Raw genomic sequence first — 101489 nt, 5'->3', positions numbered from 1 at the left:
CATCACTTATCAGTGAGAACATTCTGCCTTTGGTTTTGGGGGCTGGCTTATTTGATCTACCTCATTTTTTAAAAAAATGATTGCATCACATCCCATAAAATATATGTGTGCCATATTTTAAATTTCCCATCATTTAGAGATAAGTAAGTTCTAATTTTTACATATTTATGCTGCAATAAATATCCTGGTTTGTCTTTAGTCTTTGAATAGTTTCAACATGGTGACACCACCATGTTGATCATAGTGTCTGCAAGAGCTTCCCAGTGTGGAGTGAGTGATGTGCAGAAGACGGTATGATGTTTGCAATGGTCCCTGTTCTGCCCCTATTTCTTGTGTATTTTATTCCCTTAGCTCTTGATAGAGTTAGAGACTGTAAAGGGACTTCCAAGGGACACAGAGTGGAGATTCCACAACGTTTTGCTAATGTATAAGTGTCCCAGGAAACTTTGAAGGCTCACCATCCAGTTATATGAGTCACTACTCTAATTAGATTCCATGGTATTATACAAATTTTTCTGTTTCTTTCTGTGACATTTTTATTGGTGCTTTATAGTTTTACATAATGATGGGATCTGTTGTACATATTTATACATGCATACAATATAACTCTATAATTTGGCCAATATCACTCCCCTAGCACTTTCCTCATCCTGCCCCCATCTCCAAGTCTTTCCATCTTGCAGTCAGTTAATTAGTCATAGAATTGTGCTCTGCATGAAGAAGGTACAAAATGGCTGAATAAGATCCAGAGAAAAAGTTTCTACCAACCTTCCCCCTTTCTTTTGCTGTAGGCATTAATCTAACCCAGTAGCCCACTAGTGTATGCATATTGTAGAGGGGAATATTGTATTTGTGGCAATAGAATGGGGTTTCTTTTGTAGTTAACTAGGGGAAATGGTGTTTGCTGGGGGTCTTAAACTGCTAACCACGTGCTTTACTCCTCCTCCTTCCCTGGCTCCTGCCTCTCCCTCTGCCCTCCAAACCCTATCAGACCACTAGAAAGGGAGGCAAGAGGAAAAGCAGAGAGTCCAGTCCGCCCTTGCTTTTGTGTCTGCCCCCTTCTTTCCTTCAGGCCCGCCCTTCTTTCTTCTCTCTGGAGTGTGTGGACCATTACTTATATTTTATTTCTACTGCCAATTAATTTTTTTCTGCTCTCCTTCCTGCAAGACTCAGATGGACGATAAAAAGCCAAGGAAACCGAGTTTGACTTCCTTCCCAATTTTGAAAGCAAAAAAGAAGCAAAATTTCACCTCTGTGAAGGTAAGGATTCATGAATTTCAACTAGTGACAAGAGATATCATTGTGAAATCTTGGGACCTGGCAGTTGTTATGCCCAAGCACCTTTGAGGATAGTATAAGGGGAAGATATGAAGGCCCCAGCTGATTGGTGGAGGTCTGGGTGGGCTTGGAGGGAAAAGCAGCCAGACAGGGAAGATTTCATCTAGCAGGCAGCTTGCATTTGGGAGCCTCTGGATTAGTGACTTATCCACAGTACCTTTTATTCTTTTCCTCATACCTGCAACCATACCAGCAATGTCCTGCAATAATTCTGAACAAGTATTCAAGAACATTTCCAGAAAATGTGTTTCCCCTAACACAGAGGCCATCTCTTTTTACTCTGCCTCAACTAACTGAAGGCAGAGCACTGAAGGTAAGACCCTATGATGTAGTGAGTGTGATTACGGTCTATGAGATCAACGTCTATATTATATGTATTTTTAAATCTCACTCAGTCTGAATTCCTCAGGGTATTAAAAAGCTCCTTTTGTCTAGGATCTTTGTTCAGAATGTTTTGCAGCAAACTTTAGCCCAAAGCATCCAGCCTGCATTACTATCTGGGAGAGTCAGCCTTCAGCTGCCTACTGGGGCCTTCCTAGATCCTCTCACAGATCACAGACCATCTCCTTGAAATTATAACCCCAGGTCACTTTCTCCAGGTAGTGTTCCTGATTTAGTCATAGCTTTCTGTGCCTCAGAATTACAACTCCCAAGAATGGAGCAAAGCCAAGCCTATCATTCTACACCCCACCTCTGCCTTTACCACATGCAATAGCAAGAGTTTATTTTGCAATTTGTAGGTACAAATATTATTAGTATCTGAAACATATTTCTTTTGATGAAAATTACCTTAAAGTATTTGACACAGTAAATCTAAAGCAAAACATGATAATATAATAAATACAACATTCTATTAAATCTTAGAGTCTTACAACCTCAGAAGGAAGAAGTCATGATTTTACTTCAGCAAAATCTTCATGAGTTTTGCAACTTGCAATTTTTCTTTTTTCATTTTCTTCTTCTTTTGTCTTAAAAATCTGCTTAAACTCATTTATTGAGTGGTCAAATGACTCTCACATGAACCCTTAGAGACAGGTGCTTTTATTCTAATTTTGCAGGAGGGGAAACTGAGCAAGGTTAACTAGATCACTAAGTCTGGAGGACAGAATTCAAATCCATATATGTACCCACTCTGTTCTGTGCCTCTGATGAGTAGTACCAACTCTGCTAAATGTTGTTCTAAAAAGTTCTTTATGCATTTAAGTTAATTTTAAGGAAAGCAAATTTTCTGTAGCTATATGACAGGAATAAAAAATAAAAATACCACATGCACATCAACTCATTTATGTTGTATTTTACAATAACTACCAGCAAGTTCATAGTATCTTTTTTTCCTTTTTGGTACTAGGGATTGAACCCAGGAGGGCTCAACCACTGAACCACACCCCCAGTCCTTTATTTATTTATGAGACAAGTTCTCACTAAATTGCTTAGGGCCTCACTAAATAAATTGCTGAGGCTGGCTTTTAACTTGTGATCTTCCTGCCCCAGCCTCCTAAACCTCTGGGATTACAGGCATATGCCACCATGCCCAGCTCACAGTATCATTTTTAACTAGTATTTAAACTTGTAACTATGGTCTTTACATTGCTAAATATTCTGGTGGGATTTAAATAATTATCTTTTCACCATCAATTGGCATTCCCCAACGGATTTGTTATTCCTTTTTATTTAATAGGAATGAGTAAGGAAGTACAAACACATCAAGAACTGTCCTCTGCATGTGAAATTTTAAGTTTCAGTGGATACATATGACATTAATTGATGGATAAAAGTGAATCATATGAATAATAATCCCTTCACTTATGATAACACTGGAAATGAAGGGCTGTGAATCTTAGCATATCAATTGCCCCAACCCCGTGTTAAAAAAGTATTTTGAATATTTAAGCACATTAACCATAATTTCCATTTTCAGTATTTAATAGTATATATTATAAACAAAAATCATATTAATAATCAAATATTTAATTATTATTATTTTTTGCTATGCTAGGGGTTGAACCCAGGACCTTGTTCTGGGTGAGTACTGTACACTGAGCTACATCCCAGATTAAAATATTTTAAATATGTAACTTGGTAATAATTTAGCCAAGGGATTTAAAAAAAAATTGTTTTCATTTGTCCTGAAGACAATGGTGCAGTCCTCCATCTAGTTATAAGGGATTCGTTTCACAGTGCCCCCATTCGTTGACTGCAATGTGTAACATGACCACTAGAGAGCCGTCTTCCCTTTGGCTTCAAGGCTGGTAGAGATTCTCCATCTTTTCTGCTTAGCTGATGAGGATCAAAGAACTCTCACAGTGGTCCTCCATGCACTTTAGGATATGCTCTGTGTTATAGTTTATCCTAACTTCTGGGAGAAGCAGCAGGTACTCTCTCTGGACCTCGGGCCTCTCAGCTAGTAAGCTGGAGGACACTGACTTTCCTGCTTCTCTCTTCAAAGAAAGCAACATTGGCTTGCAGCTGATTTCTGGGATTGGAGGAGCTGTCAGGACTCCAAATATCAGGTTGGGTCATGCCAGGAGGAGAACCTGGGAGAAGGCCATGGGGAAGAGAGTGCTGTTAATTTAGGATATGACTCTTCAGCATCCCTGACAATTAAATAGGTGTGACAAAGTACATCCAGAAATGTGCTAAAGACACAATTTCTCTTTTCTGCATTGTGAGTGCAGGTACCTACCAAAGTACCTACTTTATTTCTTATTTTTCTTAAATCCTTTAAATCATTCAATTGCTGTCTTCACTTCTTTACACAGGCTTTCCTTTCCTACCCTTTTCAGTTACATGTTTATTGCTTGTCTCACCCTCCACAATAGGACTGCCCAACATGGTAGCCACTGGCCATATGAGGCTATGGAGCCCTTGGTGTGTGGCAGGTCCAGATGGAGATGTTCTGTGAATGTGAAATATACAGCAGATCTCGAAGACTTGGATGAGTGTAAAATAACTTATTAAATGTTATTTAAGAATTGGGTGAATTTTATAATGTATCAATTAATACCTTAAGGAATTTGTAAAAATAATTTTGGATCGATTCATATTAAACTAGTATCCTGAATATGTTAAGTAAGATATATCGTTAATTGCACCTGTCTCTTTTTTACTTTTTAACATGACTATTAGAAAAGTTGTGTTAGGTAGCCTGCATTATATTTATGGTGGAACATATGCTGTAAAAGGGACATTCCGTAACAGCAAAGGTATCCTTAGACTGGATCAGTACCGAATCCCCATAACTAGGATAGTACTGGCACAGACTAGCACTTGAAGTGTCCTTGTGGAATAAAACCCAGGAGTGTTTATTTATTTGCCCCTTTAAATACTTAGTGTCTACTTGTTTCAGACACTGTTTTAGGTGTTGGAGATACAGTCAAAAAGAAAACAGGTTAACAAATTATTATGGGGCTTAAAATTGAGATTCTTCGTAGGAAGGCCAGAGATTTTGGTGAAAATGTTGAGAATGGTAATGACTAGCTCTCATTTTCCTTCGTGGTTAGGGTTGCGATTGACAGTGTTTTTTTTTTTCCACCTTGGTTATATATTTAGAATCTCCCAATCAAGTTTTAAAGACTACTGAAATCAAAATTTTTAGGGATTATAGACATTTGTTAGTTATTTTCTATCATGTGTGGACAGATGTTCACTTTAACTCTAGCTGTGAGATCTCGATTAGGTCGTTAAGTCTCTGGCCATTTGTGAAACTGGAATAATTAGTCTTACATTCCCCGACTGCAGTGGTATTGGTGAGGTAAGAGAACATGAACTCTGGGGCTGGCAGATTTTAGAATATGCTTTCACTTTTCCTTCTCTCTTCATTTAACAGAACGGGGTTTTATGAGACAGGCTCCTAACTGAGTCTCACACAGTAGAGGAAGGTATCTGAGGGTCCTTCCCTCTGTCTCATTTCTGTCTCTTATCAGCAGTCCTTTTACAGAAAGCAGAACCAAAATGAAACACAGAAACCCAGTCCAACCATTTGGTATTACTAAGGAAAGAATGGAAATTACACTCAAAACTGAAGAGAGAAAAGAACACATTCCAGTTGCCAGAATTGTTTAGGTCTTTTTTGGAGGGGGGGAGCACACTAGCACACTATTATCTATGGTAGTGAATTCACCTTTCATTGCAAATGAAAGGTTCAGACTAGAAGAACTTGTAATGCTCATAAACTAAATTGTCAAACCATTTAAACTATAACCACATACAACCAATCTAGAGTTGGCATCTCAATGAAAGTTAGGCATGTACCATTATGTAATGTAATTTGGAATGGATCTGGAGCCTTGAAGGAGCACGATTATGCAGTTTCTTTCCATTCTCTCCCAGGGTCCCACTTTTCCTCCTGAGATCTACTCGGTAAGTACCAGTTTCTTTGTTTTGCATTCCCATTGCTGCTCTAATTTGGAGAGAGAAGAGAACAAATATTGGAGATTGCATTTCTTATTGTGGAAAGGATGCTTAAGTGAGCAGCTTAGGAGGGAGTTTCAGACTGATAAAATGAATCAGAAAAAAATAGCTACTTTTCACTCTAGAGTCCGTGAAAAATGGAGTATCTGTCCAACATGGGTGTTTAAGGAGATACTAGAAGAAAATCCCCACCCTACCCATATGGGTTTAGTTTTGTATATTTGCTCCTTTGAAAAATCTTGAGGTAGTTATCACCCCCGTTTTACAGAGAAAAGCAAGACCTCAAAGTCATCCTGGTAATAAAACCTGAAATCAGGATTCAGGTTTTCTTTTGCAATTCATGAATGCTTTTAAAAAATTGCTTCTCATTATTAATATATATAAAAGGACATTTAAGAAATATATGTGACACCCTTGTGTGTGCCCAACATGGAGTTGAAGAAGTCCCCTGAGTGTTCTTCCCCATTCAATCTCATCCTGATCCCTCTGAGCTAACCTCTATCTTGAATTTTACAACTATTATTCCGTTGCTTTCCTGTGATATTTCCAAGCCTTGCACAGTATATGTTGGTTAATTTTGCATGTTCTCATTTTTGATATACAGGAATCATACTGTTAAGTGTTTTGCTATGTGACTTTCATGCTCAGTCCTACACTAGCCTACCTGCCACTGCATGTGGCTGCCCTTGGATTGTCCAGGGCTCTATTGAGATGGATCATTACCTGTGCTTTGAATCTCAGATATTGTGAATAAATATCACCTTTGTTCTTGGGAACCTGATTATCTATCAGTTTAACTGCTCTGCCCTATTGCTTGGGCATGCTTATCTCATCAGTCATTGGACATTCTGTTTCTTCTTGTGTTTCTATTATTAAAAATAATTCTGCCATGAACGTTCTTGTGCATGTCTGCTGGTGCAAATGGGTAGCCATTTCTGGGTATTTACCTAGGCAGGGACTTGCTAGGTAATGAATATGTGAATGCTTGACTTTACCAGGTAATGACAAACTGTTTTCCAAAGCATTGGCATCAGTGCACTTTATCACCAGCAGGGCACACAAGTTTCAGTTGTTCCACATCCATTTTATTACTCTTCATTATGTGACTTTTTATCTTGCCAATTTTGTAGGTAAGTAACAATTTTTTATTGTATCTTAACTTGCATTTGAATGATTGTTATTAAGGAGACTAAACCCCCTTTCATATATTAACAGGCCATTTATATTTCCTCTTCTTTAAACTCTCTGTTTTTGTCTTTATGGTGTAAATATTTTTTCTATAGTGTTGTCTTTTTCCTGTTAATCTGTAGAATATTTAATATATTCTGTCTATTAATCCTTACCAATATCATATGCTGCAAATACCTTCATCTGGTTTGTTAGCTTGTCAGTTTTTATGTTCTTAATTTTTTAGAGTAGTTTTGGATTTATAGAAAAATTGAATAGAAGAGAGGAGAGTTCCCAGTTACTTCATCACCTTCCTTATTTTATCTTATTATTAATATCTTGCATTACTGGAAAGTTGTTACAACTTATCAACCTATATTGATGCATTATTAACTAATAATGATTGTTATGATTTGGATGTGAGGTGTTCCCCAAAAGCTCATGTGTGAGACAGTGCAAGAAGGCTCAAAGGAGAAATGATTGGGTTGTGAGACTCTTCACCCAATCAGTGATTTAATCTGCTGATAGGGATTAACTGGGTGGTAACTGAAGTGGTAGGGTGAGGCTAAAGGAGGCGGGGAATTAGGGTGTGGCCTTGGTGTATGTATTTGTACATGGAAGTGGAGTCTGTGCTTCTTGATCACCATGATGTGAACTGCTTCCCTCTGCCACACACTCTGCCATGATGTTCAGCCTCACCTCAAGCCCAGAGAAATGGAGCCAGCCTTCTATGGACTAAGACTTCTGAAATCATGAGCCCTCAAATAAATTCTTCCTCCTCTATAATTGTACTGGTCGGGTCCTTTAGTCACAGCCATGAAAAAGCTGACTAAAACGATGATTTACTTTTGGTTGCATCATTTGTGTTGCACATTCTATGGGTTTTGAAAAATATATATCATTAGGTACAAACCATCACAGCATGATACGGGATGATTTTACTGACTTAAAAATACCACATTCTCCACCTAGTCAATCCTGACCCCACCTCCCACTGTTACCGCTGTTGACCGGTGACGAGTTCTTGCTCCCCGATGTTGAAGAATAACACCAAAGAAGCACGCCGAGGCAAGGTCAGAGTAGAAATTAGAAATTTATTAAAGGACAGAAGAAAAGACTTCTCCCGGAGGAAGAAGGGGACCCAGAAGGTGGAATCCGTGGAAGTGCAGTTGTCTCCCCTTTTTATAGTTCTTTCAGTGATGGAATGTAGGTTGGAAGGCCCGAGGGGTGAGACACAGGTGGGCCAAAGAAGTAGTCTGAGCAGGAAGGACTTCATTATCACTTCTTGGTGATGGGCTATCTCCAAATCTGCTGGGGGCTATTCATTAATACTTCTTCCAGGCGGACTTTGGCCTAGGGCCTTTTCAGAACTTCATTAACATTCCATGAGTTGTCCTGTTTTCCCTGAGTCATTCCCAGCATGGCCTCCATTTTAGATTTCACTCGATATTAGACCCGATTTACCTAACTACACTGACTACCTAACTTTAAATCTGGCTTCACCACCAAAACCCTAGCAATCTCTCTTTTTGCTAACTCTATGATTCTGCCTTTTCCAGAGTATTCTGTAGTTGAAATCATACAGTCCTGCACCTTTTCAGATTGGCTTCTTTCATTTGGCAGTATGTCAGTAAGGCTCCTCAAAGTCTTTTTTTTTTTTTTTTTCACGTTAAATTTTTTTTTATTAGTTGTTCAAAACATTACAAAGCTCTTGACATATCATATTTCATACATTTGATTCAAGTGGATTATGAACTCCCATTTTTACCCCGTATACAGATTGCAGATTCACATCGGTTACACATCCACTGATTTACATATTGCCAAACTAGTGTATGTTGTATTCTGCTGCCTTTCCTATCCTCTACTATCCCCCCTCCCCTCCCCTCCCCTCCCATTTTCTTTCTCTACCCCATCTACTGTAATTCATTTCTCTCTCTTGTTTTTTTCCCTTTCCCCTCACTTCCTCTTATATGTAATTTTGTATAACAATGAGGGTCTCCTTCCATTTCCATGCAATTTCCCTTCTCTCTCCCTTTCCCTCCCCCCTCTCATCCCTATTTAATAGTGATCTTCTTCTCATGCTCTTCCTCCCTGTTCTGTTCTTTGTTACCCTCCTTATATCAAAGAAGACATTTGGCATTTGTTTTTTAGGGATTGGCTGGCTTCACTTAGCATAATCTGCTCTAATGCCATCCATTTCCCTGCAAATGCCATGGTTTTGACATTTTTTAGGGCTGAGTAATGCTCCATTGTGTATAAATGCCACATTTTTTTTTATCCATTCATCTATTGAAGGGCATCTAGGTTGGTTCCATAGTCTAGCTATTGTGAATTGTGCTGCTATGAAAATCGATGTAGCTGTATCCCTATAATACGCTCTTTTAAGGTCTTTGGGGAATAGATAGAGAAGGGGGATAGCTGGGTCAAATGGTGGTTCCATTCCCAGCTTTCCAAGGTATCTCCATACTGCTTTCCAAATTGGCTGCACCAATTTGCAGTCCCACCAGCAATGTACAAGTGTACCCTTTTCCCCACATCCTCGCCAGCACTTGTTGTTGTTTGACTTCATAATGGCTGCCAATCTTACTGGAGTGAGATGGTATCTTAGGGTGGTTTTGATTTGCATTTCTCTGACTGCTAGAGATGGTGAGCATTTTTTCATGTACTTGTTGATTGATTGTATGTCCTCCTCTGAGAAGTGTCTGTTCAGGTCCTTGGCCCATTTGTTGATTGAGTTGTTTGTTTTCTTATTGTTTAATTTTTTTAGTTCTTTGTAAACTCTGGATATTAGGGCTCTATCTGAAGTGTGAGGAGTAAAGATTTGTTCCCAGAATGTAGGCTCCCTATTTACCTCTCTTATTGTTTCTCTTGCTGAGAAAAAACTTTTTAGTTTGAGTAAGTCCCATTTGTTGATTCTTGTTATTAACTCTTGTGCTATGGGTGTCCTATTAAGGAATTTGGAGCCCAACCCCACAGTATGTAGATTAGAGGTTTGATAGCTCATTTCCTTTTTTCAGTGAATAATACAGCATTGCATTGGTATACCTGTTTATCCATTTACCTGTTAAAAAACATTATGGTTGCTTCCTATTTAGGGGGAAGTTAAGAATAAAGTCACTATGAACATTCAAGTGCAGGTTTTTATGTAAACAAGTTTTCAATTCATTTGGGCAAATATCAAGGAGCATGGTTGCTGGATCACATACTAACATATATTTGGCTTTGTAAGAAACTGTGTCAGACTGTCTTCCAAAATGACTGTACCATTTTTCCATCCCACCATCAGTGAATGAGAATTGCTCTTACACCTTCTTGCCAGCATTTGGTATTGTCAATGTTTTGGATTTTCAATATTGTTGTAGTTTGATTCTGAAATGTACTCCAGTGCCATCTGCATCCAGCACAGCCGGCTAACTCAAGGTCACTCAGGGGAAATTTCCAAGGCATTAGAAATAAAACACAGACATACAATTTACCTTTAAACCAAGTTCCAGGACGGGAGAGCGAGGAACTACAGGAGAGGCTGGCGAGAGAGCAAGCACGCTTTTATTAGGGAAATCTAAATTCTTAGGAAATCCAATCCAATGAAAGTCAAGGGGGGGGCAGGGTTACAAGGACAGGTGAGGTGATTGGATCCCTGGATATGTGGAGAGACACCACGCCCCTGCACGAAGACAGTCTCTAGAACCCTAGAAGACCCAGGCTAACCAGCAGTGTGCCCGCCACCGGATGCCACACCGCTCAGCAGGGGAGTAAGACCCAGTCACGTGCTAGATTGGTTTCCCAGACCCCAGAAGTTTTCGTGTTGAAGGCTTGGTCCCCAGCTGGTGGCGCAGCTGGGAGGTGGTGGAGACTTGGGGAGGTGGAGCCTAGATGGAGAAGGTGGATCACTGGGGCATATCCTTGACCTTATATCTTGTCCCAGTCCCACCCACCCCCTCCTGGCTGCTAAGAAGTAAGTGGCTTTGCTCTGCCACATCCTCCCCACCAGCCACGGTATTCTACCTTATCACAAGCCCAGAAACAATGGAGTTGCTCAAAGAAGCTGTGAGCTAGGGGCACTTTGAGCAGAAAAAATACACATGCATAGGATGGAATAAATCTCAATGAATGGAAACAGCCTCAGAAATCAACCTCTTTTTTTTTTTTTTAAGCCGGAGAGAGAGAATTTTTTAATATTTATTTTTTAGTTTTTGATGGACACAACATCTTTATTTATGTTTTTTTTTTAAATTTTATGTGATGCTGAGGATGGAACCCAGCGACCCACCCATGCTAGGCAAGCGCGCTACCGCTTGAGCCACATCCCCAGCCCCAGAAATCATCTTCTTTTATCTGCCTGCATGATGCACAAATCTACTTTATATTATAGGAAATTTAGTGTCTAATTTGTAGAAAAATGCTTCTTTCTAAGTGTTTCTGTTGTATTCTATATTCAGGTACTACTGGAATAAAAGCATGAACTTATTTTAATTTGAGACCTTTGGAGTGGAAGTAGTTTACAATCTCTTGTCCCCATGTTTCATGGTAGAATACAAAAGAGATCAGAAAAGATCACTGGGTGGCAGTATGACACAGTAAAAAGACACTTGAGGGCTTAGGCCATACATAGACTTAGGTTTGCTACCATTAGTTGTGTTATCTTGGACAAGTCATTTGGTTGACTTTAGCCTCTCTTTCTCCATCTGTAAAATGAGGTCATCATATTATGTATTCCAAAAGTTTGCTACCAGAATCATGGTTTTTCAAGTTCCATTAGTGGACTCCTGAATCAGCAGGTTGCACTAAGTGCATTGGAAAATGACTCCTGGTTTCTGGATTTCCAGGCTTGTCTCATGCCCATCACTCAAGGATGGCCAGGGTCTCCTCCTTCCACCTCTACCAGGGTCAGAGGCTGGTAGGTGGGCCTCCCAGAGGATATGGCATCAGTGAGATGAGAACCTGGTCCTCCCAAGTGGCAAGTCATGTTCACTGTGCTAATGGGTCTCCAGAGTCCAGCCTTGGCTGTGGGTGTAATCAGGAGGCAGCTCCTTCCTGTCTAGGCATCCTGGGCTTCCTTGTGCACCACAAAGGGGCTTTAAGGGTAGACTTTTGGCTAGAAGTAGCAGAGAGGGAGAAACCGTGATTTGCCGAAGGTCTGTGTTGGTGGTAACAGTTAAATCCCTTGGCTGGAGATTTTCTTCTTCCAGCTCTTTGCAAGGTCTGCTGGGCTAATCCTCTAACCTGTTTGCTCTGTAGAGAATCCCTAAAGGTTTTCTCTCCTGATCACCTGCCTCTCTCTGTTGATATATTTGTTTTGAACAATACATTTGAATACATTTGTTCTGACCTCTAGGAAAGGATTACAGAGTCTGTAAGGAGGAAGCCGTGAGTTGATATCACTGAACTTGAGCTTCACCTGTCCATCTAGCCACAACCAGGTACTAGGGATTTTTTTCTTTCTTTTAAATGAAGAGGAGGAAGAAACAAGGAGGAGCCAACTGAAAAAATAACCAGAAAAATAGCTTGTGAGGTTCGACTGAGGCTGGATTCTTCAATGGAGGTGTGCCTTTCTGAAAAGGCTGGGTGGTCTAGGGACAGGGGACCAGAGTGGCCTGATGCCTGCTAAGTATTCCTCTGCTTTCTCCCCCGAACTTTGCAGATGAGGACATCCAGGTCTCTGTCTAAGGTAATAAGATGAGGCAGTGAATCTTGAAATTCTGCTCTAACTAGTCCTAAATGGGGGGCCAGATCTGGTCACATTTAGCTTTCAAAGTGAAGAGGCAGGATGTATCCTGGAGCATGTGCATGTTGGGGTGGGGCCTGCTGCAATGAGAATGCAAACCAGGGAAGGGGGAAGGCAGAATGCCCAGGCAGAGGACATGGATGTGGGACAGGCAATTGGGGATTCCACCTTTCTGTGTTCCTCTTTCCTTCCCCCTGATGTGCAGGTTACATGATCAGGTCAGTGTGACCCGTAATGGGAATGTGCTCCTGCCTGGCTGGGTTCATGAACCATCTCTTTACTTCCCCAGCACCTAAAATATCATCCTTGAGTAGAGGTTCATTTATTTGGACAGATACTTCCTTTTCCTGGCATTCTTTTTGAAAACTTAGTGGCGTTTGAGATGGGATTCTTGTGTGTGAATTAAGCAATTAGGAAGCTTTCCTTCCGAAAATAAGTGCCAGGGAGCAGGAGAGCTCTGGTGGGAATGAAAGCCACTAGGAGAGCGAATGAAGCCACACTGGGAAACAGTGGGTGACCAACCAGAGAGAGTGGAAGTCAAAGCTCCGTTGACTCCTAGACTCCTTCGAGTTGTCTCAAGTCTTTCAGGACAAATACTAGGATGTCCGGCTCCTCCTCTTCTTTCTTTCCTTCAGGACATATTTAAGTGCCTACAAGCATGAGATACTGTGTTAGGCTTTGAGATCCTGAGCTGAGACCCAGGTCTTTTAGTAAAGAGTCTGACAGTCCAGCAGAAGAAGAGCTCAAGTGTGGCTAAATTCACCAAGTGAATGAAGGTGGCATGAAGTGGAGGAAGCTCTGCTCCATTCCCAGTAGAAATGGAGCAGGCGCAAATGTGTTGAGATGTGAAACAGCATGACTTTTGGAAACTGCAGACATTTCCAATGATGGGTGCTGAAAGGGTAGGGCAAGATCACGACAAGGGATGAGGCTGGGAGGATTTTGTTTCAGGACTTCTGCACCCTGAGAAGTCACAGGGAAATGTAGGTGAGGTAGTAACGTGGCCAATGCTCACATTTATTCCTAAGGCCACTCTGGCAGCTGCATAGAGGAAGGGCAGGAGAGGAGACCATGGAACTAGGGCACCGGTGGATACTAAGTCTGAAAGTGGTATCTTTATTCTCACACGATTATTCTATTCATAGCAAGAGAATCATAAGTGATAATTACAAGTTTGATAGAGCATTCTCACGCTTGTTCCTGCAAGGGAGAGGCTCATGATTATTGCAGTCAGCTTATGTTGATTAATGTGGATTTGCTGTGGAGGCCCTTCCCTGTGATCTCTTACAAAGAGGCAGTCTACAGCAGACCCTGCTCCCCAAGCAAGGAAGATGACACATAAAAATCCTACCCCGAAAGGCACCGTGGTGCATGTCTGAAATCCCAGAGGCTGGGAAGGCTGAGATAGGAGGATTGCGAGTTCAAAGTGATTCTCAGCAATGGCAAGGTGCTAAAGTGACTCAGTGAGATCTTCTCTCTAAATAAAATACAAAATAGGGATGGAATGTGGCTCAGTGGTTGAGTGCCCCTGAATTCAATCACTGGTACCAAAAAAAAGGAAAAAAAAAAAAGACCCTACCCCCATTGTGAGATGCTCAGCAAATCCAAATTGGTCTGAGAGAAGGCCCCAGCTCAATCCTGGCTTTTGTCATGATGGTATGGATACTGACACACAAGGTGACACCTGGGGGACCCCCATGTGAGCCATCCAGAGGGACTGACTGCTTTTGATGTTCCAGGATTGGCACATCATGTAGGGCCTAATGTTCATTGCCATAGAATCTTGTGGGAGGAGATAAAAATAATTCATAAAAAGAATGGCAGCTATTATGAATACAAACAACAATAAGTGTTGGTGAGGATGTGGGGGAAAAGGCACACTCATACATTGCTGGTGGGACTGCAAATTGATGCAGCCATTATGGAAAGCAGTATGGAGATTTCTTGGAAAATTAGGAATGGAACCACCATTTGACCTTGCTATCCCTCTCCTCGGTCTACACCCAAAGGACTTAAAAACAGCATATTACAGGGACACAGCCTGTATGTTTATAGCAGAACAATTCACAATACCTAAACTGTGGAACCAACCTAGATGCCCTTCAATAGATGAATGGATAAAATGTGGCATATATACACACTGGAATATAACTCAGCAATAAAAGAGAATAAAATCATGGCATTTGTAGGTACATGGATGGAGTTAGAGAAGATAATGCTAAGTGAAGTGAGCCAATCCCAAAAAACCAAATACTGAATGTTTTCTCTGATATAAGGAGGCTGATTCATAGTGGAGTAGGGAGGGGGAATAGACAAACTCTAGATAGGGCAGAGGGGTGGGAGGACAAGGGAGTGGGCATGGGGTAGAAATGATGGTGGAATGTGATGGACATTATTATCCAAAGTACATGTATGAAGACACAAATTGGTGTGAACATACTTTGTGTACAACCAGAGATATGAAAAATTGTGATCTATATGTGTAATAAGAATTGTAATGCATTCTACTGTCATATATAAATTTAAAAAAATAAAAAATAATTAGAAAGGCTACATAAACATCAATGGCATAACAGAAAACAAAGGGGATTCCATTAGAATGTGCTTCCCAAATCTGGCTGCATAGAACTCACTTGGGGAGCCTCTGGTCTCCACCACTAGGGAGTCAGGGCCATGTAATTTCTGTGCTTAACCTAGTGACTGACTGGCACATGGGCGAGCACAGTGAGTATGTTGAGAATGAATGCATCCCCAAGGTCCATCCTAACCCTGCGATTCCATGCATCCTTCTGGCTCAGAGAGGTAGAAGGGAGGTGTTTGCTGGAAAAATCCTTGAGGTAGGAAGAAGGACTCTTGATCACAGGAGCTGGTAACTAGATCAGTTTGGCAACTTTGCAGCTATTTTACATAAATGACAGGTGAGGGGTGGGGTGGGGAAGCTGGTTTCAATTTCCCACCTTTCTCCTAATTAGCTTTTAAATTGAACGCAGCTTCTATTTGAGAAAGGTGAGCTGGCTTTTGTAAAGCAGCAGATAGAATTTGCCACCTGCTATGGTTTAAGGTTTTGGCTGAGAAAACAAAATAAGTGTGAGAACCTAAGTGCCTGGCCTAGTGAGAACTAGCCAGCTAGCTCAGAAAACAGAGAGGAGAGAGGCGAGGAGGGGCCCTGGGTCAGGACAAGAAACTCTAGGCTTGGATCAGCCCCTTACTTGCATTTTCGTGTGGTGTCAGTCCCTGTGGGTCCATGACCTGGCTATGGGAAGCACAGATAGAGAAAACAGGGGAGCCCTCAAATTTAAATGAGGGCCTCTAGCGGGGAGAATCTTAACAACCCCAGCCAGCATCTCCTGTTCTATCCTCCCAGGTTCTCCCAGCCCAGGTCCTCTCTGTCCTCTTCTATAATCTAATCCACTCTATCTAGGCTCTCAGTTGCACAGAGTACCTCCTGCCCTATCATTGATTTGAACCTTTGATAATTACCTGTTGTAATACCTTTTGTTTTTATTTTTATTTTTCGGTACTGGGTATTGAACTCAGAGGAGTTTTATCACTGAGCCACATGACCCAGTCATTTTTTTTTAATCTTTTATTTTGAAACAGGGTCTTGCTGTATTGCTGGGGTTGGCCTTGAACTTGGGATCCTCCTGCCTCAGCCTCCAGAGTCCTCCAGAGCCACCATATCTGTCCCTTTTGTTTTTAAATAATAGGATTTTAAAATTATAAAAGCAGTGCATATTTATATAAAAGGTTTGGGAAATCAAGGAACTTTACAGTTGACTTCTGGCTGTTTTGGAAGCTTCTAAGAACAGCGATGCACACAGAGAAGTGGAAAAGGCTCTATCAGCTCCCTAGTGCCCTTTCTTATTTCCCTGAATCCAGCCACAGTTCATGGGCTGCACTGGAAGCCCCAGCTTTGCCATGTGCCCCTGTGAATAAAGTCTTTTTTACACAGGAGAGTTCAAATGTAGATACAGAGACTATTAAAGAGACTCCTGTTGCATTGACTTAGAAATCAGTGCAGGGCCAAAGGACAATGACACCAATATTCACTGTCTGAAAGAAAGGTGGCATTTTTCTATGAATATGGGAGATCACACCCTCTTCTTGCCATGGTAGAATGTAGTGTTGTGATGGGACATTGTGTGCCTCTTGGAGAAACTGCAGGAAACAGAATCATAATCTTGCACAACAACATATTGTTATCTGAGTATGGGAGATGGGGTGCAGAGATGTAGAAGCCACCCATCCTGGGGGTGGCTTGGTTAGACCTGGAGCAGCTGGAACCCCTGGCTGTGAGTTGCCTCTTATCTTGAAGCTCATTGCTGTACAAGTATTAAATTTTTCCTGTATGTGTCATGATGTGACAAAGGTTGGGAAGCATGGCTCTGTTCAATAGATTGAAGCTTTGGTTGTACGAGAGGAAAGATAAAGTTTGTGTTAGCAAGCTTTCTGTTATTATGACAAAACACCTGAAATAATCATATAAGGAGGAAAAGATTGATTTTGGCCTCAGAATTTCAGAGGATTTCAGTCCACGGTAGCTTGTCCCTTTTGCTTTGGGACTGTGGCAAGGCAGAACATCATAGCGGGGAGCATGTGTTAGAACAAAGCTTCTCGTCTCATGGCAGCTGGAACATTAAAGAGAGAAACAGAAGGAAGCCAGGTTATGAAAGGTTCCAACTCCCAGGAGTGCCTTAGGCTAGAGACTAAACCTTCAACACAAGGGCCTTTGGAGGACACTGAAAATCCAAACCAAAGAAAGCTCTTAAGACATACATCCGGAAGTCACTTGAATAACTCTTACAAACTGATAGGACTTTGTAGATTACATCTTGCCCAGACTCCCGTTCCATGCACATTTTGCACAGATGATCATCAGGTGGATTCCACCTAATGGGAAAGTCAATGCTTCAGAGAGACTCCTACCTTTTATGTGCAACTCTAAATTTTATAAAATTCTTCATTTTATTGAACCAGACATTTCTCCAATTATAGTTCATTATAACATGATGGTAGTATTGATTTGACTTTTCTGATCCATAAATTTCCATTTACTTCCCTATGATTCCCACACTTTGACCTGATTCTGTCCTTTGAACCACGTAGAAGAAATTTGTACTCTATCATAAGTGGCAGCCCTTTTGACATTGCCCTTCCTATAGGAGTTTTGTTTTAATAAAAGACTAATTTTTAGAATAGTCTTAGATTTACCAAAAAAAAGAGAGATATAAAAGTTTCTACACACTACTCCCCACCATGTACCCAGTTTCCTTTATTATTTATATCTCATAGTGCATTTGTTATAAATAATGAACCAATATTGATATGTTATCATTAACCAAACTCCATACTTCATGCAGGTTTCCTTAATTTTTACCTAATGTCCTTTGTCTGTTCCAGGATCCCGTATTACATTTAGTTGACATGTCTCTTTAGTCTCCTCTTGGCTCTGACAGTTTCTTAAACTTTTCTTGACAGAGCTTTATCCCAAGCCACCTGGACATGTGCACACACATGCACACATATACATAAATATTTCTACATGTAGCCATATGTATCTATATTAACTTAAACATGAGCTACATCTCCAACTATGGTCCATTATAACATGATGGTAATATTGATTAGACTTTTCTGATCCATAAATTTCCATTCCAACAAAGAGAAACCTGGTTTCTACCATCTGCCTTTGACTTTTTGCGGGGATGCACACCAGGGATTGAACTCGGGGGCACTCAGCCACTGAGCCACATCCCCAGCTCTGTTTTATATTTTATTTAGAGACAGGGTCTCACTGAGTTGCTTGGTGCCTTGATATTGCTGAGGCTGGCTTTAAACTTGAGATTCTCCTGCCTCAGCCTGGGATTATAGGCATTTGCCACCCCGCCCAGCTGCTGTCTACTTCTTAATTGTTCATTTCCAATATATGTATATGACAGTTACCATAATGTTAATCTATGAGAATTTCTCTTTTGTTTTATTCTTTTGTCAAGTTAAGCATCACAGCTCCTTTAGCCATCTTGTTCATCCTCCATCAATTTCATGGGAAATGAGCACAGATCACTTTCGGCATTTTGCGAATGAGGAAAATTGAACTCTATCACTCTTAACACATTCGAGGCACTAGTTGAAGTGTTGTGCACACATTAAGTCATTCTTCCTCACAACAACCTTATGAGCTTGTTAACGATAATATCCTCGAGTAATAGGAGGAGAAGTTAATGACGCTCCCAAATTCAAATAATTAATGAGCAGTGGAACTGGATTCAAAATGAAAGAGTGTGACTTCCAGGTTCATGTCCTTGAGTATTGTCATGCCACACAGCTGCTGAAGGAATCTTTCTGAAGGACGGCTTTGCTTTGCACATACCGTGCAAACCTTCAGTGGTTCACATTTGCCCATAGGAGAAGACCGAGTTTCTTAGCCTAGCTTTCAATGCTTCTGCAACCCACAGCCAGCCCTGTGCTCCAGCTTATCCTTTCTGAGCAGTGGAGACCCCTGGAGCATGCCTGGATACTGTTGCTTCTCCTAATGAGCATGTCATCTTCCCCTCCTCTCAGTCCAGACCAAGCCCCATGCATTCCAGACGTCCCTTTCCCCTCCTCCTGGGCTCATTGCATTTATGGTGCTATCTTCCTTTTTTTTTTTTTTTATCGACACTTGACACTCACCGATGTCCTTTTTCTGATATTTAGTCTGGGCTGTATTTTGTTGATGTACTTTCCATTCATCTGTTGGTCTTTCCATGGCATCCTCAGTGCCAGCTTGATGTTACTGCTGATACCTCTGAGTTTTAATATTCGTAAACCTACTTAATGAGAAGTTGGATTCACAATTGCAATGTTTCCTCAGATATCATCACAGTCTATTCATAGATAACCACATCTGCATGTAGTGCACATTAGCCAATTAACCAACGTGGTCCGAGACCATGGCCCGTGCTCTGTGAAATCTTCTCTCCCTCAGATTACCTTCATATTCCAGGAGGTCAAGACCGAATATTCTAAGTGCCCCCATCAGTACCGCTCTGTGGAGGACTCAGCTGTGCTAAAGGACAATAAATGTTGTACCTCAGTTGCCAAATTTAAAAGGGTCTGGCCCCCTGTATCTCAGCTTTAGATGTGCTTCCTGCAGGTCTCTAGGGAAGGTCTGGAAGAAAGAGAATGCTAAGTTTTGTTTCAAAGAACAGAACTTGTGTTCAAACTGAAGGCTGTTTGCTAAACTTTAGTTATTTCAGTGCTGCCTTTATAATTTTTGCCATATCTCGTGCTCCCTTTAATTTTTTTACTTAAATTTTTATTTCATCCTAAGTAATAACAACTACAAAATCACATGCTTAAAGTGCTTCTAATAGTTTTTCAAATGGATAGCAAAATAAATGCATAGCCATTAGGTGATTGTCTATCTGCATCCTGCACGGAATTATGTCACCTACCCCTGTGGTGTGCTTACTACCTTGGAAAAAATTGTTCTAAGATTGTGGTCCTTTCCTCTCCACCCCTTTCTAGATGTGAAGCCTTTCTGATGAGAGCACTGGTGTTCAGGCTGGGCACCTGTATCCTGGCAGGTTCCACTAAGGCATCTTTGGGCACTTTGAGTTCTGGGCAAGACTAAGAGCATTTTCTTTCCTAAAGAGCAAGATAACATTAGCTCCACTTCTATTCCTTATCATCTACAAGGATGCTGGTTAAGACTGTGTTGGAAGAAAGCATATATTGATTTTTTAAGGTGTGAAAATCATAAGACAAGTGGATCTATCATTAGCACTTCTGGAAAGATTATTTGTGGGTAGTAATTCATTTCATGCATTGAGTACTTCTTTGAGCTTCTTTGAACTCTTCCTAGCTTGGGATCAGGAAAGCTGGCTTCAAGGATATCTTGCTTATTGTAAGGAAATGAAATAAAGGTCCAGGTGGCTTGGGATGAAGCCCTGTCAAGCCTTATTACACTTTTCTTCTACTTGACTTAGGTTGAAAATAAGCCTTTGGCTCAAGTCCAGAAGCCACCCTCCAAGATCAAGAACCTCAAAATGACCCGACTTTTGCATAAGGTAGGAAGTGTTGGTTAGTGACTTTAGGAAAGGACAAGGGCAGTGGATGGAAGAAATAGCTTTTTACAGGCACTTTTGGCCAACTCAGCATAACAATGAGAGCCCTCTATCCATATCACCATGCTTCTCTCCACACAGTTTTAAACATGGCTATTTGTTGTTAGATTATCTCTTTCCAAATCAGTTAATCAATCAATGTAGGAGGGCAGTGACCCAAGTGAGAAGGTTAAGTCTATAAAGTAGCCGTAGAGGAAATGGGAGTTTTTGTTGCATCAAGAAAGATTTGCATTGTATAGCAGAAAGGCCTTCCCCATGTTTGGAAGGTAAAATATTGGAATGAGAATAATAATGGCTATCACTTATGGAATACTCTACATAGTTTCACAAAAGCTATGAGGTAGGTCCCATTTTTGAGAGTGATGAAGTAATTAAGGCTGAATCAATGTGACCCATGCAGTGTCTACAGCTAGTGAGTGGTGGAATGGGAGAGTCAACCCCAGATCCTGTCTGCTAGATTACTTTGCTCCCTGGAATCTTCTTTTTTTCCCTCCAAGAATCTGGGTTTAGGCTCATCCTTGTTGTGGGGAGGAGTCTAGAAGAAATGACCTCTGGAGAATGTTCTTATCTGAGGTTTCTATACCTTATCCAATTTCTCCTTCTATAGGGTACAAACACCAACATTACTTCACTCCCTTTTATGGATACCAAGGAGAAGAAGAATGTGATCAACCTCCCACACATCAGCAACAAAATTCTGCTGAAGCCAGGTGTGCTGTCCCGGGTGAGTGCAGGGCAGTGGACATGCTCCTGAGCAGACAGGTGAAAGACCTAGCTTCAGTTCAGAACCACATCTAGAAAAGTCCACGAAGGTGGGGGAAAGGAGTAGCAGCTAAAGAGTTGGGTTCAAGTCCTTTTCTCACTCTTTGTACTGAATATGAACTTGGGTAAATATGCCTTTTACTTTCTCTTACCTACAAAGTGGGCCTTTATGGAGTTGTCATCAGGGGTGATTCATTGAAGAAAGGAAAAATGAAGTTGTGGTGTATAAATGATAGAAGAAAACAAAATCTTGTTTTCCTTCCATGTCATCTACCATTTTTTTTTATAGGGACCCAATAAGATACTATGTAGGAAAGTCGTAAGAGGTGTTGTTATATAAATTCAAGTTTACATGTCCTTAAGCAAGTTACTTTATCTAGTTAGGAGCTGGCCTCCTCAAGAGCAATGATAAAAACTGTTCTCATCTCTTTCTACAGTGACACACCCCTGGGGTTGTCAACTGTATGCTCTAATGTGCATGTCTCCTGGGGCATGAGATGAGAATTAGATACTTCCTTTGGGAGAAAGGTGGAGAAAACCTACTGTCTCTTAACTACCGTTTTCTCCCTGGAAAGGTAGGACAAATCCTGTCTGGATGTGAGTGTTTGGGGGCATACAAATAGTTTATGTCCCCCAGAAGAAGTTGAAGTGGTTCTTTATTACCAATTTCTTTCCTTGGACAGGAAATTCAAACGCACAGTCGTAAGCTGGCCTCTGAGTACAAGGCTTTAGAAGCACCTTTCCACCCTAGCATAAAGACTCATGAACACAAGGTAGAAGAGAAACCACCAAAGAAGCACAAGGTGCCTCTGACGGCAGCAGGTATGACACTGGTGGGGTGGGCAGTAGCAGCATAGGCGGTGGTTGGGGGGGGTCAGTGTTAAGAGCTGAGCTGACCTGGAGAGGGCTTAGCTGCCATATGTTGGAGTAGTCAACTAAGGCTACAAATGAAAATGAAAGAAGTTAAGCCTTTACCCTCTTACTGAAACAGTATAAACAAGAGGCTGGGTAAGAGGAAGTACCAGCATCACACTGTTCTATTACCTACCTTGGAACTATTCCAGGTAAGCGTCAGATGCATTAGTGCAGACAGAGGGCACTGTCTCACTGCCTGGGGAGCCCCAACAAAAGACTTCTGTCCTTTTACGGACTTAGAACCAGAGGAAAGTGAGTGGGGAGGAGCGAGGAGTGGACAAGTCCAGAATACTGAAAGTAAAGTGTCCTGAAAGTTCTGCCTTTCTCTTGACAAGGGGGTCTTGGCAGAGGTGCTTGAGGCAGGCCTCAGCTGGGTCTCCAATAGAGGGCTCTGAGTGGGGGCTTCTGGGTTAGACAGGCTCAGATGCCTTAGAGAGTCAGTCGCCTGCCTGGAGAATTTGGTCCTCAGCTGCAGCTCTGGTCAGAGACTACAAGCTCGGGCTGTGGACCAAGTCTGGTGTGGGAAGTCAGCTGCCCCTGTGGAGCCTGCCAGATTAAGCCTGGGTAATTGTCTATTGTGAGGTCTGAAAGATCACACACAGTCTTCTGGCAGGAGCTACACTCCTCACGAAGTTCAGAGATTTCATGACCTCTTAGGATTCAAAGGAAGAGAACCAAAGTCCACTTAGCACTTACCATATGCCAACACTGTCCACTGCTCACAGCTCTTCTGCCCCAGTGCTGAAGTTGAAATTGTTGTCCTTCTTAAATGATCTCAGGAGTGACCCTCCTGCCAGGAGATGATTTCAGTTCTGAGTTCATTCTGCCTTTACAGAGATGGTATCTGCCTCCTTCTATCTTGGGTCCTGATTCTGTCCTTTGGGCAAGGAACATGCCTTATTTAGCTTTGACATGACTGCTCTTCGGGTATATGAAGGCAGTGGCCTTGTGCTCTATGTCTTTTTTTCTTTCTTTCCCCTCACAGTTCAACTTTTCAGCAGTTTGTCAAATAACATGGTGCCTCCTACCCTGATCCTGACTTCCTGTCTCTGAGTACTCTTCATTTTATTCAAGTGTGAATCTCACTCCCCACCTCGCCCCCCTTGCCCTAACACAAACGCTCATGTGATCTGTCTCTTGTAGCTTAGAGAGGCACTAACAAGCATTCCCTCTGTGGTTTGAAGTATTAGCTGGCTCCCCTGCAGGCCGGTGTGGGAGTAACCACAGGACTTTTTTTCTTTTTTCTTTTTTTTTTAGTTTTATTGATTTTATTATTTTTTAAATACACGATAGAGAAGTGCATTACATATAGAGCACAATGTTTCGTATCTTTGTATATAGAGTATGCTCATGCCAATTCATGCTTTTATACATGTACTTTTTTGCATTACAATTCTTATATACCACAATTTTTCATATCTGTTTATATATAAAATATATTAACACCCAATTTGAGTCTTCACACATGTACTTTGGATAATGATGTCCATCATGTTCCACCACCTTGCTAATCCCCTGCCCTCTCCCTTTCCCTCCCACCCCTCTCCCCTATCTAGAATTCATCTAATCCTCCCATGCTCCCCCTCCTTACCCCACTATGAGTCAGCCTCCTTATATCAGAGAAAACATACAGCATTTGTTTTTTGGGGATTGGCTAACTTCACTTAGCATTATCTTCTCCAACGCCATCCATTTACCTGCAAATGCCATGATTTAATTCTCTTTTACTGCTGAGTAAAATTCCATTGTGTATATATGCCACATTTTTTTTATCCATTCATCCACTGAAGAGCATCTAGGTTGACTCCACAGTTTAGCTATTGTGAATTGTGCTGCTATAAACATTGATGTGGCTGTGTTCCTATAGTATGCTGTTTTTTTTAAAAAAAGGTACACTCATACATTGCTGGTAGGACTGCAAATTGGTACAGCCAATTTAGAAAGCAGTATGGAGATTCCTTGGAAATCTGGGACTAGAACCACTGTTAGTTTGACCCAGCTATCTTTCTCCTTGGACTATACCAATGGACTTTTAAAGTTGCTTTTATGTCACCTGCCTGGTCCAGAAAACTTGTAGTTTTCAAACCTTCTCAAAATAAACTATTTGTCTGACCTGATTCCACATGAACTTGGACAAATATCACCTTAATGGTACACTATTGTTGTTATGGGCTTTACTTCTGGACTTATTATTTTAAATATTTATAATAATAATAATAATAATAATAATAATAATAATTCCTATTTTGCAGCAACCCATAGCTCTTGGGGCACTAAATTCTCTTTTCCCTTGTGTTTATGTTGTCATATTGAATTTTTTGAAATAGTTCCAAAACCTTGGCATTTATCCTTGTTATATTTCCTCGTGGGAATATTCTCCATGCATGATCTTTAAGAAACCACCTATTTGAGGAAAAGACATCACATCATCTGCACTTTCGGTAAATACCCTTGTTGCCTCATCTTAACTAACAATTATCCTGTTTTTTCACATAGAAGCCCTAAAGAATTTTAAGAGTAAGCTGTCTCCTTATGAGCAAAGTGAAATCCTGGGCTACACAGAGCTATGGTTCCTGGGGCTTGATGCTGAGAAACTCAATGTGGCTCCAGAGAAATTCAGCAAGACAAGTTTTGATGATGAACATGGCTCCTATCTGAAGGTGATGAGGGAGGAGGTCATGGTGACCTCAGGTGGCTTGGGTGCAATAGAGAGTATGGAAAGGAAAGCAGAAGGGGATATTTTATAATGTTTTGTGTTGAGATGACAGGAACTAGACATTCCAACAGATGCTAATAGGTGCTAAACCAAATAAACACCTTGTTTAAACATGAAATTTAGTATGCAAAATCTTCTAACAGAATGGTGATTTTCTTCAAGGGTATTTAGGATAACAAGTTTGCATCCTGAGTGAACTCTCACAGGCTATTCTCTTGTACCAGTCCTGGACCCCTTGGAAAAGATCAGACTGGAGTAAGATGCACTTGCCCCTCAATCTCCCTTTTTGTCTCCCATTCATGGGCCCTTTTGTGTTTTATAGCAGATGTCATTCCCTCCACAGACAAGAATAGTTTTTGTCACTGTAGTGTCCCTCATGCACAGTGCTTTACTTCATTCCATTTTTCAAAAATTGATTGCAGAGACTCCTCCTTTTCTGACTGTACCTCTGGGGATCCCAGGGTAATGCCTCTCTCTAGCCTGAGGATGAAATCTGGACAGTGACCCCCTCTTCTGAGGATGCCTGCATGAGTGACACTTAATCCACCAGGCTGTGAGCTGTCTGCACTTTCCTACTTCTGGAAATTCCATCACAACTTGGTTTTAGGATATGAATCTTTGAGGGCTTCATAGAAGAGATAAATTTTCTTAACATCATGTTTCTCAAGTTTGACTGTGCACACAAATCACTTTGGGTTCCTGTTCAAGTGCAGATTTGTGTTTAGCAGGTCTGGGGTGGGACCTGAGATTTTGCATTTCTGAAAAGCATCTTGGTGAAGCCTATACCACAGGTCCTTAGGTAACACTTTTAAGAAGCAAGGATGTGATTTTATCACTCACTCTTCATCTAGAACCCTGGTTTTTAACAATTTTAGGTCAAGGATCCTTTTGAGTATCCTCATCCCAGAAACATTAAGCTGTGCATGTGCAATGCTTTGGGGCACTAATGGGTCCTTGGTTAAAAATCTTCAATATAAACATTTTCTCCAATTCAACCACATGTCCACAACCCCTCACTCCTTGCTCCTTCCTTTGCTTTGCCCTACCTGAGTCTAGAGTCTCTAAGAAATTACCTGGGGTGTCAGTACTACCTTTATGGGAATTCACTGGAACTCAGTTCTTCAGTCTCAAATCTTAGAGAAGTATGATTTTCATGGGGAGAGAGGGATAATGTGCATTCTCTGAAAGCTCCAATTTTTATTCCTATTTTATTCCAGCATATACACAAATATATAATTCCTAAACAAATGACAGCTACATTCTCACAACAAATGTTAATTGTAAAATTATTTACTGAGCACCTGTCATAAGCTTGGCATCTATTAGACTCTGAAAATACAAAGGGAATTATCATGAGTCAAGTAAGCACAACCAAAGTCCAAGTTGACATGTAAGCCAATAATTATGAGGCAACCAAACTGATGACATGAAGAAGATAAATGTAAATGCTTGAAAAATATATGCCAAATTTGTGCAGATTCTGTCCCATTTTCATGAAAGACCTTTAGTCTAGACTAACCCTCTCTGATGTATCAGTAAAAAGTTTTACATGCTCAAATTTATGGTGTTGATTCTTCTTTGTGAATAATCCTTTATCCTCAAACACACAGTCACAAACCAGCCTGAAAACTTGTACACGCTCATCCCTCACCTCTTTCAAATTCATGTGTAATTGTAGAAAGCTGAGATCAAGAGCCTGATGACCTTAGAAATCATCTTATCCAGATTCTCATCTTCATCTTCACAGATGAGGTCAATCTAGCTCAGAGTACATAAGTGACTTATTTGAAGCCACCTAGCTCAAGTCTTTAATGGAAAATTTCCTGTGGTTTTAACTAAACACCTGGTTTCTTGCACAAGGATAGTCATGGATAATTCTGGCTCTTAGAAAATATTACTCTCACCGAGAAAGTCTGTATTAACTTCAGAAGGGGACTAAATATGAATAAGACTAGGAGAGGACCAAATCTGGTCAGGAAGGAACAGAACAGGCATAAAGCCTTCTCTGATTGATAGAGGCACATCAAGGGTCAGAGATAGAACTCCCCTAAAAGGGAGCTGATGTTGAACTTGAAGAATCATGAAAGGTCCGAAATAGAAAGGACTTTCAGTTTTGTCCAGCCCCCTTACTTTTTAGGTCCTAAGAAAGACATGCAGGAAACTAAAGGGCTGGGACGAGCACCCAACATTTCCAAAGACTAACTAATGTTCTTTTCACTGCTTGACATGGATGGAGCCTGTGGAACTAACTGCCCCTGGCACCACATGGGTGGTCTTGGATCCAGGAGATCACCTAACCACTACAGAAACAGAGAGAAGGGTGGGAGTTCAGAACCACCCCCTCCAAGGAGTGACCCATGATCTAGGGATGGGGATCCAAGGGCCCTGGGCTCTGGCTCTTTTCCTCACCTCTGGCCTGGCTTCTGCAGGTCCTGCATGACCACATTGCCTACCGCTACGAGGTTCTGGAGATGATTGGAAAAGGGTCCTTTGGACAGGTGGCCAAGTGCTTGGATCACAAAAACAATGAGTTGGTGGCCCTGAAAATCATCAGGAACAAAAAGAGGTGTGGCTCCATGGATGACCTAGGCCATAGAAGATGGATTGCCTGGCTTCTAGCTGCTTCAGGACTCCAAGCCTTTCTGCCCCTGCCTCTTCCTCTTATATTTCTCTTTATTCTCCCTTTCCTATTTCTCTCTCTTCATGTCTGAGTCCATGAAGGGGCAAAGCGGAAGTAAGAGTGTGGAGTTATGAGTGCTTTCTGCAGTGTTAGACATTTCTGTTGGGGTTGTGGTAGGGTCTGAGGAAATGGGCTAACTGCTGTACTATGACGTGATACCTGTGTTTTCTGTCCTCATTCCCCACCCTCCCTGCCACTCCCCAATCACCTCAGATTTCACCACCAGGCCCTGGTGGAGCTGAGGATCCTGGAAGCCCTCAGAAGGAAGGATAAAGACAACAAGTACAATGTGGTACACATGAAGGACTTTTTCTACTTCCGCAATCACCTCTGCATCACCTTTGAACTTTTGGGGTCAGTCTTTTTGACTCATTTTCTTTTGAAAAAGTTGCTTAAGGGAACTTGAAGAAAAACTTTGAAGTCATAAAACTAGATTTTTCTGGGCGTGAATGTCTAGTGACTAGTGTAGACATAGCAGTCGCACAGTTATCTAGAAGGTCCAGGAGTGAGGAGAACGGGACCCCAAACGGAGATCTCACCCCATTCCTCAGTCAACCTGTTATCTGCCAGCATACTCATGTTGTGCTTCCCTGGTGCTGAGGTCTGAGTACTGAGTAGGTGGAAAGTCCAAAACAAGGCCTCTGCCCTCAAGAGCTGAATTGAAACATGTTTAAAAGGACTTTCTTTGCTATCATGTTCCCCACACACTGGCTTCCCATCTCTACGGTATAGAGGCTGAAACCTAAAAGAACAGGAAGCTGGATGATCAGAGTGGGGAAAGGACTTTAATTCTGAGTAAAGAAGGAGAAGGGCAGATATTTGGGTAAGGGAGCAGAGTCATTTGGGTGAATATTGGAACTGAAAAAGCATTCTAAATGGGAAAAGGCATGCTAATTTGATTATTCTTCTCTCTGAGAAGTCAATATGCTGCAATTTAAACAAGCCAAGAAGACATTTAGCAAAGGAGAAAAATCAGGGTGAACCCTTAGAAGACATATGTTTCTGGATTCCCTGAGTTAGTGCTTGGTGCTCCCACGACACCATCACTGATGGTGAGGTTCTAGGAACAGGCTATATTTGAGAGGGAGCATGGGCACTCCCCTCACCATCTTTGGTAATTACAAAATGTGTTCTACCCTACCATATGCAACAGTGGATCGTCTTCTGTGGAGCAAAACAGACAGTCCAGGCTGCCTTTCTTGCCCGTTAATCACAATGCCCAGTTAGGACATCATGGTACTTTAAAAGGGCTCTGTGAGGTCAAGAGAGGCCAGTGTGTAGAAGGAGAATCCTAAGCCCAGTAAGGTGGAGGCGCCCAGGTCAGGATGGCATTTCTCTGTTGTACCTCTCAAGAATGAATGACTTGCCAGGCACAATGGTGCACCCCTGTAATCCCAGCTGCTCAAGAGACTGAGAAAGGAGGATCACAAGTCCAAAGCCAGCCTCAGCCATTAGCAAGGCCCTAAGCAACTTATTGAGATCCTATCTCTAAGTAAAATATAAAAAAGTGTTGGGGATGTGGTTCAGTGGTTAAGTGTCCCTGGGTTCAATTCCTGGTACCACCAAGGCTAGATAATCTTAGAAATGGAAGATCAGGAAGAGCCTGCAGAGTCATTTCTAGGTCCTTCTCTTTCCTTCCTATCTTTGTCTCTCAGTTTGCACAAAGATCACAAACTGGCAATTTACAAACAAGTTTTTCTTTTTAAAATGCTTGGCATTAGTTTCCAAGACTTGTAAGTTAGCAGATTTCATATAATTGAATATGCTTTTATATAACATTTCAGGATTCTGCCTCTCTAGAGAACTGAGGATTATCTGGCAAGAGCCAGCCTTCATTATAGCAAAGCCATAGTTAGATGGGACCAAGCAGCCACACTTGTCTTTAATAGAGTAGGAGTCCCTCATTTACCTTAGCTCTCTTGTCAGCACATTCCCTTTCTCCTTTACCTACAATATTTAGATAATCTTGTTAGGTCAGGGTAGGAATGACTTGGTTGAGTGACTAGTGGGCTTCCAGGGCCCTTCCAAGGGCCTGAGAACTAAGACTATTATAGAAATTTGATCCAATCTCTGAACCCACTCATGTAAATAAAGTACTTAAGTGGCTTTGTCATGTAAGAAATCAGGGTACATTGGAGAATCCAGCATGGTTGAGTGCCAATCTGGGTCTACCCTGAGTCACTAAGAAGGCTCAGTTTATCAGAAAGAAAAACCTTGCCTACTGATTTGAGATTTACTTGCTTCTAGAAGGGAATCCAGATAACACAGGATTGTTTGTAGGTTCAAACTTGGATGCTTTTTATACTCATCACTTTTTCTGTCTTTCCCAGAATCAACTTGTATGAGTTGATGAAGAGTAATAGCTTTCAAGGTTTTAGTCTATCGGTAGTTCGGCGCTTCACCCTCTCTGTCTTGAAGTGCTTGCAAATGCTTTACGTAGAGAAAATCATCCACTGTGATCTCAAGCCTGTGAGTATAACCTCTGTCCTGCCAGGAGAGCAGGTTATCACCACTCCTTAGTGGCAGTTAGGGCAGCCAGCATGGCCAGGGCTTCCAGAGTGGCAGCCCTAAAGTCCCTGCTTATAGGCTAAGTGAGATGCAGTGAAGCCTGAGGCACACATATTGGAAGGACTAAGAGAGATGTAGTGTACTTGAGGCAGCTAAGAACCAGAGGGGTTTCCTACAGAAGTGGTAGGGGTGGGTGGTGGCTGTCTTGAGCATCAAGATCAAGTAGTTGTGGGGGTCTGGGTTTACCCACTTTTGCCCTTTCAATCATTAGTCGCTTATAGTTCTTAAGAATTCTTGCTGGATTCTAGAGTTTTCCCTTATCTGTTCTGCAGAGGCTTGTGCCATTCACGTAGATGGATCATTCTACTACTCTGCTAAGTCCTTACTAGATCCACTGTATTCTGAGTTGCTCCTCAGGTATGGCACACCTCAGACCACTTCCTCTCCTTCAGTGGCTGTGCCCTTCTTACTTGTCATGCTAGTATTGTATTCTTAGCTCATTCTGTGTCTCCCACTGGACTGCAAGCTCTCCCAAGGTCAGACTATTATGTCCCCAGGACCTAACATGGAGCCTGTAAGAGTAATGGAAGGCAACAAATAAATGCTTGTTAAATGAGCCAAATGATTGCAAATGTGAAGAAGTAATACTGTAGAGGTAGCTAAGGACAAAATGTGAGGAACACTCGTTCCAAAAATAATCTGACCTTCACAAGGTGAATATCCCTTAAGTTCCTTACTCCCTTCTCTGCACCCCCAAACATGATTTAATTTTTTTAAACTGTAACTCATAAATAAAATTGAGGATATTTTTGTAACTTAATATTGTAAAGATATGGGAGGACATTGCTTTGTTCTCCATTTCTAAATTCCTAACCTTTAGCTTTGCAATTCCAAAGATTCACAATGCCCATGGTTCTTGGGCTTAGGGAAGTGACTTTCACCAAGGAAATCTGTAAGACACTTAATGGCTAAAAATATCAAGTAACAGATTTCCTTGACAAATAGATCAAGTAGACCAAATATGTGCATCCCTTTGGAAAACATGCACACAACCAGAAGGGTATTTTGTGAGTATTTATTAAAGAATCAGGGAATTATTCTTATGGACTTCATGGTTAGTATGGATGAGCTATGATAGCTCATTGCATTTGTCCCTTCCTTGGACTTTTTTCTACCAAAAAGATGGGAGATGAGAGGGTATGGTAGTCAGCTTTTGGTCCCTGTGACAAAATACCTGAGATAAACTACTTACAAAGAGGAAAGGTTTGTTTTGGATCACAGTTTCAGAGGTTTCACTCCAGGATTGAATAGATTCAACCATGTGATGAGGCAGAACATGGCATTAGGAGTTCATGGCAGAGCAAAGCTGTTACCTCATGCATCTAGGAACCAAAGAGAGAGACAGGGTCCCGGTCCCAATATCCCCTTCAAAGCACAACCTCAGTGATCTAACTTCCTCCAACTAGTCCCAGCTCTTAAAGGACCTACCACCTCTCCACAGTGCCATAGGCTGATGACTAAGCCTTCCACACAGCAAACTTTGAGCTTTTATCATAACAAAGGGCCAGCCCCATCTAGTGAAGGGGTCTTTTTTCCATTGGGCTAGAGACACACTAGAAATTCTTTTAAGATTTCTGCTAATTATCCTCCTTGCCTTAACACAAGCATTCTTTAGAAAAGATACTGTGGAGTAAATTTGGATTTTTAGTTTTGGCACCAGAGGCTTCATATGTGCCATGTTATGTACTCATCAAGCAATCCACATGGTCCATTCATCTGACAGTGAGATCCTTGAGGCACAAAGTAGGACTTTAATCTTCCAACCTCAGCCAGTGCTGAAAGGAGAGCCCAGAATCTCCACTTTGTCATTTTATGGGTTCCCCAAAGTCAGTGTGAGACACACACAAACCTCGATCTAACTTATTTATTTGTTTGTTTGTTTGTTTATGTTCTTTATTGTCATAATGGTAGGTCTACAGGGGCATTAAACCAATTCAGTGACATTTGTAAGGCAAGTGAGGCACAGAACTGGGTGTGGAAGAAGATATTAATAAACCCACCATCTTCAGGAGTTACATAATCAATATGGGGAAAAATACATGCAAAACAGTGAATAATGAATCCAAAGAAGATGTAGACTACAAGTCAATGGGAAATAAGAGCAGGAGAGCACAATGGAATGTAGAGAAGATGCCAGAGGAGGAGTTTGAAGGTGGTCAGATTTGAACTAGGCCCTGTAGGGGTGAGCATTTAAGTAAGCGGAGCACCTTGGACAACATTAATTTTTATAAACTTGATCTTTTTTCTCTTTGTGCTAGGAAAATATAGTGCTATACCAAAAGGGCCAAATCGCAGTTAAAGTTATTGACTTTGGGTCCAGTTGTTATGAGCACCAGAAAGGTAGGTTCCCTACTGTCAGAGTTCTCCCATTGCAATTTCTCTCCATTTACACACAAGACTACCTGGGTTCCAATCTAGGATCAGCCATCCAGGGTTACTAGTATGATTCTGAACAAGGCGTTTCACTTCTCTGAGCCTAAGTTTCCTCATCTATAAAATGAGAAATTAGATTCAAATACCATAGAGGCTCTTTAAAGATCTTATATTCTGTGGACATGAAATTACCAATAAACATTGGGTCACAAAACTAACTACAGGTGTATTAGAAACACCTTTGAAAAATTATAGTTTCCAGGACCTCACCCTACTAAATTTCTGGAGAGTGCGCAGGAGTTTGCACTTTAGAAAACAGCCATTCTAATGTTTGGGATTTACTGTCCTAGATTCTCTAGGCTTTGTACTTTTTTTTTTTTCCCAAACTAGAATGCAGGAAGTAGCCCTGGAGCACATTTGCATCAACCTTTATTGGATTTGATTTAAGTTCAATTAACTTGGCTTCTGTCAAGACTGATGTAGAAAACATGTACCATTCAACAAATGTCTATTTTCTGGTATTCATCATTTGCTGGTTTGGGTACCAAAACCAAAACATGAAATATTACCTGTCCTGGGTTGCTTATGTATAATGTAAGAGACAGAAAGATTTAAAAAAAGTAAAATAAAATAGGTAGAATGATTAGAAAGATACACAGGCTCTATTAAGGGCACACACACAAAAAGACTTTGGGACCAGCCTTCCTGGTGTCAGAATGTGTCAGAGGGAGCCCTCTGAGGCCGCAGAAAGGACTACCGGATAGGTATTCCCAAATAGTCTGCAGAACCACTTTGGAGGACCTATATCCTAATATATTTTTCCATATGGATCCTATAATAATTCCATCCAGAAAACAATTCTCCCCATAAAGAACTTGTATGTTTACTTTTTTTAGATATTGGCAACTATATTAACCTATTAGTTGCTATTTATCTTGGGCTGCCAGGATGCTCAGAACTGAGTTTGCAATTACTGTATACTTGCTTTCTGACAGTAACTTCCTCCTTTATATTTCTCCTGACTTTCCTTTTATCTTTAACTATGAGGCAGTATGGAGTATGGATACTGGAATTGGACTTCCTGGTTTCAATTCCCAGCTCTGTTCACTGGAAGCTGAATGATCTTGACAATTTCTCAGTTTTCTTATCTTTAAAATTGAGACAAAAATAGTACCTGCTTCATAGGGCTTTTTGTAAGGATTGAAAGAATTCATCTACCTAAAGCACTTGGAATAGTGCCTGGCACTTGCTAAGCACCACACAGGTGCCATTAAAATTCATGTTTTAAAGTATATATGAACTTGGCATAGTACTCAAATTCATTTTGGAAAAGGCATGGTATAAAAGTTGTTTTTAATCAAACATTTATTTTAAGTTACAGAATTATTACATTCTTATAACCAATCTAAACATTAAAGAAGTGATTATAGCCCCTCTCAATCCAGGAAATCACAACATAGGAAAAATCAAAATGTTCCATTTCCCTGGCTTTAGATTCCTTATCTGTAAAATTTAGGCCCCTTACAATATAATCTTCTTTCTATCTTTATTTGCTGAGATTTTTGTTGAGCTTTTCTTTTAGTACTTCATTATACTATCTATCTATCTATCTATCTATCTATCTATCTATATATAATATATTGAATAGACATTGAATTTAAATTTTGCATTCTGTACACTTCCAATTCTGATATGCTTCCCCCAGTGCCAAATCACAAACTGTCAGAAATTATCTTTCCAAAGCTCACCTGACAGTTTGAAAACTTAGTTTATATTAGTTTTATGGTTTGCTTCTTTAAAAACTTGTCTGACATAAAGTGTTTTAAAGTACCCTGCTTTAACTTGCTCAAAACAATGCCTACTTTGGAGTTCCTTATCAATAAAGTGGGGATAATAGCACCTTCATTTATCATCAGGTTGTTGTGAGGATTTGATGATGTTTTGTTTTTGATGTTACTTTCATCTTGCAGAGCTCAATAGGGTAAGAAGGTGGGGATAGGGGGATTCTAAATTATCTGCCATCTTCAATTGCCAAACTATCCTGGAGAGGGGGCCCCAGAGAGAAAGCCAGCTTTCCCACATCAGATTTCTCTTTTTGCCCCAATAGTGTACACCTATATCCAAAGCCGGTTCTACCGATCCCCTGAAGTGATTCTGGGTCACCCCTACAATATGGCCATTGATATGTGGAGCCTGGGCTGCATCTTGGCAGAGCTGTACACGGGTTACCCTCTGTTCCCGGGGGAGAATGAGGTGGAGCAGCTGGCCTGCATCATGGAGGTGAGGAGGAAGGCCTGCTTGGTTGATGTCCCTGGATGGCTTCCGTCCTGACATGGGGCTACATCAGACTCATCAAGGGCAGTGGCCTGCATACTATTTTTTTTTCCTTTGGTCAAAGTTTCCCTAAAAGTGTTTTTGAAGTTACATACTTCTTGTACATTTTTGAGAACTAACATTTTTATTATAAATTTACATAGTTTCAAAGGATGCCATTTCCCCCTTAATGTAAATTGTGACATTTAAAAATAAAACTGTTAAAGCAATCTTTCAAATATAGCCAAAAGAATTAAAAAAAAAGAGTGACCTAATACCCACCAAAATCTACCTTTAAAAGGACATGAATAAGTTCTTTAACAGTTGTACCTTTCTTTAACTCTTTTTCCTCCTTGAATGAACTTTTTAAAATTCTACCTCATATATAGAATTTTATTCTAATTTAATATAGCTTTATTTTTAAATATATCAATCACTGTAACTTCAAATTTTTATTATCATAAGCTCCATGTGTAGAATTTTTTTCAAGAGATCACTAAAATAGAACTAGTGCATAAATTAAGATAATTAGTAGGCATAAAATGTGAAATTTTACTTCACATTGTATACACCTCTTAGAAGAATAAATGGAGCTGAGTTTTCTCTTTTTCCCATTAATTTTTATACCTGTAAGTGAACACTACTTCTTTAAAAAAATTTTTTTTAGTTGTTGATAGACCTATATTTTATTTATTTATATGTGGTGCTGAGAATTGAACCCAGTGCCTCAAACATGCTAGGCAAGTGCTCTACCACTGAGCCACAACCCCAGCCCCAACATTACTTCTTGCTACAATGAACAGGCTCAGGACCAGGCCATTACGATACATTGATTCCAAAGATGTGAACCCAAGAAGGAAACCTGTTCTAATTATGTTGCCTCATTCTATGACTTTTTTGAATTCTCTGTAACAAATGAATAATGATCTATCATCAGAAATTATTTTTATCAACCTATCAGCTGAAACAAATAATTGAAAATTATCTGACAAAAAATAGGGTAGCGTTCAGTAATGACTTTTGCTCTTTTAACCTGGGAGGACTATTTCCCATAAAAAGGCTTTACTAAGACTCATCACAGGATTATTAATCACATCTCATTTTTTTTCAATGAAGTTTTCTTGTAGAGATAAATTAGACAAAATGGAGAAAATAACTAAAAATTTGAAAAATTCAAATTTTAGGATTTTCCTAGTAAACTGATAAAAGTTTGACTGTGAATCTCTCTAAATCAAAAGCTAAATTTCTGTTTTCTAGATTGTCTCAAAGTTAATCAGTGACAAATGCCTTTGAGAAGTATTAAATATAGATGATTTCATTTGTTGTTTGAAACTAATAATAAAATATTAAAATAATTTAGATGAAAATATCTAGAAATGGTAACTATGGTGGAATCAACACTGGCCTGGGAGTTTGTAAATTTGGGGTCTAGTCCTTGTTCTGACTTTTTGGCAAGTCATTTCCCACTCTGGACTGGAAAATGAGGGAGTCAGACCAGATGACTTTTAAGGTTAGTAATGATTTTATGAAATATCCCTGAACCATTCCTGCTTCTAATACCAAGGTGAATGGGGCATCTGGCTTGAGCTTCCCACTGCCCCAGGACTGACTCAATTTCCCCTTGATATCTGTAGGGTTGAGGAGCAGGAAGGCAGGATTGTGCATGGATTATGGCCAGAAACCTAGGGCTGAGAGCAACTCATAAATTTCTTTATCTGTACACTCCTATAAGGTTCAGTAGAGAAAAGTGAATAAGTAGGCCTATACTTTTCTTTCCAAGAAGGAATTTATCTTACAAGAAATGCCTTCTCTGGTGATTTGTATCTCCTTTCCGTCCCTTCTCTTCCCAGTGTTCCATGCTGGGGTGTGTCATTCCTAATTCAATGTGATCAGCATGTACCGACATAGAGATCTGGCTGCTATCAAGGTGGCTTGCCTTTGTTGGTGCTGATGTATGTTTAGAATAGCATGTGAATCTTAAGATACTGAAACAGCCCTGGAGACATGAGCTCTGGGTCTGCCATGCTACTGACTTGATGTCATCACTTAATATCCTCAAGTTCTTATCTGTAAAAGGCAAAATGTGGCCAAAGTCCCACCTAGCTCTTAACAGTCTTTGAATCTGTGACTTCACCAAGAGTGAACCAACTACACTGTGCTTGTTGAAGGTGCTGGGTCTGCCGCCAGCCCACTTCATTCAGACGGCCTCCAGGAGACAGACGTTCTTTGGTAAGTCCCCAAGTCTAATCTCTTTATCTCATTGTGTCTAATGAGGTGTCACAGGTCTTGAAGGTACTTCCCATACCCTAAATCTCATATTTTGCTTTTCTCCTGTCCCCATACCAAAGGGCAGGATGTGGTTTAGGAACTTACAGGCAATGAAAAGTGGTCCCAGATGGCATGCTGGAGATGAGATGGGTGAAATCACAAGGGGAATGGGTTCTTGGCAATACAAATGCATTGGAGCAGGAGAATGATCAGGTTCCCACTCAGAAGACCTATCAGCAAGTGTTAGAACCTCAGAAGATAATGATCTCCACTCCTAGTTCTCCCTACCTTCCCAAGCAATTTGCTCTCTCAAGCCATGCACTGTGCAGAAATATTGGAGCAGACTTCTTTTAGAGAGTAGTGGGGAATTTCATTGCTATGTTTTATCATTAATGGAACATTATTTTTATTGCCCCAAAACTTCTAATCCCCAAGACCCTTACTGCCCCAGGTTCACTGTTACTCTGTCATAAAATGAATAATTAAGGCCTGTCAGAACAATTTCGGTGTAGATGTGTTGTTGCTGGTCAATTATGATTGGGTCATGTGTCTGAGTTTTGGGATTCAGTGTTATGTGCAGCCCTGTGCTGCCCCTCTCATCACAATTCCCAGGCCCTGAATTCTATGATCCTCTGTCTTTCTATGTGAGTGGTGCTGTACACGTTGAACAGATGGAACAACAAGATACCAACTGAGGTAGGGCTTCCAGGACACTGACAAGATAAAGTAAATTCCAGATCTAAATTCTCTCTGAAGAACCACAAAAAGCTTAAGGGGTTATGAGGCAGAAAAAGTCATCTTGGGGTTGTGGCTCGGTGGTAGAGAGCTTGCCTCTCACACATGAGGCACTGGGTTTGATCCCCAGCACCTCATTAAAGAAAATAAAAACTAAATAAAGGCATTGTTTCCATTTATAACTAAATATTTTTAAAAAGTCATATTGGCTTTAATGTTAGCAACGTGGAGCAAAATCAGACATGAGGGAGAGAAGACTCTACAGACAGGGCCTTCCTGCCATCTGGAATGACATTTTTTAAAAATATTATTTTATTGATTCAATTTTTTAAAATAAATGACTAGAGAATTCACTACAATTTTTATTACACATAGAGCACAAGTTTTCATATCTTTGTATATAAAGTATGTTTATGCCAATTCATGTCTTTATACATGTACTTTTTTGTTGTTTTTTGTTTTGTTTTGATTTTTTGCATGACAATTCTTTTTTTTTCTTTTGCATTTTCTTTTTAAAATTTGTTTTAATTAGTTACACATGACAGTACAATGATCTTGACATATCATACAATTGAATCAAATGGGGTATAATCTCTCATTTTTCTGAGTGTACAGGTTGCAGAATCCCATTGGTCATGCAGTCACCTATATACATACAGCAATAATAATGTCTATTTTATTCTGCTGTCCTTCCATTCCCCCCTTCCCCACCCTTCCCCTCCCATCACTTCTCTCTTCTAATGTGACACACTTCTTTTTCTTTTCCCCTCACATCATCATACATGTATTCTGTATAACGAAGAGGGTCTTGACAAGCTATTGTTGTCAGGTTAGTTCATGGGCTTACACAGGCTATGCCATCCCAGTCTTCCTAGCCCTCCCACTCTCATTTTCAACTGAAAGTGGCCTCAGAATGGGTATGTAAGTCACACAATTTCACTTCACAACTTGCCCCATCAATAGGAGAGTCAAAGTATTCTCATGGGGGAGCCATGGTTTCATGGGGATTACAGTATAATTCCCACATACTGAACCAGTGTGTACTGGTCCAGTATGTGGGGATTATACTGTAGTCTCCTTCTATACCATTTGGTAAAACATCCCAGGCCTGAGCCCTATATCGGATTCCTGACCCTTTTTCCTGTTCTCCATGGACTCCCCATGATCCCCAAACTGAAATCTGAAGGCTCAGCAAGCAGAGGTGTTCCATGATCCTTCTTTGTTCAGTAGTGAGGTATCATCCATTCTTAGTTGGTCCCATGCCATTCCAGTGATTAAATCTCTTAAAACATCATCTTTCAATTGTGGATGGAGCTTTGAAGACCTTGCCTCTCTGATCAAGAGTGTGTCTTGGTTGCCACAAAATGGTGTCCACATACTCATCTTTCTTCAGAGCTGTTAGATGGTAGGCAGAAGCTCTAGCTGACTTACTGATATCACACACATTAAGCAATAGGACTGGTCTTTTGACCCTATATACTTTCCCCATCCACCACTTACATTATTCAGCCTTTTGGATTTTTGAAGGATTTGGAGGAAGAAAAGTGGGGATATTAATGTTTCTTTCTGCTAGACAAAGTCATTGGAGAAGAGTCACATCCTAAGCCTTTAACGCTGACCTCACTGAGATAGCATCATAGTGGTGACTAGAAAGAAGGGACCACAGGGCATCTTGGAGGGGAGATACCAAAGACATATGCATGTCCATTTCACTGACTACTTGATCTCTACCATCAGCACTAGGCTATAGGATGGCAATAGGGTTTTGGTAGCAACATTCAAACAGTTTCACTTCCTGTGCAAGGGTCTTTACTCTCCAGTATTCCCCAAACTTTTCAAATTACAAGAATCATTTGGGCACTTGGCAAAAATGCTAATTCCCATGATCATTCTTAATGATCTATGAGATAGTAAGTTTGAAGCAGGATCCAAGATTCTGTTTTTGACAACAGCTCCTTATGAGTCTTCTGACAAGGTGCCTATGGTAAATACTGTGTTCATGTTGGTTTTTGATTTTCCTTTTCTTATGTTTGGGCTGCCAACAGCTTCTCGGCTCCTAGCCACTCCTAGTTAATACTCCTCATAAGCAGCAAAGTGATGTTGCCTCAAGGATAGTGAGACACATGGGTGCCCGAGGCAGCAGCAGGAAGAAGATGGAGAGAATGATTAGATATTGGGGAGGCCCAGAGGTGTGAGGAAGACTTTGATGAGAAAAACAATTACTTAAATGTTACTTTAGGAGATAAGTTGTTTAGAGAACTGGGAGCACAATTCTTCTTTGGTGAACATAATTCTTTGGTCAACAAAAAAGAGCAACATAATTCCCCCAGTCACTTTTATGCATATCAATACAGAGATATCTGTGTGTGTATGTACACACACGCTCATGTACACATTTATGGGAGTTTCCTAGGAATTCAGTAAGAGTGGTTGTCTTTTGGAGGACCTGAAAATTACACTGGTTACAAAAGTAGTAGAACTTTATTATTTACCCTCTAGAATGTGCAGAACTTGAACTCCACTGAGTTCTGTGAGAATTCAATAGTGTAAACTGTGTGTTTGTGCATATACACATTTACCACTTAGGTGCAGACTTACAGGGTATAAGCAATAAGTGGTCAACTTTTCTAAGCATGCACACAAGGATCTGAATGTCAAGGTGAATGATCTTACCTTCAAAGCATTGCACAAAATATCCTTGGAAACCTTTGGAGCTATTTTGGGGGCTTCTTTTTAGGGATGACAAACCATACATTGGTGGTTTGTCCCCATTCTAAACTGTGTCTTCAGCAACCAACCAAGTTGGAATATTCCAATTATGGTCAAAATTTTGGTATAAGTGTAAAGGTGTAATGAGGGTGATTTGCTTGTATGGTTTGTAAATGAGCCCTGAGAGCATTCTCCTAAAATAGCTTTCTTTCTTGTACCTGTGGATGTCCCAAATTTTCACATACTTGGGCTAGTGGGGAAGAAGTGAGGACACAGATAGTTTAGAAAGGGACTATATCCTTTTTGTTCAAAGCCATTTTTGACACTTCAGATTATCATTGCCATCACCATTATCATTCATCATCATTATTATCTTGCCTTTGTTTATATTCAACTAAACTATCATTTGATTTAGGGAGAAGTTGTGTGAAAGAGGCTCAGAACCTACTGAATAGTAGGAAAAATTGTTTTTAATGTTAATTGCATTCATGGAATAATCAACCTGGGTTATTTCAAAGTGACTGAGACTGTGTGTGTGTGTGTGTGTGTGTGTGTGTGTGTGTGTGTGTATGGGGATGGGTGGGTTAGGGTGTGTGTTAAGACAGAAAGTAGAAGAACTGCAAAGATGACTTCAGGAAGCAGTGTGGTTGAGTGGACAGCTGTGATGTGACCAGTGAATATTTACACCTGGAACTAAATACAGAATATTGTATCTCTAAAGATTCCAAAGGTTTTCCTAAAACTATAACCAACAACAGGGGGAAAAAAAGATACCCGGATTCCAAGGATCTCACGATGGTGCTGAAAACCTATGACACCAGCTTCCTGGACTTTCTCAGAAGGTGTTTGGTGTGAGTTTGTTGGGGAGTCTCTTAAGTACTGGGTTTCCTCTTAAGTACTTGTACTTTTGCATGTGTTTGCTGTTGAAAGTCTAAGACTGGGAGATGGTTATAAAAACATCAATGGTAGAATTTTGCAGTCTCCAAATTGCTTTCATGTCTGCCTCATGAAACAGTGCTCTCCCCCTACTGTGTGATGATCAGGGCAGATATCTGCTGTATTTTGCAGATATGCAGCTGGTTTTCAAGAGAGATTTGGTGTAGATTACAGTGTGTGTTAGGATTTGTCATCTTCTTGACCTGAAGCTGCATGCCAGTGAGATTGTAAGCAAATCCTAATGTCTTCTGTTTCTTGAATGGAAGGCAACCTCTTTAGTGAGCCTATTATAACCAGAATATAATAGGTTCAGAGCCCCTCTCCATTCCCCTAGGATTCAGTGCCCAAATCCCCTTGCATTAGGGAACTAGAGGCAGGTGAGTTGTAAAACATTTATTACGTACAACTTTTTACAATCTATATGCATATTTTGAATCTTAAAAATTAGGTTTTGTACTTTGATCAAATCACAATGGAAAAGGAGTCACCACACGAAGCACCCAACACAGTGTACAGTTTGTAAGGTTCTTGGAAAATGTTGGCTATTGCTTCTATTTTACTATTAAAGAAGTTTCTCAAGTCCATCTCCACTGAGTGCAAGTATTAGCTGAGTGCTATTCGACAAGTTATCATTTCTCTCTGGACCTCAGTTTCCTTTTCTATAAAGTGGGGGCATTCCTAAAGTACCTTCCATCTCTATCAGTTCTACAGTTGTTTAGTTTTAGAAGACCATATCTTTATTATTCTCTCATTATTCCAGTGGAGTAATTTTAGCAAAATACTTCTTTGGCATTTGTGCATACTGTAATTTAGGTTCTAGCTTAGAGGGAAAACCATCAGATACCACTGAAAATATTTTCATCTATGGGAGTTATACTATTTACTTCTCTGAATAATTGAGATAAGGATTCTGTACCCTATTTTTACCAACATATCCCCCAGCTCCATGCTCAGGCCATAGAGGGAATGTGCCTTAATAAGTGCCAGAAACTGCCCAGTGAGACAGGTGAGTTGTCTAGAAACCCAGCCATCCTGAACACAGCTTAGCACAAGAAAAATATTATTTTCTTTTTTAGTGTAAAACATCAATTGCTCACAACTTGTAAGAGATGATTCAAGTTGATGGGGGTCTACTCCCTAATCTATCTATATATATATATTGCTAATCAGCAATTTATGGAGTGAGAAACCAAATTTTTTTAGCTAAAGTCAATAGGATTAGTAAACACCTAGCTTTATGTGCAGGTTTTATTGGCAGGCTCCAGAAGTCCAGAAGAGGGGAGATGAAGTTTAAGAAGCAGTTCATTTGACAAAAAACTGGGAGCTTGAATTGCTCATGCCTTTGAGTCTGGACTAGTAATACCATCTCCCTGCAGTTGGCAGCTATTCATTCCCAGCATGATGGAGAATAGCTAGAATTTCCTACCTTGGAAGGTGGTTAGATGGTGGAAACTACTAACTATGACTAATAGTAGTGATGTGTTTTCTGGTAGTTGAGGGACTCTGACATGTAAGATTATTTTATTCTGCAAAATGCTAATGGGTAGAATTAGGACCTGGGTAAAATTCACTGAAAAGTGAGCCAATTTTGGTCCAATAAAAATCAAGAACTTTTAAAGAATCAGAGTTTTTAAAAATTGAAATAGGAGGATCTGTGACTTTACTGCCAAGTTACTGATATTACTTGAGAATGGCTAGGTAATTCTATGTTGGGAATTCCGTCAAATGCATTTTATTACTTTGTTAGAAGTTTGCCTGTATCATATCCAAGTCACCTTATAAATCTTAATATTCTAAAATTCTATAATTTCCTTTATGATATATATGGAGGTCCAAATCCCACATCTTGGGAATTGAAATTAAATATCTGTTTCTAATATTTTAGCCTATGAAATCCTAATTCCAAATAGGTAAGGTTTTTAAATAATACTTCTTTTAAGAAAATTTCTAGAAATCTAGAAAATTTGAAATTTAATATATTCCCCAGCTCACATACATTTTTTTAAAAAAAAAATTGTTTCTAGTAGTTGTTCTCAGATACTTTTAAATTATTTGATATAATCTTTGTTCTGTGATAATATATTTGAGATTAGGACATAGCTCAATGAAAAATATCTTTATTGGGTTCTTAAAATTATTTTAATATTAAGAGAAAATAAGAGTAATCCATGCCAGGCTTTGTTGATGTGCAGATGGGAACCTTCTCTTCGTATGACCCCTGATCAGGCCCTCAAGCATGCTTGGATTCATGAGCCACGGAACCTCAAACCACGGCCCAGGCCCCAGGCCCTGAGGAAACCCAATGTCTCTCTTCCTTCTGAGATAAGCAAGAACAAGGTTCAAGAGTATCATCACTCAACCCAAACAGGTATAGCCCTCAGCCAGACAGTCCTCTTCCCATAGTTCAGGGAGTCAGGTTCTTCTAGAGGAAGGTCAATTTCTTTGAACTTAGTCTTGGATAATTTATTTCTGGCTATGACATTATTAGTCTACCCTTTCTTATTTTGAGAATTTTTCTTTTTCAAGAAACTTGGCTTTTAGCCATAGCCACCCACCCGCCTTATGAGGGATTTTCCATTTTTCTCCCATATTCAATCCCTTTTCTATTCCTTCCCTTTTCTTTCACTGTGTCTGCCTCTTTATGCCCTATAATTACCTTTTGAATTTTTATCACTGACAAATTCTAGGATTATGCAAATCTTTTATATGTAATATAGCTTAGTGGTTAAGCATAGGCCACTGGTATCAAAGTACTTGGGATGAAATTCTGGCTCTACCACTTACCAGGTGTGGGCTCCTGGATAATTTACTTAACCATGATATGCAGATGCATTTGCCTATTTATGAGAATGAGAATAATGCTTATTCTGTAGTGCTGCTGAAAAGATCAAATGAATCAGTAAATGTGAAGTGCTTAGAATGATGCCTAGCACATTAGAATGTGCTTTACAAATGAACAATTTTTATATCATTATAACCACAATTTTCCCAAAATGATTTACAACCTAACAGAAAGTTAGAATATGCAGTCATTCATATTTGAACATCATTCCGTCTTTTCCATCCTTTGGCAGATGAGACCACCAAAGAGACTGCAGACAAAATAAAAGATGATGCCACTAAGAATGTTCAGAATTCAGCTGATCAGCAGGGCTCTGTCCAGCACACTATTGAGACTGTCCAGCTGCCTCCTCTAGTAGAGGATCCCAGAAAGCCAGAGGCTGTTACTGAACCAGAGGTGGCCAAACCCTCCACAGAACAAAGTGGCCCAAGCTCCTCCTCTAGTAATACAAACATTTTACCACGTATTGTATGACCCTGGCTGAAGGGTCCTGTGTCCCGTTCCTTTCCAGTGATTTGTATTCAAGACAGCACTTATATTGTAGAATACTTCAGATTGTTGTTTTTCAATGCATAAAGGTTTGTTTTTAAAAAATCAACTCTTTCTTCACATAGACAATTGGCCTGATTCCTCTTATGAATGATGTGGGTGGATGTCCTTATACCTGAACTCACTCTTTAGCTACGTGTGTGTGTGTGTGTGTGTGTGTGTGTGTGTGTGTGTGTGTGTTTGGGGGTAGTTTTAGTATAATTAATGGTACTTTAAATAAAATTTTTTTTTCTTTTTGCCCATGATTGTCAACCTATATCTATCAGAATTTTTGTTTGGAAATAACAAAAACTAAGTTCAAATTAGTTTAAGTAATAAGGGGAATCAGGTGGGGTAGATGCAGTTTTAGGCACAGCTGTATCTAGGAATTCAAATAAGGTCATCAGAGCTCAGATTAACCTTGCTACTTTTTCCTCTTCTTTCTCTTTCCTTCTTCCTGTTCTTTTTCTCTTCTGCCTTGATTTTCCTATATTTAGCTTCATCCTGATGACTGAAGGCTCATCCCAGAAGTTAAGATGACTACCAACATCCAGTCAAAAGATAGTCTTCCTTGCTGGCAGGGAAGTCTCAAAAATGACTGTATCTCAACTGTATCTGAGAGACTGTGGTCCTCTGTGGTTCTCACCTGGATTATAAGCCCACCTTGTAGTTGTGTTGAAAATGCCATGACTGTTGCTTCTCTAGGAAGGAGTAGGGGATAAAGTGCTTCCCGAAGGAGGGAAGTTGATTTCATAAGCAGGATATTTTCATTCATCCACCACTCCTCAAATCCAATAAAGTCCACTTATTTCCCTTCTCAGTTCTATCTACATAAACCACAATTTCTATATGGTTGTATCACAGGACAAACAAAATATGAATGAAACTTAAGATCATAAACAACATGGAAAATATACCTGGCTTCATAGTTTCCTTTAAAAATACTACATAATATTCCAAAAATGGTGATATCAAGTAGAAGAGATCACCTAGGGAAGAGGACACGGGATAGCAAAGAGTCAAGAGAAAGTCCGGGTAGGATAAAATTACAACATGACAGAGTAGAGCCCCTAAGAGACCTAGAGAAATAGGAGGAAAATTAGAAGACAAAGAGGAAAAAGTTTCTAGGAGGGGAAAAAAGGTCAAAAACATTTCTAGGGAGGTGGGTAAGAATGGAAAATGTTTTAAGTGGGGTGTCACGAGCATTTAGTCAGAGCAGTGCTATAACTTGTCCTTGGTTCTATAGCCAGGAGGTCACAGAACTGGCCAGAGAACTCAGGTCTTGGGAACATTTTTTCCCCAGTGCTGGAGACTGAACCTAGGCCTCTCTTTCATGTGCAACAAGTACTAAGCTACACCCTCAGCCTTGAGGAACCTCTTTGGACACCATCTTCAATCATGGATAAAGTTGGAGGTTGACTGGGGTTCTGCCGCTCAGCAGACCTACAACAAGAAGTAAAGTCTAGAACATATAACTAGACTGATTTTGTTTGGATATTAGAAACTTTTTTCTCATTTTCATGATTATAAAAGGTAAAACTGTGGCTTATTTTAAGGCAAGATTTAAAATGAGGGGAGTTGTAAATTGAGGCACACAGACAGGAGATATATAGCAAACAGCAACCTTTGTCGGTGTCTCTCAGTTCAGCATAATTCTGCTTGCCTCTGCCATTCGTCTCTTTTTTTCACTCCTAAGATTTCTGGACCTTATTGAATCTTTACCGTTTAGATGCCAAGAAAACCAAATACACGGAGCTCTTTAATTTTTTTAATTTTATGTCCTTGCTCGTATGGACAGGAAAATGTGCAAAATCCAGTGACTAGCATTAGATGACATGTCTTTCATGTGAGTGGTATGAAGATAATGTTAGGGCTCTGTGAGGATAAGGACAAGGGAGCTGTGGGAATGAGGGGGGAGTGGGTGGGGCAAGGGCTGGGCCCACTGCTGGAAGAGGGGATGCAGAGAGTGGGCACGATCACAGGTTCACCATCAGCCAGTCCAGCAGCTGCAGCCGTGTGACATTTCCCACCGCCTCATCCAGCTGTCGCTCCTTCTCATAGCGCAGCACCGACTGCAGAACCTCCCCTACGCTGCGTCCCTTGTCTACAGCAGCAGCCGAGAGCTGAAGTAGCTGTGGAAAGCAGAGAAAACAGCAGTGGAGGGGCCAAGGGTCCCCAGGCAGTCCAGAAACAACATGATACAGTTAGAACCAGGAGGCCAGGTTGACTTTGGGAAAGTACAGCAGCAGGGACACAAGTTAGATGTTGAGAAGACTTCCTTAAGAGCAGTTTGTCCGTCTGTTTGGCAGAAGGAAGTTGGAAAGATGTTAATATCCACTGTCCATGACATATAAAATGTGATTTCTCATTAAGACAAAAAATTTCCCTTTATTCCCCTCTGAGGAAATACTTACACTGAATGTTCATTAATAGTGTTCTGCCCTCTAGGAATTCTAAAATTTTAAACCCTAATATCATAAAAATAGTCTCTATTATCATCCTAAGACCAACGAGAGTGAGAGAAACATATCCAACAGACAAACGTGGATACTGCTTTCCATGCCTCATAGACCAGAGAACTCTATAATGGTATTTCAGGAAAGCACCTCCGAGATCAATTTGACCTCAGCAAGATGTTACTGAGAGAGGGAAGAGACTTATCAGAGTGACACTGCTAGCACTTGACAGAACCAAAATTCACACTTAAACCTTAAGTTTATTACTCTTTCTGAACACAAATTGAGGAAACCTAGTTGAGACAAGCATTCTAATATGAACACAGTAGAGGCAACAAATTATTTCAAGTAGTAGGATTTTTGTGCATTCTGCTCCTGGTTCTTTAAAAGACATGCCTGTAATCCCAGCTACTCAAGAGGCTGAGACAAGAGGGTTACAAGTTCAAGGCCAGCCTGGGTAACTTAGCAAGACCTTGACTCAAAATAAAAAGGGCTGGGGATGTAGCTCAGTATAGAGCAACTTGCCTAATACAAGTGAAGCTCTGAGTTCAGTTCCCAAATTCCCTCCCCCCTTTAAAAAAAACAAGGAAAAGGAAGAATAAGTCTAAGGTTAAAATACATGGGGAAAACATCATGAGCACTTTCAGGAGGAGATATTTTTATGTGAGAAACTAACGTGGATATTCTGGAAATAAGTGGAAACAGTCATAACAAAGAAATAAAAGATATGAAAAAGAGCTGAGTGAAATTTAAAACAAAAACATTCAAAAAATGTATTAGATGAGCTAAATGGCAAAACAAAGATGACAGAGTAAAATCAATTAACTTGAAAGTAGATCAAGAGAAATTACCCCTGCTGAAAGACATAAAAAATTGAAGACTGAAAAAATAAGCAGTGCTTCAGGGCCTGCAGACATTTATATCATTAGCATCCCAAAGAAAAGGAGAAAAAGGATGATGCAGAAAAATTATTTAAAGAAATGTGGAAAGCTTTCAAGTTCACCAAAAGAACTGAGCTTGTAAAGAAGTTTAGTATACCTAAAATAAAACAAACACAAGGAAATTCACTATAACATCTATAATAATCAAATTGCTGAAAACTAAAGAAAAAGAAAAAAAATCTTCAAAACAGCCTGAGAAATCAAAGGAGGAACACACAATTCAATTGACAGCAGATTTCTCCTCTGGAACTATGGAGGTCAGAAAAAAGTGGCACATTTTGAACCGCTAACAGAAAAACTTCCAAACTCGAATTCTATATCCAGAAGAAAATCAGAAATGAAGGGTTAATAAAGACATTTTTGAATTAAAGAAACTAAATATTTCCAAAAAATGTGTTCTAAAAGAATTCCTTAAGGAAGTTCATTAGAGAGTGGGACAGTGATATCAGAAGGAAATTAGGAATACCAGGAATGCATAAAGAGCAATAGAAATAGTAAAATTCTCAGTATAAATAAGAGATTGTCCCTTTAGTTCTTTAAAATGTGTTTTATGGTTGAAAGCAAGAGTAACATCATCTTAGGATTTTTCAATGTATTTAATAGATTAAACACAGAAGACAACTGGAATATAAAGAGTAAGGAAAAGGACCCCCCACCATAATAGTAATATTTCTACATTTTAGTCTAAGTGGCAAACTACTGATTCTACCTAGACTCTAAAAAGTTAATATATATATATATAAAATAATCCATAGAGAATCACTAAAAATCTACACAAAGATAAAGTAAAAAACACAAAAGATAAGATGGGATATTAAAAATGTTCAAACAATGGATGGCAAAGGAAAAAGAGAGAAAATAAATAAATAAATAATAAACTAGTATACTTCAATCTAAACATAAGAAATTAGTGAACCTACAGTTGGACATGTTTTTGTCTACATGAACATGAACAGGACCCAACTGCATGCTCCTACAAAAAAAAAACCAAAAAAAAACAAAAACAAAAAAACCCCAAAAAACAGCACTTCAAATATAATGATGTGAGTAGGTTAAAAGTAAAATCATAGAAAAATGTGCCATGCAAACATTAATTACAATAAATTTTGAATTTAATGTTTATGGTCATTTGAGTTTTTGAAAAGGGGATGGATAATTCAGAGGAGTCAGAAAAGCCATTGGGATCATTTCAACAAATTGTGCCAAGACACCAGTACAGCCTCATGCAAAAGAATAAATTTGGACCCCTCCTTTACATCATACCCCAAAATTAAAGTAGATCAGTAGACATAAGAGCTAAAAATTAACAAACATTTAGAAGAAAACAAAGAGAAAATCTTTGTGACTTTGGGATAGAGGTCAGGGTTTTTAATTGTTGGTGCTATTGACCTTACAGGTCAGATAATTCTATTGAAGAGCTGTTTTGTGCAATGTAAGATGTTTAATAATATTTTTGGCCTTCCTATCCATTAGACTCCACTAGCAACCCTCTTTTGTGTTGTGATAGTCATATATGTCTCTAGATACTGCCAAATGTCCCCTGGGGTCAAAATTTTCCCTAGTCATGAACAACTGGTTAGGCAAGGATTTATTAGATTCTACACCAAAAGCACACAGCAATAAAAGCCAAAAATGATAAATTAGTATTTATCATTAAAAAGTTTTCTCTTTGAAAGACTTCCATTAAGTAAAAACACAAACCACAGTTGAGAGAAAACACTTGCAAATCATATATCAGAAAAAGATCTTGTTTCCAGAATATATAAAGATATCTTGCAACTTGAAACAAGAAGTAAACAACCCAATCAAAGTATGGGCTAAGGGTTTGTAGAGATATTTTCCCAAAGAACAGATATTAATGGGTAATGAGTACATAAAATATGCAGAATATCCTTATAATCATTCTAATTTTCATATGCCTGATTAATCCATCATGAGACACCACTATAATGGCTATAATAAATGAAAGATTACTTTTAACATAAATGTGGAGAAACTGAAACCCACATAAATGGTTGGTGAGAAGGAAAAATGATACAACCACTTTAGAAAACAGTTTGACAATTTCTTAAGAAATTACACTTTCGAGTTTGTAGCAATCCCATTCCTCAGTATCCTCTCAAGGGAAATAAAAACCTATATCCATGCAAAGACTTTCATGTAAGTGCTCACAGTAGCATTATTCATAATAACAAAACCCAGAAATAATCCAAATTCCATTAACTGATGAATGAACACAAAAATGTATATCCATAAAGTAAAATATTATTCACTAATAAAAATTGAACTACTGATAACATGCAACATGGATGAGCCTCAAAGACATGTTAAGTATAAAAAGTCAAATATAAAAGACTTATTTTATGGCTCCATTAGATTAAATGTCAAAGAAAGGCAAAACTAAAATATAGGTAACAGATCAGTGGTTGCCTGTAGGAGGAGTGGAAACTTGGAAATGAAAACAGGTAAGAACCTAGAAAATTGGCATAGTTAAGGAGTTCCAGTCCTATCAGTTATTGTAAAATGTTGTAGAATTACAGTGAACAAAATAGTATGTGATGGGTCCAAGAAGAGACAGATAATTTAATAGAACAATAGAAAATTCAGAAAAAAGAATCAAAGACAGGTAGCCAGTTTGCATTCCTATTTCATCTCTTATATAAAAAAGTATTAAAAATGGATTAAAATCTTAAATAAAAGCATCAAAAGAAAACAGAAAAGTTTGTTAATATGGCATAGCAAAGAATGCTTTACAAAAATCTGACAAAACCCAGCAAATATAAAAGAAAAACTATTTTAGATTTGACTAAATTCTGTATGGCAACACCAACCTAAAACAGAAAACATCAATAAAAAGACCAATGGCAAAGGAAAGATTAGTATTTAATATCACAATGGCTGATTCCTTATAACATATAAAATTCTTAAAAATCTAGAAAGAGACCTGCAACCCAATGAAAAATTGGCAGAGGTTATGAACAAAAAAATTCATCCCCCAAATAGGAAATTCAAATGATTTTTAAACATATACAATGATATTCATCCTAATTTCTAGTAAAACAAATGTAAAGTAAAGCTACACTTGGCAAAGATCCAAAGATTAGTGCACTCTTTTGGTTCAAACATGGGGAAATAGGCACTCTCAAATTATTTTAATAGAAGTGCAAATTGGTCAAGCCCTATGGAAGGCAACATGGTAATATATGTCAAATATACATAATCATATACAAAGTAACCTTAAAATTCCTTTCCTAGGTATTTAGCACATATGGGTACATTTGAACCTGTGCAAAATTATATATATATAGTCAAGGCTATATTTCCATTGATTATAGTAGCAAGATATTGTCAATTGAAATATCTAAACATAGGGGAGAGTTAAGTTACAAAACCTTCAAACTATGAAGTAATATAAACCTATTAAAATGTGGTAGCTCTAAATGTTGCAGAAGGTATATCCATATATTGATGAATCTTACATCATATATATGTGAGTATATATATCTATATATACATTTGTGACTATTTAGAAAATAATATGTACATTCACTTGTGTATGAATATGCACTTCTGTTAATGAACAAGAAATTGATCAGAAAAGTTTTTTTTCTTCAGGGAGGGTACTAGGATGAAGAAACACCCTTAATTTTCACTGTGCATCCTTTTGTGTTTTTGGATTCTGCATTATGCAAATACAATATCTATTTAAAAATAAATACAAATTTATTTAAGGGAACTGTGTTCATATGCACCCCATTTTTATTAGATTCCATCACCTGGATCAACATGAGAATATTTGCATAACTAATCCCTTAGCAAAAAAATATCACCTTTAGGTAATTTCTTTGGTGTATTTGTCATCCAACTGTTATTAAAATATGCTAATGTTTAATGCAAATCTCATTAGTTGAAGTTTGCATTGCTTTTACTCTTTTCTTTTAAGAATAGATGAATGTATATTTAGAGTGGACAAAAGCGTGTGTGTGTGTGTGTGTGTGCGTGTGTAAGGAGGGACCACAAGTCTATTGTTCCTATTTTAGATGAATATATTACAGACATTCTGATTCAGAATTATCTAAAACTGGAATGTGTTATGTATAAGTTCAACTTAAAAGCTGGCTATAGCCGGGCATGGTGGCACATGTCTGTAATCCCAGCAGCTCAGGAGGCTGAGGCAGGAGGATTGCAAGTTCAAAGCCACCTTCAGAGCATTACAAAACAAATGCCTTTTTCACACATTGTACACTATGTTTGTTTTTAGATTTTTTTCTTCAGTCTAAAGTTTTTGCCTGAATACAGCCTCATCTTCTCTCTTCCCACTCCTGCACAGCTAATTGCCATGTACCAAAATAGTAGTCTTATGTACACTGAAAATCCTATAAGGAGACAGAGCTTGCCAAGAAGCCTTAGGGATATATCTAGTATTGGAAATTCATATTCTGTCCTCTAACCCAAACTTGAACCATACACACAAATCACCTGGGTATTTGCCAAAATGAAGCTTTCAATACAGTAGATCTAGAGTAAAGCTTGAGATTTTGCACTTCTAACAATTTCCCAAAGGATGCCAATGTTGGTAGTCCACAGATAATACTTGGAATAGCAAACACAGTCTGGCTAAGAGTAAAAGTGTTGCTAAGGCTAAAGTTAAGATCATACAATTTCTTGTATAGGCTTGATGTAGCCTAATCTGGGTGCTATCTAATCTTGTCTTCCCAAGTTATCCAATGAACCCAGTAACCCAGTTACAAGAGTTACTAACATTACTTACTAAAAAAAAAAAAAAAAAAAAAAAAAAAGAAAAGAAAGAAAGACTCTTTCTCTACATCTTAAGGTTTCTCTTAGGATATTCTTTTCTTTTCTTTTACCTTCTTTCTTTTCTTTTTCTTTCTTTCTTTCCTTTCCTTTTCCCCCCCTGGTGCCGTGGATTGAACCCAGGGCCTTGTGCATGCTTGGCAAGTGCTCTACTGAGCTACATGCCCAACCCTGAAGATAAATTGTTCTAAAAAACCCTAGCCTCTTGTGCCACCCCTTAGTACTTGACTGATAACAGCCATTGTTCCACTTGTCTCAATCAAGAGATAATCCAAAGGGGAGAGAGGCTGAGAGGGAGAGAAAGAGAAAAAGTGGTAGTTGTAGGGATGGTTTCTCAGTTCCCTCACTCCAGGATACAGCAGCAACATGTAAAGTATGCATATTCTCCAGACTCAAACTATCCCTTAGGTGAGCAGTTCCAAGGCTCATTGGAAGACTGGTGAAGGAGCAAGAGCTTGGAAGAACACTTTCTTATCTTTATCAGTAATAACAATGATAGATGGATTTTCCATAATCCTTATTGTTTAGTCTTACTTCTCAACTGATTCAGGACTCAGGGTGAAGAGCCGTTATTTATTGAATCCCTCCAGATCCCCAATACTACTAAACAAGCTAAGATTAGTGACAAATTTGAAAAGGTCAAATATCCAAGCCCTCTGTCTCCAACCTCAACATATCCCAGGGATGCTTTCCAAAAGTTCTGCCTTATTCTTTGGCAATTCTGTCCTATCTGAAAGTCAGCCTCAGGCCCAGACTTTGATCTGACTCCTTCATTAAGTCTTTAGAGGTCCTTCATCTGTGTACTCCCATCAATAAATGCAGAAAACAGAGAAAAATATCATTTATATTTCCCTACTTTTAGATGCCTCTGATTGGGTAAAATTTAATTTTACTTCATTATCTCCACCGAGAGGCACATTCTTAAAATTCTTACTGTTTCCATTCTACCCCTCCTGTGGCTATATTTCCATTCAGAAAGCAAAAAAGAACCTAAAACTCCAATTAACCCGTAGTGTATCTTCCCCAAATCCTCTGACCTTTCTTCCTTACCTTCTCTTGGATCCCTTCATCATCACCAGCAAAGTACAAAATCGGGACATTGAGCTCAGAAGCAGCTACCCATTGAAGAACAGCTTGGAGTTGCTTGTTCTGAACTGTGTCAGATAGGTTGTGATTACTGACAATCACTTTGGGTGCTGTACATCCTTCAGGGGGCTGTCCTGATGCACATCTCAGTTCATTATGGATGGCTTGATAGGCATTTTGTAGGAGAGCCTCTGCTGTTCCTGTGCCTTTGACTGGTAAACACTCGTACAAACTCTCTGGGAAGGCTGAATTTGGCCTGCTGGCATCCCCACTTTTCTCATCTCCCAGCTCTGCCAAGGGAGAGTCACAGGACTTGGCAATAATGAGACACAACTTCATCACTGAGTCCACCAGATGATCTACCATTTGCCCATTCATGTTGCCATCCAGCTGGTTGGCAACCATCTTGGTCAGCCCAGAAAAGGCACCAGCCTCATCACCTTCAGATAATTTGGGGGAAGGGGTTGCAGGTCTTTCACCCTGGTTGCAATTTTTTTCCTTATCTGACTTTTCTGGAGCCTTGGATTCACAGCTATTGTCACCCTTGAAAATAGTTTCACCAAGTAAGTTCCGGATAAAATTGAAGAAAACACTCATTAGATCCTTCTTTTCTGATTGTTCTTGGTCACATACCACGTGAGGGGTCTTAAGGCTGGATTCATCTAAAACTACAGGGGTCTTGGTGATGGGAAAGTTGGAGGAGCCAGCAGCTTCAAGGAAGCTCTGTGCATCCATCCTTCCTCCCTGAGCCAGGTGGTACTGAATCAGAAGCAGGGCAGACACAATCAGGTCCTTGGCCCAGGAGTCTGAATCACACATAAAATTCTCTGGTATCTCTGGGAAATGCAGAGAAGGGCTGAAACTGCAAGGATCCAGACACTCAAAGGGAATGTCTGGTGCAGGACTTTTCTGTTTGTTGGTAGCTGCAGGTTCGAAATCTGGAGATTTACACTCTTTCTTTTGAGTTTTATGCCACATGGTCAACCCCTCTTTGATAATATGCTCACCCAGGGTTTCAGCGCAAGTCTTCTCCTTCTCTGGTTTGCCTGACGAATATGTCTTTTCTTTCACTTTAGCTTCAGATTTCATTGTAAAGTTCATATTTCGCTCTATTCCTTTCATGGAGAGGAGGGAATAACTCTGTGACTTATCCTTGGTTTTCCGGAGATTATCAGGGAATTTTTTGGCAAACATCACAGTGTATAGTTTACCTAGCATGGCGTCCATGATATCTGTAGCCTTTTGGCTTCCTTGAGAGAAGAGACTTCTTTTCACAGCTGAGATAAAGTCTGTATCAGTCATAAGGGTCCCGGTGACATTGTGGAGATTCTTCATGAAGGAATCAATGAGATCTGAGACGACTTCTTTTGCATGTTTGATCAGTACCTTCTTTAGTAAGATGGTGGCAATGGTTGTGTCCTTCACTTGAATCCTCAGTGTCTTCATGATGGAGACCATCATATCCGATACCACACTATTGGCATAGGTCATGATCCCTTGACTAACGGAAGCTGTAAAGTCACTAGGCCTTTCCTGCCCACTGAACATCTTTTTCTCCCCAGGTAGGGACTTTCCACCCTCTTTGGCATCACCTGCATTCCGAGATTCAAACACTTCCTTATAGAAGAAAGACTTCTTAGAAGCGGACTTGTCATCTGGACACTTGCTTTCCTTGGTACACTCCTTGATTTTCAAAGTGCTCTTGTACTTCAAATTTGGGGGACTCTGTGATAATCCGGAGGCTCTGTCTCCAGAGCCAGGAGCCTTGTCTGGGGAAGTTGTATTGGCACATGCAGAGACAGTTTCATTCACCAACTCTGATGCTACTGTACTCAGGCTCTTTTTGGGTACAGGTTCATCCCCTACATACAATGATTGACGGATACATTTGTTTTCAGAGCCGTCGATCTTCTCATTGATCTCCTTGCGGGCCATAGCTATGACTAGATTTGTGAGGCGGTTAGCATAGAAGGAAACTTCATCGACTGAACTCCCTTTACCAGCTTGAGGACAGGGGTCCTGGGAGGGAGTCTCTTTGTGAGTTACCTCAAAATGCAATCTCCCTGGACTGCCCTTCTGGGGGTTGTTGAAATAGTCTACACAGAAACCTCTGTTTCCTGGGTTGGCAGTTTCCTCACCAAATGACGATTCTCCAGGCTTGAATCTAATATCTTGGAATTCTGCTGTACTTTTTTCCAGGTCTCTGCGGAGCCAGCTGAGCACTCTGACAGGATCTGTTGACGCTTCCTTAAAAACAGACAAGGTTTCATCCGACTATAACAAAGTAAAGATATGGGATATTCAGGAAAACCTCAAAGGCCAGTTACAAAAACTGTCACCCCTCAAGCCAGCTCAGTCATCACAAAAAAACAACATATATTAAGTGCTTACTATGTATCAGGCACTCGTCCAAATATTTTAAGACTATTATTTCACTTAGAATTATCCTCATATTAAATCCAAATGTTAGCTCTTATTATCTTAATTTTACAGAGGAGAAAATGGAAGAAAGAGAGGTTAGGTTAGTTACTCATTTGAAGTTATATAGTTAATTGTTGATAGAGGAGGGATTGCAACACAGGCAGTCTGGTTCCAGAGCCCATGCCCTCAGCTAAATACATTCTGTTGCTTCTAAGAACGTATGTCCATAAGATCTGATAGTCACAAGCCCCATAGAAGAGTTAGTTAGCATCTGAAGTGAATCAGATTTTCTTTCTTGTATTGATATTAACTGCTATTGTCTGTGGCTTACACATTTCTATTTAGGTCTCATTGTAAGTATAGTTTTTAAAAAATTGAGAAAATTCAAGGAAAATTGTGCATGATGATTCACTATGCCAGGCTCCATAAGCACAATGTGGATATGCTTAATGGCTTTCCAGTGGTCTAGCCGATACCAATTAAGTCAATAGTCTGATTCAAAATTGAGGAGTTTTTACCTTGGGCAATTTATTAGTTCTGTGTGAATACAGACTGATGGACACTAGCTATGATAATTAAATGCATATAGTGTATGTAATCTGTATAATGAAAAACTCTTCACTTGAATATAGAATAAAATAATGTTTGTGGAAGTGGCTTATGTATTATCAAATGTAAAGGATCCTTGTAGTTCATATGCTTATCTAGAATAACCACATGTATGGTTCATCTTTAAAGAATAAATTAGTATTTTTATTACTGAATTACTAGTATTTCACTAAATTAACAGTTTATTACTAAGTTAAAAGTTACTAGCTACCATTTGTTAAATACTTGTAGTGTCTGCCAGGGACTGTGCTAAATGGTTTTATATATTATTTAATCCTCATACTCACCCTATAACAAGGTTTCACTCTTCCAGCTTCACAGGTAAGGGAACAGAGACAGAGAAGCTGAATGATTTAGCTAGCATCTCACATAGAATACCTGATGGGGTTCTTGTTCAAATCTAGTTCTTCCTCTAAAACTGGACTCTTCCCCCAGGGCTCCTTATTGTGTCGTGGAAAGGAGAGGAGCAGTTGCACTAACCCTCTGCTGAGCTGCTTTAAGCTTCCTGTTTTCATGTTTGGGCTAATAGCTAATAGTTAATAGCTTGGTTCAAAAATCTTCCCAATGGTTCTCTTGATTAGGATAGAAAATATGTTGTGCTTCAGTGGAAAACTATACATTGTCTACAGTACATCCTTCCACATTATCTGACTCTTATTTTCTTGGAGCTATTTTATAACACTGTAAACTGTACATAACTGACAGCAAGAAAATATAATTCTTGCTATAGACAAGGAGAGGTTTTGCCTCCCCTAAATATAATTTAATTTTTCTTATCTACATGTATTTCTTGAACCTTATCAGTTTCTTTTTTAAAAAATCTTTAACATCTGTTCATTTTTATATATATATGAGAGCCATTATTTTACCCTTCTCAAAAAATTATTGTTTGGTGATTTTGGGTCTCCCACCAACATACCCAGGAGATTCAATTAATGGATTTTAATGTATTCTAATATTTTACCTATGCTAGAGGGAAAAAAGTATTTTTATAGAGCCTAACCTCAGAAACATTTTAGGAACTCAAGTTCACATAAGTTAGGTAAACCTTTGGCAAATGAGAAAGGGTTAAAAATTTTGGTTTAATAAAAACATCTTTGTCTTTTCTGATTTATCAGTATTAAGCAAAATACAAGTCCACATTTTTATTTTACTTCACTTGTTCTTTATAAATTCATACAAAGTTATACATATCCAATAATCTAGCATTACTTCTATTTAATATTTAAGCTGATGAAAATTTGTGTTTCACTTCACCAGTTACTGTGTTTTACAGTGTGTTGGCTTGGTGATAGCTTTCCAATCAATATCTTACATAATACTGAATTATAATTCCAATACTGAAGCACTTAAGGCTAAGCATAAAGTTTATATGCTTTTTTCTTACTATATTGAGGTTATATCCTTGGGTTTGTTAAAAAATATGTTCATTTTTATCACTTAGAGATGTTGCAGCAGGGATGTGTGGCTGTAGGAAGCTGACTTCACATGTGTCCCTGAGTTCTGCTCATCTGCACTTCAGCTGGTGGGAGGGTTCAGTTATATACTTCTACCCCTCACTCATTCTCTTTGTGAAGTATAAAGAATACAAAGTACTCTGGTTAAAAGTTCTGATTAAAACAAGTGGTAGAGACTATCAGAAACAATAGTTTTAGAGAAAGCAAACTGTGCACAGGTCTGTTTTTCTAAGATTGCAGATGAAACCGGGTGGAGTCTGTTTTCTTGGGCTTGACTTTCTGTTCTCACCATAGGGGGGGAAAAAAAAAAAACCAGATGCTTTAAAAAATCCAATCTGAGATTTCTCCTGAAAACTTGCAGAAAAACAAACTTAAGGTGGTCAACCTAGTTGACTACTGCATCTATGTAATCAGACCAAATTTGATGAGAACACCCTTATTTTGTGATTAAGAAAAAACTTACATTGCAATTATTTTTATCAAGATGGAGGAGAGACTTGGGGAAAAAAATTTGTGCTTCAATAGAAAACTAGGTATCATCTATAGATTACTACCCATAGACCAAGCTTTGTCTCCAGCCTTACACATTATCTGATTCTGATTCAGTGGGAACTATTTTACACTCTGTAAGCTCTAAATAATGAAAAACAATGCAAAATAATTTTTGTCTGCAGACATGCAAATTCTGCCCAATGGAGGTTCAGCTGACCCCCCACCCTTTCTCATAGTGGAAGAGGCCAGTTTTGCCTCTGTTCATTCATTTCAATATTTCTGATATATAAATATCTTTTCCAATTCTCCTTTGAACTGATTATAATACCTCACCAATATCCTCACTAATGAGCTAAATAAAATCTTTAATGTATATTCATTTTCATATCTGTATGAGGGTGTTGATTTTGGCCCTTAGAAGAAAATTACCTTTTAATATTACTTAGTTATTTACTTTAGGACACATACACAAATAGGCATGTTTCCACAATTAGGCTGAACTATTTACAGTGAAGCTCTATAATGCAGATGTAGGGTTTATTCTTTAATTCTTGTCAATTTTTTTTCACAGAACACTAAACCACAATAAACCTACAGCCTAGTATAGAGCTTTACAATGGTGTGCATAGAATTGTGTCAGCTTTCTGTGTTTATAGGTTTTCATTTTCTCTTTGTTAAAATCTAAAATGTGTACAACCTATATCAATTATTTCACCAAATTCATGAGAAATTTGCAAAAGTGGTTGATCAAGCCAAAGTGACTGAGTGGAAAACTAAGTACCCACATTTCCTTTTCTGTAAATACATCTTCCACCCATCCTTCAGTCTCCTTTGGCTTCCTACAGCCATCCTCCTCTTACACAATAGTATTCTGGGAAGGAGGATGCCAAGTCTTTTCAGTTTTTCTTAAGGCCAAGCAAAATTTCATGTCCATGAAGGAGAATACAGAAAAGGGTTGATGGGTTTAATTTTCTCTGCTCAGCCATCTTCTGCTTCAGCAACTTAGTTTAAGCCAACTGTAAACTTCCCTGTCCTGTTTTTCTTCTCCATTTATAAATCAATCAAATATACCCCATACAATTTTCTCTGGCCAACTCCCATTTTAAAATGATCCATTCTTAAAACACCTAGAGTAATTACTGTCTAGAAAATCCACATGGCAAAAATCATGAACTGCCTTTTATTAATATGCAGCAGTTATTTAGAGCTTTTAAATTATAGTTACATTTTCACATGTGAACAGAAAAGCTCATAGGGACAGAAATTGTTCTGTTCTTTTTTGCATTCCTCAGAGTGCTTCTTGCTTCATGAAAACATCAAGGAATCTTGGTTCACTTGATTTAACACTGAAACTGATCTGCCTTTTAATTCTCTACATAGAAAGGCAGGGGTCAATAAAAGATTAAACAGAAGCATTTTGGGGTTGACCCATATACTATCGAAATTCAGTATTTATTGTCCATAAGTTTTAAAGCCTTTTGTAGATTTGTTAATGTTTTCTTTTTTAGGTTCTTATGGATGAGAAAAAAGATTTGGGACCAATAGAAGATGGGTCATATAATATTATATGTCTGATAGGGGCTGGGGTTGTGGCTCAGAGGTAGAGCGCTCGCCTACTATGAGTGAGGCACCGGGTTCAATTCTCAGCATCACATAAAAATAAAGATATTGTGTCTACCTATAACTAAAAAATAAATATAAAAAAGTGTATGCTAAATGTTAATGCCAAAGGCAAAGATTGCAATAGTGACTGCATTAGATTTACAAGATCCTTAAAGACAGAGAATTCTAATTTATTTTTGTCTCTGACCCTAACATCCCACAATGTCTATGCCAGTTATTTATTGTCTCTAACTCCATATCCACCCCACTTTGCCTTGCTTTGTGATGCTTGGGCTGGGTCCTTCAAATATTTCTCTTTTGGCAGCTGTCTTTATCAATAGAAGACACTGGAAGGGCACTGCATGGTCATGGCAGAAAGAAAGGGCTACTCTTCTGGCCCCTCTGCAGCCTCTGCCAAGCTTCCTGTGGTAGCCTCACTCCCTTCACCTGAAGCAGCCTTGGTTGAGAGGGAGGGAGTTTGTTGAGTTCTTAGTTTCTTCCTTATTCACTCTTTCTCAGCCTGTGGGTAGTACCTGCTTTCTGCATTTGTTATTTCTCAGTTCCTAAACTTCTCTTTTATGCGTTTTAGCAGTTAATTATCTTTTACTAGTAAACACTTTTTAAATATTAAATTTCTAGCGTGGTTTCTTTTTTTGCGAGGGAGGGATATGGGGATTGAACTGAGGGGCGCTTGACCATTGAGCCACATCCCCAGCCCTATTTTATATTTTATTTAGAGACAGGGTTTCCCTGAGTTGCTAAATTCCTTGCTTTTTGTTGAGGTTGGCTTTGAACTTGAAATCCTCCTGTCTCGGCCTCTGGAGACTCCTGCAGCCAGCCTACTAGTATGTTCTATTCTCTGATTGGATCCTGACTAATACAGTGCCTGATAGTAAGTAAACATTTAAAAAATGTTTGTCGAATAGTAAAGGTAGACTGAAAGTGCTCCAGAGATGAAAGTTTAAAGTTCTCAGAATTTTAAGGCATCCCACACATTTCAGAAAACATTTTCTATGAGACCTGGAGAAACTTCCAATCTATATCTGTCTGAAAACTAAACAAAATTCCACATGTAATACATTCCTTTTTTTCTATTAGTTATAGCATATATAACTAATGGAAAAGCTATATGATAGATACTTTTTCCAATACAAAACTACAGAATTTGTTGGGAAAAAATGGGAAATTTTTATTCCAAAAGAGCTCATTTTTTTCTTAAGAATCAAGCCATAGTGACTGACTGGAAAACTAAGTACCCACATTTCTTCTGTCAATACAGTCTACATCCATCCCTTCAAACTCCAAAAATAGAAAGAGGTGGGTGGTGATGGTGGCAGAACGAATAAGGCTACTCTTGATGAGCCCACATATCCCTAGTGTTCATGAAGAGGTTGATGCTTACCATTTTCCAGTCCTGGGGTTGGCTGTCTCCAGGAGAATAGACATCGACTTTGCATACTCCATTTTGGCTTTGTAACCAGTCAACCCTTTCTGACATCTCGAAGTAGAAAGAAATGAAAATAGTCATCAAAAGGAAAGGTTATATCAAAATAAGGAGAAGAAAGGTGAATGGCTGAGGTATAAAAAATAGGAGCAATGATTTCAATAGAGACCAATTTCAAGAGCTGCTTCAGACCCACCTTACTCTGGATATCTTCATCCCCAGTTCTCAACTGCAGAGAGTTCTTAATCTCTCTAGTGATGAGGCTGATGCCTGATATACACTATAGGTGCTTAACACATATTTGTTAAATGAATGAACCTGTCCTGCTCTTTAAGTCTTTAACTTGTCTGTTCTTATTTTTAAGTAAAAGATGCTCTACTTCTATTAATTCTAGAGCACTATCTTACTTATACTAGCAGTAAGTTTAGTAGCTCTTAAAACTAGTCTCCCCCTCCAATTTGATAAGGATCCTGGGCTAAAGCAGAGATATCATATGCACCAGCCAGTGTCCACGGATGCAGCAATATCCTTGCTAATGACAATTTGTTCACAGGCCTCATAATACTTTGCTCTATTTTCCAATCTAAGTAATAACTCAGTCATCTTTCTGGTCTTTTGAGCCAGAAAGCTGAGATTCATTTGAGTTGTCTTCTTCTATCCTAAGCCTCCCTCTAGCTACTACATTTATGGTCTTCAATTTGTAGTCATTTTTCTTAAATCACTTATACTTGCTGCTTTCATCACCTCACCTCACAAGTGAGCACCACAGTCCTTATTCCATATACTCTTTTCACCTTTGTCTTTAGTCTTTTCTAAACGCCACAACATTTCAACTTGACAGTTTTTGAAAACATGGCCAGCTATCATGATGACTTGCACTACAAACTGATAATCTAAAACTTCTTTTTGCCCTCATTTTCCGTCAGACTTTCACTTCTAGGCATCTGCACTGAAATTTCCCTTTTTTATTATCAATGAGTGAGATGGAATAAAACATCCACTATTTTTCTTCCTAATGTCTTTACCATCTTCATGAAACAGACATACACTTTTACATGAGTTTAAAAATCTGTTACAATGAAGCCCAACACATATTGTAATTTTTAAAAGCATTTTTATACCTTTATTTTATTTATTTATTTTTATGTGGTGCTGAGAATCTAACCCAGGGCCTCACACATGCGAGGCAAGCGTTCTACCAGTGAGCCACAACCCCAGCCCTCATATTCTAATTTTTAATAGTGAAATTGTTTTATAAAGAATTTCTTGAAATAAGTGAAACATTATTAGGGAGTGTTTATCTGGTTAAATAGAAATATTTGTTTTAAAATACTTTGGACTGTGGTGGGATAGACATCGTCCCTCATTATAAAGTAAAAAAGATAGGCAGACTACACACATGGTTAAGCACACCTGCCAATATATTACTTTTGTTATAGAGAATATTATAGATAATTATTGTAAAGAAAATATAAGATAATCTAGAGCTATTATTCTTTGTCCCCAAAAGGCTTTGTACCCGTTTCACAGCTCAGTCATGGATTCAGATTACTTGGCTAGCAAGACAGCTTTTCATTACTCTGATTAACCTTTAGAATCACTCAGAGAACCACGTAAATACTGAATCTGATTTACCACTTCCAGAAAATTTATTTCAATGGTTTTGGTTTGGGGAAACTTAACATTAACTTTCTTAAAAGCTCTCTGGGTGATTCTAATGTGTATACAGAATTAATTCCTGGGCTAGAGCTTCTCTGGAGAGACCCTCTCTGAAAAAGACTGATCAGCTTCATAAAGATAACTATTTGCTTTTTTTCCTTAATTTTTTTCCTGAGATAGACTTCCCAACCATCTTTAGTGTCCTCTTTTAACGTTTTGTTACCTTAACAAGGAAATTGTTAATGTTTATGAAATTAACCCTGTATTGTTCTTAGCAGCTCACTACTATATAAATATTCTTATGCTTACATCATGACCATGAAGAAAGGAATTAATGGCATTAATATTTGGCCAAAGAATGGGTTGACCTGAAAGCAGATCATTAACAGTGCAAGTGAGAGCCAAGAATGTGTCTCTTAATTTCCCTCTTATATTTCATCCTAGTGAGTTGCTTCTAATAGAAAACAAAATCAATAGGATCTACTGACTTATTTAAGCAATCGACTACAATTTAAAAAGAAGAAAATTAAGAAATCATGTGATTACTTACTTTTCCTGAGAACAGATTCTGAGATAAGAGGAAAGCTCTTGATTAATTTGTTGTCTTCTCTATCCCTAAGTTACCCACCCCTCCTGCCATGTAATATATAAGGAATCTGCAATGGAAAGACAAAGATAAAAATGACTAATTTTACGTATGAGCCCAATTGCTCTTATTAACAAATGACTTTGATTTGTTCAATTTTTTCACATGTGCACATAAGTGATGGATACAAAATCACATTAAAATCCTCATAGAAAGAATCCACATCTTATTCCTGGCACATTTCGAGAGTTCCCAGATGACAAAAAAGGTTCCATTTCCTGACCAATAGTTTCTTAATGACTGCTGTTGTTCTCCACCTGCAATCACTGGTATATAGGCTTATTTAACAATGAAGACACTACAAATTTTTCAGCTTCATTTAAAATCTGCTTGAATAGAAAGTTGGGAAATAGATGAGATGGTGAATAATAAATGCCCTGAATTCATGGGTTTCAAAATAGAAAGTATTCCTTTAAAGACTTGAAATATACATCCTCCTAGTATACACGGAGGTCACAGGTAATGTCTTTCAATTCAATCAACTTCCTTCTACTATCTCTATCAAGACATTACAACAGAAGGCACTGTGCTTTCTCTTTGGAATATCCACTCAGCATCCTCTCAGCCCAGTAATGTCTCTCTAATCCCAGGACAAAAGATTCCCTATCCATGAAATATTTCTTAAATGCCTAATTGAATATGATGATCACTGCTTCATTGAAGTTTCCATCTTATTTTGTTTCAACCTTTGCATCTTATCTAATACTTTAATTGCTCACATATATTTTATCTCCTTTATTAGATGGCTCCATGGGGACAGAGGCACTCATCTCAGTGTCCCTAATAATAGCTAGTACCTTAAAGTTGGTGCTTAATAATTACTGCTGAAAGAATGAATATACAAATTCTTCCCATTTCTAATTCCAGATAGCTCATTTTCTTTCTTTCTCAAATTGGAGAATCTGAGAACAAAAAAGAAATGGTTTGCTGAAACTTGTGAGCGTGGTAAATTATATATTTCAGTCTTCTTAAAGTTGACTCCTTTTGGGAATAAGTTCTCCCCAAAGGCTTACCCAGTGATTTCCTAACAGATCTTACAATTCCAAATCAAATACATCAACATCCCCAAAGGGCTCTTATCTTTTTACAGAAAGTACACTTACTAATAAAATATACCCAGCACTTAACCCACATATTTTTATGCTATTTCTTTTGTCTTTTGTGTGTTTATTTGCATCCATGAAACTTGCTACTGACTTGTCCTGGATGATAACACATTTAAAGAGGTACTTAAATTCTTTTTGATAAGACCTTCAGATTTCCAAATCAATGCATACATTTCCAAAAATGAAATGGAAATGAAGAAGAGTTTAAAAGCTAAGTGGATTCAATGAGTGAATTCATAAAGTTCTTTATAAGTTCAAAACTTGGTAATAATATCCTGGAAATAATATCCCTATGGTGGGAAATAGAAGAGCAAATGATACTTCATGTTATCTATTAAAGGAGAGAAAATCACCTATATACAAAATTTCAGGTGTTTCCCTTTAACTAATCTTAGAAACCATTTATTCTTATGCCCCCTGTCTTAAAATTTAGGAAACTGATGCCCAGAAAGGGAATATTAGAACCAGTGGATATATCCCTTAGATATTCTAACTCTGCAGCTCAAAATCACAGGAGCTAAGATATAGTCTTACGTCCAATAGGGGGATTTTTATGGCCACAGAGGGACTGACCTAAAACTTTCCTTGAAAACATCAGTAAGATTATTACAACTTGAGAAATGCAAATCATGAATGGCAGTGGGGAAGACATAACCCAATGCAGGAGTGTGCTTATTGTTGTTGTATCCTAGATCACAGCTCCTTCTCAAGACATTTTTCTCCAGTGTCAATCTTAAAATCCTCTCATGGTTCCTAAACTCATGAAAAAACTAAATTATAGGCAGCAAAATGGAACTCTTATAAGGTTGCTACATACCTGATTAAGTTTTGAGGTTTATGCAACCAGGTTTTATGACTAGTTTTAAGGATGAATATATTTATTATGTCCTTTCTCCTTTTCTTCCTCCCTCTCTGTAAGTGCCTGGTACATTATAGAAGCTGAATAAATTTGGTTGTTGTTGAAATGAAAGGTTCAATAGATTTTGTTTAAAGATTAGAAGAGAGAGTGTGTGTCTGACCATTAATAATGATTAAATTTTCTTATAGAACTTTTATTTTTGCTTTTCCTCACTAAAAGCATCTTTCTCTTGAGCCTTGTTAGTACAGATATTCTCTCTCATCCACAGTACAGGTATATATATCCTGCCCATTCTCAGTACTCTGTAGTATAACTAAGGCTTCAGAAATAACAATGAGAAGATTCAAATGTTTGAAAATGGGACTCAGAACTATACTGATGTTACTCTCAGAGGACTGGAAAGAACTTCTTAAATAGCCAGAAAAAGAAGAGGAAAAGTCAATAGGTAATAAACTTGCACTATCAGTGTCACATTGAGAAGCAGGGAATAAGAACCCTCATGGTCCCAGGGGAATGGCCAGGAATATCTGATCAAATCTGTAATAAAACCAAAATGTTAGCAGTAAAGATGATGAGTGTAATGCTGTTGAAGGAGGAACTCATTTATTTTTCAGAAGATTCAAAGGAAAATTAAAACTGGCTGGGCAGAACAAGACTGAGTTGAATATAATAGTTGCCCATCATTTGTCACTGAATTCTCCCTTCTAACCAGAAAGGATCAAAATGAGCCACTTTACCAATCCAGTGGGATTTCCTACCTCTGTAGCTCTGGAATAGTGAACCACAGAAGACGCCAGAATATACTTTAAAAGTCAATGAAGATGCTGGGATGTTCTTGCTCAGCTCAAGATCTTGTTTTCTCCCCCAGATTTCCATGTACCTCCCCCTTGTTGGGACTGGGGAGTGACATCAGAATCACAACTGGTGATATCACCATCTCTATAGCAACAGTGTGAAGCTGCTAGACATTGAATAGTGCAAAGGATGAGAGGAGTGGTGAATACATATTCTAAGGCTCCATGTTTCCTTTGACAGGACTAGGAGTGTTTTCTTTGGATTATTTCTCTCCTTTAAGCATTTAATTGGGGGTGTATGGGAAGGATAATTTTTGTCAATGGATTCCATTTAAAACAGGAGAATAAGTATTATTTATTAAATCCAGATGGCTGCAGAAGAGTAATAACAGAATTCTGAGTCAACTATTTTTCTTATGCAAAGCCAAGGAATCACCTCATTTTGTAAGATTCAGGCTGGACTCTTTTTACCTGACCATTTCCAGGTTATAATTTTCTTAGATGAGCAAAGGTAGTACTAATCCATCCTTTATAAAGTGACCTGAGGAGGTGTACTGGGATAAATCAGATCAAGAGATATGTGGATGGTGATCCCTTCTAGACTTGATGAAGACTTCACAGTATATTGTCTTTTGAAAATGTTACCATAGATAGTGTGTATTTAATGGTAAAGTATAACATACATAGTTTTCATGACAAAGAATTTTCAATCAAGGTTATTAAATGAGATTCAAACTGTAGATTGGTTTATTATAGGCTTCCTTCTACAAAGGTATTTATCTATTGATTATCTTTTATATTAGGTCTGTTTCTTTATCTTTCAAATAAAGTACCTGAGCTCTTTTAGGTTCTTTCCAGCTCTAGCTTCTATGATTTGGCTATTTCAGTATATTTGAATAGAACTACAATGTCCCTGAACATAGTACTTTGCAGTTGATAAAGCTGCTTCATATCCATGTCATCTGATCCCCATCCTCACAATTTTTGAGGTTAACATAGCAGGTATTATTTTCTATGTCAGATAGGCATAGAAGCTTGTTCAGGTCACAACTAATAACTGATAGAACTAGGATTGGATCCATATATTGGATGTTAAAATTAGTGCTCTTTCAATAATATCATGATATCTTGGAACTAGAATTGAGAACATGAGGAAATATTCGAGTTAGAGGTGTTAAAAGCTGGGGATGTGGCTCAAGCGGTAGCGTCCTCGCCTGGCATGCATGCGGCCTGGGATGGATCCTCAGCACCACATACAAAGAAAGATGTTGTGTCCGCCAAAAACTAAAAAATAAATATTAAAAATTCTCTCGTTCTAAAAATAAAAATATTTTTAAAAAGCATACTTGTTACACGGGGGGTGGGGGTGGTGTATATAACTACTGATGGTAGTAGGGGGGGTCTCTCAATATATCAGAACCAGAAAAGTATGTTAACATTCATATTGATCCCTGAATCAAGTATGTTTTAGCAAATTGTAAATGCAAAGTGAACATAGGATAAAGCTAACAAATAATAGAAGCTGTAATATTGCTAAGCTTCTCATATGAAATTCAAGGATTTCTTTCCATTTCCTATTTGATGTGGCAGGTGACACTTCAGTAAACGGTAGGGATGACATAGAGTGGAAATAACCACCTTAATAGCCTAGCAAAAGTCAACCCTACTCACTGTTGGCTTATTGTTTATCCCAGCAACAGTCTTTCTTCCTGAAAAATCCAAGCACTAAAAGGGTAGAAAGATCCTCCCAAACTAGGCTGTTTTCTGATAAGCCTGAAGTATGTTCCCAGGATCACTGGTTATCGTCTACTCAGGGATCTCCAGAGGTTACCACAATAAAGTATTTTAAAAATACAAATGGTTCATCTTTCTGGATTTCCTTCAGCACCAAGTGGTTCTTTCTAGAACTATGCAGATTTTCTAAAGGATCCATACTTAAAAAAAAAAAAATTACAAACCATCGTTTTAGAGAGAGCCATCCGCCGTTTCTCTGTAGAAAAATGGTTAGATGGCATTTTTTGACAGATTTCTTAGGTTTGCTCACGAATTTCCCTCCAAGATAAAGATCCTGAATTCACAAGTTAGATGGTAAGTGCTTTGATAAAGAAAACCAAAACCCAAACAAAACAGGATAGGTGGAAAGATCACCACCTTGGATCCGGGAGGTAACAGTCTCCGAAGGGGTCACCTATGAGCAGAGACTTGAACTGGTTACAGTCATTACAGTGAGCGTTCCAAAAGTGGGCACAGTAAGCAAAAAGGCCAGGAGGAGAAAACGTGCTTGGACGACTCGAGGTGTATTTATTCACTGGAGGCCCATCCTCATTTCTATTTTTCTTCTCCGCTTGTCCTTTCCAGGGCGCCCCACGATCCCGCTTTAACATCCTTTCTCTTTCCTGGGTCCAGGAACTTCGAGAGCGCGGAGCCACGCCTCCTCCTCACCCCAGCCTCAACAGGGTTCCGCCTTTATTTCGGGGAACAGTGAACTCAAGAGTTGAGCTCCTCTACCTCGGTTCTGCCATTTTGTATGCCCTTGGGTCAGTCCCTGGTTTACTCTGAACTTCAGGATCCTAGCAATGAGATTATCTTTACGGTCCATTCTGGATCCGAGATCCCCCACTATTTTTTTCCTTTTTCCCCCCTTGTCTTCACCCTTTCTCATTTTTGAGCTTCTCTCTTTTCCCCGCTCCCTTCTCAACCGCACTCTATTGCAACCTGCGACCCGCCCGGTCCTTTTCCGGTTAGCGCCTGCGCAGACAGGAGAGGAAGAGAAAGCTTGAGCCAGATCAGCAGCCGTAGTCGGTCGGAGCGCCGGCCGTGGGGCATTGTGGGAGAAGATGGCGGCCGCCGTACATCCCCGGTTCGTCCGGGCTCTGCCAATGTCACGTAAGTGTCACTGGGAACTGCTGTCGGTGATCAGGTCCCGAAGCCGGGATTTAAGGTGAAGGGAGTGGGGCCGTGCCGAGGACTCCTTCGGCACCCTCGTTTGTCTAGGTTCTGAGCTGCCTGTGTTCAGTTTCTCCTTTCCTTTTTCTCCTCCGCTTACATATTAAATCGTGCACTTGGGAAGGCAAACAGAGAACTGAGCAGAGGGGAAGGGAAAAGGAAAAAATAGGGGACACTAAAGAATCGAGATAATCAGAGTTCGGATAGAGTTGTAAGGGTTTGGGGTTGTGAGAAACACTTGAATGGAGTCGAAACGAGGGTACTGGAGAGATTTCTTATGGATTGGCTTTATGACCTTGTGCAAACCCTTCATCAGTCTTAACTTCAGATTCTTCATGTCACAATGTAATCACACAACGTCAGGGAGTCTCTGAGAAAGATTAAATGAAGTAATATTTATAAAAGTGTCTTTCTAACCAAAAGTGCCTCTATAAACGTTAGGTCAAGGTTGTGTGGTTTGTGGGTAGAGAGGGATGTTGGTGGAGAAATAATAAGGAGATTGGTGGAAAGAAGTGTGAAGAATGAAGGATATCTTAGGCTTTGTCACCGTTGTTTATTATCTCTTCTATTTTCATTGGATCTGTTTTCAGTTCTCAAATTGAAAACATACGTTTGCTCTTCCACTCATTACAAGGCAAGAAAGCAAAGACATTAGGAATTCAGTTACACTCCATTATCACTCTTTCACTCTCCACTCCCCCATAAATATGCCAATCACCCAAAGTTATAATTTTTCCACCGTGTATTTTAGTTATTACAGAAAGTCACTTTTTCTCAAAATTGCCTCGTGTCAGAATTACTGTTGGAGTTTTATGAAGAATATTATTGGGGGCTCCTTGTAGAGCTGTCAAATCAGAATTTTCTAGATTAGCTCCTTGCACCTCAAAATTTTAAAAGCATTGCAGGTAGTTTTAATGTTCACCTGAGGTAAGAATCAGGAGTGTTCAGGATTTTTTTGTCTTGTTTCCATCTTGGTTAGAATTCCTGTATACTGCTGGAATGTGGCTTTGCACATAAGTTACAGTGGATGGTTTTTTAAACATGACTTCTTTGCAAAGGCATTAAATTAAAAACACTGGTCTGTTTTTCAGTCTCTTAATGGCTTTTGGGCTGGTCACTAACCTCTTCGAACCTTAGTTTCCTCATCTATAAAGTGGTGATAAAGATAACATTTAATAAGATAATATCTGTTAAGCACTTAGAATGATGCTGGACACCTGGTAAGATTTCTATAAGTTTAGCTGTTGTTATGTTATTATTATGGGTCTGATCTGTGTTTGATTTTAATTTCTGTGGTTTCAACTATTGTTCTGAAAACCAGGCTATTTCTCTAATTTCATACTTTGATTTCTGATTTTGTTTTTATTTTTTCGCAATATGGCAGCAGTGAAGCCTTGCTATGTTGCCCAGGCTGGCCTTGCACTCCTGGGATCGAGGGATCCTGCTTGTGCCTCCTGAGTAACTAGAACTGCAAGTATGCACCATCATGCCAGGCCTCAATTCCATACTTTTTGATAGGGAAAAACAGTTTTCTGCAGAGTGCCACTGGGAAGTTATTCCCAGAAAACAAACACAAATTTTCTAAAGAAATTACCATTTATCTCTTTCATTTTCTTCCAAGCATACAGTGCCTGTGCTAAACTCCAAAATTTGCTGACAGGAATGGAAGCTCTTCAGCATTTTAAACATTTTTACTTATTTCTACTTATGTGAAAGTTGGGTAACTTGCTCTAAAATTCTCCTTTAAGAAGTTATAAGGGACTGAGAAATTGGAACATATCCAAAGGGAATTTACGTTTCTGCCAGAGGAGGGGAAGTTGATGGAAGTGGAGATGTTTAACCTGCAGAAGAGAATATTTAGTGGGAATATAGTTGCTGCAGTTAGATGTGAAGAGGAATTAGACTTGTTCTTTGTTATTCCAGAGAAAGATGAGGAATAAAAGTACTAAGAATCACTCTAATGATTAGAATGACTCAAATCAGAATGGGCTACTATAGGAAATAGTGAATTTCCCAACCCTGCAGATGCACCTGCTAAGGCCAGATGGTCTCTTTGCACACATACTACACAGAGCTGTAAGTACTGATGCACTGATTTTGAGAGTTTCTTCTAGTACCAAGAAACCAAGTCCATAAAAGAGAAATTGTGGGAGGTATGACAAATCACTTGCTGTTAACCTTTCTAAAAATCAGAAAATGTTTTTGCAAGTACTTTGCTCACTATGTCATCATTTTGATGTTTTCCAGTGGTTTTATATTAAGTCTGAATTGCATCTTTTTTCCCCTAATGCTCTGTACTAACAATTCTCTGGCTTCAGTCCACATCATCAACTTTATTTTTCATTAGTCATCATTTTAGAATGTGTTCCAGATAGGTCTTTTAATGTTAACTTGTGCTAGTCTTATTCTTTCCGACCTCTACATTGTTGTATGTGATGTGTTTCTCTTGGAGTTCTATTTTTTCTGCTATTCCACTTTAAGACCTTTCTTAATACATTTTATTCAGGAGTTCTTCCTCATGGCAGTATGACTTAATGTGATTTATCTTCCTGGGTATATTATATCCTGTGGGGCAAGGAGTTTACTTCTTGATTTTTCTGTATTTCCTCATGTCCTAGGGATTTTGTATTGCAATAATTTGCTGTTTATTATTACTATTGCTAATTTATTACTAAATTACTGAGGTGTTGATTACAAAATAATGTTTCCAGGGAAAGAAGCTTTGTGTATTCACAAAGCTTTATATTATCCTATGGTGTTTTATATATCTTGTTTTTTTTTTTTCCCCCAAAGGTTCTGCTATTTCTGCAGTAGCCACATCTGTGGTTTATGGTTTACCCTGTCGCCAGCTTCATCATGCTCTCATTCCTCATGGAAAAGGTGGGCGTTCTTCTGTCAGTGGGGTCGTGGCTACTGTGTTTGGAGCAACAGGCTTCCTGGGCCGATACGTTGTCAACCATCTTGGTAAGTAAAGTTCCTTGAGTTCAGACTGCTCCCTTGCCATTGGTTAGGATTGCCCAATGAGAGGCCATCAGCTATGTTTCTCTTCATTTAACAGTATCCAAGTTCCTTCTATGTTGGATATATGTAATTTTTATCTACCGTACATTAAGAATATAGTCATGCTTCCTACTTAAGACATTAAGATGGGGATAATGAATTGAAAAGTTATAACATCGTTAGCATGACAAAATGTTTTTTATCAATTCACATATCATACTAGAATTTATATATTTACCAAATCATTATTGTATAACATGTGTATATTATATTGATGTTGATCCTTGTTTCAATTCATTTTTTAGGACGGATGGGGTCACAGGTGATCATACCCTATCGGTGCGATCCTTATGACGTTATGCATCTTCGGCCCATGGGTGATCTGGGTCAGATTATCTTTCTGGTAAGACCTATATGACTAATAATTGGAGTTGATGAATGTAAATTAAAAGAAAGGTCATTTTTAAGAGAAAGAGGAAGGATAATTTTATCCCAGAATGGACCAGGAGTATGCTTTATTTGTAAGTTCCTTCAGTTAGGTTCCTGTATCTCTTGTTTTGTATGCAAGTGTTACAGCAGTAGATAGCAGAGGTTTTATGTGAGGGCTAGATAATAAATATTTCAGACTCTTTAGGCCGGCCATCAGTAGGTGGCTGTTTTCCATTAAAACTTTGTTTATAACATCAGGCTGCAGGCCAGATTTGGCCTGTGGGTTATAGTTTGCTAATTCCTACTCTAGGCCTGTTCTGTCCAATGTGATAGCCACCAGCCACATGGTGGCTCTCAAGCACTTGAAATGTAAGATGTGCTGTAAGTATAAAATGCAAATTTCAACAACTTAGTATAGAAAAAATAATATTCAACGTATCAGTGATTTTTGTAGTTATTACACATTGAAATAGTGAACTGATATATCAGGTTAAGTAAAGTATATACTAAAATGAGTTTCTTTTATTTTACTCTTTTAAATGTGGCTATTAGAAAATTTAGAAAGTAGTAAATTCAGAATTACATATATACTTCATTTATATTTCTATGGAATGGTACTTTTATAATCAGGAAACCATCTCCAATGGGATATTTTATAACTTAGTTCACTTAGCATGGATTTAACTTAGAATGCCTTCCCAAGCATTCCCTGTTGACATTCTTTTTTGGGGGTGGGGAGTACTAGGGATTGAGCTCAGGGACACTTAACCACTGAGCCACATCTCCAACCCTTTTTTGCATTTTATTTAGAGACAGGGTCTCACTGAGTTGCTTAGTGCCTCTGCTGTTGCTGAGGCTGGCTTTGAACTCTTGATCTTCCTGTCTCAGCCTCCCGAGCCGATGGGATTACAGTGTTCGCCACCCCGCCCGGCCCTGTTGTTGTTCTTTAATCTATAGGGTCTTCCTTTAGGCCAGAGTTGCCAATGGGGCAAGGCAAAGAGGATGGGAAGAACCTTGAATGGAGTGATTAAAAATGCCTAAGTTGTACAGTAATTATAGAGCTGTACTGGCTTATCAGATAGAGACTAAGGATGTTCAGTATCCTACAGTGCTCAAAATTGTTCCTTTCCATAAAGAATTACACTGCCCAGAATGCCTGTAGCTGTCTTATTGATTGCTGCCCTCTCTGGGCCTTGATGTTTGGCTTAAATATGCTTTTAGCCAACTTTCTACTTTTGTCATACTCTATGAAAACTGAGCTCTTCCATTTATACTCTTTGCCTTTAAAAAATACTGGTAAATATCTTAACATCTCTGACATGATATTCATACAGATGATTTGAAATCCCCTTAAATTTTGACTTTTTAAAAAACTTATTTGTAATGACATTTTCATTTGTTTCTTCTTAAATACTCAAGCTAAGTGTAATAGTTATGTTGGACATTTCTTGTTTCTCAAATATTTTTCTTTTCTAATAGTTTATTATCAAATATCTTCTTGACATTATAAGTGCAGAAGCTTAGCTTTTCACCAATTTTTCTTTTTTCTTCCCCCTTACACTAGGGTTTCTACTACTGAGCTACATCCCTAGACCTTTTTATTTTTTATTTTCTTATAAGGTTTCCTTAAATTGTGGAGTCTGGTCTCCAACTTGTGATTTGCCTATGTCATTGAAAATACAGGTGTGTGCCACTGCACCCAATTTTCTCTAGTTCTTTGTAACTTAATTTTATTGATCACTTTGTTAGTGCCTCTGAATTAAAGTATTTCACCACAGATAGGTGAAATCTTTGACTAGCTTGCAAACATGGAATCACTAGAATTGAGCCATATGACATTTACTTTATTCTTCCTATAGGTAGTAATTTACTCAGTACCTAGTATTGAGCTGTGCTTTAAGCATGTCTTAATGAGTAAGACTTAAGGCAACTGAGAATCCAGTGTGTTGAGAGTTTTTTTAATGTGCTTATTTTTGAGACAGGCCATTTTGAGTAGGGGGTATGATTTCCCCACTTTAATCCATTTGAAAGTGTTATATAAATGGCTACTTGGTTTACCAGCCTCCTTATGCCTCTTGGGCCTTATCCTTGAGAATTTGGTTTCCTTTTGATTTCTCCTATGCTGTTAGTTCACACAGTTATGCTTCAAGCTCTTCTACTCTGAGTCATCTGGCATGTTTTTCTAATCCTTGGCATCTTTTCTGATAACACCCTTTTTATCTTTATGTATAGAGCTAGTTTTTTGTTAAGTATATCATTCATTGTGCAGAAGATTTGATGTATATGTAGTCTTCAGAGCACCCTCACGAGGTAGACTGTATTTCTTCCCTCCCTGCCTCTCTGTTTCTTTCTTTTGCTGAGGATTGAGCCCAGAGATACTCTATTACTGAGCTCTACCCCCAGCCCATTTTATTTTTTATTTTGAAATGGGTCTTACTATGTTGCCTAGGCTAACCTTGAACTTGCATTCCCCCTGCCTCAGCCTCCCTAATAACTGGAATTAAAGGTATGGGCCATTGCACCAAACTTTGGTATTTTCTAATTTTACCTGGGGTTTGGAGAAATAACTTATTTAAAGTTAGTAAATGGCAAACTTGGTCTGCATGCCTCTGTTTGACTCAACACTACCATTTTATACTGTTTGTACCACACTGCATTATCAGTTCTGGTTTTTGCTGGGGCTTTATATTTTTGTTCTTGATTTTGATTTTCCTTTTTTTCTAGTACATTTAAGTCCATTCTCTTTCTCTCCCACTGCTCCCCACCCCCTGTTTTTCCCTCTCCCTGTGTCATTGCACTGACATATATATATATATATATATATATATACACACACACACACACACATACATACACATACACACACACACACACACACACACACACACATTCTTAGTATTTGGGCCTAGAATTATTACTTATCTTTCATTGAAGTGCTTACAGAGTTCAATTTTCATTTTAATATAGGAAATTTTTTTGTCTTTATCTGGGTTATTTAATTCTCAGACATTATTTTGGACAAATTCATCATGGACTTAAGTCCTAAATGATTAATAAACTGTTCAAAAGTGTAGTTTTATGCCAAAACCTGAGGTTTTAGTCAGTTAATTTCTTTAGTTTTCGTGTCTTTAAGGTAGAAATTATTAGATCTGAAATTATAAAAAGGGAAGAAATTACAAAGAAAAAAGAAATAGTCATGAATGTCCCCCACCCCATTTAGCTAGACTTTAAAAGCCCTTCTTTTATCTTCAGTCTGTAAGTGGTGGATAAACAGGGGATGTGTCTTTATCTCCCAAATGATCCTTTATTCTTTGGCTGTTTCAGGAAGGGAAATTTGATTACTGAATTCCTTTATAAACTTGGGTAGTTGGGTGGACAAAAATTAATATCTAAAATATGAACTGCCTCTTAGGTTCTGTTATTTGATTGCCTGAGTAAAATATTTTTTTAACCTCTTTGTCCCAGAAGAGTCAAGAGAATCAGCACTGAGCCTGAGACCTCCGTCTCATTTCTGTTGTAATCAGTGGAACCTGTTTAAATGCCACCATATTGAGACTAGAGTATATGGTCCATTTTAAAACTTGTCTAGGAGGCTATGGAAGCATTAGGTGCCAGGGTGGGCCCTTATGTTTTCATCTGATTGGCTCTTACTGCTATAGGAATGGAATGGGAGAGACAAAGATTCTATCCGAAGAGCGGTGGAGCACAGCAATGTGGTCATTAATCTTGTTGGACGAGACTGGGAAACCAGGTAATCTCAGTCTCTTATTTCTTTCTTGTGTAAGTGTAAGGATTCAGTAGACTTTTATTGGTTAACCTTCTATATGCCAGGCATGGTAGTAACATTTTCACTTAGCCCATCAATAAGAATTGATTAAATGATCCACGTGTATATGTCTAGTGACACTCATTAGATTCACTTGGGAGAATGTCTGGTGTAAGTCAGTAGTGTGATATGATGCCCTTAAAATCCAATGTGGGGTGTGTCAGTGTGGTTGATGATATCAACTAGACAGTGACTGATGTTGGGTCTGTGCTTGTGTGAACAAAGTTCTAGACTGCTTCTCTGTATTTTTAATTGAAGATGGCATAAGTACTGCCATGAATAGTTCTGTTTGGCTTTTGTATAAGTTATCAAAAAGTAATGTTTTAATCTTATAGTTCTATAATAATACTTTATTCACATCCTTTTCTTTAAGTGTTTACTAAAGTTGGATTGGATTTCTTTGTATATGTCTGTTTCATCAAATATTTTAAGTTCTTTGATTATTTCCAGGGTCATACTCAAATTTATGTCTCTCATAACAACCAACATAGTGATTTGTACCAAGCAAGCATTTAGTTAATGTTGTACGTTGAATTGGTGACTGAGGTTTTTTTTTTTTTAAATATTTTAGTTTTAGGTGGAGACAGTATCTTTATTTTCCATTTATGTGGTGCTGAGGATCGAACCTAGTGCCTCATGCATGCTAGGCGAGCACTCTACCACTGAACCTCAATCCCAGCCCCCGGTGACTGAGTTTTTAGTTTCTTTTTTTTCCCTTGAGAGAAAAAAAGTCCCAGAAATAAAAAGTGATTTCCTTTCAAGCCCCTATACTTTCCTCCACCCACTAACCAGAATAGTCAGGTTTTCTTATAGGGCCACAACCTTGTGATTCTTTGAGAACACAGAATATTTTTTTGGATTTGCAACTCAGAATAAGTCTCAACTGTATAGTAATGACAGCAATCAGGCCTATAAGCTCTATAAAAGTATTAATCTTGGCTTATAGTTAAATCATTACTGTTTTAAAGTTTAACTTCTGTGAAAACCAGCTTATCACAAAAAGCTTTGAAATCCTGTCTGAGTTCTGAACTAATCCCTTTTGTTTTCTTCTAGAAACTTTGATTTTGAGGATGTCTTTGTGAAGATTCCCCAAACAATAGCTCAAATTTCTAAGGAAGCTGGAGTTGAAAAATTCATCCATGTTTCCCATCTGAATGCAAATATTAGAAGCTCTTCTAGATATCTGAGAAATAAGGTAAGTAACAAGTAGATTTGGGGCTTCACAGAGCTAGAGTTTCTTAGTTCCTTTGAAGCATGGTGTAAATGAGAATGATTTCTCATCAATGTTTTGAGAATTAAAAGGGTTTCTAGTTCTCTTTATCCAGAATTAGATGTGCATATGTGTTGTATTTTGACATTTTGATTGAGTGCCTTCTGTTTGAATGCTAAAGGGTTTCAAAGAGTGTATTATTACCTGCTCTTAGATACTTTAAAGTTTCTTTGATTACACAGAAAAGATCAGAAAAGGTAGAGTATGATTTTTGCTAAAGGAGGCATACCTGTGTTACCTACTGTGGGAAAGAATCATCTGTTTCCCTCAAATATCTTGCATAGTCATGGGTTTATGCCATTCTTTCATGGGTGATAGGAAGGCTGAGAATGACAAGGACAGACACTTGCCAGGGAAAAGGGCTCTTCACATAGGGCTTAGTCTTCTTTTATTCCCAGAAACTACATGTAGTCCAGATGATACTGAGCCTGATTACTCTGGTTTGAAGTCAGACTATAACCTGAAATGTCTTCATTATCAGGGACTCATAAGGAATGTTGCTGTCTGATTGCTCTTAGCATTTGGTTTTTACCATAATGATTCTATCTTGAGTCATACTGTTGAGGGAAACAAGCCTTGACACTGGCTCTAAATTTTTAACCCACGACATTTACTTATTGAATAAATTGTTTACTAATCACCGACTGTGTGCCACATATTGTTAGGCACTCTGCATAAAGTAGTGAATAAGAGGCAGGGTCCTTATTTTGCAAAGTAGCAAAGTGTACTACAGGAATGTATAATGGGGGAGAGAGTGCACGTATTAGTTAGGAGCATTTAATTACTAGCATTAGAAAATCCAGTGTAAACTGGGTTAACCACAAAGACAATTTATAGGCTCATGTATCTGAAAAATCCAGCAATAGAGAACCCTCACCACAGATTGTTGACAAGGATTTTTGGCCTCCAGCTTTGCTTCTCTGCTTCCCTTTGACTTTCCTTGTGTGAGCTTTGTCTCTCACAGTCACAAAACTGGCTCACAGCACATCCAGGCCTTATACTTGTATGCTCTGCTGAAGAAAGAAGAAATGAGCATGAAGGCACTTGTGCTTACCTCTGCCCTACTGTTCCTAAAATGATTCGCATATCACGGTTGTTTGAGAGGGGATGGGAGTGTTGGTGGTAAGAAAGAGAAGAGTCAAAACCTTGTAGCCCTCTGGATTAGCCACTGGGATGATGGTGGCACTGTTGAATAAGAAATACTTGAGAGTTAGTAGGATTTCTGGCAGTGCTTCTTCACCCTGGTTGCACATTAGAATCCACTGAGAGCTCTTAAAATTCTCAATGTCCAGGTTGCACTACAGTCACAAATAAAAACAGAATCTACAGGGATTGTGGAATGTGCAGCAAAGATTGAGAGGCACTGTTTACTTGAGAGAATGGAGGGTGATTTGGTTTTGGACTTGGGTTTCAGTTGTGTTCTACATATGTCTCAGTCATTCAGGTAACATTGGTAAAAGGACTTTATGAAAAGTTCAGAAGAAAGGTTTGTTTTGTAGATAGAAATTGGGAGTCACCAGCATTTGTCATTAATTAGAGTAGTGAGAGGGCATAAGATGGCCTGGTGAATAAATGTAGGTTCAGAAGAGAAATTTGAACAGAGACTAGAGGAAAACTAGTGATTAGTGATCTGAGAGAGGAATCGGTATCTGTAAAAATCAAATCAAAACAAACAAAAAGACTGAAGAGATGAGGACAAGGTAAGGTAGAAGGGAAACAGGAGAGTACAATGTTATGAAAGCCAAGAGAATTCACTGGAGGAAGAAGGATTACTTATGAGCACCATTGATGAGAACTGTAATGTCTTGAATTGTGGACATAGAAGTCATTTTAGGAAAAATTGTTTCAGTGCAAGTGTTGAAATGGAAACCGAGTACAGGTGAGTGAAGGGTGAGTTGCCAGAGGAGAAAATGGTTGTTCGTGGTGAGACCTTGAGGTGGTTTTCTTTTGCTCTTATGTTTTCTCTTCAATTTAGAAGATGAAGTCATTTGGAAAGAAGAGGAAAGAAAGGGGAGTCTGAGATTTGAATAGAAATAGCTTGAAATGCTCAAAGGGAAAAGTCAGTTAATTAGAGGAAAACACTATTGTTGGGAAATGTGAGGGCCCACTTAAGTTGATGGCATAGATTTATAATGGTTCTAATTTATGATTTTTATTTATTTATTTTTCTTTTAGCTGCTAAAGGCAGCAGGAGTACATGACTCAAAGGATGCTAATGGCATTCCTCCATAAGGATTTTGCCTGGTAGATGGAGTAAAGGACACAGGGACAAAGTTTTTACAATAATGATAAGAGAGTGATTGAAAAGATGAGCCTTGGAATCTAATATGTGATGGACGGCCAGGAAAGGTAGGCAGGGTTCATATAGGGGAAACAGAATTAGTGGACTAGAGTCTCTGAGAAGGTTGAGGAACAGGTGTTCCAGCAGTAGATGAACCAAGAATAAACAGGCTGGATGTGTAGGAGATTCTTATCTAAGCATAGCATATTTTCATTTCATGTTTCAGAAGAAGGTCACTTTCCAACATTGATTAAGCCTGTGATGTAACTAAGTTGAGAGTGATAGAAGTGGAGTGAAGAGATTGTAAGACTGGAGAAACTCAAGAATCTGAGAGGTCCAATTCCACATGGGCGTTGATGTCATCCACTTTGGTGCTATAGGTTGTAAAGGAAGATCTAGGGGCCAGTGCATTCATGGAACAAAAGAGCTTGAGTAGGAGGTTAGTAGTGGGTAACAAGTAGTTGAGATTAGGAAGGTTAAGGACCTTCTGTGGATATAGGTATGCACTGCTACCACTTCCTTTCCTTTGGCCCACTGCCACCATGCTCTTCTTTCTCTGTCAGACTGCCAGGTTGTTGACATAAACCACAGAATTTTGAAGTAAGAGGAAAAATGGAGGCTGAAAAATTCTACTCTGGCTTTTCTCCTTTCTTTTTTCAATGCCAGTTCCTACAGTATGAAAATGTGAAAAAACCCAAAAGAATGTTAGAAGAGGCAGAGTGTGTGTGTGTGTTTACCATTCTGTGTGATTGAGTTTTGTGAATAATATTATTCCTTCACCTCAAGGGAAATATGACCTTTGAAATACAAGTAGTGTCCTGATAATGAAAGAATGGAAGTTTTGTTCACTCGTCTCAGAATTTAGAACAATTTTGTTTCTGGCTGTTTGTTTAGGCTGTTGGAGAGAATGAAGTGAGAAATGCATTTCCAGAAGCTATAATCATAAAACCTTCAGACATCTTCGGAAGAGAAGATAGATTTCTCAACCATTTTGCAAGTATGTATTCTTTCTTAATAGTAGAAGAGAGGGATATAGGTTAACCAAGTTCAAGAAGAGCACAAGTAAAGGTGTTCTCTGGCTTGACAGACTAGGTTGTATTTTTCTTCCCCAGTTGTCTTTTTTTTTCTTTTTAATGTTTATTTTTTAGTTGTAGTTGGACACATATTTATTTTTATGTGGTGCTGAGGACTGAACCCAGGTCCTTGAACGTGCTAGGCAAGTGCTTTACCTCTGAGCCATAACCCCAGCCTCCCCAGTTGTCTTTTTATCTCCTAAAGTTAAATTTTTATTGTTAATATGGTCCTTCCTATTTCTGGGAAATGTTGAAGGCTCAGTTAAAATTGGGGGTGCCAATGGAATTATAGTGGTACCAATTTATTTTCCATCAGTTGCTGAGGCAGTAGGCAAGTATGGCCCAAGGAACAACGTAGATGAGTAGAAAGAGCATGGACTTTGGAGTCAGAGGCTTGAGTTTACATCTTGGCCTTACTAGCTCTGTGACCTTGGCAGGATACTAGAATATCACACAGAATAATTTCACTGCCTTAATATCCCTTGGGTTCTATATATGTATCCCAACCCCCAATTCCCATCCCCAGACACCTGGCAACCAGTGATCTTTTTACTGTCTTTGTAATTTTGCCAGTTTCAAAAAGTTATGTAGTTGGAATCATACAACATGTAGCTTTTTCACATTGGCTTCTTTTACTTATCAGTGTTGATTTAAGGCCTCTCCATGTTTGTTTGTTTGTTTTAAGTATGTGTATGTGTCTGTCCATGGCTCGATACCTTATTTCTTTGTTTAGCTGGATAGTATTCTCTTTATGGATGTATCTGTTACTTTGTCAAGTTTTTATGTTTTTGTCATGTGTGTTTCTCTTGATTGTTTATGTCTTCTGACATTCTGTATTCATTTCCAGTTTGTTTTTAGGATTGTGGTACAAAATACATAATATAAAATTTACTACTCACTATAAATTTGAATTATGTCCCCCCTAAATTTCATATGTTGGTTGAAGCCTCAACTCCTGATGTGACTTTATTTGGAGTTAGGGCTTTGGGGGATTATTAAGGTTAAATGAGGTTACCAGGGTCCTAATTTGATAGGATTGGTGGTCTTAAAGAAGAGGAAAAGAGAGCAATCTCTCCTTCCATGTACACACTGAAGAAAGGCCATGTGAGGACACAGTGAGAAATTAGCCCCACAAGTCAGGAAGAGGGCCCTCACCAGGAATCAAATTGTCCTGACATCTTGGTTTTAGACTTTCCGGCTTCAGACCTGTGAAAAAATAAACTTCTGTTGTTTAAACGAGCCAGTCTCTGGTATTTTATTATGACAGCCTGACCAGGCAAAGACAGATTTTGGCACTGAGAAGCAAATCACTGATATAATAAATACCTAAAAAAACAGCATACCTTTCAAACAGAGTAATAGGTATGGACTAGAAGAGTTTTGAGGTACATACTAGAAATATGGGTGGTAAGGGAAATTTTCATAAGCTCTCAGGTAGAAATGGAGAACATGTTTTTGGAAAATAGAGGCAATATCATCCATGTTATGAAGTAAATTTGATCTGTGTTCTAATGTTTGGTGGGAGAACTTGGAAGTGATGAATTTGGTTATGTAGGTGAAAAGATCTCTAAGCTAAATGTCAAAATTGTGCCTTGGTTCTTCTTAACTACTTATAGTAAAATGTAAAAGGAAAGACATGATTTGAGGAAGTAATTGTAAGCATAAAGGAACCAGAACCTGAAGATTTGAAAAACTCTCAGCTGATTTTATTGCAGAAAATAAGAAAGATTGTTTTGAAAGGAACACTAAGGATGTGGTTGTACAGCCATTTGCTAAAGTAGTCATGGGTGTGACACTTTAGCAGAAGCCAGGAACAGAGATGGGATTATATCACTGCCAGTTTGAACTGGAGGAGACAAAGAAATTTGGGATAGAACCAGGAAAGGCTGCCAAACTTCTTAGAACCTGTAGGACTGGATCCTAGAGCTATTCTTTAAAAAAAAAAAAAAAGTGGGGGGGGGAAGAATGGCCCCTAAAGATATTCTAGAAATGTTCAGGGCTGCTCTGAGTTTCTAAGGGTGGGGCCATTGCCTTTTTTTCTTTCTTTCTTTCTTTCTTTCTTCTTTTTTTTTTTTTAAAGAGAGAGAGAGAGAACTTTTAATATTTTTTATTATGAACCTGGGCCACACACATGCCAGGCGAGCACACTACCGCTTGAGCCACATCCCCAGCCCCCATTGCCATAATTTCAAGGATTCAGATGACTTCTGCCAGAGGCCTTGGGGGGTAGGGCCACCTAGATTCTTGGAGGTGAGGATGCCTAGAACTTTTGAGGGCAGGCCCCTCTGGAGCCTTTGGAGCTAGCAGGGTAGGTTGCTGACCCAGTGGGTCATAAGGATGAGACCACCATCACAGTGAGGCTGGAAGGCAGGACACTGAGGCAAAAAGGATTATTCTTGAGATTTCAGATCTAATACAATTTACCTTGTTAAGTTTTGGATTTGTTTGGGTCTGGTCACCTTTTATTCTGTGCTATTTCTCCTGTTTGGAATAGGAATATCTTTCCTAAGGTAGCAAATAATTTTGCTTTGGAAGCACATGATATATATGGTTTCACAGCTGGGCAGGTATTTTGCCTCAGGATGACTCATACTTTTGAGTCTTGCCCACATCTGAGTTAGATGATATTTGGACAAGACTTTGGACATTGGAGTTCATGCTGGAGTTAAGACTTCTAGGGCTTGAGACTAAGACATCTTCTTAACCATTTCTGAATATGGTTCAGGAGTACTACTCTAGTCTATTTTCTGTTGCTAATAGCACTCTACCACAGACTGGGTAAGTGATAAAGAAAGAGGTTTATTTTGACTCATGGTTTTGGTCCAAGGGCAAGGGGTCTTGGTGATGTTTCTTGTTGGCAGGGTCCCCAGGCTGTGCAGAGCACTACATAATAAAAAACCAGGACAGCCACTGAGAGACCTAGCCAAACCATCTCCTACAGAAGATCCACTCTTTATCTTTTTAAAATTTTTATTTGTTCATTTTAGTTATATATGACAATAGAATCTATTTTGATATATTTTTATAAGCATGGAATAAATCTTATTCTAATTAGGATCCCAGTCTTGTGGTCTTGTGGATATACACAGTGTGTACATATATGTGGTGTATTCATATATGTACATAGGAAAGTTACGTCAGATTCATTCCACTGTATTTCCTATTCCTATGCACCCTGCTTCCCTTCATTCCCCTTTGTCTACTCCACTGAACTACTTCTATCTCCCTTGACTGTGCTGCATTGTGAGTTAGTATCCACATGTCAGAGAACATTCGACCTTTGGTTTTTGGGATTGGCTAATTTCACTTAGCATGATAGTCTCCAGATCCATCCATTCACTGGCAAATGTCAAAAGTTATTTTCCTTATCCATTCTTTTGTTAATGGGCATCTAGGTTGGTTCCATAGCTTTATTATTGTGAATTTTGCCGCTATAAACATTGTTGTAGCTGCATTACTGTAGTATGCTGATTTTAATTCCTTTGGATGTATACCAAGGGGTGGGATAACTGGGTCAAATGGTGGTTTTATTCCTAGTGTTTTGAGAAATCTCCATACTGCTTTCCAGAGTGGTGGTAATTTGCAGTCCCACCAACAATATATGAGTACCCTCACATCCTTGCCAACATTTATTGTTACTTGTATTCTTGATAATTGCCATTCTGGGTAGAGTGAGGTGAAATCTCAGTGTAGTTTTAATTTGCATTTCTCTTATTGCTAGAGATGTTGAACATTTTTTCATACATTTATTGACTGTGTTACTTTTGAGAAGTGGCTGTGTAGTTCCTTTGCCGTTAATTGATAGGGTTATTTTTGTGTGTGTGTGTTAAGCTTTTTGTGTTCTTTCTATATTCTGGAAATAACACCTTATCTGAGGTGCGGATGGCAAAGCTTTTCTCCCATTTTGTAGGCACTCTTTACGCTCTTGATTGTTTCCTTTGCTGTGCAGAAGCTTTTTAGTTTGATATCATCCCATTGATTGATTTTATGTTTTACTTCTTGTGCTTTAGGAGTCTTCTTAAGGAAGTCACTTCCTAAACTGACACATTGGAGTTTTGAACTATATTTTAGAACATACACTTATGAGATAACTCATTAATTACATGAGTAGATTAATTCATTTATGAGGGCAGAACCCTAGTCAATTCTTTAAAGTATTATTTGTTCCTACCTTTTTTGGGGTGGAGGGGATGGGAGATGGTTACTGAAACTTTAACCCAGAGGGGCTTTACCTCTGAGCTACCTCCCCCATCCCTTTTTTAGTTTTTATTTTGAGACAGGGTCTCACTGAGTTGCTTAGGGCCTCACCAAATTGCTGACACTGGCCTTGAACTCGTGATCTTTCTGTCTCAGCCTCCTGAGTTGCTGAGATTACAGGCAAGCACCACTGTGTCCGTGGTACTTCCTTTTAATGTGCCATTTTGGGTATTAAATCTCAATAAGAATTTTGGAAGGGTCAAAACATACCCAAATCACAGCACTCATGTAAGTAGAACCAATAGAGTATTAGTCCTTTTGTGACTGACTTATTTTACTTCACCTAATGCCCTCAAAGTTCATCCTTGGTGTACTAAGTGATACGCTTTCCTTTCATTGAATATATATATATATACACACACACACTACATTTTGATTCTTGATCTAACCATTAGTGGATACTTGGGTTGCTTCTACTTTTTGACTATTGTGAATAAGGTTGCTATTAACATGGCTGTACAAATATTTCTTTGAGACCCAGCTTTCAGATCTTTTGGGTATATACTGAGAAGTAGTATTTGGGCCATATGTTATTCTATTTTTATTATCTTGACAAGCCGTTGTAATGTTTTCCATAGTGGCTGCACCATTTTACGTTCCTACCAACAGTGCACAAGGGTTCTAATTGTTCCATATTGTTGCCAACACTTTTATTGTTTGTTTATTTATTTATTTATTTTAATTGTAGCCATCCTCATGGGTGTGAAGTAGTATCTCATTGTAATTTTGATTTACATTTGCTTGATTAGGGATGTTGGGTTAGTGATGTTGAACATTTTTTTCATGTGCTTGTTGGTCACTTGAAGTCTGATTTGGAGAAATCTCTGTTCATGTTCTTTGCCCATGTTTAAAATTGGATTGTTTATTTTTTGTTCTTGAGTATAGTACTTTACGTGTTTTGGATATTAAACTCTTTATCAGATATGATTTGCAAAGATTTTCTTTTATTCTGTGGGTTGCTTCTTCATTCTGTTAACTATGTCCTTTGAGGAACAGAAGATCTTAATTTTGATGTAGTTCAGTTTATCCATTTTTCTTTTGCTGTCTGTGCTTTTAATATCATGTCCAAGAAATCATTACCAAGTCCAATATCATGAAGCTTTTTCACTATGTTTTCTATCAAGAGTTTTATGATTTTGGCAGTTAGGTTTGGATTTTGATCCATTTTGAGTTAACTTTAATATATGGCATAAGGTGTGGTCCAACTTGATTCTTTTGCACATGAATAGCCAGTTTTCTCAAGTGTTGTTGAAAAGACTGTCCTTTCTTCTTTAAGTGGTCTTGTCACCCTTGTTCAAATCATTAAACTGTGCATACAAGTTTTATTTTTCTGTATTCTATTCCATTGACATATGTGTCTGTTTTCATGCCACTGTTTTGATAATTGTATACTCTTTTGATTATTATGGCTTTTAATGAATTTCAAATCAGGAAGTGTAAGTCCTTTAGCTTTGTTCGTTTTTAAGATGAATTTGGCTAATCAGGGTCCTATGAGATTCTATATGAATTTCAGGATGGATTTTTCTATATTTCTGCAAAAACCATCCTTGTAGTTTTGATAGGGATTGCATTAAGTCAGAAGATTCTTTGGATAGTTTTGATATCTGTCTGTCTATTTTGAACTGCTACAGCAAAATGCCTGAGGTAATTTCTTAAAAAAAGAAATTATATTTCTAATTTTTGGAAGCTGGTTAAGTCTGAGATTGAGGTGTTCAGCATCTGGTGATGCTGTATCATCACATGATGGAAGGAGGAATGGTAAAAGAGACCACACATATGACAGAAGGGCATGCCAGCTGAATGCTGTGTAAAGACCATTTTATAAAGACCTTAATACTATTTATGAGAGAGAAACCTCCTTGATCTTCCCCTCTTAAACACCCCCTACCTCATTAATATCACATTGGCAATACCTGAATTTTGGAGGGGACACATTCAAGTCATAGTTGTATCTTAACAACTTTAAGTCTTCTCTGAACTTTAGATGTCTTTCCATTTGCTTGTTTCTTTTATTTCTTTGAGCAATATTTTATAGTTTCCAGCATGAAAATCTTTTGCCTCCTTGGCTAAATTTATTTCTAAGTATTTTGATATTATTGTAAGTAATTTCTACTTTAAATGTTTTAAAAACTATTTTTTACCTTTACATTTAATTCATTTGGGATTTTAGTTTATAGTGAGAAATATACATTATCTTAAAAATTGTTTTTTCAAATAGAACAATTGCCTCAGTACCATATATTCATTAACATTTTCATTTCCCACAGATTTGTGATACTATATTCATCATATTACATTTTCCTTTTCTAAGTTACCTATACTGTATCACTCATTTGTTGATTCCTGTGTTTCTCCTTAGAATATAGTTAGAGTCTAGTCTGGGAGTGGACATGCATTTAGCACTATAGGAGAGTGGTTGCCAAGCCACTTGACTGGTCTTCATGTTCTTAAATGTTTGCTATTTCCACTTCCCATGTTTATTATCTGAAAAATAAATGATTGCTTCTTATTAGAATCATTAGCTTTCTTAGAATCAGCTACATTTATTATATGATTTCTGTTACATAAAGCAATTGTTAACCTAGAGATTGGTGAGTTTTATAGTAGCTTAGGTCTTCTAAGGATAGTTCTCATTTCTTTTGTCAGATATTCGTTGGTTTGGCGGTGTACCTCTTATTTCCTTTGGCAGGAAGACCGAGAAACAACCAGTATATGTAAGTACACTGGGTGAAGGGGCTTACAAGTAGACATTAGCTGACTTCAGGTTTATGTGATCAATTTTCTAATCCAGTAAATTCATCGTTTTCTTTTTGTTTGCTTCAACTGGTTGCCTCTCAGTTTACCTAAGTGGTGCATGTCTTCTCCATATCTTTACTTATTCATTTATTCAAGAAGGTTTGATTAAATCCACTGGACATGTCACTGGAAATACAGAAGTATTAACTAGGCAGACACAAATTGCTATACTCAAATTGCTCACAGCACCCTACCTCCAGTTATGACTACTAAAAATGTCTCCAGACAGTATCAAATGTTCTCCGAGGACTAGAATTATCCCAGGGGCCTAAAACCACCTAAGATTACTTTTTAGAAAGTGAAAAAGATAGTACATTAACATTATTGAAAATTAACATATTATTTCATGTGGTTTAGGTTTGCTATTCCACTTCCCATGTTTATTATGACTTACTAACAGTTGGGGGTTGTGGTGAGAGATGAGTTTGATGAGATAGTGGGCAAAGACTAATCAGAAAGACCTGAGCCATCTGAAGATAAATGCTTGTAGAGAAATTACTTAGGTGAGCCTCAAGTGAGGAGATTATTTGAGCTCTTGTGAAGGTGGGTTATTTAAGAAGCTTTCTGAAAATATATAGTGCCTTTATTTTAATTTGTCAGATTTTTGTTGTGATTGGTGTCATCTCTTTACTTCTCCTTTGTTATTTCATCCCTCTCTTTCTCCTTTCTTCCTATCTCTCCATTTTCTTTTCTTTCTCTTTCAATGGTTACTTAAACATATTAAATTTCTGTAGGTTGTAGATGTATCCAAAGGAATTATTAATACAATTAAAGACCCAGATGCCAGAGGAAAAACCTTTGCCTTTGTTGGGTAAGTACCTAGAGTTTGACTTCAGTGAAAGAATCATAATTGTTTTAATAATGGAATCATAATGGTTTATAATGACCGTCTTTCTAAACAACTCATTAACAATTTATTTGTTACAGTTTTACAGTATCAGAATCTTTTGTAGGCTTACATTGAGAATTTGAGAGAATCTAAGAATCTTTTTTAATAAATGATTCTTCTGTCATTAAACCTGAGGACAACTACCCTAGACTATTACTTTAGTAACCCTTTGGATCTATAGGTCCCTCATCTATCTGTTCAACATTTTTCAGGTCAGAAATATTCAGGGGAAAAAAATCATGTCTGTACTAAACATGAACCCTGTTTTTCCTTGTCTTTATTCCCCAACCATTTACATAGCATTTGCATTGTTTTGGATATTATAAGTAGCCTAGAGATGATTTAAAGTACACAGATGATCAGTGCATAGGTTGTATGCAAATACTATGTCATGTCATGTAAGGGTCTTGAGCATTCACAGATTTTGGTATCAATTCGAGGGTCCTGGAACCAGTCCCCTGATTGTACTTTGGTCAGTGATCCTTAAAGTTGGCTTTGTTACTACTACCGTAATTTTTTTGTTTTTTAATATATAAAATGGTTTTGCCCATGAATTCTAAAACACAAGACATTTTTAGAGTGTCTATAGTTGTAAAACCAAATTAGTTTTGGTAGATACAGTTAGTAGAGTGATCGTTTGTTCTGCTAGAGTGATCATTTGTTCTATGCTCTTTTTGTTAAAATTTGCTCTTAGAAATAACTGGGCACAGTTAAGCTATATGACTTATCTGAAATTATTAAATCATGTTACAGCTAGACCGCTTTGCTGAATTAACTAAAAGTTGAAAACTAAAAATCAGTCTACCAAGTTGAGACACAACTAAGTGGTCTATAAATTAATGATACCTGATATTCTATGAAAGGTTGGAATCTTATTCAACAATTAAATGACAGCCTGATTCCTAGAAATAGTTCTATAGAAAATGACACTTTTCTCTCTAAGCTAGGAAGTGATAATATATATTCCCAGTATTCTGAATATATACATTGATAGATTTTACCATCATTATTAATTTAGATTAGTAAATTTTTTTTCTCTGTGCATGTATTATTTTTCCATGCCAACTAGCTGCTGCAAAATGTATCTTTTTAATTCCCCATTTGGTATATTACCATGCAAGTATCCATATACTCTAGGAAAATTATTTACAAAAAAAATATATTTATCCCAGGTTCCATAGAACACTAGACTCAGAAGACATCAGGCTTTCTTGAAGAGGGGTTAGGCTATGATTCCTAGCAACAAATGAACAGAAATGGTTCTGTGATCTTTTCTTGCTTACTGCTCAGTGGAAATAACTATGAATAAGTGGATATTTTTTCTCTTTATCTTTGCCTAGTCATTCTGCTGTCTTTGGTAAGCTCCAATATTTTATTTTTGTTTGGCATGATGTTGGAATACTAGACATGTCAGTGTAGGATTTTTTTCCTTAGGAATTTGTAGATATGCAGCATACATTCTTTTTTTCGGCCCCAGGCAAACACTATTTCTCTGATATTTTGAGGCCAAGAGAGTGGCATAAAACTTTAATTTTGCTCCTAAGTTTTTATATTATATTATATTATATTATATTATAATCATATATCATATCATTGCTTCATTTATAATTCATTCATTAAATACCTATAGATACACGCATATATACAATGATAACTAATAAACAATAAAATCTCAAAGTACAAGATCAATATAGAAATGTAAATTTATGTATATTAGTAAATGAACTACTACAAATAAAGAAGGAAAATCTTATTTATAACAACATCAAAAAGAATAAAATACTTAGGTATAAATTTAACAAGACACATACAAGACCTGTACACTGAAAAGTACAAAACTCTGCTGAAAGAAATTAAAGAAAAACTTAATATGTGATAAGGCATCCCATATTTTTGGATTGGAAGAGTCAAAATTGTTTAGTGGCAGTTTTCCCCAAATTGTTCCATAGATTCAATTCAGTGCTTTCCTAATTCCAGCAGACTCTTTTTTTCTCCTAACTTTTTTGCCTGGATTATAGATTAGGGAAGGCAGATAATTTGGTTTAAAGTAAAATAAGGACTTTGCTTGGTGGGTGTAGTGGAGAAGGGGCTGGGGGGACAGGGTTTACTGGGGATATTTGCAGAAAAATGGCTATGATGCTGAACCATGTAAGCTAAGCCTTGAAGGACATAGGCTTCCTTTTTCTGAGAGCAAGCACACTTAAACTGGTTTCCTAGTTAATGGAATGCAAGCTACTTTAGAACAGCTGAAGAAGAAATATATTACCTATAGTTAGTTTACCCTTGATAGGAGTTTTGTTTGCATCATAAAAGTTAGAAGTTGTTCTTGGTGTAATGTGTTATGTGTCCTGCAGTGATCCTTGCAAATCTTTCTGGAATTTGAGGGAAGCTAGTTAAGGGCTTTTTGTATACTTCCCTTAGCTGATGCCAACATTTTCATGTTTTTTTTTTTTTTTTTTTTTTTTTTGTAGGATATGTCATAATGATGAAGTTCTTTAAATTATCTTCATTTGTCTCATAGTTATCATAGATTTTTCGAGGCAAAAGGGATTAAAAAATGAGTGAAGAGATATTAAAATGTACAAGTTATGATAATTATTGAAGTTAGGTTTTACTAGTACAAAATGATTCAGATCAGTGGAATAGAACAGAAAGTCCAGAAATAATCCCAAATATATGTAAAAATGTAATGTGTGAGAAGGGTGACATTTCAATATATGATGTATTAGTCAGCTTTCTTTTGCTCTGACAGAAATATCTGACAGGAACAACTTAGATGAAGAAAAGTTTATTTTGGCTCATGGTTTCAAAGGTTCAGTCCATGGTCAACTGTCTCCATTGCTGTGGGCCTGAGGTGAGGCAGAGCATTACGGCAGGAGGTCTTGGTGGTGGACAGCAGCTCAGTTCAGGGCCGTTAGGAAGCAGAGAAAAAGCAGAAGTGCCAAAATAATAACTCCCAAAGCCTGCCCCTGGTGACTTGCTTTCTCCAGCCACACCCTGCCTGCCTATAGTTACCACTCAGTTCATTCAAATTATTAATTCAGCAAATGAACTAATTCATGGATTATGTTACAGCTCTCATGATCCAATCTTGAGCATTCAGAAGCACCTCAAATCCAAATCATAACTTATGGAGAAAGGGTCAATTTAGTAAATGATTCAGTAAGTGTTGTTGAAGCAATTGCCTAACATCTTGGGGAAGATTTAATTACATCTTTACCTTATGTAATGTACAAAAATATGCAACAGAAGGAACTTAATTTATGGCTTAAAAAACCCCAACAGCATTAGACAAAATATGTGGAAATTTGTGTTGCTGTAGAGGGATTTCTAAATGTGAAACCAAATCATAGAGGAAAAAAATCAGTCAATTTTGATTAAATAAAATTTTTAAACTTTTATATGATACAAAGTACCAAAAACAACATTAAAAGGCATTAATACACACAATAAAAGATATTTCCAGCTGGGCAAGGTGACACATGCTCGTAATCACAGCTACTTGGGAGGCTGAGGCAGGAGGATCATAAGTTCAAAGCCAGCCTGGGCAACTTACAGAAACCCAGTCTCAAAATAAAATTTAAAGTAAAGGGCTTAGGATATAGTTTGGTGGCATTCTTGCCTAGCATGTGTAGTACCCTGGATCCAATCCCAAATCACACATATACACAGAACCACAAAAAGGTATTTCCAGCTTTATCACTAGAACATAAAAAATTATTATAAATCATTATTAGCAAAGAAAAGATATATGTGTAAATGGCCAAAAATAGATGAAGAAATCAAATCTTGTGTATTAACTGCCAATTAAAATACTGAAGTATCTTACTTACATAAGCAATATTATGTTTATTTTTTTATGATTCAACTCATGTTTTTAAAGGGCAGCCTTATTATCACTTTATATAAATTGATAAGGCAGTTTAGAAATAATCAATAAAAGCCTTAAGATTTCAAAATATGGTTTGACCCTGTTCCACATTTGAAATGCAATCTAAATATATAATATGGATTCAGACAAATGTTTACTATAAGAATGTTTGTTGAAACATTATTTTATAAAAAAGATTTTTATTAGCCTAAATAGTCCCCAAATGGGAATTGGTAAAATAGATTATATGCAATGAAATATGTGCCATCATTAAAGATGCACTAGAATAGTTAATAACACAGAATGTTTAAAACACAGGATGTATTGTATAATCTTATATTATACAATACATCTTACATTGTGAAAGGAGATGATATGTATATATGTAAGAGGATGAAAAGGCTATCTATATCAAATACATTAACTTTATCTTTGGCAATGGGATTAAGGATGATTTTTCTTTGTGTTAATCTATATTGGCTATAGTGCTTATGCTTTTTTTTTTTTTTTTTTTTTTTTTGTTACCAGGGATTGAACTCAGGGGCACTCAACCACTGAGCAACATCCCCAGCCCTGTTTTGTGTTTTATTTAGAGACAGGGTCTCACTGAGTTGCTTAGCGCCTCGCTTTTGCTGAGGCTGGCTTTGAACTCATGATCCTCCTGTCTTAGCCTCCTGAGCTGCTAGGATTACAGGTGTGCCTCACTGTGCCTGGCCATGCTGTTTTAAGAAAAATGTTTTTTTGTTAAATTAAAAAACTTGTGAAAGCAAATAATTTGAAGAAATGTGTTTGCTTTTTCTAGGCCCAATCGGTACCTCCTCTTTGACCTGGTGCAGTATGTCTATGCTGTGGCTCACAGACCCTTTCTCCCCTATCCCTTGCCACGTTTTGCCTATCGGTAAGTAAAGTGTTTTTAGGCACCATCTGAAAAAGCTAACTCCATACATTTATTCCTAACTGCCACCCTAGGGTAATAGGGAGTGTGTTCCATACAGTGAAGGGTCAGTCTCTGAACTTCACAGGAAGTACTTCTGGTGTTATGACATTAGCCTAGGGAAGAATCAAGGTGTTTAAGAAAGGGAAATATAGATTAGCATAGATGAAATAAACAGTGTTTGTTGGGATGTTCTTCATAGTCTTCATTAAAAAAACCACAGGGTTTTAATTTGGGTAAGTGTCCTTCTTGACAGACTATAAGGGAGCAATCACATTTCTCTCTCATACTGTTCTCCCAGAGGTGGGAAAAGTCCCTCTTTTCCTTATATTCTTTTGATCAAATCTTTGGGGGAGAGGAGCCAAGCTGATTCAGAGTTGGTTCTGTGGTTGCATTCTCTTCTTTTCCTGCTTCTTAGTTCAGTTCTTCCCTTTGTGTGTTTAAAGTCTTGCACTCCTCATGTCACACCATAGTGGTCAGATGAAAGAGATTTTCACATCGAGTTTGCCAGAGGTTGATCAGTAAGCCAGCTTGTCAATTTACTCTTTCATTCCTTTGTTCAACATATTTATTCACTCAACATATATTTAATGAATTCCTACCGTCTTAAGCAGTGTACTAGTTACTCAGATGTTACAGTCAATCCTCACAAAGCTTATGGTCTACAGGGTTATTAGAAAAATAGACAAGGAGACTAGTGGTGCAGCTCAGTGGGAGATGCATGATGAGGTCCTAGGTTTTATCCCCAGTACTGCCCCACTGCACCCCCAAAAGAAAAGAAAAACAGAGTGCAGGATTTGTCAAGAGTGTTCTGTTTCCTGGTTGTTTTCTTCATCTAATAATACTCTTAATGACTCTATAAAATAGGTAGGGGAAATGTGTAGAGGGAGTGAAGGAGGAGTGCGCAGAAGCCTGGAGAATATTCCCATTAAAGAACCTTCAGAGTATGAGAAACTTACCCAGCAGCTCAAAGAGAGGGATCAGTTAAGTGGCAAGTGAAAAGAATTTGAAAGCCTAGATACCAAAGGGAAGGGAGGTTTTAAGAAGATGAATGCTCCAAGAAAGAGGACATTGCTGTTTTGTTTACATCTGTATCTCCAGCACCAGAAACTGTGCCTAGCATAAAGAAGGTACTCTGTTAATATTTGCTCACTGAAATGCTCCAGAAAATTCAAATACAATAAAGGACCAAAAGATACCCATGGCAGCATCAGTGTGATGGAGGGGCTAAAACCAGATTATAGCAAGGTACTTTTGTGGTTGTACATAAAATTGAGAGTTAAAGACAGAAATTGCATGTGCATGTGGTATGACCCTCTGAGGACATCAAAATAGAGACCAGAGGAGATATTAGCATAGAACCAGTGCATAGGGAGTTGGAAGCTTGTAAGGGGTTTAATTTTTATTTAAGTTACATTAGCCTAGTAAAGAATTTTTTCTGCCATTGGGACAAGTAGGCTGGAATCCGAGATTTTTATTTGTTGTCAAAGAAATTCTGAGCAACCTTCAACTTCCTTTTTTACTTCTTATTCCATCCATAGAAATGGTGTTTTGCAATCTCTTAAAAGCCCTGGAGCTCTGAGGTGTGGTGTGGTATTATATACCTGTAATCCCAGCAGTTCAGGAGACTGAGGCATGAGGTTTGGGCCTAGCTTTGGCAGTGTAGCAAAGCCCTAAGTCACTAACTGAGACTCTGTCTTGAAATTTAAGAGTTTAAAAAATGGGTTGGAGATGTAGCTCAGTAGTAGAGTGCCCCTGGGGTCAATCTCCAGTACCAAGCAAGCAAAAAAATTGTGGGTCCTCATTGGCTTCTGATGGGGGCCCAAAGAATTCCTAGGGTTCCTCCTGTGCTAGTTGAAACCGCACTGTCCTGAAGATGCCACTGATGGGAACTTCAATGGCAGGTTAGGAGAACCCTCAGTGTCATTAGCGCTGCAGAGCCAGGAGCTCTCTTGTCCTGCTTTTTATATCCTTTCTTGATTTGAGTTATAGACCTTAGGCTTCTCTTCTAAATTTTTTGTTTCCAGAGCCTCTCCTTTTAGGAATTAAGTTTTATATTTTACACACTACCAACTTAACAGTAGCATATTTGAATGAGAATTAGATTAGATTGAATTTCACAGACTTGATTGAATGCTGTATCTTTTTTGTTTTCTTTGTTGTTCATTGGTAATATGTTATTTTAGTTTTCAGTTGTTTTAAAATCTATTGTCTCTTTGGAGAATAGGGTGTGCCCTCAGTTCCAGCAGTCAGCTGGGTTTTCTTGAAAGGAAATAGGGACTCAAAAGCAGAGTTAGCCTTATAAGTGGTAGAGCCAGGAGTGTTCATTATTTTCTTAAATTAAAAAAAAAAATCAATGAATTTCTGCTTCTCCAGAAGCCCCTCTTCCTGTAGGTCTTACAGGGTAGCTTAAATATTGGGCATAGAAATGTTTATCACATGTTATTTCTTTTTCCAGATGGATAGCAAGACTCTTTGAAATAAGCCCATTTGAGCCCTGGACAACGAGGGATAAAGTGGAACGGGTGAGTGTGCCCAGGCACATGCTGGGCTGAGAGCTGCAGACAGGGAAGTGAGAATTTACTTTTATTGGCCCACTGGGAACATTGCTATACTTCTGTCTGATACTCTTTCTGGCTGAGCTCAGCCCCTCTATTCATGCATGAAACTTCATTCATTCTCATCCTGCTCCATTGTCTTCTCTCTGATACTATCAGTTTTTCTTTCTCACTGGATCATTTCCATCAGCATATGGACATGTCTAATACCCTACTCCTTATTAAAGGCCAACCCCTCTCTTCCTCACATGTCCTTTTTAGCCACTTTCCTGTTTGCCTTTTTACCTCTTAAGCTCAAAGAGCACTCTTTACCTTCTTTTCACAGCTTCTTAATCATTCTTTAAGCCTTTTCCGGCTTTTATTCTCTTCTCTGCCCTAAACCTGCTCTTTCCAACGGCACCTATATTGTCCACACCACCAAATCTAATAGTCAGTTCTCTGACCTCATCTCACTCCATCTGTGAACACATTTATCAGAGGGGACCCTTCCCTCCATTTGGAAACTCTTACATGCATTCTGGCCCAGTTCATGTTCTCTTGCTTTTTGTTCTCTTACTGAGTTGTGCTTTCAGGGCTGCCTTTCTGCCTCACCTGCCCTCACCTGCTTCTTCCTGATTTCTGTGTGATGAGGGATCTACAGGCTCTGTCCTTGTGCCTTTCTTTTCTATCTTTACTCATTTTGTTGATGTTGCTCACCTCATCTCAAGCACCAGTTGCTGGCTGTTAAGGTCATGGCTGCAATTTTATCTCTAGTCCTGAATTTCCCCCTGAACTTTTTAGAATCTTAAATAGTTAGATATAAAACTATTTATATTAAATTTTCTGAAACATAACTCCATAAATATAACTGCAAACCTGCTTCTTTCCTAGGTTTCTCATGTCAATAATAGTACTACTCTCCATTGCTTATGCCAAAAATCTAGTAACCCCCTTGAGTCCTTTCCTAAGTTCTAGATTTAAATGAGCACTATCAATAGAACTTGCGCATGATGGAAATGTTCTGTTTGTAGTAATATGTAGCCACTGGCCACATGTGGCTATTGAGCACCTAATAATGCTGCTGCTATGACCACAGGAATAAAAATTTGAATTTTAATTAATTTAAATTTAAAGCACCACATTTGGCAAGTGGCTTACTGTACCGGATCTCAGAACTCAGCAACCCTCAGCAACTCTCAAAAGTAGATGCCAGATCTAGCGCTCTTCCCTAGTCCCCCTGCCTTTTATTATGAAAATGTTTACAATAATATTGGAAGCTTTTAATTTATAAAAAAGCAGATTGTATAATTATCTCTACCCACTCTAATCCATCAGACATCATTTCTTCCTCTCTTAGCTAGCTTCTTGCTACTGTTGCCACTACATTTGTCCTGCAGTGTGCTAAATTCCAAAGCCCTGGGCTCTTCTGTCTCCTGCACTCATCTAACTCATTGATCATTTGCCCACTGTGTGTACAAGTGCTTATAGGGAGGATGCCAAGTAAAATAAAAATCCTATAGAATAGTTCTACCCCAGAAATGCTGCAGACCTTGCACTGATGAGAAGCAGCTCAATTGTTGCCTGAATGTTACCTAGAAGCTAAAATGTACAGCAGATGAGAAAATAGTCATCAGGGAACACATGTGAATGGGCAACTCATTCTCCCTTTGAGGGCTATGTCTGGAGGCTGAGATCATTTCCGGGATGTCCCTTCTATGTTGACACACTGGGCAAGAGACTTGATTGACGCTAACATCCCTCTTACATTGACAATTGAGAAGATGTAGTTGCAGTGGACAGAAGGGATTTTGGATTTGGTTTGGAGACCACCTTATAGCACTTAGTAAAATAATTTTACTTTTGGGGGTGGTTAGGATGAGGGATTGATGCTGACCTAGATGAAGACTGGTTCAATTTCAGGGCCTTGGGATAAGCTGGGACTTTCCATTTCATTCTCCTTTCCTAAACAGGATGGGTTTGGTTTTTAACTTTACAGTGTGCATTAAACAACCAGGTGAGTATAGTTGGAGCAAAAAAGTTTAATGGGTTATCTCTTACGTGATCTCCTTGATTAGAAAGTTCTGAGACCTCGCTTAGAACTTGCACAAGAGAGAACTGGGGGGTGGATGTGTTCTTTTTCTATTTTTTAATTTTTATTAGTTGCTCAAGACAATACAGTGTTCTTGACATATCATACATTTGATTCAAATGGGGTATGAATTCTCATTTTTCCACCTCCAATTTTATTCCTGAGCCTTCCTGTTAAACCACCTAGACTAACATGGTGACTGGTGCTTCCATACACTAGATTTAGTTCTGTTTACATCTGTATGTAGACCAGGTCCAATGCTAATGTCCTATGCTTGTGCATAGTGCTGGGTACTTTTATCTGATATTTGGTGATCTTCCCTTTTTTACCCCATAAGCCCTCTTTCTGTGTTCTGTATTTTAGTGAGTTCCAATAATCAAAAATTACCACATTCTTTGAAAACACTCTCAGTAATGAGACTCAGTCCAGCTTAAGTATTCAAATGTTTGCTAGGGTAGCACTTTGTGTTCTTGGCCACTTTTCAACATTCTCTATGGTCCTTTGTTTATTCAAAGATACACATCACAGACATGACGTTGCCTCATCTGCCTGGCTTAGAAGACCTTGGTATTCAGGCATCTCCGCTGGAACTCAAGGCCATTGAAGTGCTGCGGCGTCATCGCACTTATCGCTGGCTGTCTTCTGAAATTGAGGATGTGAAACCTGCCAAGACTGTCAACGTTTAGTGCCCCTTGAACAGCCTTGATTTCTGGTGTCATTTGGATCACCTGGCTAGTAAGCAACTTACATTCTTTAGAAGATCCTGTACATAGTGAATAAAATCCTTCTATTAAACATCCAGGAGTAAATTCTGCAGTGTTTTCTGTCTTGATTTATACAATAAGAAATCCCAGCCATTTAAAACTTGAGTATAGTTTTCTTTAAATATATATAACAGTAACATTGTATATCATTTATCCTCTGAAATGTTGGAGGATTTGAATTCCCTCCTGTTGAACCACTTCTAGCATGTGTTTTAGAAGACTTAGTTTCCCTCTTCATTGCCAAAATATTGATGATCCCAGAGGATATATGACTGACTTTTAGTTTCCAAATTAAATGGGGGTATATGCAATGTCCCTTAAGGAATCTGAATTTATTCATGCTAAGATATTTTTAAATTTTATTTTAAAGGTGTTTATACATTTGAGGGGGCAGAAACCAGTATGTGTATTTAACAACCTTGTCTATAGACATGGATTCTTAAACTCTTAAGAGTAGATCTTGGATCTATGCTATCTGAGGCCCCCACCCACGCTGTTAGGAACACTTTCAGATTATTTCAGACACTTGGGTATAGACAGATTCCTTTTCACTGCAAAGAGATGCTTCATCCTGTTGTTAGTGATGCTGACTCATACAAAATAGAACTTTTTGCATAATTTGTTAATATTGCAGCCAAGATCCAAGTGAATGATTGGTTTAGCATTGGCAAATCCCTCAGCATATTATGGTCAAAAACTTCCATGATTTGTGGCAAAGTCTGTACATCATCCTAAGGGACCCAAGGTTTGTCACTGTTCACTGGATTTCAGTTCCCTGATCTGTATGCCAGGAAGGTCGGTAAAAACCCTGTCCAGTTATAGTAATTTACAGAGGAAGGTACGTGAATGTCAAAGGGGAGTTTTCCATCTGTCCTCTCTGCATGTTCCAGAATCATTTTGTCCTTAAGCGAGCAAGAGTGTGCTCCTTGGATCAGCAGCATCAGTATCACCTGGGAACTCATTAAAAGTGAAGACTCCTAGGCCTTATCCCAGACCTGTTGAATCTGAACGTGTATTTTAACCAGGCTCCTAGAAGGTTTGTGT

At 38.5% G+C, this 101489-nt stretch overlaps 3 protein-coding genes across 3 annotated transcripts; 2 read left to right on the top strand and 1 right to left on the bottom strand.

Moving 5' to 3' along the window:
- The first annotated feature begins 231 nt into the window (after nt 1–231).
- Nucleotides 232–45042, top strand: Dyrk4 (dual specificity tyrosine phosphorylation regulated kinase 4). The gene is made up of 15 exons (XM_077799087.1): nt 232–291; nt 1168–1260; nt 20614–20694; nt 21359–21475; nt 22197–22335; nt 24925–25088; nt 27574–27710; nt 28038–28178; nt 30155–30293; nt 32651–32732; nt 34873–35045; nt 37247–37307; nt 41512–41641; nt 43919–44094; nt 44801–45042. Exons 1-15 carry the CDS (start codon nt 232–234, stop codon nt 45040–45042), a joined length of 1935 nt encoding a protein of 644 aa, XP_077655213.1.
- Nucleotides 45043–47072: 2030 nt separating this feature from the next.
- Nucleotides 47073–62473, bottom strand: Akap3 (A-kinase anchoring protein 3). The gene is made up of 3 exons (XM_026407273.1): nt 62378–62473; nt 54359–56641; nt 47073–47228 (listed from the first exon to the last, which is right to left on the bottom strand). The coding sequence occupies exons 1-3, from the start codon at nt 62471–62473 to the stop codon at nt 47073–47075; spliced, it is 2535 nt and encodes an 844-aa protein (XP_026263058.1).
- Nucleotides 62474–70276: 7803 nt separating this feature from the next.
- On the top strand, nt 70277–100490 carry Ndufa9 (NADH:ubiquinone oxidoreductase subunit A9). Its single transcript, XM_077798698.1, has 11 exons — nt 70277–70369; nt 73223–73393; nt 73735–73832; nt 77518–77609; nt 78738–78879; nt 82130–82232; nt 89212–89279; nt 90096–90172; nt 94924–95019; nt 97514–97580; nt 100197–100490. The coding sequence occupies exons 1-11, from the start codon at nt 70321–70323 to the stop codon at nt 100365–100367; spliced, it is 1134 nt and encodes a 377-aa protein (XP_077654824.1). The 5' UTR covers nt 70277–70320; the 3' UTR covers nt 100368–100490.
- Nucleotides 100491–101489: the final 999 nt, after the last annotated feature.

The sequence above is a fragment of the Urocitellus parryii genome, chromosome 5 (assembly GCF_045843805.1).
Source record: "Urocitellus parryii isolate mUroPar1 chromosome 5, mUroPar1.hap1, whole genome shotgun sequence".
In the NCBI taxonomy this organism is placed as follows: domain Eukaryota; kingdom Metazoa; phylum Chordata; class Mammalia; order Rodentia; family Sciuridae; genus Urocitellus; species Urocitellus parryii.
This window is presented reverse-complemented; position numbering and strand designations above follow the sequence as displayed.

Coding starts and splice junctions, on each gene's coding strand:
- Ndufa9 (XM_077798698.1), top strand. CDS start 70,321: ATGGCGGCCGCCGTACATCCCCGGTTCGTCCGGGCTCTGCCAATGTCA. Junction 89,280..90,095: donor CCGAGAAACAACCAGTATAT/GTAAGTACACTG, acceptor AAATTTCTGTAG/GTTGTAGATGTATCCAAAGG. Junction 97,581..100,196: donor CGAGGGATAAAGTGGAACGG/GTGAGTGTGCCC, acceptor GTTTATTCAAAG/ATACACATCACAGACATGAC.
- Akap3 (XM_026407273.1), bottom strand. CDS start 62,473: ATGTCAGAAAGGGTTGACTGGTTACAAAGCCAAAATGGAGTATGCAAA. Junction 56,642..62,377: donor AACCCCAGGACTGGAAAATG/GTAAGCATCAAC, acceptor TCTGTTTTTAAG/GAAGCGTCAACAGATCCTGT. Junction 47,229..54,358: donor ATGAAGGGATCCAAGAGAAG/GTAAGGAAGAAA, acceptor TGCTTTCCACAG/CTACTTCAGCTCTCGGCTGC.
- Dyrk4 (XM_077799087.1), top strand. CDS start 232: ATGTTGATCATAGTGTCTGCAAGAGCTTCCCAGTGTGGAGTGAGTGAT. Junction 20,695..21,358: donor TGACCCGACTTTTGCATAAG/GTAGGAAGTGTT, acceptor CTCCTTCTATAG/GGTACAAACACCAACATTAC. Junction 41,642..43,918: donor TTTCTCAGAAGGTGTTTGGT/GTGAGTTTGTTG, acceptor GTTGATGTGCAG/ATGGGAACCTTCTCTTCGTA.